Below are 144,179 nucleotides of genomic sequence, written 5' to 3'. Positions count from 1 at the left end.
GCTTGATCTCCAGTTAAGATACTGTGCCTTAACCAGTAATAGTAAATATTCCTTCTCAGACATATCCAAGATGTTCTATGTTGAGTTTATCACAACCATAATTGGAATGCAATGCAATACTAACCACCAAAAGCCACAATTAACATTTATGGGGTTTATATTGAATGTAGCATTCTTTCCAGTGTACTTTGCTTGGATTCAATGTTACCTTCTGGTTGTATTGTCAACTGTACCATGTTCTTGTCTTACCAAAAAAAAAAAAAAGTAAAGCGTACACTTTTTTGTTCAGCCTCTGGGCCCAATGAAAGAATTTTAACAGATTCCTTCATCCACATTTAACAGCCTTTGTGGCTGAATTTTCCATGCCAGCTATTATGTTTTGACAGTCGGCTCCAGCAGCTTTCAGAATAACCAAAAAATACCTGCATCTGATTTTATTGGGAATTTTTCACCAGGCTCCTTCAACAAAAGTGGTTAGTGCAGTTGACTTTCGTCAAGCCAGGTGGTGCCAGCATAATCATGCCAAAACTCAAGCCAAGTATGGCAGACTTAAGTATGCAGCCTGGCCATCCCAAGTGACTGCAATGGTCAAATATTAACTTTTCTATCCTAATCTGTTCACAATCAATCATGGGAGGGTATACCATTTGTACAGACTGTGTCTATGTAGGACCCTATGGGCTTTGGAGGCCAATTTACACTACGGGTGAGTCTGGCAGGTGCATGGTATCCCTCCTGTCACCTAGACCTAGTCATTGCCAAATTCTAGATCAGATGAACTGGTAGAGGCTGCTTCATGATACCCTAACCCAGTAGTGCATTTAGGTTTTGTGCTGCCCTAGGCCTGACTAAACTTGTGCACCCCCTAATTTAAATATGACCCACCCCTTCCTGTCAAGGCCACACCCCTGTTTGAGACCCACCCTGAAATTTTTCGAGTAGGGACACTAGTCCGAGGGGGGCAATGGATTCCCTAATTTGCATAGATTTCCTCTCACTTCCTGTTTGGCTATGGGGCAGGAAGTGAAGGGAAATCTCTGCAATGGGACAGGGATAATAAAAAATAAACTGACAGTGGCTATAACCCTCCCTTACTCTATCCAAAATGGAAAAAATAAATAAAAAATGTTGCCTATAGTTCTTCTTTAAGCACACATGTCTGATAATCTTATGTAGAGGACTAAGAAGATATAACCATGCCAGTGGTGCAGCAGAAAACATAGCACAGTGAGAAAGGTTTGTGGTCCAGGATGATAGGACAGTCAAAATTAGAAGCAACGCCACCTCCCCCACAGTTGCAGAATGCCAACCGCCCGCATACTGGAAGCGGTGCGGCAGCTTTATGGGGGTGCTAGACTAATTTGCCTAACAGTGTAGCGCAAGCCGGCGGGGACACTTTCTGTGCTGCCCCCCTGCAAAGTATTGGCCTAGGCCAGGATACAGCGTTGCCCTAACCATTCCCACAGTTTTTACTCAATGCCCGATTGGTACAGAGACATATGGAACGCTTTGACCATTTCCTTTTAATGAACATAAGGTGCAGTGCTAAAAAAGGAGAATACAAGATGAAAAGTTCATAATGATAAAGAGTCCAGTTATTGCGATTCCGAGTGGTGAATAAGAAATCTTGTGAGGAATCCTCCACCAGCGAGTGTGCATTTCCTTTTGACTGAAAACAAGTTATATCTCTCTCTCGCCACACACACACACACTCTGAATAAGTGTTTTCAGTAGTAGTTTGCAATAATTGAATGTGGCTTTGCATAGTGGCATCTTTCTAAATATGCCCGTGACTGCGTACAATAAGCAAAACATGGTTATGCAAATCCTTCAGACTAGTTCTACCACTTACAATAACTAAAATAAATAAGTGCACTTACAACAACCAACAGTGTCAGTGATTTTAGAGTTCTAGTGGTGATAGGTTTTATTGATTATTTTAGCTGTATTTGTAACTAAAAGCTAGTTGAAAATGATTGAAAGTGGTTGCAATTGCTTAAAAATTATCTTGATTAGGGCAGGTAGACTGCACAACTGTAATTTCTCAAAGTAGCTATAACATTGGAAATCCCTTCTGTTCTACCCCATTTTTTATTATTTTTTTCTGAAAATGGGGGAAAAAATATATAGCTGCTGGCAGTAATGGGTCAGCAGGTCATAAAGAAGGGGGAAAAAAACTCCTTAAACCCCAAGCTCAGCCTGAACAAAAAGGTCAAAGGATGAGGCCTTCTATCATCAATGGCCAAATGCCAGAGCCTTTATTTTCCAATTGAAGTTTCTAAAATTTACAACCAAATGAGAGGTGGCAGGGCTTAACAATAGTAGAAGAGCTTAAACCCAAACACCAGCCCAACCCCCCCCCCCCCCCCATTATGGTTAGAGCGGAGAAAATTTCAAATTTCCATCAGATTTTTATTTCCATGTGTGACCCCATTTATGGTAAAGCTCTCTTTGTCCCTGAAATGCCTCTACAAGAAAGCAGTGATGCGTGCGTCCTCGAAAGTTGGAACATGGTCATGGTATTAGCCTTCAACTTGGGCTTAAGTTTTGGCCCATCTTGGTCATGGTACAAAATTTCACCATTGACAAAAGTTTTGTAAGAGTTTGATGACCACACCGAGTATGGGTTATGATAAAATGTTGAAAGCCAGTAAAGGGTAAGGCATTGTTGTTCAGAGTAGCCTGTCTAGTATACATGGATAAGGTATAAGGACGTTAATTTGGCCAAGAGCTCATAAATGTATGAGGCTTGTTACGGGGGGGGGGGGGGGATTTGGGTGTTAAATGTCAGCTTTAAGCAAGTTTTTTTTTTACTGAAGAAATAGTTACTTAATTTGATCCTGAAAGTGTTTGCCCTATAAACGAAACATCAGATAGGATGGAAAATTCCTGGGTGAAAGACAGAAGACAGCCCAGTGTGTGATGCAAGGAGACTGGACAAAAAAATACCATTAGACTGCATAAACAAGGAGTACAAACCCCAAAGACACAACAGGAGAACTGCGTGTTCTGACTGCTATAGACCATATCCAAAGGGAATAGATTAGAGGAATTTGAAAGGGTTTGCCAATGCAACTGGTAACTGAAGCTCCAGGGTATGCAAGCATATGGGTGTTGACACTTGTCCTTAATGAAGGAAGGTCTGTACAATAACTTAAATAGTCAGTAAAAAGTGACTTATAGTCTCTTACACACACACACACACACACACACACACACACACACACACACATACACACACACTTTTGCCAATTTTTATGTTGTACATCCACACTAGTGTACACAGGCATCTCAAAGTCTGCCTGCATACCTAGAAACCTTTAAGGCCCCCCATGCATTTGCTCAAATTTCCCCCTTAAATCGGCCATTATTTGAGTGATGGGTGTCTCTGCAAGCACCACCTGGCTTAACAAAAGGCGATTTAAAAAACGCAGAAAGGTGGTAAATAGTCCAATGAAAAGTGACTGCATCCTATTTTCCTACTTCTCTTGTGGGCCAAATTACCTATGCCCAACCTTTACTCTCACCATCAGAGTTGCTGATAGGGCAGTACAGCCAGTCCTGTTGTACCAGGCCCGGCCCCTTCAGCTCAACAGAGGGGCCCATCCAGCTTTACAGCCAATTTGTGCAAAATAGAATATATCACACCCAGCTCCTATTTGCTTAAGAGGGTATATAAATGCATTTTCTTGGGCCCCATCGGGTCAACAGAGGGGCCCACATGGTGTGAGCAGAGGAGGAACCATTTGATAATTTTCAGGGTGCATGTACATATAAATGCCCCCCTCCCGCATGTTGCTGTGCGCCCAATTTATTCTTGGCCGACTGCTGCAGCCCACTGCCTTCACTCATCTCTGTTCAGCTCCCATCCTCAGGTGGTGAGCGACGGCCGGCAACTGACAGGGAGCAGCAAAGCGAGAGCTGGACTATGTGGCTGCACACAGGGGTGAATATGGGTACAGAAGCCTCTTACTGACTGTCCCGTTATTAACACACAGGCAGCACAGTCAGAAGAAGACCTGTCGTGGCTCTGTCAGTGTGTCACCTGGCTGTAGGGTGCCAACTATGTTAAGTTAATAGTCGGCACCCAACAGCCATGTGACACCCTGTGACAGCGCCATGATAGAGCACCTGCTGCCCATGTGTTATCACATCATAACCTGTTGTGTTGCATGTTACCATAATGCTAATGATCATAACCTATGCATTATCACAAGGCCCCTTCCACATGGGGTGAAATCCACTTGCTCGAGGGTGGTATCTGTCCGCTAATCCCCCATTGAGCAGAGCTGGCAGACGACAGAAACCTGCACCTGCTCAGTAGAAATTCCATGGAGTTTCATCCATCTATGCTTTTTAAGGGGGGAAAAAAAAAAACGGATGATTTTTCCTACCTCTTGTGGGCTGAATGTCCTAGATTTGAGCCATTTATGCCCAAACTTTAGTCTTACTATCAGGTTCACTGATGGGCAGTACAGCCAGTCCTGCTGTACTGGGCCCAGCCCCTTCAACTTAACAGGGGAAACACTTTTCCTTGAAACCCTATGTTTCAAGTTAGGGGCAGGCCCAGAGTTGAGTTGAGGTGCAGATTTAACGGGGCCCCCCCCCCCGCCCCTCAGGCCCTGCTCACTATGCAAAAACAGAATGTCTATTCATAATGCTGCAGGGTGAAATGGAGACAATGCAATCCTGCTTTGCATTAGGTCTCTCCCATTCTGTTTTTTGTGTAAACACCCAGCGTAGGTGAGGCTGTAGAACATATTCTTGTGTGTACAAGCCCAAGCTCTTCCTATTGCTTTACCAAATAAATAATTGGGCCCAATGATTGTAGACTAAAATCTATTAAATCCTCTTATACTAGTCAAAGAAATCACAATACTATAATGTGCTCATCATTATCAAGCCAATCTAGCAATAAACCTAGCCAAACTGTTTTACTAAAGAATTTGCTAATCATTCCTATATTAAAAAAAAAAAAAAAACCCTGAAGGAGCCGCTGGTTAGTTTGGGATCGGCTTACGGAGTTACCTTCTTGGCTTGGTTTAGGGGTGACATCCGTGAGTGTAGATGAAGAGCAAGTGTCCATACACAAAATTAGTTTTTAATGCTTTATTCCAAGGCCCCAACATGGCCAACATCAACATGGCACACAATAGAGAAAGGTTGATGAGCGTAGAGAAACTTTAGTATCAGGCCTTGGATATGAAAAAGAGCAAGCCTGCTCTTAGCAATAGTGTAACTCGATACTTCGCCTTCCCGATCAGGGTGGGTAAAGTGCCCCCGGACAGGCGACCATCACAGGCCTGGCAGCCAGAGCGCTACTTAGAAAACACTGGGAGGAACAGGCCTGTAGCACCGGCCTGACTCAGAGTCTCGGATACAGGCTTTTTATCAATTGAAGGTATGCGAGATCAGGATGAGTGAATCCTCCCAGTCAATTCAGATTTTTGTGTCACCAACTGACAGCTTAAAGTGGAGGTTCCCCTAAAAATAAAACTTTTAAGATTAGATTCATGCTCATTTTGTCTAGGGGAATCGGCTATTTTAAAACAAAAAAACAAAGCAGTACTTACCATTTTAGAGAGCGATCTTCTCCACCGCTTCTGGGTATGGTCTTTCGGGACTGGGCGTTCCTTCTTGATTGACAGGCTTCCGACGGTCGCATCTATCGCGTCACGAGTAGCCGAAAGAAGCCGAAGGTCGGTGCGGCTCTATACGGCGCCTGCACACCGACGTTCGGCTACTTTCGGAAAATCGTGACGCGATAGATGCGACCGTCGGAAGCCTGTTAATCAAGAAGGAACGCCCAGACCCGAAGACCATACCCGGAAGCGGCGGAGAAGATCATTCCCTAAAACGGTAAGTACTGCTTCGTTTAAAAAAAAAAAAAAAAACTAGCCGATTCCCCTAGACAAAATGAGCATCAATCTAATCTTAAAAGTTTATTTTTAGGGGAACCTCCACTTTAAGCATACCTGTCATGCGGCGTGGTGACCGGATCCCGATGATTCGTCTAGGCCTCCTGGACAACCTCTAGTTCTAGGTTCTCTTTGAGACGATCCCCCATCGCACAGCTCCCAGCTTAGGATCCTTACAGCAGAAGGTTGGGACCCAGCAAGTCGCTGGGGCCCCTCTCAATATTAGGGTGAGGCTCCGCATGGTGCGTAACCTCAGTGAAGCAGGCCACGGTGGCGGGGCCCATGGATGCGCATACCCTGAAGGTGGATACCGCACCTGGAACAGAGAACAATGGCGGTTGCCACAGATATATCCCCCCCCAGCATGCCCAACGAGTGTATAACTCCTCTGATTGGCTGCTGGGGAAGGTGGGTCTGTCAGAACCCCTCTAGCGCCACCTGCCGCCCAGGGGTGATAACGCTCCCCCGGAGCGCAGACTGACCCACAGGACAGATTCTGAAATTGGCAACAACCCAAATTTCCACAAATTATGAATAGGAGTAAACTAATCCTCCCATTCCCCACTAATTTTAGCATAACGCCCATACTGAAAGTAAGGGGGCGCTACAAAAAAAAAAACACCCCACTGTATGAATACATCATGTGAAAAGTAACTGCACGTGATTATTCACAGTGAATTGGAATTGGCTTTTCATGTCACTGGATAAATTAAATAAATACTCAAAACAATTGCAACTACTTTAATAGATTTGCCTGAGGACCATAGAGATTATACTTGGCCTGATTTCACCCTCAAGATCACAAGTCATGACTTGTACGGTCGGCTACCATAAAACAACATTTCATGCCAAACAGAATGCTTTTACATGTTTTTATTTAAACCTAAACTTGCCAAAAAGTGGTCACATTGAAGGAAGAAATGTTAGGATACTAACCTATCAAAATTCTGTCATGTTATTCATAAAAAATGTTGGTAATGTTTAATATTGCAGACAGCTATACCACTTTTTTAAATCTATACAATTCTTTGCAGTAAGGATATAGCAAGTTTTCATTGCGATTCAGGTCTCCGTTGGGGAGATTTCACATCACTTCCTGGTATGGCTCTAATCAGGTGCTTCCAAAAAACACCCCCGCCGCTGTAATTCAGGCGCCCAGCGCTCGAAAAAAGGCCGGACACCTGAATAGGGGGGTGTCTGTAGTGACCATAGATAAGATTCATGCAATGCATGTGTCCATCTATGGTGATTAGAGCGGTGACAGGAGAGGGGGGCAGCACCCCTGCGCCCTTTATGGACACACCGCCACTGGGACACACCCCTCTGCACACAGGAACCGAGCTGAGGCTGTAAATCAGAGGCTGTGTACTGGAGCCCCCACACCTTTTTTTTATCACTGGTGTCGGGAAAACCTGTCAGAAGTGACTCATGGAGAAAGCAGAGAGACATGACACACTATAGAGCGATATGCTTTGTTCAGATTTCATGTCTAAGGTTTAAAACCACTTTAATTTATATAAAAGAACTTTAGTCAACAGGTTGTCAAACCATGCTTACTTTGATCTAATTATTTAGAATCATATCTTTGTTTCTGGTGAACACGTGCAGACTTATCTGGTATATTTGGCGCTATTATGCCTTTCCCCTTGAATACGAAGTTCTCACTTCTGGCATAATTGGGATGCCCCAATTAGAATATGGCACTGCGCAGGTAACAGACCTCTATCTCTCCAGCAGCATAGACTATTGCATCAAAGTGCTTCTGGGCTGATACAGAATCAAAACATCTCTACCCCTATGAACAGCGCATCTAGAAATTCCTTTACCTGCTGTCAGAGCGCCGTGTGTGTGACTCGCGGGCAGCTCATGCACGGGAGGACGTCTATGGACGCCCTCCCGGCAATTAAGGCCCGCGATGTAGCCATCTTTCGGCTAGAGCACAGGCGGCAAGTAGTTAAGCCTAGTACACACGTTTGGAATATCTTAGAAAAAAAAAAAATACCGCTTTCTAAAAATGATCTGATCATTAGTACACAGCTTTCGTCCGAAATTAAAAGGGGGGAGGGGGAGAAGGAGGGGATGGTCATTCGTCTGATAATCTGGTCAAGTGTACTAGGCCTCCAGCCGCAATCACACGTATTCACGCGTTTTCATACAGCGTCGTCCGACGTTTTTGAACTTCGTCGTTTTTTAATTTAGCAAATAGGAAAAATGCTCATCTCTTTCATCATTTGTTGCTATGTTTGTAGATTTTTTTTTTAATCTTCTTCCTGGGTGAATTTTCTATTTCACATAACAGATTAAAGTGACGAAACGCCCGTAGAAACACTCGTTGTCGCGCTAGAATCGAGCATTTCCATTAGTTTCTATGGGAATACAAACGTTCAAAAACGCCCAAATCAGCCCAATTCCAGAACTTGTTTGAGCTTCAGGTGTTTTGGAGTGGAGATGTGAACCATCTCCATAGAGAATAATGTATTTTTTTCCCCCTCGAGAGTTTTGTAGCCTGAAGCTACAAAACGCTCAGGTGTGAATGCAGCCTAAGGCTCCATTCAGACTGACAAATAGCTTCTCGAATGCAAAAATCTGCTGCAGAGAATCTTCAGCCCCTTGAACACTTTATGAGGGAGCAGCTGAACAGACTAAGTTGTTGAAACCTGAACAGACTAATGGCCCGTACACACGATCCGAATATCGGACGAAAACGATCGTCCAATGAAGAATCGTACGATTTTCGGATCGTGTGTACACTACTTTCCGATCACGACCGTTCATCCGATATTTTTTGATCGGACATGCACGAAAATTTTCCTCGTACGATGTAAGATCATACGATTTTCGTTTATTCAGTACAGTTGTCGTCCGACAATACAATACAAATACATTACAACACATGACATCAATTCCGATTATTTTTTTCGGTCGTACGAGAATTTTCGTGACTTTAATAACCTATTTCATTTTACTTGCGACTATTAAGCGAAAAAAGTCGTACGATCCGTCGTACGATATTCGGATCGTGTGTACGGGCCATTAGGCCTCTTTCAGACGGACGGCTGTTTTGCCGCAGTTAAAAGCACTACAAATGTTTTGTGAAATTCAAGGCTCCAGGCACTGCGATTAGCTGCATTTGCACATTGCGATTACATGCGTTTACCTGCGGCCGCGTTTAGCTGCGGTATTCATTTCCATAGCAACCCTTTTTATTTTTTTTGTTTTTGTTTGGGTCCCTTGAATTCTAAAACGCTGCTATCCGCAGTTGACAAAAAAGACTGCGATTACCTGCGCTACATCGCACCTGGACGCATTGAATTCTATTTTTTCTATTCGCACCAAACCGCATGTAACGTAATCGCACGCAAACGCTGTGTGTGAATGGGGCCATAGGAAAACATTGTGTGCTTTTAGCTGCGGTAGAAAAATAGAAAATCCACAGCTAAAAAGCACCATTCTATCCGTCCGTCTGAAAGGGGCCTAATAACTGCCGTTTTGTATGCAACTACTCATCTGAGAGGTTACATGCGATTAGAGGTTCTAGCTGGCATTGGACGCACACCATTTACACCCATAGATCGGAGTTACTGGCCACATACGAAAAGGCACAGCTGTTCATCCAGTTAGCACACATCCATGGCACAGATTGTTGCTGCGTCACAAGGCAACGTTTAACTGCCTCTGCGCAGTGTTTGCCATTTGTTCATCTAAATCAGTGCTTCTCAACTCCTGTCCTCGGGACCCACTAACAGGCCAGGTTTGCAAGATAACTGAAATACATCACAGGTGATATCATTTGCAGCTCAGGGATTGCAGTATTCTAGTCTGCACCTCCCCAAGGTAATAACTGTATTTCAGTTATCTTGCAAACCTGGCCTGTTAGTGGGTCCTGAGGACAGGCGTCGAGAACCACGGATCTAAATGACCCTTATCCACATGCTGGTTCTTGTTGGTGATCAAAAATAATATAGTAAAACAGTAAGCATGAGAACTAGGTAACTAGCATCAGCAGTTAAAAGCCCCCCCCAAGGACGCATCTTTCTGCAAAAAAGGCTCCTTTTTCAGATATGTGCAAGTATTAGCAGTTTTTTGTATTTTAGGTCTTTGGGCCCTTTAAAAAAAAAAAAAAAAAGTCAAACAGCCTGTTTAAAAATAGTTCAGGCGTCACATTTTAAGTAAACGCAGCCAAACCCGCCGTTGATGGAAAATGTTAGTTAAAAGAAGTTCTGTAAGTTTCGAAGTACTGCAAAGAAAGCGACATTGTGAATACTCACAGTTGGATGAAAGTTGGGACGGCAGGCAGCTGAAACCAGACTTGGGTAAAGCAGAAATGTGGCAGCAGCACGGATATAAAAGCTGCTTTTGACTGCAGACACTGAATTGCACACGCCTAGTTTTGCCCCACCTATTAAAACCTGTCCAACAACCCAGCCTACTGAAAGGGAAAAAAAACAAAAAACTGTTGCTAATACTAAAAACTATTCCTTGTACATTCTTTTCAGGGGAGGATTCTCGGATTTAGAAAATTGGAAATGTTATTGCCAGAAGATGTGAAATTAAAGATTTACATACAGTAAAACCTTGGTTTGTGAGTATAATTCATTCCAGAAATATGCTTTTAATCCAAAGCACTTGTATATCAAAGCATTTTTTTTTACAGGGTATAAAAGAGAAGAGAGGCAGCGCTAAGTGTAGCAATATGTTGCTAAATGTTGTACCTTCATTAAATGTAACCATATTGCTACACTAAGGCCCTGTACACACGAGAGGATATCCGCTGAAAACGGTCCGCTGGCCCGTTTCCAGCGGATAAATCCTCTGGCGGATTTGGATCTGATGGCTGTACTCACCATCAGATCGAAATCTGCGTGGAATCCATCCGCGGTGACGTGTCGCGCCGTCGCCGTGACTATGACGCGGCGACGTGCGTGACGCTGGAAGGTAAAGACTTCCACGCATGCGTCGAATCATTACGACGCATGCGAGAGAGGGGAGCGGACGGATTGATCCGGTGAGTCTGTACAGACCACCGGATCAATCCGCTGGACAGGATTCAAGCGGATAGATTTCTTAGCATGCTAAGAAATTTTTATCCGCTTGAAATCCGTCGGCTGGATTTTTTTCCGCCGATAAATGTCCGCTCGGACGTACACACAACCGGATCTATCCGCTGGAATTGATCTCCGGATAAATCCCAGCGGATAGATCCGGTCGTGTGTACGGGGCCTTAGAGGCGCCTCTCTTCTTTTTTATACTCATTTGTGACATGACGCTACTCTTATATCAAGACATCGCTTGTATATCAAGGCAATATGTATTAAAAAATGTTGCTTGTCTTGCAAAATGCTCTCAAACCAAGTTACTCTCAAACCAAGGTTTTACTGTATTAGCAAATCCCCAATTATGCATGTAAAACAGATTCAAGGACCAGTTCCCAAAATCCTCTAATGCAAGATTTCTAGTCGCCTGTATTTGGTTTATATAAAAACGCAAGGGAAATTATCTTTGATTTAGAAATAAACAATATGCTTCCCGCATTCTCCTGTGTTTTAATGTGCGTTTACACACATTCAAATATGCATTTTCAACCTTTCTGTTTTATGCATTTTATTATGCTAGGAAAACTATTCTAATAAAATGGAAGATGACAGACCCCCCCCCCCCCCCCCCTACAGTATCTCAATGGTACAGTTTAATTTAAAATGTTCTCCCTCTGTAAAAGCTCACCTACCTGGGCCGCAATTGCCCTAAAAAGTTCCATAAAATCTGGAATTCTTGGATTAAGGCTTGTGACCTCACAATTTGATGCTCCCCCACTGTCCCTGTTTCACCCTCCCCCTACCTATCCCCTCTGTTCCCCTTCTACCCCCCCCCCCCCCACCACCACCACCACCTCAGTTTATTATCCTTACTTCCCTAATTGCCTTAAGTCCCTACTAATATAAAAAGAATACTAGGCTTTGCTACTTATTAAGGCAGGGGTGCCCAACCTTTTGAAGGCCGAGGGCCACTTAAGCGACTTAGTAACCAGTCGCGGGCCACAAAGAGCGGAGTGGGCAGATGACAGGTCTGTGTCCAGTCTGCATATGCAAAGCAGACACAGCCCAATCTACTCTATGGGCCCTCCGATCCAATCAGATAGTCTTTTTTTATTTTTTTAGCAGATCGGATTGGAGGTAGGCAGGTGTAAACGGACAGAAGTCTGTTTACATCTGCCGCTCCATAGAGGTGATTAGAGGGTCCAATTGGGTCGGACCGATCATGTAAAAGGGGCCTAAGGCTGCTTTTACACTGATGGTCTGCAGTCAATTGCGGCGCAGTGTACCTGTGGTTTTCCCGCCGGTTAGCTGCACTTTGGTATAGACGTCTATTATATTCTCCAGGTGTGGTGCACTCTCTGAAAAGTCGCTTGCTTCCTCTACCGCCAGCTTAATTTACAACACTGATGCTCTTGGATAGCAGGTCGGCAACCTGCAATCTGGGCTTGCCAACCAGCCATCCCAGAGCAGGAGGTTGCGGGCCACATCAGAGGGCTCCGCGGGCCACATGTGGGCCCCGCCCCGGGCCACTGGTTGGGCACCCCTGTATTAAGGAATACTTAATGGGTTAGTTCCTGGTGTAGGCTTATGCCGCGTAGACACGATCGGTTAAAACGATGAGAATGGTCTGATGGACCATTTTCATCGGTCAAAACCGATCGTGTGTGGGCCCCATAACCAATGGATTCCTAACCGATGGGAAAAAAACGATCGTTAGTAGGCACAACCATCAGTTAAAAATCCACGCATGCTCAGAATCAAGTCGACGCATGCTTGGAAGCATTGAACTTCGTTTTTTTCAGCACGTCGTTGAGTTTTACGTCACTGCGTTCTGACACGATCATTTTTTTAACCGATGGTGTGTAGGCACGACTGACCATCAGTCAGCTTCATCGGTTAACCGATGAAAACGGTCCATCGGTCCGTTCTCATCGGATGGACTGATCGTGTGTACGCGGCGTTATGGGATATCCTCTGATATCTTAACGGGTACTGTTGGCTTCCCTGACATGTATTGGAACCCAGCCACAATGTTATTATCGACCTATGTGCAGTGTATCCTCTACTCTGTGTCTTTTATGTTCTTCCCTACTGTGTCAGCATGGTTAATGTATTGTTATTGTTAATGTTTGTATTGATGTATTGATAATACTCAATAAACTATACTGTTAAAAAAATAAAAAAAATTCATTGATTGACTGGAATCTGCATGTGGCCATTAGGTTCCTTCCTCTCCTGCCTACCTCTCCCGTCTCTTTGAGAGAGCCCCCCCACCTAGCCACTGGTTGTGGCTGATCATGAGGAGCAAGGTCTGCCGGGCCTTTTTGGCTAGGTGGACCTGAGTGTGTTCACATGCACTTTTTTGGGTCACTTATTGATGTTTTGTTTTTTTGCGCACTGCACCACAGGATCAAAAAAAGGAAGAGGAAAAAAAAATCATGATAACACTCGTTACGGTAATGCACAACATTGCACTATATAGATGTAACACCCTGGAGTTTAGGCGGGGACCTCCTCACAAATTTACTTGCCAGGAGTAGTTATCCTGGTTGATTGTTAGAAATCTATTGATTTGTACCCAAAGTTTGGCCTTGTTGCACTTTTGTCTTCCACCACTAGGTGGCTGGGTACTTGGTGGTACTAGATACAAGAAGGGCAACCCAAGGTCAGGTTATAGGTATATGGGGTATCTCAGCCAATGGGCAGGGGTTTTCTTGAAGCCAGACTGGGTGAAGCTTGAGCGGTATATAGAGTGCCAAGCTAGGGACCCAGCAGAGAATCGGGGGTGACGCTTGAGGAAGATACCAGTGTGAAGATTGAAGGAGCTCAAGGGATTCAGTGACAGTGAATCAGTGGGTCTAGTGAGAGACTGGGAGCTCAGTGTATTGAAAAACTATAAGGAGCGATTGTAGTAAGAGTAAAGGAACAATTAATATGAGAAAAAAAGGCACATTTATCTATAAAATCACATTCTACCTGTCTCAGAAGTATATGTTTACTAAGTGTAGGCGTGGGCCCACACTATAATCCACCCTTTAATGGCCTGAGGCCACCAGAATAACTACATTTTTTTCGACATAATTAGCAAAGAGATACCAGGTTGGACTTGTTATGCAACCTGTGACACCAACACAGAAATATTTATGAACATTAGAACATAACTTTCCCACTGAATACTTTTTATTTTTCTGTTGTAAGAATCTGAAGACCTATAAGGGCTCTTGCACACGGAGCGGATCCGTATAGCCCGTTTGGCTCAGCGGTGATTCCTCCGTAAATCCCCGCTGACCACAGATTACAGGGTGCCTTGGCACGGCTCTGTGGCTCACGCATGCGTTTGCAAATGCGCACGGACAAAACCCCTGTTTTTAACGCATACTGTTAGACAGGTTAATTGGTTGTTCTGCGAGCTGGTCGGTAAGTAGGCTTGGTTTTTCCCTGGGCGTTCCCCAGGTTTTGTTGTTAGAGGTTATTGCATACTTGCTAACTGTCCTGATTTTCCCGGGACAATCCCGATATTGGGACCCTCATCCCGATCGGAGTTCGTCCCTATTAAAATCAAATCCTGGGATTTTGCTTTTGTCCCGGGTACTGTTTTTGACAAAAACAGCAGCGGGCTACAAAAAGATGGCCGCTGCCATGAGGACTGTTTCCCTGTGTGTTCAGCGGAGAAGGGAGAGGCAGCCAATTCTCTTGTACACTGAAGCTGATTGGTTGCACGGATCGGAGACCCCTCCCCTCTCCACTGAACACAAGGAAGAGATCTAAATGGAGCCGCCGCCAACCCTTGTGTGTCAGATGAGCAGGGACAGTGCACTGATGTAAGGACTGGGCTCTGCTGGGGACACTGATGTAAGGACTGAGCTCTGCTGGGGACACTGATGTAAGGACTGGGCTCTGCTGGGGACACTGATGTAAGGACTGGGCTCTGCTGGGGGCACCTGATGTAAAAAGGGGCTCTGCTGGGGGTACCTGATGTAAAAAGGGGCTCTGCTGGGGGCACCTAATATATGGAGGGACTCTGCTGAGGGCACCTGATGTATGGAGGGACTCTGCTGAGGGCACCTGATGTAAGGACGGACTCTGCTGGGGCACCTAATGTATGGAGGGACTCTGCTGAGGGCACCTGATGTAAGGACGGACTCTGCTGGGGGCACCTGATGTAAGGACGGACTCTGCTGGGGGCACCTGATGTAAGGACGGACTCTGCTGGGGGCACCTGATGTAAGGACGGACTTTGCTAGGGGCACCTGATATAAGGATGGACTCTGCTGGGGGCACCTGATGGCATCTGGTGGCAGGTGACACACTCAGGGCTCCCACTGATTCTGCATTATGGCGAGTTGAATGATTTCATTTTATATTACAATGTAATATTAGAAAAAATGTGCTTCAATCATCCTGGCATCATAACAACCTTGGTGTCGGGATGACTGAAGCACTAACACCAGATGTCTGGCGTATCTTTATCTGATGATTGTGTAACTTTATGGAATACACATATTTCTATTGTGGTGCAAGATCTGGGCCTGCTGTCCCTCCATCCCTCTTTCTTTCCTTTTCTCTCTGTCCCTCCCTATCTCTTTCTTTCTTTTGTCCTCCATCCCTCATTAATCTCAGACTCTAACCGCATCCCTTTGAGCCATGCCCCCTTTAAGCCACGCCCGATATTTCGCTTAAACCACACCACATTTTTCTTCCCCAACTATGCCACACCTACAAATGAATCCCATGCCCCCTAATTATAATAAGACTCTGCCTACAGGCAACAAAGTGTCCCTATAATTTTTTTATAGTGTTGGAAACTATGATAATGCTGTATAGTTAATTGTGCTCCTGGGTCTTTCTTTTGGTGGGCTTTGCTGGGTCTGACCCACTGGTTCCTTGTGATATAAAGGGAACAGGGGGTCTGCATCTCGGGGGGCCTGGGGTCTGGAGCTGGAAGCTAGAGAGGTGTGCTGTTCCCGCTATTAGGCGAGACAGCTAGGACTCCTTGAAGAATACTCAAATGGACTCTACCAAATATGAACTCTCATCCTATGCAGGTATGCTGGGGCAGCCACAAGCCAGATGTTAGGGACTAGAGATGTTAGGAAAAAAACTGCACTCTGTGAATGTCATAATGCTAAATTATTTAAGTAAAGCTTTTGAAACTTTGCCTTTGCCTGATCAGAAGTTACTCAAGGGGTGTAATGCACGTAACTGGCACATATAATCTACAGCTCGGGTCACTACACACATTGGGGTATGAAGATAACAATATGAGCGTAATACAGTGTGAAGATACAGTGGTTACCAAGGGTAACAAAAGGTTTCTCTAGCAGCCTGTTGCAAGCATGTACATGTGACTGGTGAGATTGCCTCTTGCAGCAAGGGAGATGTTGTTGCCACTCCTTCTGCATCAATCTGTTTCCCATAGCAACAGGAGCCCTTAACCCGTACACAGAGAGGAAGAGGTAAGTGAAGCGCACGCATAGAGTTAGCTGCTGCTAACAAAGCAAACAGAATATTGGCATGCATTAAAAAGGGGATTAACTCCAGAGATAAAGCGGTAATTCTCCCGCTCTACAAGACTCTTTTCCGGGTGGACCTGAAGTTTGCTGTCCTTCTCAGGAAGGGTGTACTTGAAATGGAGCAAGTACAGAGAAGGGCAACCAAGCTAATAAAGTGTCTGGAGGATATTAGTTATGAAGAAAGTTTACGAGCACTGAACTTATTCTCTCTGGAGAAGAGACGCTTGAGAGGGGATATGATTTAAATTTACAAATACTAAACTGGTGACCCCACAATAGGGGTAAATCTTTTCTGCGGAAAGGGAGTTTATTAAGACATGTGGCAACTCATTAAAATGAGATTTAACCTTAAAATACTTTAAGAGTAGCAAGGATGTGGAATTCACTTCCACAGGAGGTGGTTTCAGCAGGAAGCATCGATAGTTTCAAAAAACTATTAGATAAGCACAGGGCAGGACTTAGGGTGGTGGGGGCCCCTGGGCTTGAGTGTTGAAGGGGCCCCCTGGAGCCGAGAATTGGGGGGGATCGAAGTTGTTGAGCGGGGGGGGGGCGAATCGAAGTTGTTGAGCGGGGGGGAGCGCATTAAAGTTGTTGAGCGGGGGGGGATTTTGCAGTTGTTGAGGGGGGGGAGTGCCTCTCACCTGTGCCAACAGCCGGGGCCACAGACTGTCATTAGCCCGGCTGTCGGCTTTCTTCCCTTCAGCAGCCACAGTCCTCCACACACCACTCCGGTTCCTCCTGCTTCCGTGCTGCCTCCTCTTGCAGTGCGGGAAAATTAACCCTGCGGGAAGAAGCTGTCTGTGCGGGAAAGTCCCACAGAATCCGTGCGTGTTGGGAGGTATGCGCAGTGCCGCCATCAGGAATTTTGGGGCCCCTTGCACAGCTTAAGGCATGGGCCCCCTGATGCAGAGAACCTAGGGGGGGTGGGGGTGCTGCCGCCGCCTGAAATTGAGAAGCGTGGGGGCTGCCGCAAATTGAGAAGCGGGGGGGCCTTTACAAAAAAAAGAAGAAATAAAGAAGAAAACAAGTATATATAAATATATGTAGCCATCCGGGGCCCTGGGGACCTCTGGGCCTTTTAATAAAAAGAAAAAATAAACCTCTGGGCCCTTTAATAATAAAAAAAAAAAAACATTTATAAAAATTACATAAAAAAAGGGAGGTTGCCAAACCCGGAGGCCCTGGGGACCTCTGGGCCCCTGGGAACCTCTGGGCCTTTTAATAAAAAATAAAAAAATAAACAAAAATAAAAAAATAAACATTTATAAAAAAAATTAAAAAGGGGGGGTTGCCACATGGGGCCCTGGGGACCTCTGAGCCCTTTAATAAAATATATATATATATATATATATATATATATATATATATATATATATATATATATATATAAAAAAAATGTAATTTTTTTTATAAAAAAATAAAAAAGGTGGTTTGCCATCCGGGGGCCCTGGAGACCCCTGGGCCCTTTAATAATAATAATATATATATATATATATATGTATATATATATATATATATATATATATATATATATATATATATATATATATATATATACATATATATATATATATATATATATATATATATATATATATATATATATATATATATATAAAAATAAAAAATATATAAAAAAAAACATTTTTTTTACAAAAAATAAATAAAAAAAAGGGGGGTTGCCATCCGGGGCCCTGGAGACCCCTGGGCCCTTTAATAATAATAATAATAATAATATATATATATATATATATATATATATATATATATATATATATATATATATATATTATATATATAAAAATAAAAAATATATAAAAAAAAACATTTTTTTTACAAAAAATAAATAAAAAAAAGGGGGGTTGCCGTCCGGGGCCCTGGGGGCCTCCGGGCCCCTGGGGACCTCCGGACCCCTAAAAAAAAAAAAAAAAAAAAAAATTTTTTTTTCTTTTTTTTTTTTAAAGGGGGCCCCCTATTGGGTGGGGCCCCTGGGCTTGAGCCCAGTCAAGGCCAATGGTAAGTCCGGCCCTGGATAAGCACCTGAATGACCACATCATACAGGGATATACAATGTAATACTGGCATATAATCACACACATAGGTTGGACTTGTGTCTTTTTTCAAGCACACCTACTATGTAACCATGTAACCATGTAAGTGCACAGGGGGACCCCACACCGTTACTGGGAGTGAGATTGCGGTGATACGCTGATCAGGTGGAGAGGGAAAGGGATCTGCATGTCTCTCCTAAATGAGTCTAAGTAACTATGGAGATGTATATTACATTAAGAGAGTTTATTACATTTCAGTCATCTGTTCAAGTAAAGATACCCAATGTGTAAGACCTATCCAAAGTGTCTAGTGTAGCCCAGAAGAACCCATCCCGGGTCAGGCCTCTTATGTGACACTTGCTTGGCGCCCCACGAAAAGGAGAACATGAAGGACATGACAACCACCCCATCACCCCTGCTCACACACCAGTATTGCCTCTAGGCTCCCTGCAGCTGATGTTTTCCCCATTCTCGACTTCGCATTCTTTGCTCTGCACTTTGTCTCTGTGTGGGGTGGCCATCTTGGTAGAGGAACGGAGGTTTGCTTGCTTATGTAGCGCTACCCCCGCAGGAGCCGCTGGTTGTTTTTGGGATCGGCGTATTAAGTTACCTCTTACCGTTGTCTAGGGGTGAAGTGGATGAGTAGACCAGTGAGCGAATGTCCAGACAATAAATAAAGGTTTTCTGAATGCTTTATTTTCGGCCTAACATGGCCAACATCAACATGAGGTAGAGAGGAAAGGTTGATGAAGCAATAGAGAACTTTGCGGTATCAGGCCTGGATATGAAGCGAGCACTCCTGCTCTCAGTAGTAATAAACACAGTTCGTCGCCACTCTAGCCAGAGTGGGTGAAGTGCCCCCGGACAAACTCCTGTCACGAGTTTGGCAGCCGAAGCGCTACTTTAAGGTTGCTAGGAGGAACAGGTCTCTGCCACAGACCTGGCTCTAGGGACTTCTGCCACAGGCCTAGTACTTGGATGAGCTGAATGAATTGAGCGAATCCTCCCAGTAAATTAAGTCAGGGTCACCGGGTGACAGTTGAAGTGTACCTGTCAATGTCCCGGTCACCAGATCCCCGATGGTTCGTCCAGGCCCCTCAGATAACCTGCCTCTGGGTTCTCCTTGAGCCAATCCCCCACCGTTCAGCACATAGCTTGGGATCTCTTCAATAGAGCCGGGGACCCAGCGAGTCACTGGGGCCCCTTTAAGCAACATGGAACTCCGCGTAGCATGTGACCCCGGCCTGGTAGGCCATATCGCCGGGGTCTGTTGGATGCACACACCCTAAAGGTGGGTGCCGCACCTGGAACCTGGAACCCGTGAAGAACCAACAAAAATGGCGTCTGCCACAGATATACCCTCTCCCAGCATGCCCCGCGACGGAAAAATCCTCTAATTGGCTGCTGGGGGAAAAGTGATTCTGCCAGAACCCCTCTAGCGCCAACTGCCGCCCAGGGGTGGTATCGACACCCCTGGAGCGCAGACTGACCTACAGGACAGTTCAGGAATGACAGCAGCCCATACATTTAGCAAATCATGAATGGGAATAAAATAACTCTCCCATTCCCCACTAACTTTAGCGTAGTGCCCATACTGAAAGTAAGGGGACGCTACACTTATATCATAGCTGCATCCCATGATGGCGTGAAGAAACAGCAGTAAAGGTGGAGGAACACAAAACTACAAAAACAGGAGCAGGGGGATCTTCGCACCACAGGTTCTGGATGGGATGGGATAGGATCTGGAAGCATGTGGAGATCACTATAGTAGCAGTGTCTACTTCAGTGATTTCCGGCCTCCGGGGCCTGGAATTCATCTTTAAACCGGAAGGCTGAACAAAAAATGTTTTTAATATGTTCCTCCATTCACACTACTCAGTGTGGATGGATGAAACTCGCGTTGCGGCTATTGTATTTTGACAGACATCCCTGCCAGTTTGTAAAATACCCAAACAGTGCCTGTATCTGATTGGATGTAGGTGCTGCTAGTCTGAAAATGTTCTGTTTGGCTCTTTCCATTTTTTAATTGAGGGATGACAGGGGGGAGGCAATCAACAGGGCCATGCGCTAAGCGAATTTAGGCTGGTTTATCAGGAACTGTATGAAATTTGCTTGGTGTAATGCCGCATACACATGACCGTTTTTCATGTCATGGAAAAAAACTATGTTTTTCTCGACGTGATTCTTGTCAAGCCTGCCTTGCATACACACGATCGTGAAATAAAATGCTCGAGCAAAGCGTGGTGACGTACAACACGTACGACTGCACTATAAAGGGGAAGTTCCATTCGAATGGCGCCACCCTTTGGGCTGATTATGCACATTTCCCTTCTCATAACTTGCTTCTGAGCATGTGCATTTTTTTCCCCCCGTCGTTAAACCCTACACACAACCATTTTTAACGCCGAGAAAAACGACGACGTGAAAAACGACGAGAAAAAATAGAGCATGTTCTAAATTTTTAATGGCCATTTTCTCTCGTCGAGAAAAATGCTCTGGAGCCTACACACGATCGTTTTAATGACCAATTTAAAAAATGGCATTTTTCTCGTCATGAAAAACGGTCGTGTGTACGCGGCATAAGGTTAGCTTTATTGTTTATAGCTGATTATAAGCATTCAGCAATTTACAATACTTTACATGCATGTGTAGCCATAGCTCCCAACTGTCCCTGATTTGGTGGGACTGTCCCTGATTTGGAGCAATGTCCCTCATTCCTCCTCATTTGTCCCTCATTTTGGTCTGATCGATATAGTTGTATATAAAATGCACTTTTTATCTATGAAAAAGTGTTTTTCAGTGCTAAACTTTTTATCTGATTTCTAAATTGCTGCATTTGTAAATTCCAAAAGCCAATATAAAGGAATAGTAGTGGTAAAAAAAGCACTTGTGGGTTTAACCAAGCTTGTTTTTTGTACAATTCTCCTTTAAGGGGGCGTGGCAAGGGGTGTGTCCTATCCCTGCATACTTTTGCTGATAAGTGTCCCTCATTCCCATCTCAAAAAGTTGGGAGGTATGGTGTAGCACTACCCCCGAAGGAGCTGCTGGTTTAGATTTGGGCCTGCCGTTACCTTACTGTTTACTCACCATGTCCGCACCAACACTTTGTTTATTTTTCTTTAAAGGTCTTTTTAAACAAGTTCCATAAAGGAAGTGAAGGGGTAGGGAGGATTCAGGTACCTTGCTTTGCAGATCACAGGTATGATTTTAGATCCAGAGGACAAAAAGAACGTTTCCACACTGGATGCAGCAACCACCGGATAGCAGGGCCGGACTGGCCAACCGGGATAGCGGGAAAATTCCCGGTAGGCCGCCTGCTTTTGCCTGCTGTCACTGCCTGTCAGTCAACTATAATCAGCGGCGGGCCGCAGCCGCGATCGCCGCGGCCGCCGCTGTTTTAAATTGCAGAGGTGACGGCTGCACTGAGTTTCCTGGGGCTGCTTTTTCATACCTGCAGACTGCGGTAGTTAAAAGCAGCCACGGGCCGGCAGGTTGCGACCGCCATACTCGCCGCCTCACGAATCCCTTCTTGAACTAGTCCTGACGTTTTTTTTCTCCTGCTCGGCTCCTCCCCGTAGACACATGATCAGTGATGCTGCTCACTGATTAGCTAGGTAAGAACTTACCTAGCTAATCAGTGAGCAGCATCACTGATCATGTGTCTACGGGGAGGAGCTGAGCAGGAGAAAAAAAACTTTTAGGACTAGTTCCATCGTCCCGTGCGGCGCCAACAGCGCCTAGTACAATGTCTCTGCAGTGTCTGCCCGGTCACGAGTGAGGGGAGAAGTGAACGGCGTCGCCACCCTGCCTTGGAGCACAAGGTGAAGAAATTAATTTTAATGCAATAAAAACGATTCTCTCTCCTACCATATCTGCACCCCCCCAGCCCCACCCCTTCTCTCTCTGTCACCTATCTTTGCTGCCCCTGCAATTAAAATCTGTATAATAATCTCAGAGAGGAGGGGGGGGGGTTGCAATGCCTCGTGAGAGAGATTATTATACAGGTTTAGGTTACAATTTGCACCCCCCCCCCTCCTCTCTGTCACCTTGCTGCCCCTGCAAATTGTAATTAAAAAAAAAACGCCCAAAAAATTCCCACCTGTCCTCCTGCGGCTGCCTCCCGCACTATAGCCCCTGCGGTACGGCACTTTACCTGAAAAATGTGGTTACTTAAAGTGGAGGTTCCCCCCCCAAAAAAATTCTAACACTACTTGAGAAGACTGATTACACTGCGGGTATGCGTTTTTTTTTCTCGTACATACCTCGTTATCGCCGTTTCATCCCTCGGCTCCCGGGTATGATTCTTGTGGGGCTGGGCGTTCCTAGTTGATTGACGTTCCTCCGACCGACGCATACTTGACGTCACGACTTTCCGAAAGAAGCCGAACGTTGCTGCGCAGGCGCCGTATAGAGCTGACTCTATACGGCGCCTGCGCAATGACGTTTGGGTTCTGTTGGAAAGTCGTGATGCGCAGTATGCGCCGGTCAGAGGAACGTCAATCAACTAGGTCCAGCAAGAATCGTACCCGGAAGCCGAGGGATGAAACGGCGATAACGAGGTATGTACGAGAAAAGAAAAAAAAACAGCATAACCGCAGTGTAATCAGTCTTCTCAATGTATTGTTAGAATTTTTTTTTAGGGGGAACCTCCACTTTAACTGATGGCAGTATGGAGGAGTGTGACAGGCACCCCCCATGCTCATTTACGAGTGTGACCGGCCACTCAGCCAGATTGTCATTTGTTTGACTGGAGGAGGCTCCACCTAAAGCGTCAGTATTTTAGCAGCGCTTTACTGTCATTTTTGCGGCACTATTCAGTCGCTAGCGGGGCGCCTCATAGACTTTGAGTGTCCTGCCAGCACAATGCTAGCGGCCCAAAAGGATAAAAAAAACGTCCGCAAAGCGCCGCTGCAGCAGCGCTTTGCTGGCGGTTCAGCACCGCTGCCCATTGATTTCAATGGGCAGGGGCGCTTTAGAAGCAGTGTGTACACCGTTCCTTCAGGGCCTCAAAGATGCGGCTAGCAGGTCTTTTTTGAGCATCCTGCCAGCGCACCTCTCCAGTGTGAAAGCTTTCGCATTGGAGTGAGAAGAGAGGCTCTTTCAGGGCATTTTGCAGGCGCTATTTTGTAGCGCCTGCAAAGCACCTCAGTGTGAAAGTAGTCAACACTGAGGCGCTTTGCAGGCGCTATAACGCAAAAAATAGCGTCTGCAGAGCGCCCTGAAAGAGTGGTTCCACTCACTGCAGTGTGAAAGCCCAAGTGCTTTCACACTGGAGCGGTGCGCTGGCAGGACATTAAAACATTTCCTGCAAGCAGCATCTTTGAGGCGCAATAGGAGCGGCTCCTAAAGCGCCCCTGCCCATTGGAATCAAAGTGACACTTTGCGGCCATTAAAAGCACCCCGCTAGCGACTGAATAGTGCCGCTAAAAATAGCGGCGCTTTACTGCCGATGCCCCCACCGCCCCAGTGTGAAAGAGGCCTTAAAGTCATCATCATGTGTGATTGTGCGTGTGTGCTAAGCAGACGGGGCCGCTGGTGATCCTACTCCCTCTCTCCCCCTGTACAGTGTCAGAGGCACTGGCGCAGCATTGGCAGAGGACTGTATCCATTACAAGGAAACACCCCCTGCACTGCTGCCTGTCCCTGACCATGCTGATATTGCTGAATTTATGGGTGCTGATATTGCTGAATTTATGGGTGCTGGTAAGGCCATATTTATGGGTGCTGGTAAGGCCATATTTATGGGTGCTGATATTACTGCAAGCTTGGGTGTTTTTTTTTTTGTTATGGTTATCTGAAAGATGGGTTTCAAATGTTTTGACAGGGGCGCAGTTTCAGTAGAAACGCCTCTGCTCTCGCCGTTGCACCCTTTCTCTCTCGCCGTTGCACCCTCTCTCTCTCTCGCCGTTGCACCCTCTCTCACCATTGCAGCCCGGCCCCTCTCTGGCTCTCTCATGGATTTCTCGCTTTTTTTTGGGCTGGTATATTAATGCTGTGGGGCTGGTATGAAATTATTTCCAGGGCTGGTTTTCATTCCCAGTCCGGCCCTGCCGGATAGGCCTCTCTCACTGACCTAGCAGCCGGTGCGAAGCTCGTTCAAAAGTCTCTGCCACAGGCTTGATGAGTGCCGTCGAATCGTTACATGGTCCTCTGCCACAGGACCAGGCAACCACCCACACACTTTGAAAAGTTCAAAGAAATTACACAGCTCACGGTGCCAGGATCTTTCAGCCAATCCGGCAGCACGGTGAGGTAAGTTGGCCAGGATGCGTCCTCCAATTGGATCCCCAATCGTTTGGCTTCTTCCCTCAGGCAAGACAACACGGGACCACCCCTGGACCAGTAGGCCCCCAGGAACTCCTGGGCCTACTTGCAGTAACAGAGCCTCGGGCCAGCAGGCCCTGAGACCAAAAGGTTGCTAACACATCCCTGAGGCCAGGAGGGCCCTCAGGTCAGGATCGGAAGACCCCGCCAGAACAGTGGCTGTCCCTTAAGCAGGGGAGGGCTGGCAGGGGGGGCAGGGTGGAAATCTTCCCCTGGGCCGGTGACACTATGCACAGCCACCGGCCGCAACTACCAAATGCTGTTTTTGCAGAGCAGGAATATGCCTGCTGGAGCTGAAATGAGTGGATAAAATAGAAAAACAGGTTGCACTTAACTTCAGGCCAAATATACTATAAATATATACTATAAAATAAGTACCCCTCCCCAGAATGCACAGCGGCGGAGACCACGCCACTGAGCTGCTTCTGGGCAAGAGGAACCCAATAAACCCAGCCCATTGCAGTTCCATCCTTGACCCCCGGTGACAGCGACACCCACAGTCAGGTGGAAGATGTGCAACACAGCCGAGCTGGAACAGAGACCCATATTTTGGCATTAATTTCTGAGCCAACTACAGCTCAAATAACTAAATTTACAAATAGCACCCACTCAACATGTATGAAGCTACTTCAGAATATACAGGCAAACAGGTTGGAAAATCTCTTGACAAGTGATAACTGATTCTCCTCAAGAACAATGGGCCAGATTCACGTAGCCCGGGCGCAGCGTAACGTAACCGATTTAGGTTACACCACTGCAAATTTTCTGTCTAAGTGCCCGATCCACAAAGCACTTACCTGGAAATTTGCGGCGGTGTATCCTAAATCCGTCCGGGGCAAGGCGGGCCAATTCAAATGAGGCGGGTACCATTTAAATTAGGCGCGCTCCTGCGCCGGACGTACTGCGCGTGCTCCCGACGCAAATTTCCCGACGTGCTTTGCGCGAAATTACGACGCGCCGACGTTTTGTGAATCGCGACGTGAAAAAAAGACTTGCGCCGGGAAAAAAAAAAAATTAAAAAAAAATTCAAAAGCGACGCGGGAAATACGGGTATACTTTTACATGGTGTAGTAATTTTACACTTTGTAAAAGGTGCCCTATCTTTGCGACGGCAAACTAATACTTGCGGCGACGTAACGACGGGAAAAAGTTTTGTGGATCGCCGTAACTTCTAATTTCCATACCCGACGCTGGTTTACGACGCAAACTCCCCCCAGCGGCGGCCGCGGTACTGCATCCTAAGATCCGACAGTGTAAAACAATTACACCTGTCGGATCTTAGGGATATCTATGCGTAACTGATTCTATGAATCAGTCGCATAGATAGAAACAGCAGATACGCCGTCGTATCCCTTTTGTGAATCTGGCCCAGTATTTTTTAATTGAAGTGCAATTTAATTGCATTGCTAAGTATAACAGCTTTATTTTTTCTTATTTGAGCAGTATGAAACAATAATGCTAAATGATTAAGGAGTTATGTTTTGCATAGAGATGGGTTTTAAACTATTTCAAAAAGACTGTTTTAAAAAACATTAACAGCTTTTTTTTTCCAATATGTGACGAGCCTGACTCATCCTGCGTTGCTAACAAAAACAAAACAAAAGAAATATGAGGAACTATGACACATAAGCATGAGACGTCTGTAAATAGTAGAAATGTGACTTTCTACATCAATGTGTATTTTCCTGTGCCATCATGCTGCTTGTGTTATTGCTTGTTCTCTTTTTATTCAGATTGTATTTATTAAGAAAACGCATTTTTTTTATGACAGAGACGGAGTCCGCCTGTGTGAAAGGAGCCTGATGCTACACACGATCATTTTTCGCCATGAAAAAAACGTAGTTTTTCAAAAACGTCATTTAAAATGATCGTGTGTGGGCTTCACATCATTTTTCAGGTTCTGAAAAACGAGCAAAAAAAAAATTCGAACATGCTGCATTTTTTAACGTAGTTTTAAATGATGTCGTTTTTCGGGTTGTAAAAAATGACCGTGTGGGCTAAAACGACGTAAAGAACCCGCGCATGCTCAGAAGCAAGTTATGAGACGGGAGCGCTCGTTCTGGTTAAACTACCGTTCATAATGGAGTAAGCACATTCATCACGCTGTAACAGACAAAAAAACGCAAATCGTCTTTTACTAACACGGAATCAGCTAAAGCAGTCCAAAGGCGAATGGAACTTCCCCCTTTATAGTGCCTTTGTACGTGTTGTACATCACCGCGCTTTGCTAGATCATTTTTTTTAAACAATGGTGTGTGGGCAACGTCGTTTTAATGATGAAGTTGGGAAAACTTTGTTTTTTCGACATGCTGAAAAACTAGGTTTTTTTTCATGCTGAAAAATGATCATGTGTACGATAAGGCCTCATTCACACTTGGCGGACTCCTTCGCTACGGAATCCGCCTGCTCCCATCGGCTCAGAGGGAGATCAGTCCGCAGATCTCCGCTGAGCCGACAGATGACAAGCTTCTCTCTGCTCACTGAGCGGGGAGGGGCTTGTCGGGCACCGCTGTCCTCCTATGGAGCGATCTGATGAAAACTGACAGCATGTCCGTTTTCACCAGATCTTACCCGATCCGATCCGCATGGACGGATGGGGACGTGGCCCCCATACGTCTGTTTTTAGCGGATCGGGTCGAATGTCAGTGGACATGTCTCCGCTGACATCCGACGCTCCATAGCGATGCATGGAGCGGCCGTTCAGGTCTGTGACAGACGGACCCGAACAGCCCGTAGTGTGAATGAGGCCTAAGAGTCACATTACCCAATTTTATTTCAGTTTTAGGTACAGGCAGTTGAGTCATCTATTGACTTCTTATATTTTGGGATTTTTGTTTCTAGTTCCCATTTCAATTGTAGGAAGGTTCTTCTCCGCACATACATTTATTTTTACATTACTAGGAATGCAGAAGGTGGAGGGAAAAATTGAGCATTGGTGACCTCCAGAGTTAAGGACAGCTGACATCCTTCAGTGTAGAGTGGGTTACAAGGCATGGTGGGTGTAATGCAAGATGAACAGGTGGGCACCAGACACTTTTTGAATGGAAATGGCTCGTACACAGGATCGTTTTTTTTGTTGGAAAAACGCGGTGACGTACAACACTACGACAAGCCTAGAAAAAAAGAGATTTATTGTCTCTTAAACAGAACTGTGAGAGAGAGGATTAGGGCCAGGACACCCTTAGGTAGATGCAATGTTATTTGGCAGACTCTGAGTCTTCTATAGGTAGACAGCTAAACAGATGAAGACCTACAGCCAGATACCACTTCTGTATAGGTAGGACCGCTGTCTGCTATGGCAAAAATCTTGTAGCTGTTACTAATGGTAAAGGTACTCAACTTTCTGCAATACAAACCTTTCTCTTTACCCCACACTAACTCACTGTGGGTCTTCACTAAACGAGCTCCCAGTCTCTCTCGCTAGATTTCAGATCCACTAGCCACTGGATCCCCTGAGCTCTTTCACTGTAACACTCAATATCTTCCTCAAGCGTGACCCCCGCTTCACTGCCAAGTCCCTGGCTTGGCACTCACAGATACTCCTCAAGCTGCTGACACCCCTGCTGGCACGTTAAAGAGGGGGTTCACCCTAAAACTTACCGTGTTATCGTAGTTTTCACCCGGCTTCCGGGTTCTCTCTGCCCCGGGGAGTAGGCGTTCCTAAGACAAGGCGAAGATGATTGACGTGCTGGTAAAGCGCGTCAGGCCTTACGAAAATACACGAAGTGGGACTCGGCTTTTTACGGCGCCTGCGCAGTCAGCTCTACACGTCAGGCGCAGGCACCGTATAGCACCGTAAACAGCCGAGTCTCACGTCGTCTATTTTCAGAAGGCATGACGCACACAGCGCGTCTCCTGGGAGGATCAACCCTCACTCCCAGGAGACATTGCGCAGAGCTCCCCGTCGGGGAAAAGGAGCGACACGCCCACTCCCCGCAAGGAAGAAGACCCGGAAGTGAGGCTGAAGAGCTGAAGACAGGTAAGTGTACAGATTTAAAAAAAAAAAGACAACGCTACAAGCCTTTATTAAGGCTGCAGATCGCATAGCTAGGAAGTTGAGTTTGAGGGTGAACCTCCGCTTTAAGTCCCTTGCTTGGCACTCCACAAGTGTCACCTCTGCTGTCCCACTGGGTCCCTGACTTGGAACTTGCTGATGCTTTCCCACTTCTTCACCGTCCCCAGCAGTGTTGCCAACCCCCCCAAGTGAAATTTACTGGCAAGATGCCTAAAAATTACGAACGACACCAATTTTTACTGGCACTTCAAAAAAGCACCTAAAATGGTTGTTTTCGGTGCTAAACTGTGCAACTTTTAGTATTTAAACTATAAACATGTTGCTAGTGCTATTAGCAATGTGTTCAAGTTAAACAAGAGTCAAAAATCGAATTTCTCCTTTTACATGAAGGTCAAGTTAATATAACACAGCCAGCACAGCGTTCCCCCATTACAGTGCAAGGGAGAACTCTGCGAACCTTGATGTAAAGGATGATGCCACAGATCACGATCTAAGGGGGAACTCTGATGTAATGGGGGGCTCTGCGCTCCTATTTACATCAGGGTCCGCAGAGTTCTCCCTTGCACTATAAGTGGAAATCCTGCAGACTCTGATGTAAAGGGAACATTGGTAACTCTAATGAGGGGGGGGAGATTACCTTCCGCAGAGTGAATACACTAAGGTAAGGGGGGTTACTGATATAAGGGTTAACCTTTATTTCAGTGCCCCCTTACATTATTGTGTTCCGTGCAGGGCTTAGGCAACTCCAGCTTGGTGGCTCTGGGTTATCTGATAGTCTCAGCTACACAGTCCACACACATCTGACTTCTCTCGTGATCCCCAATCTGGCGGCGCTACCACTCTTGACTCCTCTACTGGCTCCCCCTCAGAGACTGCAGACATGATAAAAGATGAGATGGTCAGAGACTGCGGACATGGTACAGGAGATAGTCAGAGACTGCAGACATGATACAGGAGATGATCAGAGACTGCAGACATGGTACAGGAGATAATCAGAGACTGCAGACATGGTACAGGAGATGGTCAGAGACTGCAGACATGGTACAGGAGATGGTCAGAGACTGCAGACATGGTACAGAAGATGGTCATGCAGACAGGATACAGGAGATGGTTATGTGGACAGGATACAGGAGATATCAGAGACAGCAGACAGAGATTGCATACATGTGATTTTGTACAAATCTCACCACTGCCATTTTTGTCAGGAAACTGCTGCCTGTGCCTGTCTGACAGCAAGGTGCATCACAGGTCCACCTGAGCCCCCTCCTCCCTCCCCCCTCCAACATCAATGAATCATTTCAGCCTGACTGTCTCCCTGCTCACCCTCACACAGTCACACAGTCGACTCGAGATAGTAGTCTCTCTTGTCACACTCACGGTCACTGTCAGTCCAACTACTAGTCTGCTCTGACTGACTCACCAGGTCCAAGACACCGGGCACGACAACGGCAGGCAGCAGGCTCCACACACGTCACTCACTCAGTCGGGCAGGCAGGGGTCTGTCCGTTGCTCCGGTGGGGGTGTGTGTGCTCTTTTATCCGAAACCAGTCCACCGGTCCCAACTGGTCAGACTCCCTCCGCTCAGGTCACAGACCATCACACACGCAGCTCTGCTCTCCACTCTGAGGCTCCTCCGTCCTGCCTGTTCATAGGCTGGCGGGAAAATGCGATGACTTCATTGGCTGCGCGGCGGGTGGGCTGGGCAGAGGCTGTGCAGGATTCAGACTTGGCGGGTCAGGTTCGGATCTTCTCGGGGATTTCCGGAATTGCGCATGCGCAGTTCTGACCCCGAGCCGATCGCCGACATTTTTACTGGCACCTTTCTCTTACTACGGACTTTTACGTACAGGAAAAAAGTCCCTTGTTTTAACGAGCTGTCCGTAATTCTACGGACGGTTGGCGACACTGGTCCCCAGTTGGAAGAGAAGTCTGCTCTAGTACTGGCTTCAGCTCACTCACTGTGATCTCCAGTAGCATGGGGGATGGTCCCTTGGTGGCAACAGCTTCATCTCTACCTCCGACCGCGACAGGTTCCATGGACTACAAGCCCGCAGTCCCAACCCTGCACTACTTCTGGATAGGCTCTCAGATAGCCTAGCAGCAAGATATCCCTGGGATAGGTCTTAGGTTTCTGGACTAGCAGCCCGGGGGAAACACGACACACGTCCACCCAGACAGCCCTCCAGGTGGCACAGAACCCCGATCACCTGACTCCACCCAAATAAATAGGCTCTCCCAGCAGGCCAAGGGACCCAAGAAAATTCCTGCCCATTGGCTGAGACACCCCATTCATTCCTAATCTGTCCTTGCAATGCCCTTGTCTTATCTAATGCAACCAGATATCCGGCCATCTAGTGACAGTAGAGATAAGTGCAGCAATTCCAGAATTAAGGTGAAATCAATTGTCCTCCTATCAATTGGCCAAGGCAACTATCACTTGGCAAATAAATGTAATAGTGACCCTGCCTAAACATCAGAGTGCTACAAATATATCTGACATCAGTGTATTGCCAATTTAGTGAGTGGCAAGCCTGGTAGCAAACAACGGCATAAGTCTTGGAGGAAATGTTTAGTCTGTGGATTAATATTTTAGTAGCTTCTCTAATATGATAGAGACTTTATATTAGATTATTTTTTTCAAAGCTACATAATATTAGCAAACATTTGATGCAGAGTTCAAGTATAGGAGTGTTAGTGAAAGAACCCAGGGTATTGTTCAGTCCATTGCCAAAAAAAAACGTTTTTTACTACACCTTACGGGTGTGCCAAAATTGAGTAAAATCTAGCAACTATGCAACGACAGCTGAGTCACTCTGGTTTTGCAGTAGAGTAAACCAGGGCTCATGGATACCAGAAACATAAAGATTAATATTGATAAACTGTTTGTATTTTTCAGTTGGTGGATTAATCCCCACTCACAAACTTCTGAAACCTAGGGAACAAAATAACCTTGTGTTGTTGAAACCGTTGCCTGATTAAAGCTTGCTCTCCTAAAGCAAACCATTTTGGCAGGAGATGTTCTACTAGTTGCCAGTTTTTGATCAATTAACTATTTTCCCTTTACATATAGTATGTGCGCATGACTAATCTGATAAAGGAATTCGTTTTTGACTAGGTAAATAAACTTTTCATTATGAGGGCAGTCTGGGCAGATATATCATTTAGACAGTACTTTTACAAAGTTCCAAAGGCAATATTCTTATTCAGGTAGAAATCTGAAATCCACTTGCTGCTGGCTGAGAAGAGAACTGCTGCTGATGACCACACATATAGCCAGATTCAGAAAGACTGGCTTAACTTTGTGCAGGCGTAGCGTATCGCATATACGCTATGCCGCTGTAAGTCAGAGAGACAAGTGCTGTATTCACAAAGCACTTGCCTCCTAAGTTACGGCGGCATAGCGTAAATGGGCCGGCGTAAGCGCGCCTAATTCAAATGAGGAACAGGGGGCATGTTTTATGGTAATGATTCGTGACCCGACGTGATTGACGTTTTTAACGAACGGCGCATGCGCCGTCCGTGGACATATCCCAGTGTGCATTGCTCCAAAGTACGCCGCAAGGACTTATTGGTTTCGACGTGAGCGTAAATTACGTCCAGCCCCATTCACGGACGACTTACGCAAACGACGTAAAATTTTCAAAATTAGACGCGGGAACGACGTCCATACTTAACATTGGCTAGGCCAGCTTTTTGTTCGACTAACTTTACGCCTGAAAACGCCTTATGTAAACGGCGTATCAATAACGCGACGGGCAAGCGTACGTTCGTGAATAGGCGTATCTCGCTGATTTACGCATTCTAGGCGTAAATCAGCGTTCACGCCCCTAGCGGCCGGCGGAACTAGACAGCTAAGATACGGCGGCGCAGGCCGTCGTATCTTAGCTACATTTAAGTGTATCTCAATTTGAGAATACACTTAAATGTACGACGGCGCAGATTCAGAGTTACGACGGCGTATCTACTGATACGCCGGCGTAAACCTATCTGAATCTGGCTAAAAGAAAGTAACTTCAAGGTTGACTATGTGTAAAAGTGTTCTCCTCCTGCTGGAAACAAGCCCAGCACTGGAAACCCTTTTTGTGATGCTGCATTTCTAAGGCTAGAAAATCCCAAACATATCCATTCTTGGCAGAGGCGTATCTAGTGAAAATAGCGCCTATGGAAAGCACTAAAACTGTGCCCCTGTCGAAACATTTGAAACCCATCTTTCAGATAACCTTAACAAAAAAAAAACAGCGAACAAAACTAGTGATATTTATCATCCCTTGTGATACCTTGGGTAGTGACATATCCTCTTTATGGAGAAATCTGGGGTTTATTAGACCCCTGATCCCTCCTCTGCCCTCCAAGGCCAGGTAAATGCAGAACCAATACTGGAAGTGATGAAATCTTCATCACTTAAGGCCTCAGTTTTCACAGAGGAGAGGGAGAAACTGATGTTCCTCCTTCTTCTTTGTGCGCTGCCAATCCGACCAGATGGAATGGGAGAGCATGGAAGAACAGGGAAGGGCTGTGGCTGAACGTAGCAGAGATAGCGCTGCCATTGTCCATTAGCAAAGGTGCTGAAAAGGAGATCCTGCCTATGCTCTGTTGGAGGGAAGAAGAGACCCTCAGACCCTGGTAAGTGCCTTGCTGCCCAGCCACTCAACAGCGCCCCCTTTATATGGTGCCCATGGCACTTGCCATGGCTGCCATACCCTAGCTACGCCACTGATTCTTGGAGCAGTTTAAAGGAAACCTGTCATGGGAGAATCAAGAAGGCTGCTGTTGGTCATTTCCTTTGAATATATAATTGGCCTGGCTGGTTTGGCAGCTACAAGCTTTGGTGCAAAATCAGCTGATGATAAGACCTGTGCTTGTAATCACACTAGAAGAAATAACATTAAAGGTCCAGTTCACTGCTAGTCCATTCACGTATGTTGGTAGGTGTAGTTCTTCTCCACCCAGCAGGTGGCGCCTTGCCTCTCAGAGATGGAGTGGAGACCAAAGGGGAAGATGTTCCCCTGAAGCCTCTGTAGTTGTTACAGCAAAAGCAGTTGTCCGATAGGATGCTGCGCTATGAGTGACCTTCTGCAGTCATCCACATATTGGTTGAGGGCAGTGCCAACAAATAGAAGTGATCTACTGGTTGTATGGATATTTTGAAAGTGGATAGGAACCACATCTGGCAGGGACAGAGTACTAGAAACAGGGATAGGTTGCAGTGCATGTTGGTAGAAGGACATGGCTATGTGCTGTAGTCAGCCCCAATGTCAGAACCTGGACTTGAACCTGGGACTTCAGCTGTGTCTAGCAATGAATCTTTTTACTGAGCTATCTGAGAAGCTGGACAGCACCTTGTCGGATACTTTGGACAACTCTGCATTGTACCTTGATTTCTGCTGAACCTTGAACTCTTTTCTCCACCCACAAACTTCCTGATATAAGCCTTGTCTCTGCACTTCCTTTCTTCGCAAGAATATTGTGCTATCTCCAGCCTGTATCTCGCTCCTGGTTTCCTTGCTGCCGTCCATTTTTGCTACTTCTCATTTTCGACCCTTGGCTTGTTTACTGACCACGCTTCTGTTTGATCCTTACCTGCTTATCTGCTACTGAATCCTGGCTTGCTCACCTCCTGGTGGGGCGATCCTGAGGACGGCAACCTACCTGATCCCAACCAGTAGCTACTTCTTACCCACCTTTTGGCTTGTTTACTGACCACGCTTCTGTTTGATCCTTACCTGCTTATCAGCTACTGAACCCTGGCTTGCTCACCTCCTGGTGGGGCGATCCTGAAGACCGCGACCTGGTACTAACACGCAGTAAAATCCATCTCCACCATCAGGAGCTTTGGTGAACACTGGTTAGGAAAAAGACTCCACACCTCAGGTGAGCCTGTTTCATCTGCTAGGGTGACTGCCTGTGTACCTATCCTGCTGGTCGGTGGTAGTCCTGCAACTGCTATAGCAATTGGTCTTCGAGCCTGACCCCTGATGGTGACAACCGATCTCTAGTGCCACTCCACTGTGCCAGCCACCTAACAACCCGCCACCTCTCCAGCAAATGCTGCCCCAGTAAGACCCACTCAATGTTGTGTCCACTGTGCCTGAGGATACTCCACTGCACAACTGCATTGGTTCACAACCTCCCAACATCAAGTGTAAATGGTGTGTAGCGCCGGGCTCCCAATGACTGGGGCGCTGCTATAAATTTAGGGGGTGTCTGAGCCAATAGTTAGGCTCAGACTTTACTAATTTCATGGAAATTAGCCTCTGTTCTAGCTATGGTTGTGCTCGGTAGAAGTTTTCCCCTGTTGCCTGTAGGTTGCGTTACCACTTCAGGCCCATGTTGGAACTCGGGCGAACCATGGTGTGTTAAGTGACCCTTCTCGGCAGCGGCCCAGTGGGAGTGGTGCCTTCGCTGTGCGTGCTGGGAGGAGATACTTAAGGGCAGACGCCTTTTTTGGGGTCCCTCGCCTCGTGGCCCTCCTGGCACGAGGTGCGTGCGTGTGATTTCAGCCTCGGGGACCACGTTGGTCCGAGGCTATGTTCCTATCGTGTAGGCCCAGCTATGCTGGCTGGGGCCTATGGTTATAGAAGGGATCCCAAGCTGTCCATCCAAGCGGGGGAAGCTTCTTAACGAAGGAAACCTTGGGAGGACCTGCCCTGGAGGAGACCAAGAAAAGCAAGCTGATGTCTCGGGATAGGCCTGGTGACCTCGTTAAAAAAGGGATCCACTATTCAATTTGTCTTACAGTCCGCCGGATCGGCTTAAAGGCTCTTTTGCTGTAAGGCAGGACGTTTTGGACTGAAATCCTGTGGCAGAGGATTCCCTGACTATCCATCTCAAGACGGTCTGTGGCAGAGACTGTTTCCATACTGTCCGTGCATCATTCCGGCTGCTAGGCCATGTGAGAGGGGTCTATCCAGGTGAGCAATACCCACTCAGGAGTGAGTGGTAAATACTGGAACTAAAGAAACTTTTTGTGCATTATGTACCGTGTACCTGAACCTTTCCCTTCTCTTTAAACTCTCTACTTCCTTCACAAATTTTATGCAGCAAAAAAAGAAACCTAACAGTTGAAGGTTTTACATCTTGTGTGGACATTTTTACAGACTTTCTTCCCTAGACAACGAACTTGGAGGTAACGTGCAAGACCTAGGCCCAGATTCACAAATACGCTGTTTATGTAAGGCGTACGACCGGCGTAACTTTACCCCTCAAAAAGCAGGGGTAAGTCATGTTAAGGTATGGACGTCGGAAACGTCGGAACAGCGTCGTATTTTACGTTGTTTGCGTAAGTCGTACGTGAATGGGGATGGGCGTAGGTTATGTTCACGTCGACTAAGCATCGAGCCGGCGTAATTTACGGAGAAAATTTGACGCGATACTGAGCATGCGCCGTTCGTTAGGTGCGTCATTTATGTGGGGTCACGATTCATTTCCATACAACACGCCCCCTACCAGCCTACTTTGAATTACGCGGGCTTACGCCGGACCATTTACGCTACGCTGCCGCAACTTACGGAGCAAGTGCTTTGTGAATACTGCACTTGCCTGTCTAAGTTGTGGAGGCGTAGCGTAAATAGGATACACTACGCCCGCACAAAGATACGCCCTCCTATGTGAATCTGGCCCCTGAAATCTAGACCAGCAGCTCCTACGGAGGTAGTGCTACGGGGTGGATTTGCATTCAACTAAATATAATACTGTGAACCTCTTTAGATCTTTGAGTGTGCTGCTTCTTTGTGCTGGATACCATACTGCTGGCCCTGTCCACATGTAGTTTTTAATAAAGCCCTGTTTAAGGGGAGCATTTTTGGACCCCCAAAATGTATTAGCTTCCCTTTGAACTGTCCTCCTGACTTTTGTTGAAATAAAGTTGTATTTGGACCTTTCAGCAGTGATGTGGTGCTCAAATTTACATTTTTCGTTACATTACACTACAAACCAAGGAGACCATGGAGATCCTCTGGGGTGTAGAGGAGAAGGGGAGCATGTGACTTACCTCTGATACTTTGGCACCCAGTACTGTTACACAAAGAATAGGGAGTAAGTCCTTAACTCCATAAAATCTCCAACTTGTTTACCTTTGAGTTTTCACGGGGCTCCTTCTCTCCTCTTTATCTTCCTATATAAACAGAATGGAGCCGCGCTAGCTATAAATAGTCCAAAGAATAATGCTGCAAAGTCCTTAGAGGATGAGCACAGATCACATAAAATCACCACGTGACGGCAAAGGTGAAAGTTCTTTAATTCATGAGACAAATTGTAACACAGTGATTTGCACCCCCCTCGTGTACACCACCACCTTAAGAAAAATTTGCTTACCAGAATGCAAGCTATACAAGTGTAGCACTACCCCCGGAGGAACTGCTGGTTTGTTTTGGGTGGCATGTTACCTCTATTTCTTCGCCGTCTAGGGTACCAGGTGAGAGTTGATAAAAAGTTCAATGTCCACACTTTAGACTTCTTTTTCTTTGCTTTATTTGTCGAACTTGGAAAAATAATAAAATAAGTAGTTGAAGAGATGGAAGGGTAATAGGTAACAGGTTCAGGTGTATAACTTCTATTCAGAAACACTCCTGGGGTCAGGGATGCACCACAGGGTGGTGAATCCTATGGCCGACTGCTGCTAGCGGAGACGAAGCGTGAACCTAAGATCACCCAGGGCGCGGAGTCTAAGACCCAGTATTGTATTCACCAGAGCCTTTGATGGTAAGGATGGTCTTGGCCGCTACTGGGTCCAGGTCGCATCCCCGAGATTCCTCAAGTCACACTCCGCAGGGAGAAGGGGGAAGCAGCCAGCAGACCAAACAGTGAGAAAACAGAGTATGTGATGACACCTCTTCAAAATGCTAGTTTTTGAGTATTTTCAATTATCAACTGGCGAGTTAATTTAGAATGCTAGGTATGAATATTTTGTTTCAGGTCAGTGACTCAAAGTCAGGCAACTAGCATTTTCAGAAGGAGAGGTCACTAACCACATGCTTCTCTTAGTACAGGTTAGCTTTAGGTAAACTTTTTCAGTTAGATGTAATCGTGTTTCATTCGTTAATAATTACACTGAAAAATTTCTAAGTTTGCTTAAATGCCAAAGTAGGATTAGCCATGGCAAGCTCTCTCCAAATATAAATGCTGTGGAACATTGAGACCGTATGTTAGCTAATGCATAGGCATAGTTTTCCCTTTTGTGCCTTTCATGATCCATTAAACAAAGAGCTCTTTTGATATTTACAGCTCATTCCTCTTGGTTAGCATTATTTTAGAATGACAAATCAAAAACTGGTTTGACAAGTTAAACTTAAAACATAATTTTCAGATAACCATCCTGACCGAGGCCCTATATCCTAAAGCTAGAATGTGGATTGAGTAGGTTTAGAAGGGGTGTTTATTGTTTACAGACAAATTCCATTAAAAGATCTTTTATAATTATGACAGAAAATGCTGAAAAGAAATTCCAAGTTGCATGGATCTTTAAATTTGCCTGCGCCAGATTCTGCTTATTTTGCAAAGTTAATTAAGGACAACTGTGAGTTTGCATACAGAGACAGGCAGAGTGCCTGTCTTTGTAAGCTGTGTAGCAGAGCATCATGTTTGTGGACGTGTTCTAAAGCCAACAGCAGGCTGTCTGTTGGCTAAGTGTCAGCCTGCCTGTTGTCAATCACAAGGGGATGGACCTGATGGGGAACTAGTGTCAATGAATCCCCATCAGGCTCCAACCACCTAGCTTTTGAAATTCATTGGCTGGCTGCAGCGCTGTTTATGTGACATCTGCACTGGCGGGGGGAGGAGCTGAGCTGCACTGAAGATGGAGTGTCCATATGGACTCTCTGGGCTCATTGCATCTCCACATACTGTGCTTGCCCCAAATCTCCAATAGGCAGGGGCAGACTGACAATTCATGGGGCCCCTGGGCAATAGGAGATTATGGGGCCCCCGGGCAATAGGGTATTATGGGGCTCCCAGGCAATAGATTATGGGGCCACACAGTATACACACACACACATACAGTATATATACACGGTATACACACACAGACACATAATGGATACACACAGTATACATACACACAGAATATATATACACACACTGAAAAGGTACTGGAGAAGCGGGCAGTTATAATCTTGGGATTTTTAAAAAAACACAGATTTTTACATACTGTCCCTGGTTTTACTGATGCTGGCAACCCTGATGGGGCCCCCTAGTGGCATGGGGCCCTCGGGCAGTGCCGAATGGTCAGTCCCCCCCTGCCAACAGGTACATGATTCTGTCGCCTACACCGACAGTTGTTGTCTCAGCCACTCTTTATGGCTTTATTGCCTTCAGATCTGGCCCGGGCCCCGTGGAAGTTGAATGCCTTCTGGCTCCATCTCCTCCCCTACCATGAGCAGATTGTGGCACAAATTACAGACTTTTGGCGGATTCATGAGGGGGAAATAAACACCAGTATTAGTTGGGATGCCTTTAAGGCGATGCTTAGAGGAGTCTTCATTAGGGAGATTCAAGCAATTAAACAAAACACTAGTGCTCAGAGGGAGGACATGGAATGGCTGGCAGGAGACTCAGAAAGAGCTTTTGTGGCGGACCCCACGGACAGCAATAGGGAGGCATGGCTGGCTGCCCAGGCGGCCCTGGGCCATGTGACTGCCTCGGCGGATAGAAAGAGATTTTTTAACAGGTTGGCCTTCTATGAGGAGGGGGAACACACAGGTCGCCTCTTAGTCAAAATTGCCCATGCCCACTAAGTGTCCCCTTCTATTGGGGCGCTGCGCACTAATGCTGGGCGAGTGACTAACTCCCCCCCTCAGATAATGTCCACCTTAGTTGATTACTATTCGTCCCTTTACGGGTCCAGACAGGCCTACACGACAGACGCCCTACACCGATACCTTGATACGGTACAACTTCCCCAGATGTCTTCTTCCTCTAGGATGCTATTGGATGCTCCTTTAACTTTAAAGGAATTGCAGTTGGCGACCGGTGCGTTTCCCAATTCTAAGGCCCTGGGTGACGATGGGATACCTATAGAAGTCTACAAGCAGTACGCAGATTGTATATTACCTAGACTATTGAAAGTATTTAATGAGGCCAGGGGGAGGGGGGAGCTTCCCCAGTCTATGTCTAGAGCTTCGATTATGCTAATATTGAAACCACATAAAGACCCCCTTGACCCAGGCTCATACCGCCTTATCTCCCTTTTGCAAAATGACGTCAAGATTTTGGCGAAAGTCTTGCCGTTACGTCTTAATATGGTGATCGCCACGATTATCCATTCGGTTCAATCCGGATTCATGCCCCAAAAATCAACGGCCATTAATTTGCGCCGGCTCTTTCTCAATATCCAGTCTCCGGCAGATAACGGCGGATAAGGGGTTGTAAAGGTAAATGTTTTTTCACCTTAGTGCATCCTATGCATTAAGGTGAAAAAACATCCGATGGTACCGCCCCCCCCCCCCGAACCCCCATTTTACTTACCTGACCCCTCGAAAGTCCCGCGCGTGTCCACGTGATTCTCCACAGCGACACTGTGCAACTTAATAAAACTATAGAAAGGCACATAAAAAATACTTTAGATAAAAGAGTATGGGCCAGATCCACAAAAACGGGCGTATATTTAGGCGGGCGTAGCGCATCTCATATGCGCTACGCCGCCGTAAATCAGAGTGGCTCCTAGGGTATCCTCAAAGAACTTGCTCCCATATGTGGGCCGGCGTAACGTAAATTCAAAGTAGGCTTGGAGTGGGCATGTTGTATGGTAATCTGGTATGACCTCACGTAATTGACGCTTTTTATGAACGGCGCATGCGCCGTCCGTGGACTTATCCCAGTGCGCATTCGCGAAATCACGTCGCAAATAGTCAATGCTTTCGACGTGAACGTAACTTACGCAAAGCCCTATTCGCGAACGATTTACGCAAATGACGTAAACAACGGAAAATTCAAGGCTGTCCTGACGTCCATACCTAACATTGTGTACACCTCATAGAAGCAGGGGTAACGTTACGCCGAAAAAAGCCTTACGTAAACGACGTAAAAAAATGCGCCGGGCGGACATACGTTTGAGAATCGGTGTATCTAGCTAATTTGCATACTCTACGCGGAAATCAACGGAAGCGCCACCTAGCGGCCAGCATAAATATGCACCTAAGATCCGACAGCGTACTAAGGCCCCGTACACACGACCGGATCTATCCGCTGGGATTTATCCGCGGATCAGTTCCAGCGGATAGATCCGGTCGTGTGTAGGCCCGAGCGGACAATTTTCGGCGGATAAAAATCCAGCCGACGGATTCCCAGCGGATAAAAATTTTGTAGCTTGCTACAAAATCTATCCGCTGGAATCCAGTCCAGCGGACTGATCCGGTCGTCTGTACAGACTCACCGGATCAGTCCGTCCGCTCCCATCCCTCGCATGCTTCGTAATGATTCGACGCATGCGTGGAAGTATTTACCTTCCAGCGTTGCGCACGTTGCCGTGTCATCGTCGCGGCGACGGCGCGACACGTGACCGCGGATGTTTTCCGCGCGGATTTTGATCCGATGGTGTGTACAAGCAATCGGATCAAAATCCGGAGGAATGTCCGCTGGAAATGGTCCGGCGGACTGTTTCCAGCGGATAACCCCTCGTCTGTACGAGGCCTAAGATGTACGTCAGTCGGATCTAGCCCACATTCAGGCGTATCTTGTTTTGTGGATACAAAACAAAGATACGACGGCGCATCGTAGAACTTAGGCGGCGTATCAATAGATACGCCGCCGTAAGTTCTTTGTGTATCTGGCCCTATGTATATATGTATATCAGCAACTGACTCTTCCTAACAGACAGTCTTTAAAACATGTGTCTCACTAAGGAGGTTTGGTTGATCAGACCAAACCTCAATACAATCGTTCTCAACAGTTCATGGGTATCTTCGCTAGCATGAGTTGGCGCGCAATGAGTAATTTGTAATCCAAAGATTTTTTGGGCAGGTGCCGTCTCACCCAACCAGGCCTGGCCCTTCTGGACTGCTCCACCAGCGAAAACTCTGATACTCGGTCCTTCCCGTCAACGACAGTTCTTGGTCTTCCACGCGGCTGTCACACACTGCTGATCAAACAGGTCACCAGCTGCTCTCAGACAAGGTCCGATCACTTCGTCAGGAATCCCCCTCACTGGATGGGTGATCCGCAAAGGCGTGTATAGGCCCAGGCTTCTCAGGTCTAATGTATACTCCAGGAGACAAGCCTCAACACAGGCTTCTTTCTTGCTTGGAGAGGCGGTCCAGAGAGAGCGAGCCAAGGACGTCCTCCTTAAATTCCCTCCCCCAGCAGACCATGCGGGGCGCAAAATATTTTGGGATTGCACAGTTGCACTCTGGACATTGTAGTCTGTCCACTGACCAGTGCAATGGAGTCTTTATCTCCCTGCACTTTAATTCCCAGCATTCACTGCTGTACTAGGATAAATACCAAACAGGACAACAATTGGCCACCGGAGGGAGCCGAGTTCCTTCTTTATCTGCAAACGGCAGTCTTTTATCCATATCAAAGTGGCACCTTGCTACACTATTATATATGAAGCTGTTTATATCCCAGTCCACGTTAAAGTAGTTGTAAACCTCAGACATGAAATATGAAAAAAAAATATCCCTCTATAGTGTATGCTTGTCTCAATTCAGAGCACTAAGTGTCTTTTCTGTCTGCTGCCTCTTTCCTCTATCAGCATGAGTCACCTCTAATGAGTTTTCCCGACACCAATTTTGAAGCCTTTATTATCTCAGGGTCTTTGCAGCCATCCTGGCAGTGACACAGTAATCAGTGAATTTTTATTGCACTGATCGCTGTATAAATGTCAATGGTCCCAAAAAATATGTCAAAAGTGTCCGATCTGTCTGCCGCAATTTTTCAGTACCGCTAAAAATCGCAGATCACTGCCATTACCAGTAAAAAAAAATAATAATAAAAATGCTTAAAATCTTTCCCATAGTTTGTAGACGCTATAACTTTTGCGCAAACCAATCATTGTATGCTTATTTTACCAAAAATATGTAGAACAATATAAATTTGCCTTAACTGAAAAAAAAAATGTTCTCAAAACATTTTTGGGGATACTTATTATACCAAAAAGTTAAAAATAATCTTATTTTTTTACAAAATTGTTGCTTTTTTTTTGTTGATAGCGCAAAAAATAAAAACCACAGAGGTGATTAAATACCACCAAAAGAAAGCTCTATTTGTGGGAAAAAAAGGACGTAAATTTTGTCAGTTAAAACGATGTAGTGACGTATCGCAAAAAATGGCCTGGTCATTAAGCAGAAAAATCAAGGCCTGTGGACAATCTAAACAAAATCAACAGACCAAAGAAGTGCATGCCCTAGTAGTGCAATAATCTTCTTAATTAAGCAAAGATAAAATGACACATAATGCACTCACATGCTCCCACAATGACACCAAGCTCATCACACAACTGTGAGAATCCACCTTCGGAACCCCTGTGTAGATGCCACTAGCTGTATTCTACTTGGCTAAAGGCTCCTCTCCCCGTGTCTGTGTGTAAGGAAAGAAAAATAAGAGCGATAGCTGGCCACAATACCTGCTTGTGTCTTCAGTATAGCGGTGTCCACCCGTAGGAGACTGTGTTGCCATAGGTGTGAGGTCTAGGGTTGCCACCTGTCCGGGATTCGCCCAGACAGTTCGGGTTTGGAATCATGCTTCCGGGTTTCAGACTGTCTGAAACCCGGACACATTATTCACACTGAACTATGACTTCCCAGCAGGGTTGCTGGCTGCAGTTGTCTAGGCCAGAAGTGTCTGTTGCACTATCTCTCACACTGCCCAGCACTAACACTCCTCCTCCCCCTCAAACAGATGAAAGAGGACACAGGGTTCGACCTGCACTTCTTCCTCCCATCCCTACACCTCTGTGTCTGCCCAATCCTTGGTGCTGTGCCTCAGAAAAGGAACGTGGGGGCCGGAAATATGAAGCCCAGCAGCTACAGATATATCTAGATGAGAGGTGCTGACTGCCAAGGGGTGAGGGAGCTCACCATCCATCCCTGTCTGTGACTTTAGTCTCCCCCTCCCCCATTCTCTCTCCTGCCTCTGAGTAAGTACACTAAGGTAAATCAGGGTTCTCAGAGCACCCCTTACATCATAGATCTTTACACCAAAGGCAGCAATGTTCCCCCTTGCATCAGAGTCATCTCTAGTTCTCAGTGTTCCCCCCCCCTTAAATCAGGGTTTTCAGAGCACCCCTTATGTCAGAGTCCCCAGTGTTCTCCCTTATATCAGAATCTACAGTATAAGGGAAATCTGCAAGTTCAGATGTAAAAGGGGGACTCTGTGGATTCAGATGTAAAAGGGGGACTCTGTGGATTCAGATGTAAAAGGGGGACTCTGTGGATTCAGATGTAAAAGGGGGACTCTGTGGATTCAGATGTAAAAGGGGGACTCTGTGGGCGCTGATGTAAAGGGGGATCTCTGTGGACTCTGATATAAAGGGGAACTCTGTGGACTCTGATGTAAATCTGGATCTCTGTGGACTCTGATGTAAAGGGGGATCTCTGTGGACTCTGATGTCAAGCTGGATCTCTGTGGACTCTGATGTCAAGCTGGAACTCTGTGGACATCAGAGTCCACAGAGTTCCAGCTTGACATCAGAGTCCACAGAGATCCAGCTTGACATCAGAGTCTGTGGACTTTAATGTAAAGGGGGAACTCTGTGGACTCTGATGTAAAGCGGGGACTCTTGTGATTAACTTCATATGAATAGAAATGTTAATTAATCGCAAAGTACCGTATTTATTGGCGTATACAGCGCACTTTTTTCCCCTTAAAATAAGGGGAAAATCGTGGGTGCGCGATATACGCCGATACCCGCGCTGAGTTTGAACTGCGCCGCCGACATATACCGAGCGCAGTATACTCGGGTACATTCGGCCAGGCTCGGCTTCACTCGCGGTCACGCTCTAGCCTTTATGCGTGAGAAGCCGAGCGTGGCCGAGCGTGCCCGAGTGTACTGCGCTCGGTATATGTCGGCGGCGCAGTTCAAACTCAGCGCGGGAAGCGGGGATTCGACTGGGAGACAGCGCGGGAGAACACCACCGAGGCCACAGACGGACGCCCGACCCTCCGATGGACGCGGGCGATGGACGCCGGGCAAGACACCGACGAGGGGCAGGAGCGCGCAATACCCTGATAAATAGCATTTTGGTCACCTACAGAAGGGAGGATTTTACAGGTAAATAACATGCATAAAATGCATTAAATGCACGCTAGGTTGTGGGAAGATTGTTAAAATAAATGGTCGGGTGACAGGGTCACTTTAAAGAGGGATTCCTCCCGCAATTTTTTTTTGTTTTTAAAGTCAGCTGCTGACTTTTAATAAGGACACTTACCTGTCCTAGGCACCCGCAATGATGGGGCCCCCCTCCCTCCGATGCCGATCCAGATTATTGCAGGTCCCGGTGCCGCCATCCTCAGTAAGGGAAACAGACAGTGAAGCTTGCGGCTTCACTGCCCGTTTCCTACTGCGCATGCGCGAGGCTCGCGCCGCTTTGCGAATGGGCGGCTGCTCTCTGGGATACACACAGTTCCCAGAAGTCAGCTTGCGCCATTCACCAGAAGGAGGTTGCGGAAGAAGACCCACCGAGGATAAGGAAGATTAGGAACATCCGCATAGCAACAGGTATTTCGCGTGAGTAAAGAAAAAAAAAATTCAAATATTTTTATTTATTTTTTTCCAACATTTTCCTGTAATTTTATTTTTCAGGGTGGAACTCCACTTTAAGTTAACTGAAGCTTAGTTCTATCTAGCACTTGTTTTACTACTAAACTTGAGACATGTAACTGCTATAGGAAAAGAATAAATGTGTGCGGTCGCTGCAGTGAAAATACATGAATTTAAAATACATGAAATACATGAAAATAAATAAAAAGATACATAAAAATAACATGAATTTAGACAATGGGTCATTTGTTTCCTCTATGTAAAATACAAATTTCTCATTCCTCTACGTAAAATACAAATTTCTCATTCCTCTATGTAAAATACAAATTTCTCATTCCTCTATGTAAAATACAAATTTCTCATTCCTCTATGTAAAATACAAATTTCTCATTCCTCTATGTAAAATACAAATTTCTCATTCCTCTATGTAAAATACAAATTTCTCATTCCTCTATGTGAAATACAAATTTCTTATTCCTCTATCTAAAATACTGTGTAAATTGGGGGCGATCTATCCAGTATATATGCCTGAAATAAATAAATACATGAATTGATAGTACAGAATATCATGCTCCATCTCTGACTGTAGACTGCCCTCTACTGCTGGTAGCAGCTCTGCTATTTCATTCAACCGAAGCATTCATCGTTATTTGCTTGGTGGATTACTTATGTTTATCAATAAACAGAGTTGTAGAAGAAATCAGTCATTGGATTTTGTTGACTGTAGTGAAAATAGTCATTATCCAATCTAAAAATTCAGTTCGTGGGCTAGATTCAGAAACGAGATACGACGGCGTATCTCTGAGTGCGGGCGGTCGTATCTATGCGCCTGATTCAAAGAATCAGTTACGCATACATTTCCCTAAGATCCGACTGGTGTAAGTGTCTTATCTTAGGCGCTTCTGTATAGTTACGCAAGGAATATGCTAATTAGGTATTTACGCCGATTCAGAAACGTACGTCCCGCCGGCGCATTTTTTTACGTAGTTTACGTTAGGCTTTTTTCGGCGTTACCCCTGCTATATGAGGCGTAGCTAATGTTAAGTATGGCCGTCGTTCCCGCGCCGAGTTTTGAACATTTTACGTTGTTTGCGTAAGTCGTTCGCGAACAGGGATGTACGTCATTTACGTTCACGTCGAATCCAATACGTCCTTGCGGCATACTTTGGAGCAATGCACACTGGGATATTTCACGGACATGCGCCGTTAAAAAAAAAAACATCAAAAATGCGGGGTCAAGTGAAATTTAAATAAAACACGCCCCCAACATCCCCATTTGAATTAGGCGGGCTTACGCCGCCACACATACGTTCTGAATACAGAACTTGCGCCCAAAGTTACAGCGGCGTAACATATCGGAGATACTTTACGCCCGCAGAAAGATGCGCTCATCTTTCTGAATCTAGCCCAAGGAGTTTATAGCCTTAGCAAACTGGGATTTGTCAGAGAAAGTCAAATATTGACAAAATCTAGAGTAACCAGTTGTGCAACAATATAAAAACTTTGGCATATTTACTCATTTTGAACCACCTGGCCCTGGTATTTTGTGATTTTTTTTTTTTTTTTTTTTGTTGTAATAAATTTACGTTCTGTATGATTGTCACAGCTTTCACACAACCATTGAACATAACCTGTAATGTGTCTGATATGTTTATTTCCTTTTGATCGGCAGCTCCATCTAGTGGCAATAATGTGCTTATTTTCTTGAAAAGCCTCAATCAGGTAAATTTCACATTATGGCCACAGGGGTCATAGATCATGGGGAATTTGACTTGACACGCACTTTAAAGTGTATGCCTGGGCAAAATAAATAAAATAAAAAAACGTTATATCTCTGCAATACATGTACATTTGCTTGTGCTTTGTCTTTTTAAAAACAGTCCAAGAACGAAAAAATACCTGATAATCTGTCAGAAATCCAGTGAGTTTGTAAATTCCTGTGCGCTCTGCCTTTGCTGCACTGAAATCTCAGGAAGTAGTATCAGTTCCCTCTGTAAACTACAGAACATTTGTACCTTATGTTATTGAGATGCAGAGATGAAGGTGTTTCTGTAATTTACATCAGGAGTAAGCAGCCTAAGCTGACAATGCTGCTGCTACATAAATACAGTACAGTGAGCGTGCTCTGTCACCCTAGGACAGGAAGTGTGTAGGCATCTCCTGCCCTCTACTGTTTGTAAGTGGCTATGCGCTTCGATGTTCACAGAGATTAATTATGTACACAATTTCCTGTCTTTGAGTCAGGAAACCCATAAGGAGGCAGTGGAGACAGAGAGAGAAAGACTCAGCCACTTGTTCTGATCATGCTGCTCCAGGCCAGGAGGGACTGTTATGTAAGTATTCCTATGTTCTAATTGTTTACCTTCCCATAGCTTTTGAGTGTGTATCTGAATCCCTTTGACAGACAAGAGTGTCTGTCCTATTGTTATTATCTCACATGCACACTGACTGATAGCTATTTCTGTGTATATGTAGTGGTTACCCTGCTGTATATTAGTAGGTGAAGCTGTTTTTCATTTAATCAATCCTGTTCCTTCTGGTCTGTGATCCTATAACTAGTTTTCGTTTTGGTCTCAATAACCAGCATTGGCTAGCTCTAGGTTGGGCATCCGACATCCACTTTTAATCCGGTTGCATGTCAGATTAGAATCTACTAGGCACTGGCGTTGCTTTGTGGGTGCTGGGGGGTGCAGCCCGCATCTGGGTGACATCGGGCCCAGGCAGACAATGGGTGACATTGCACGGGTTGCTGCGGAGACAAAAGGGCAGCACTACACTCTTGCAGGAACAAAGGGCCAGATCCACAAAAGGGATACGCCGGCGTATCTACTGATACGCCGTCGTATCCCTGTTTCTATCTATGGAACTGATCCACAGAATCGGTTTCTCATAGATAGGCAGAAGATCCGACATGTGTAAGGGACTTACACTGTCGGATTTTAGGATGCAGTACCTCGGCCGCCGCTGGGGGCATTTCTCGTCGAAATGCCGCGTCGGGTATGCAAATTAGCACTTACGGAGATCCACAAAGCGGTTTCCCTTCGTGAAGTCTCCGTAAGTTGTTAGTTTGCAAACGCAAAATTAGGGCTGCTTTTACATAGTGTAAAGTTAGTACACCATGTAAAAGTAGACCCTTCTTTCCCGCGACGCTGTCAAATTTTTTTTTACATTTTTTTTTCCCGCCGCATCTGTTTTTTTTCCCGACGCAACTTTTTTTACCCAGCGCGATTCACAAAACTCGGCGTAACGTAATTTTGCGCAATGCACGTCGGGAAAATCGTGTCGGGAGCATGCGCAGTATGTCCGGCGCGGGAGCGCGCCTAATTTAAATGGGACTCGCCCCATTAGATTAGGAACGCCTTGCGCCGGACGGATTTAAGTTACACCGCTCAAAATTTCTAGGTAAGTGCTTTGTGGATCGGGCACTTAGGTAGAGATTTTGCAGCGGTGTAACTTAAATGGCAAAAGTTAAGTTACGGCGGGTTTTTGTGGATCTGGCCCAAAGATTGTCTCTGGTCAGCCGCACTATGAACAAATTGTAGCCTTTTATTAAAAGGAGGACAGCACTACAAGTCACAGCAAAATAAAATAAAACCTTCTGACTTCTGACACGTTTCGCACTGAAACTAGTGCTTCGTCATCAGCTATGACTAAGCACCAGTTTCAGTGCGAAACGCGTTAAAATGGATGCAGCCAGACAGCGGAGGGAGATTTCTGCAGCATATTTGGCAAGTACAGAATCACAGTATACTGTATATAAAATAATATGTTTTTATTATGTGAGCAGACTGCAGTTCCTCTTGAATGGTGCTGGCCATCAGACTGAGGACATCTAGTGACAGAAAAAGTGTGTGTGTGTGTGGGGGAGGGGGGGGGGGGGTGAGCTCTGGAATGAAGCTGAATTGCAGTAATAGACAGGTTTTGTTTATTTTATCTATTAATGGGCTATTTTTTTTATCTTGTCATTCCTGCCCAGAATCCTGCTATAAGCAAAAACACCTTACAGTTCAAAAAATATTTTTTTAATGAAGTATAAAAATAGACAAAGTGAAATAACAGGTACAAACATAAGAATTCAAATATATAACGTTACACTGGCCCATTTAAAAGAAGTTGCTGCCTATATATTTCAACGTATACCTCCATTAATTCTATCTGCAGCTAGTTTTATAATCAATATAAGACCACCTTACCTTTAATTTGTTAAAGCGGAGGTTCACCCAAAAAAACAAGTATATAACATTACATTCAGTATACCTCAAACATGTACAGTATGCCGTTTTTTTTGGGGGGGGGGGGGTGTATTTACGGTATTATCTGTATTTTCCTCCCAGCTTCCGGGTACTCGCTCCCGCAGGACTGGGCGTTCCTGTGCAGTGCCGCAATGTCATCTGGGACTTCGCCCATATGATTGACGTGCCTGAGAAAAACTCCCATCGGCGGATAAGGCGCGTCACGACTTTCCGAAAGTAGCCGAATCGCGAGTCGGCTCTATACGGCGCCTGCGCACCGACTAGGAGCTGTGTAGAGCTGACTGCGCAGGCGCCGTATAGAGCCGACTCGCGGTTCGGCTACTTTCGGAAAGTCGTTATATACTTGTTTTTTGGGTGAACCTCCGCTTTAAGTATTTAAAGGGGTTGTAAAGGTTTGTTTTTTATTTTCTAAATAGGTTCCTTTTAAGCTGGTGCATTGTTGGTTCACTTACCTTTTCCTTCGATTTCCCTTCTAAATGTTTTTATTCTTTGTCTGAATTTCTCACTTCCTGTTCCTCCTCAGTAAGCTTGCCCCCATCATCCGAGCCGTTCTGGCTGGGGGTTAGTTCACAGTGTCTCCCCGCAGGGATGTAGTCCCAAGGGAGGGGGCGAGCACGCTGACTAACCCCCAGCCAGAACAGCTCTGATGATGGGGCAAGCTTACTGAGGAGGAACAGGAAGTGAGAAATTCAGACAAAGAAAAAAAAACATTTAGAAGGGAAATCAAAGGAAAAGGTAAGTGAACCAACAATGCACTAGCTTAAAGGAACCTGTTTTAGAAAAAAAAACTAACCTTTACAACCCCTTTAATGTGGGACTAAACTAATGAATTAAAAATTGCTAGGAGGTAAAATGTTTTTGCATAGTCATTCCTGTCAAAAAAACATTTCAATCTTCCAGCAAGTTTTTTTGTTTTGTGCTTCGTACATTCCCCGCATCTCTAAGGTACCAAGAATGGAGTCAGGCGTCACGCATGTGTATGAGTTATTTTATCAGTGATTGCTCAATGGCCAAAGAGAAGTGAACCAGGACCCTAAAGAAGTGAAGATGGTAGTGGTGGAGGATGGAGCAGCAACTGTAAGCTTGAAGTTGCCAGTGCTGTGGGGGAGGCATTTTAATAGCAGTCAGAATGTATATATATCAAACCTAATACTGTTTGGTAGAAGTTGCCATCAAGAGTTAGGCCCCTTTCACACCAAGGAGTTTTTCAGGAGTTATTTTTAGGAGTTAGGCCCTAAAAATAGGTCCTAAATAACGCCTGAATAAAATCCTGCCCTGCAGTCTTCAGTGTGAAAGCCCGACCGCTCCAAAAGTCCTGCTAGCCACATCTTTGGAGCGATGAAGGAGCGGTGTGTTTACCGCTCCTTTACCGCTGCTGCCCATTGAAATCAATGGGACAGTGCGGCTATACCGCCCTGTAGCAGCGGTTTGCGGGTGGTTTTAACCCTTTCTCGGCTGCTAGCGGGGGTTAAAACTGCACCGCTATTGGCCGAATATCGCGCCAACAATGGCGGTATAGCGGCGCTAAAAATAGCGCCGCTATACCGCCAGCTCACCTCCCGCGCCCAGTGTGAAAGGGGCCGAATTGTTTTTTTTATTTGTTGGAAGGACGTTTAGATCAAAGTTTTCTTTAATAATTTGCCATGTTTTTTTTCAGTTCAGGATGGAGTGTAATGGAGTCATATTCTTTGGGGTAATTTTCATAGTAGTTTTTTATTTGTATTTTCCAATTCGAAGGGTTAAAGATAACATGAGGAGTGATCCAAAAATCCATAGCCTGACATTTTATTTTTCAACTTATCTCCTTAAAGGTTTGTGCAAACCCTAAGAATCCTTGTATAAAAGGACCATGTGTGTCTGCTGTGCAACCCTCATGGCTTTTCAGTGCTGCAGGAGGGACAGGTGCAGCATCCAACCCTGCAGCATGTCAAAGTCTTTGGCAGGCTAAAGCTGAACAGGGGTGGCACTCACGTTTATGGCCCTAGGAATTCAGAGTTTAATGCCTGGAATGCAGGTCTTCTGCATTCCAGGCCTAACAATGAACAAATACTTAGTGGTCACCCCAAAAATCTGGTGAGTCAATAACATGCTGTGCGTTTTGCCTGGGCTGAGTTCTTTCGCAGTTGCATTACAATCTCTGTGGACTACAGAATACATGCACCTATGTTATAGAGATGGGGACTAGGACTGGAACAATGAATTCAACAGAATCACCAAATTAAAACGTAGGCCCCCTAAATACGAATGTTCTGATTGGGTTCACCTGTCCGTTTTGCAGGCAGACCAGATAGAAACCATGCATCATGTGTCCACTGACACCCCCTGGCATCCAATCCGATTCCGGGCCGCCAAAAAACATATGGATAGGGATCTGTTCCTCATCCGTCTGGCGAATCGGATCAGATGACCACATAGAGGAGAGCAGGCTGTGTTCTGTCATCCGCCTGCTCAGCAGGATTCAGCAGAGAGCAGTGGCAGACTATCCATAGGGGGCACACAGGCGCCGCGCCCCCCAAGCTATTCTCATAAAAAAAAAAGTGGTCACTTTAAGTGTGACCAGGCGCCGGACACACGGTGGTCTATGGGAAGCTTCCCAGCTTGCAATCAGCTGATTGCAAGCTGGGAAGCTGATTTGCCCATGTTTAGGGCGTGTGCAGGGCACAAAGGATGCGCCTTGAACACTCCCCACTCTATACTAATTTGTCCCTTTGGCTCCTTGTCTGTGTTTGATTTGAAGGGACCGGAGGACGACGCTTTTTGCGTCGTCACTTCTGGTTTGCCGGCCATCATTTACTATGCTGTGTGTTGGACTGGCGTGCAGACCGGGTGGTGCAGGGGATGGAGGAATAGGAACAAGCTCCAGTAAGGACAGCCACCTATGCTCTGCATTGCACTGCACTTTTGCAGTTCTGATATCAGCCGATTTGTGATCGCCTGATATCAGAGTACTGGCAGTCTGTCTGTCACGCTGCTGTTCTTTGCCCCTGCCAACTCCATCACATTACAGGGCAATTCATCCTTACTGATTTAGGTGCTAATATAATTAATATGAGTGCTGCTGGATCCCCTCCACCTATGTGTATAGTGATCGCTCTGTGTATAGTGATCGCTCTATGTATAGTGTGGGTGCTCTGTGTATAATATACCGTGTGTGCTCTGTGTATAATATACAGTTTGTGCTCTGTGTATAGTGTACAGTGTTTGCTCTGTGTATAGTGTGTCTGGGTATTGGGAGCCATGACAGCCGAGGATGGGCAGGTAAGGACCTGGAGGAGTGGCGCCCCCCCAAACATTTTTAGCACCAGCCGCCACTGGCAGAGAGTTCCCACGCTGAACAGGCAGATCCACTGGATGGAGTCCGCTTCATGTGAAAGGGGCTTTAGGGGAGAAACAAAATAAGAGAAAGTAGTGCAGTCCCCATATCTGAGGACTGGGAAGATTAAAAAATGGTATTTCTGTTCTTGGGTTTAGATACATTTTAACCCAATTCTCCTCATATCACGACTTCATCATCACTTCCAAAATTCCTTCCTTACAAGTAATCTTTCAATCTTAGGAATAGTTAAAGCACCTGAGGGCAAGGTCTGGCGAGTAGATTGGACAGATTTCCTAGATCCAACCAATTTTCAATGATGACAGCCAAAGAAACAAAAAATCCTGTATGCTGAAGCATTGTTCATATGGAAGAAGCAACTTGTCTTGACTTTTCTCCTGCATTGTAGTTCAAAGGTAAGCATCAAAGTTTAGACTTTTGAAATGTGTTAGACACACAATATAGAACATACTAAAATCTCCATAATCAAATCACACTGGTTTCATGTTTGGGTTCAGGCTTTTGGACCAACTCTTGTAAAGCATTCCCCTGGCTTCTTTCTTTCCTCTGTTTTACTTTCTTACGTAGATCTTTAAGTATTTTCTTTTCGGTATCCTCTAAAAGTGAAATCAGCAGGTTAATCAGAAGAGAAAGCCACGCAAGACCAAATATGATCCAGAAACACACCAAGGCACGGAACCCATCAAATGGCTTTTTGCGTCTCTGTCCTACAAATAAAAAATAAGAGAATTAAAGCCCAATTTCAGGCTCAACCCAGGCCAGCGCTGCAATGCTATCCCCTCTATGATAAAAAAAAATATAAAAAAATCTAAATTTGCCAGAGTTGGGCATTAAGGACGAAGCCTTCCCAAAAAATAAAAGTGGAATGTCAATGGTTAGTAAAGGGAATTTGAAGCCAGCCACTTGATATTACAAATAGTAACCAGCATGTAGGGTTGAGAGGGTAAGGCAGTGTGGAGAAACATATAAAAGCCTGGAAAATAAAAAGATTCATAAGCTGAATACAATCATTACATATTTACTAACTGTCAACTGTTATACATTTTTTGAAAATAGTAAATCTTCACCTTTCAGGCTACAGGGTGGAAACCCTACATTGACTGGTTAAGTCTTTAGGGATAAGGGCACTTTTACAGGAAACATACCGTATTTATCGGGGTATTGCGCGCTCCGGCGCGCACCCCTAAAATGGACCCGTATTCCTGTGAAAAAAAGATTTTAGTACTTACAGTTTTGGTGTCTTGCGCGGCGTCCATCGGCGGCCTCAACGGGTCTGGCGTCCGGCTGCGGCTTCGGTGGTGTCCTCGTCGGGTCCGGCGTCCTTCTGCGGTGTCCTCCCTGCTCGATCTCCGCTTCCCGCACTGAGTTTGAACTACTGCGCCGGCATATACCGAGCGCAGTACACTCGTGTATAGTCGGGCAGGCTCGTCTCCTCTCGCGGTCACGTCCTGTGCGTCCTCTACGTCCAGGACGTGACTGCGAGAGGAGCCGAGCCTGCCCGACTATACACGAGTGTACTGCGCTCGGTATATGCCGGCGCAGTAGTTCAAACTCGGCGCGGGAAGCGGGTATCGGCGTATATCGTGCACCCACGATTTTGCCCTGAATTTCAGGGCAAAAAAGTATGCGGTATACGCCGATAAATACGGTACTTATCTTTTCTGCTCCCTTCTTCCCAACTGTCAGAGAAACATATTATAAATAAACATATTATACTTTGAACACTAGATGGCAGCAAAGTTGACAGTTCGAGCTTTCAGAGAAACCTTCAGCTGCAGACTGGCCGTCACATGACACGCACCACATGACTTCCTGGCTGCCTATAAAGTTGAGCAAGTGCTCAGAGGAATTGCTGGTTTGTCTTCAGCTTCCTGTACCTGAGTTCCTGGTGATTGATTACCTGCTGTGACCCAGATTGACCCTGACCTACTCTGATCTTCTCCTGGACCTGACCTTGGCTTGTTTTACGGACTTTATTCCTGTCTCCTGTGTTTGACCCTCTGCCTGTGACCCAGATTCACCTTCAGTATCCTGTACCTTGACCTTCTGCTTGTGACCCAGTCTTGACTCCTGTCTCCAGTGCCTTGACCCCCAGCCTGTGACCTGGATTGTCTGCTTACCTATGTTTGATCCTCAGCCTGCTCCGGACTTTCTACCTGACTTCTCCTGCTGGATCCTGATACCCATCGGTCCCTGCTCCAGTTCTACAGGACTTCCATGCAAGCGCTACCCTGCCTGCTGGTAGCTTGTGCCTCTTTGTGCCATCCACCCTCTGTACCACCTCCAGGGGGCGGACTGCGCTAAGTCATAACAGCGAACCGCTCTCAGCCTTGGTGAGTACCCTATTCTGATACCAACATAAAAAATAGTCCACCTTCCCATGCCCCAGATGTATACTTGCCTGTATCCCAAGGAAAAAGTGCCACTGCAATGTCTACATCCTGTGGTAAAATCTGTGTGCTGGCCATCTTTTTTTTCCCCCCGTTTTCTTAACAAGATTAAAATGAAGGAGAAAAAAGGCCAAGAAGAGAGTTTGGTCACATGATCTGTCAAAGTCATGTGACCTGACTTTCCTGCAAACACAGGGGTTCCCTCTGCAATGTTAAGCAGAGAGAACTTTGTAACATACCATAAGTGCCACACCCTGGCTGCATTTTATGAAGGAGCTGTAAATGCAGGCCATAGTGTGGAGTAATTATTTTTTACTCATGTGTATAGTGGAGTTCAGAAAGCAGTGTAGTCATGCCCCCGTATGGGCTGCTGAATGTTGTGGTTCAGCCGTCACGCTGCCCAGCCCAACATCCATCTCTCAGACACTCAGAGAGATAGAACAGTCCATAAGCTTTGTTTTTGTTTTTTTTAATTGATGGGAATGGGAAATTATGGAATGCCCAAGAATAATTTAGCACAACTTGCTCGGGACTTCTATATACACTCCAGTCTTCTCTCCGGCAAAAATGGAACTTCCGCTTTTTGAAACCCTCCCCCCTTCTGGTGTCACATTTGGCACCTTTCAGGGGGGAGGGGGGTGCAGATACCTGTCTAGGTATTTTCACCCACTTCTGGCATTAACTCCCACGGGGGTCTACGCCATTTCCCGTCCTCCCCCCCCGTGTTCTGGGAAACGCACAAGTTCAGGCGACCAGTGAGAAGGCACCGAGCTACTCGCGCATGTGCAGTAGGGAACCAGCGATTCACTTCCCGATTCCCTCGCCGAGGATGGCGGCAGGGATAGCCGAGAGACGAGTGATTGCTTGCCTTCGGCTGCCAATATCTCTGGACTCCAGGACAGCTAAGTGGGGATTGTTCAAAGCTCCTTAGAATATCCTAGGCAACTCCACCTCCCCTCCTCTTTTTCCTGGACCTTCTAGAAAGTAGAGGGAGGTGACAGTGATTCTGCCTGCGAGTCACCCAGCCCTGTCCTGAGCCACTCCAAGCCCAGAATGAACACAAACAGGCCTAGCTACCAGCTAGGCCTGCCTACATTTTCCTACTCTCCTTCTCTAGCACCTATTTAACTAGAGGGTGCTAGAGCAGTATCCCCCATGGTCTTACTAAACATGTACAAAATAACCATTGCCAACAACCAGCAGCCTATCACTTTGTCTGCTTTAAACTGAAATCTGAGCAAGTGATTGTTGTGATTTGCATTCCTCTATTTTGTAGGTTTTAGATTTTTTAAGCCTTATGGTGGCCGTCTCACCTTGGCCATACAGGTGAAAATATAACTCTGCAAAAGGCACCCCACAACCATCTTCTCATCTTACCAGTGCTCCCTCTAAGCAACGTGCTACATTAAAGTAGGCATCACCCATCACTTCTGGGAATATGGGGGGGGGGACGGGACATGTGAGACGCTCCCCTATAATAGGGTGACCAGACATCCCCAGTTTCAGGGGACAGTCCCCTGATTGAGGACACTGTCCCCGGACCAAATCTGTCCCTGGTTTTGTCCCCAGATTGGATTTAATAGGGGGCAGGGGCAATTTCAAAGACAGTCAGTGCAGAATTAAAATAAAAAAAATAGAATTACACAGTACACACCCCCGCTCCGCTGTGCCTACTAGCATAAGGGGGTTGTATTTTTCCCATTATCTGTGCCCCTTTCTGATGATCATGTGCTGGTCGGAGCGGAGGGAATATTTCTTCAGTTTCGGGCGCATGCCCATTCAGCTTCGCTTGCATGTTCTTCTGCCTTGGCTCAAATCCTGGCCAGGCACCTGCCTATCTCCTTGCCTTCCCTGGTGGAGTGATCTTCCTCCGCTCCCCATCCATTAGTAGCCGGGGCCCGAAGAGTGAGGCCCCATACACACGACCGAGTTTCTCGGCAGAATTCAGCCAGAAACTCGGTCGGAGCTGGATTCTGGCGAGAAACTCGGTCGTGTGTACACTTTTCAGCGAGGAAGCCGACGAGGAACTCTTCGGGCCGAAAAGAGAACATGTTCTCTATTTTCTCGTTAGTCAATGGGAAAAGTCGGCTTCCACACTGAACTCGACGAGGAACTCGATGTGTTTGGCACGTCGAGTTCCTCGGTCGTGTGTACGGGGCCAAATAGGTAGGGAGACCGCCGCTCCAGGTGAGCACAGGCAGGTAATCAATGTCCACTCAGGAATCACACGGGTGCTGGCAATGCATAGAATTAAGCAGGTGGGAGAATGGATGGACAGCCGCACTCCAAAAAGTCTTGTTGAAAAAAGACATGCTCTTTATTGTAAAAAGGAAAAAATGCACAGCACACAACAGCATACAGTGGGATAGACAGCTGACGCGTTTCGCATTAACAACTAATGCTTAGTCATAGCTATGACTAAGCATTAGTTGTTAATGCGAAACGCGTCAGCTGTCTATCCCACTGTATGCTGTTGTGTGCTGTGCATTTTTTCCTTTTTACAATAAAGAGCACGTCTTTTTTCAACAAGACTTTTTGGAGTGCGGCTGTCCATCCATTCTCCTACGGGGCCTAATACTTGAGAGGCTGTGAGGCAGGCGATGACGGGCAGAGAGTCGCTGATTGTTGCCATTACTAGTAAAGAAAAAATATGTCCCCGGATTTCATTTTAAAAATCTGGTCACCTTACCCTATAACAGTGTCTCGGTCTAGGGAAATAGCTAATTTCATTACTGCCTTCAAAGGAACAAGGAGCTGCGAGGGAACACAGGTAAGTATGAAGTATATTGGGAATGTTCTCTGAAGACATTGTTACATTGTGCTGAATGTTCAAGGTGACAGTTTCTCCTTAAAGTGTGTCACTGATTAGTTGCGAAAAGGGTTACATACCAGATCCTACTACAAAATCCCCAAAGCCGATGGTGCTCAATGTAATGAAGGCATAATATAATCCTTCCTCATATGACCAACTCTCAGTGGTTATAAATACCAGGGGTGGGATTGCAAGAAATACGATAATTCCCATCACAAGGAAAAATATGATTGTCAGGACCTTTGCTGTTTTCTAAGAGAAAAGAAAAAGTGCTGTTAATCATTACTCTAAAAGAGCTTTTATTACAGGAAATCAGGAGGCCAGCAATAGCATCTCTCATTTGTTTTAATGCTCCAGATTTCCTATAAAATGCACTGATATTCTGCATTGGCCTGCCTGTAATTCTGTAATCGTTCTGCGAAAACAATGGCCCAGGAAATATTGTATTTCCTAATTGTCAAGAATTTGTATGAATATTTATTTAAATGCCTATACACAAATGAGAATATATAAAAAAAATGTGTGTGTGTGTGTATGTATATATATATATATGGTCCAGCACTGTCATGTGGGGGCAGGGAGAGAGTTCTTTGCCCCCCCAGTCATAACAGCCCAACACTTAGACAAGGCTTTTTAACTTCTTTCTTCAGCATGGTCTTTGCTTGACACCTGGCATCCAGGGCAAGTGCCCCAGGCCGGGCCGGACTTACCATTGGGCTTGACTGGGCTCAATGGCCCCCGGACGGCAACCCCCCTTTTTTAATTTATTTTTTATAAAAAAAATATGTTATATATATATATATATATATATATATATATATATATATATATATATATATATATATATATATAATGTGTGTGTGTGTGTGTGTTTTTTATGTATTTTTTAAAAATGTTTTTTTTTTTTATTAAAGGGCCCAGAGGTTTCTTTTTATTAAAGGGCCCAGAGGTCCCCAGGGCCCCGGATGGCTAATATATTTTTATTTATTTTGTCTTTTTTTTTTTTCTCAATTTGCAGGTGAGAGGCATTCCCCCCCGCTCAAAACCCCCCCCCCCCCCAGGAGGAAGTGGAGTGGTGTGTATGTGTGTGGATGTCTGCTGAAGGGAAGAGAGACGACACATTCCGTGCACAGGTGAGAGGCACCCCCCCCCCCCCGCTCAACAACTTTAATGCGCCCCCCCCACTCAACAACTTTAATGCGCCCCCCCGCTCAACAACTTCAATTCGCCCCCTCAACAACTTCGACCCCCCCCAATTCTCGGCTCCATCCAGGGGGCCCCTTCAACACTCAAGCCCAGGGGCCCCCATCACCCTAAGTCCTGCCCTGGCCCCAGGTCTTCCAAAGTGTGCCCTAGGTCAGTGGTTCTGAACCCTGTCCTCAAGTACCCCCAACAGGCCATGTTTTGGGAATTTCTCTTAGATAAAATGGCTCTCCTACATAACCAAGCCATTGAATCTAATTTAAAAGCACTTGTGCAAGATAAAGGAAAACCTGCAAACATGGACTGTTGGGGGTACTTGAGGACAGGGTTGAGAACCACTGCCCTAGTTCTTCTGTGTAGTAACAGCTGCTATCCTCCTAAGAAGAATCCTGTAGACCAATATACTGTAGCACTGAACTTCGGTTGTATTTTTTGTTATTTTGCACATCCATTCTTATCTCCAGTAGTAGCTCAAATTTCCCACACATTTTAGAATTGTAGTTGGTTTATAATTTGTGATTTTAATTGTATTTTTATATAATATTTCAATCTAGATGGCCAAGTGTGTTCTGGGTGTTTAGGAACCCTAGCAGCATTTTAATGAGTGAAGCAATTAGGGAGTTTAAACAACATTTGTTACTATTTAACCCCTTATAGTTTACCCCAACCAACCTTAATTAACTTATTTTCTTTAACTATTTTCCTGATATTTTATTTCTATTTTTCGTACCACTAATAGTTAAACTTCTATTTTGTTCATTAAATGATTTTTGTGTCACGTTAAAAAAAAAGTGCAATCATTTTTTTTTACTTAAAGCGGGGGTTCACCCTTAGAGGGCACTTTTCCCCCTTAGCTTCCTGCTCGTTTTTACTAGGGGAATCGGCTGTTTATTTTAAAATATGTGCAGTACTTACCCGTTTACGAGATGCATCCTCTCCGTCGCTTCCGGGTATGGGCTTCGGGAATGGGCGTTCCTTCTTGATTGACAGTCTTCCGAGAGGCTTCCGACGGTCGCATCCATCGCGTCACGATTTTCCGAAAGAAGCCGAACGTCGGTGCGCAGGCGCAGTATAGAGCCGCACCGACGTTCGGCTTCTTTCGGCTACGAGTGACGCGATGGATGCGACCGTCGGAAGCCTTTCGGAAGACTGTCAATCAAGAAGGAACGCCGGCTCCCGAAGACCCATACCCGGAAGCGACGGAAGAAGATGCAGCTCGAAAACGGGTAAGTACAGCTCATATTTTAATACAAATAGCCGATTCCCCTAGACCGAACGAGCAGGAAGCTAAGGGGAGATTTTTTTTTTTTTTACAAATGGGTGAACTCCCGCTTTAAAGGAGTTGTAAATAAAAAATATTTTTTTGCTGAAATGACTCTTTACAGGGTATAGAGACATAATAGTTAACTGATTCCTTTTAAAAACTATTAAAAATAGATACAAATCAATCATATAATGTACCTGTAGTTTCTAGTTTCGTTTTTGCATGTTGTTTCCTGCCTCTGCTGTACAGAGCCACAGAGCCAATACAGGGCAGTGATGGTTTGGAAAACGAAACTGATTGGTGCTGAGGGGTTTTAGACACACAGTAGTCACACCTCCTTGATTAGTGACCACAGAGAGAAAGCTCCCAGTAGTGTGGTTATCAGGAAACAGACAACCAGGAAGTGTGGAGATCAGAGAATAATTACAGCAACTTGAGAGCAAAAACGAACAATGAGGACATGAAAACAGCACTGCATTAAGGTAAAAGAAGGTATTAAGATAAAAAAAAATCCTTTACAAACCCTTTAACACTGATCAAAGTAGAAAAAGTATCCCTTGGATAGTGTTGTTGCTTTTTTTTTTTTTTATTATAATGAGTATTGGAAGAAGGAATACAGGCAGAAATAATAAAACAAAAAAAACAAAAAGAAACAAACACACACACACACACACACCTCACCTTTTTTATTCCTTTTTTTGCCCAAAACTTTGCAAATAGTTTACACCAAAGGGAGAGATTTTTACCAATTTGACTGAGAACAATGATATTGAAGGGGATTCCAAACAGTGCATAGACCACACAGAACATCTGTCCACCTGGTGTTCTGGGGGCAATTGTCCCATAGCCTAAAAGAAAATAAGAAAAATAAGGTTTATTTTGAAATGCCTTCATAAGAAAAAATAAATACATTTGAGCTTGTGGCCCATAGCAAATATTTAGGATTCCTTTACCAATAAACTATCCTAAAAAAGGTTCCTCATGCTGTAAATGGACCTTCTTTAGTCATTGATCTTCAGCCAGCTAACACTGGGGCCCAATAATACTGCTGGTGCACATGAGAACAGTCACAGTAAGGCCTGCAAGGAGTAACGGACTATAGGACAGCTGTGTGGGCAATTCCTAAGGGCTCTGCCCCTCTAATGGCTATACATTATGGCCACAAGGCCCTCTCATCAAATTCAGCAAATCAGTATGGAAATCACACTGCATGGAAAGGACTTCTATGTCCCGGTTCAGTATGGCTCTGGACCTTGGCTCACCTGGCGGGACAACTTTAGTGTAGGTCACGAGGGCTTGGTGGTGCTGCTCCAGGCTGAGGCATAGGGCCCCAGTTGCATTTAGGATAGTAGAGCTGCCAGCATAAGAAAAATCATCAAGTGAGAGGGATGAAGCATAAGACCGCCCCTCACCATAGCTGATCCTAGTATGGATGTATATATGTGAAAGCCTCAGTCAATGCCGCTTCTCGGGCCATGACCCCTGGCATGTTTTCTCCCTGTCCACCAGGGCTTAATAATAGGGGTGGGTATATTGAGCCACGGTCTTATGCTTTAGTGATCATAGCAAGTACCTTACCAAGCTGTCCGCTGCCAGAATGCACACAGGCTCTTCATACAGGGAGAGCACGTCTGCCAGCTCTTGCGGGGGGGGGGGGGTTTCCACTCTCCCTTTTTCTCCTCACTGACTCCAATGTAATGCGAGCGGTGCTCGCACACAGACTTCTGCCCGCACTGCTCTCTCCCCTGTGTCCCTATTGGCAGAGAGGGGGATCCAATTAGGAGGCCAGCAGCAGACAATCACTCTGGGACATGGAGTTCCATCACCAAACTGCCTCATTATGCTCAAAGGGGTTGGAACTACAAATCCCAGCCTGCTCTGCAAAAGAAGGGACTGGCTAAAGACTCCATTTTGAGAACTCTGATGGGAGATCATGATGAGGCCAACGGACATATCCAAGGGAACTGCTGGGATCCTCCGAGAAGCCATCCTGCCAAAAGAGGCCAGGGATGGTTCCAGAGACTGCTGTGAGACGGGCGTCCCACAAGAGAGACCTCCAGTGCATCGGAGGGCAAGAGGTGACCGTGTCGCAAGGTGACCAGGCGGACCGCTGAAGTACTACCTGCCAGGACATCCCTCCTTTGGTCACAGGACTGGTGAAAGGGCAAACTGCCCACTTTGCGGTCACACTACCCACTTTTGAACACTGTAGGTAGACATTATAGTTTGGAAGCGCAGAGAGGACCTGTTACTGCCAGATCAAATCCTCTGTGCTGCCTAGTGATTGCCTTTTAGCTGGATGAGAATTTAGTGACTTCTGTGAGCTCCAACTGCCGGTGAAGACGTTTACAAGGCCTTGTCCTGCTATTCTGCAGTCAACTTCTTCAGACAGCATCCTTGTAAGCACCAGGATGGACCCTGCTGCCTTGATCCAGTGGTGTGAAAAAGAAGGCATCCACTCAGAGTCGAGTGTGGTGATCGAGCTCCCTGGGGAGACCTGGACTGAAAATCAAATCAGTCAGGCAGTGAAGACGTTGTCCCCAGAAATGAAGGTGTAGGCGATTAATGTTAAACCAGACCATGGGACCTCCTACACGCTGCTAGAATGGAAGCAAGTATTTCCCCCAAAAAATTGAGGGACCAGTGTGCAATTGGCTAACAAGACTGACTTCTGTCTCACCCAGCTAAACACACAAGACATGTGTCCTGCCAGTTCTAGCCAAGTCAAGCCTACAGAGAAAGATGTCCCTTCTGCGACCCCTCTGGCCAACATTGGCCCAGAGTTCTTTGCTGCCCTGGGAGACTGTGTGTCAAAATGCCAGAAAGACACTCCAACCTACTCTGGAACTGGGTATCCCAAACTCAGGGTCTTTTCTGGAAGGCAGACAGTGCCTACAGGGGAGGGCAATTTTGAAGAGTGGCTGGACCAGGCCACCCAGGCCTTGGATGAATGAGACATTCCTGAGACCCACAAGAACAATCACAGAGAGTTTAAGGAGGGCCTGCCTCAGAAGCCATCCGCAATTTGAAGCTCAGCAAGCAAAATTATATCGCCCAGGACTATCTAAACATTCAGTGGGATGCGTTTGGGCATACAGAGGTGGTTTCTGATCTCATACAAGTTGCAACACACCTACCAAAATGAGGGAGAGAAGTTATCTGACTACATGAGACGGTTGGACAAGATTATGCACCAAAGCTTGTTGAAGAAAGTTTTAGACCCCCCTAAGGTGGATGAGGTCCATGCCCAACAAAGTCTTGAGAGGTGCCCAGCCCTTGGACCCCCATCACGCTCCTGCTGAGGACCCAGCAAGATGGTGGCATCTTGAAGTAGTGAGATCTGATCCGGATTGTGTGGGAAGAGGAGGCCATGCTTGAAAGCAAGAAGAGTCAGAGGGTGGAATCTATTGTTGGAATCAGAGTGGCCAGTGCAGCGGATAGCGACCCTGAGGTTGAGCTCCTTAAGACTCAGGTGTCGCAGCTGATAGAGATGATGGCCCTGCTGACCGTTGAGTCCAAGAAGTCCTCAAACTCTACGGTTGCTCAGATGGAGAAGCCAGCAAATCAAGTAATCTGCTTCAACTGTGGAGGAATGGAACATTGGTGGGTGTGTCAGAGCTAGCTCCAAGAAAAATAACAACGCAAGGAGACAGCCGCGAAAGTCCAAACCTTTGCAGAAGACTCCCGTTGTTGCCTCTGAGCGACCCAGTGTCTCCTTTCCTTTGACACATGCTGTCTGGCATTGGAGAGTCAGTGCACACCAGACTCCCAGAACTCAGCATAGACTTAAGCCGGATCAGAATTTCTACAAGAAAGGATCGTGGATACAAGCCACCACTTCCTCCAAGTTCCCTGACAAGCTGGTGAGACCTTTTCTTGTTGTCCCCATCCAAGTAGAGGGAATGTACACCAAGGCTCTTCTGGATACTGGATCCTTCTCTAGAGACTTCTATGACAAGCACCTGCCATTGCAGAAGTTGGAAGAGCAGGCGATATGGGGCATTGGGACTCAGAACATCCCCTATGATGGCTATCTACCAGTCAAGCTGATCTTTGATCCCTCCATGGCTGGGAAAGCTGAGACTTTTGACACTTTGGCAGTGGTCTGTCCTCACCCACTAGGGGTCAGTAAGAGTTCTCTCATCCTAGGGACCAACACTGATCTTGTCAGAAGACTGTTGACACCTCTTGTTCTGGAGCCGGACACTTCAAATACAACTGTGCACTCCATGTTGAGACAAGACTACCAAAAACCTGTTACAAGAACAGAAGGCCCCAGCTGAAGGAGTGAGAAAGATCTGGCGCTTGGACCGGTTTGAGAAGGTGTTACAGCCTGGTGAAGGGGCCTGTTTACGAGCCTCTATCATGCTAAAGTGGAAGCAACCGGGATCTTTCATGGTCCTCGAAGTGGACGAACAGAGAGAAGACATGGGAGTAGAGCATTCCCGAAGTGCTTTCAACCAAAGCGTTGCAAAGAAGTCACGGGAAGATCTTGGTTAGTGTCCACAACATAACAGCCTCTCCAGTGAAGATGTCAGCTCGGATGTTGCTGGGACATGTGAATCCAGCCACCCCAGTCTCACCGTCTGATTTGGAGGGGAGAGCAAAGAATGGGATCCCTGTTAAAGTTCTATCTGAAGAACACTCCTCTCTCACCTGAATGGAAAGAAATAGCCAAGACTCAGCTCCTGAGATGGCAGGCTGCATTCTCGAAGAGTGAGTTTAATGTGCAGTGTGCAAAGAGCGCCAAACCCCGGATCCCTCTACAAGTCAAGAAGATAAGCCGCTCAGAGAGAGTCCGATGGATTCCTTTAGGGAACTTGGAAGACCTGCGTGAACAACTGGCAGAACTGAAGAGAGCAGGCATCATCCGAGAGTCCCAAAGTCCATATGCTTCCCCGATAGTGGTGGTACGGAAGAAGAATGGGTCACCGAGGCTGTATATTGACTACCGGACGCTGAACGGAAGGACCATTCCCAACCAATATACCACCCCAAGTATCGAATATGCCTTGCAGAGCCTGTTAGGGACAAAATGGTTCAGTGTGCTGGGCTTGAAGAGTGGGTGTTACCAAATCCCCATGCATCCTGAGGATTGGAAGAAGACCACTTTTATTACCTCGTGGGATTCTTTTAACTCGACAGCATGCCTCAAGGCCTATCTGGTGCCCCTGCCACCTTCCAAAGACTAAATGGAGAAGACCGTGGGCGATGTGAACCTGATCAAAGTGTTGGTGTATCTAGACATCATTGTCTTTGGTAAGACCTTGAAAGAACACGAAGAGTGCTTAGAGAAGGTCCGGAAGAGACTCCATGACGAGGGGGTGGAAGCTCTGGAGAAGTGCCAGTTTTATCGGGCAACTACCTTGACCACATTGTCTCTGCCAACAGAGTGGTCCCTGTCCCCCAGAAGCTAGAAGCTGTCACCTCCTGGCCGAGGTCTACTAATGTGACTGAGCTTAGGTAATTTCTGGGATTGTGCTATTATTACAGAAGATTTGGCACGTGATTCACTAAAATAGCTTGTTCACTTAATAAGCTACTGAAAAAATGAAGAGGAAGATGATGACTTAGATCTGACGAAGCCTGTCAGACCAGCTGGAGGGCCCAGAAAACCAAGAGAGTCCATTCAGAAACAATAGACTCCGAAGTGTGAAGAGGCTTTTAGGCATTTTAAATGGAGTGCACAGGACTAGTTAACTCCTTGGGGAGTGTGGTGGGTTTTGTAATTGGGGGTGAAGTGGTTAATTAACTAACACTTCCATTACCCAGTAATGTGCAGCATGAAGGGGTTAATGTACTTATACTGGCCACTGATGCATTAGTGATCCATGGCAGTGTTAATTAACACCTTTGTGCTGCATTAGTGGTCAGTGTCAGTGTTAATTAACCCATTCATGCTGCAAAACAAAAGGGGTTAATTAAAGGGGTTGTAAAGGTAAATGTTTTTTCACCTTAATGCATCCTATGTATTAAGGTGAAAAAACATCCGACAGTATCGCCCCCGAGCCCCCGTTTTACTTTCCTGACCCCTCGAAAGTCCCGCGCTCGCCCCCGTCATCCTTCTCGGTTCTCAGCCTGGACGTTGATTGGCTACACTGGATGGATTGAAAGCAGCGCAGCCATCAATCACATCCAATAACGCAGTGCCGGAGGGCGGGGCCGAGTGATACAGTCGGTTGCTATGGCCGCCACTGTATCACGGAGAGCGCCAGCAAGAGCTTTCCACCATGCGAGCTTGGTTGCATAAGGGTGGAAAGCTCTAGCGGGGGGAGCCGAGACAGCTACCGAGGGACCCCAGAAGACCAGGTTCGGGGACACTCTGTGCAAAACGAGCTGCACAGTGGAGGTAAGTATTAAGCCTCGTACACACGCTCCGTTTACTCGGCAAGAACCAGCAAGAAAACTGCTGGCAGAGCTTTCTTGCCGAGTATACCGAGCGTGTGTACGAGGCTTTCAGGTTTCTCGAGAAGAAAACTGCCCTGAATCTAGACGAGAAAAATAGAGAACATGTTCTCTATTTTTCTCGTCGTGAGATTCTCGGCAGTTTTCCTGCCGAGAAACCCGAGAGTGTGTATACTTGCCTGTCGCCGTGGAAACCCGCGCATGCTCGAAATGACTGACGCATGCGCGGTAGCTTCCTAGGCATAGGTAGGGTGCAGCAAGATGGCGGCGACAGCATCGAATGTGACGAGCGCATGCGCGTCGTATGCAGTGATGTCACTGCGTTCTTTCCTTTCAAGAGAACCGCGGTTCTTTTGAAAGGAGAGTACACTCGGGCAGCAAGAGATTCTTGCCAAGAATCTCGTCAGGAAAAACTTTTTTTATCTTGACGAGATTCTTGCCCGTGTGTACAGGGCTTAACATGCTTGTTATTTAAAAAAAAAAAAAAAAATCTTTACTGATCCTTTAACATTGACACTGACCACTAATACAGCACAAAGGGGTTAATTACACTGCCACTGGCCACTACTGCATTAGTGATTAATGGCAGTGTTAATTAACCCCTTTGTATTGCAGCATGACTGGTTTAGTTAATTAACACTGCCATGGATCACTACTGCAGTAGTGGCCAGTGGCAGTGTAATTAACCCTTTTGTGCTGTATTAGTGGTCAGTGTCAATGTTAAAGGATCAGTAAGGTTTTTTTTTTTTTTTAACTAACCCCATTGGTTTTCCACATGAATCCCCATCATTGGTGCAGTAGTTGCAATAATAAGGTGGTCAGTGGCAATATGCCATTTTAAAACTCTGCAGCATGAAGGAGTCAATTAAACACTGACACTGGACACTAATGTAGCACAAAGGGGTTAATTAACACTGCCATGGATCACTAATGCATCAGTGGCCAGCATAAGTACATTAACCATTTTGTGCTGTATTAGTGGTCAGTTTCAGTGTTAATTAGCTCCTTCATGCTGCAGTTTTAAAATAGCATATCGCCTCTGACCACATTTGCTGGGGGTTATTATTGAAACTACTGCACCAATGATGGGGATCATTGGAGAAAATGAGAAAATTAGTTATTAGTGCGGAAACTGACACCAGTGCTGGGGTCATTATTATGTACACTGGTACAGATGCTGAATTTTTTATTCTAGAAATCTGGGGGTTATTAATGCAGAAAGTTGCTAGTTGCTTGATAGTTGCTAATGGCACTACTGTTGCCATTAAATGAAGTGTTTGTATGTGAAAAGATTATTGGGGGGAGGGGGTGACACCATGTTTTACTGCCCCAGGTGACACCAACCCTAGTGATGCCACTGTACTCCACTGTACTGTACTAGCAGTACTCCACTGTTTTACCTGCAAATATCTTGACTTGTGTTATTGTGAAGAATTCCTTTGCTGAGTTGGCGCTGTTGCCTAAAATGCAGCAGATTTATTACCTCCTCTTTGTGACAATATCTTCTTTAAACTGTTCTAGTAAATGTTATCAGACTATAAAATGCAAAGAGTTGTCTGACTTATTGCTTTGAAGTGATGCAAAAATGTCTGAACCCAGAGTGTCAGGCGAGTTGGAATGTTCATCGGGTCATGGCAGTGTAGATGAGCAGGTAAATCCAAGCAGCCTTGCTACATTTTATATATATATATATGTGTGTGTGTGTGTGTGTGTGTGTGTATGTATATATATATATATATATATATATATATATATATATATACAGGGAGTGCAGAATTATTAGGCAAATGAGTATTTTGACCACATCATCCTCTTTATGCATGTTGTCTTACTCCAAGCTGTATAGGCTCGAAAGCCTACTACCAATTAAGCATATTAGGTGATGTGCATCTCTGTAATGAGAAGGTGTGTGGTCTAATGACATCAACACCCTATATCAGGTGTGCATAATTATTAGTCAACTTCCTTTCCTTTGGCAAAATGGGTCAAAAGAAGGACTTGACAGGCTCAGAAAAGTCAAAAATAGTGAGATATCTTGCAGTAGGATGCAGCACTCTTAAAATTGCAAAGCTTCTGAAGTGTGATCATCGAACAATCAAGCGTTTCATTCAAAATAGTCAACAGGGTCGCAAGAAGCGTGTGGAAAAACCAAGGCGCAAAATAACTGCCCATGAACTGAGAAAAGTCAAGCGTGCAGCTGCCAAGATGCCACTTGCCACCAGTTTGGCCATATTTCAGAGCTGCAACATCACTGGAGTGCCCAAAAGCACAAGGTGTGCAATACTCAGAGACATGGCCAAGGTAAAAAGGCTGAAAGACGACGACCACTGAACAAGACACACAAGCTGAAACGTCAAGACTGGGCCAAGAAATATCTCAAGACTGATTTTTCTAAGGTTTTATGGACTGATGAAATGAGAGTGAGTCTTGATGGGCCAGATGGATGGGCCCGTGGCTGGATTGGTAAAGGGCAGAGAGCTCCAGTCCGACACAGACGCCAGCAAGGTGGAGGTGGAGTACTGGTTTGGGCTGGTATCATCAAAGTTGAGCTTGTGGGGCCTTTTCGGGTTGAGGATGGAGTCAAGCTCAACTCCCAGTCCTACTGCCAGTTTCTGGAAGACACCTTCTTCAAGCAGTGGTACAGGAAGAAGTCTGCATCCTTCAAGAAAAACATGATTTTCATGCAGGACAATGCTCCATCACACGCGTCCAAGTACTCCACAGCGTGGCTGGCAAGAAAGGGTATAAAAGAAGAAAAACTAATGACATGGCCTCCTTGTTCACCTGATCTGAACCCCATTGAGAACCTGTGGTCCATCATCAAATGTGAGATTTACAAGGAGGGAAAACAGTACACCTCTCTGAACAGTGTCTGTGAGGCTGCGGTTGCTGCTGCACGCAATGTTGATGGTGAACAGATCAAAACACTGACAGAATCCATGGATGTCAGGCTTTTGAGTGTCCTTGCAAAGAAAGGTGGCTATATTGGTCACTGATTTGTTTTTGTTTTGTTTTTGAATGTCAGAAATGTATATTTGTGAATGTTGAGATGTTATATTGGTTTCACTGGTAAAAATAAATAATTGAAATGGGTATATATATATTTTTTGTTAAGTTGCCTAATAATTATGCACAGTAATAGTCACCTGCACACACAGATATCCCCCTAAAATAGCTAAAACTAAAAACAAACTAAAAACTACTTCCAAAAATATTCAGCTTTGATATTAATGAGTTTTTTGGGTTCATTGAGAACATGGTTGTTGTTCAATAATAAAATTAATCCTCAAAAATACAACTTGCCTAATAATTCTGCACTCCCTGTATATATATATATATATATACAAATATATATACACACACACACATATAAAATATAGATATTATGCAAAGTGGTTGGAGGGAATGGCAAAGATGTTTTTATGACAAATTATATGAGCAGACTGCAGTTCCTCTTTAAATGACAGTACGACTAAGGGCCCTTTCACACATACGGACAAACGGTCCGTTTATTACAAGTCAGTTTACAGACTTGTAATGTATCCCTATGGGATTGCAGTTGTTAGCGGATGATGCATCCGCTAACGTCCGCATCCATCCGCCTCCGCAAAGATCCGCTTTTGCGGACGGAAGAAAACCCTATTTTTCTTCCGTCCGGCGGAGCGGATCGGATGAATACGGACACACGGTCCGTATTCATCCGATTCCCCATAGGGGAGAGCGCAGGAGAGACAGGGCGGTCTCTGCACTGTGTGCGGGGACCGCCCTGTCCGCCGACAGCTCAGCAGGGATTTACGGAGGAATCCCCGCTGAGCCAAACGGGCTAACGGAGCGGATCAATACGGATCCGCTCCGTGTGAAAGAGCCCTTACAAGAAAAATGCAGAAACAAAAAGTGCAGATCTTACCTATGGTGGTAACCACTGTTCCAGAAAAAAAGAAGGCGCTGCCAAAATCCCAGTTAGTGTGGTGGATTGGGGTGCTGTTCTCTGGATTCCCAAGAGGATTTATTCCCTGTTTGACTGCTTCTGTAACAACCTGATTTAAAAACACATTTTAGTGGCATGCACTGCAAATTAACGGTTCTGATACACTATAGGCTCAAATCACAAAGCTACTACACCAGGATAAAGGGTACTTAATTTTCAATTGAATTCAATGAAATTTGAAAATTACAGTCACTCTTAAAACAAACAAAGTCTGTTTCCAGTTAAAATAGAAATACTTTATCCTTGTGCTAAGGGCCTGTTCACACATAAACATGCATGCACTTCGGCCCCAGAAGGTTTTACCCCCTCTATGACCAGGCCATTTTTTTGTGATATGGCACTGCGTTGCTTTAACTGACAATTGCGCAGTCATGTGACTCTATACCCAAATAAAATTGAGGTCCTTTTTTTCCCCACAAACAGAGCTTTCTTTTGGTGGTATTTGATCACCTCCTGTGGTTTTAATTTTTTGTGCTATAAAAAATAAAATAAAAAATAATAATAATAATCTTCAAATTGATTCATCAATTTAGGCCAATATGTATTCTGCTACATAATTTTGGTAAGAAAAAATCCCAATGAGCGTTAATCGATTAGTTTGCATAAAAGTTTGTGTCTACAAATTTGGGGTTATATTTAGGGAATTTGTATTAATTTATTTATTTTTACTAGTAATGGCGGCGATCAGCGTTTTTTTTTTTTACTGGATTGCGGCGGGCAAATCTGACACCAAGTGACACTTTTTGGTGACTAGTGACACCAAAACAGTGAACAGTGCAAAAAAAAAAGAATAAAAAAAGGCACTGTCACTGTACAAATGACATCAGCAGGGAAGGAGTTAACATCAGGGGAAAGCAAAGGGTTAATTGTGTCCCTAGGGGGTGCTTTCTAAATTCCCCCCCCTCCCTCTGCTCGCTGACACTGCATAATGCGAGCGCTCACACAACCACAGGCGCCCGATCTGCTGCTTCCCCTGCATCCTCATTGGCACGGAGAAGAGCGAGTTGCAGAAAGGACTCCATGAGCACTGTGGGGGAGGGGAGGCCCAAGCCTTCATCTCAGTTACTGAAAAAACAGACTGATTTCTCCCGTCCCTAGGACAGGAGAACCAGCCTGTAAATTCCGAGAGTGGTGACTGCAAGCTGAGCCGAGTGTCAGTCTATGACACTCTTTTACAGCCCAGCGAGTCCAGCCACCTCCCCCCCCCCACTCTCCCCACATATGAGCAGGGAGGAATACAGCTCCTCCTCTTCCTCCTCCTTTCAGTCCTGCCCACACTATCCTGGTGTGCTGTATCTGAAGAGAGGGGATGTGTGGGCGGGAAATATGAAAATCAGCAGCATGTGTGTGAATGATGCCTGAGATTCTAGCCTGGACTGTGGGTAAGTGTGTGCACTGCAGACTGCAGTACACTGTAATCACTGAACTGCATTATCTCCATCCCTTCTCTCCCACTTCTGTCTCCCTCCCCCTCTCCTGTTCTGTCAAGACATTCACAATTTACTTTCTGTAACAGTCACCACCGTTTACGATACTCCATTCCATCGCCCCACGACAGCTTATCCGACAGTCCAACAGACATCAGACACGACCCATTTCATTTCCCAGAATAACCGAGACAACACAAGCTCTGGTACTGGTTCCAAAATGAATGAATGAATCCTTTAATGGTAACTTAGCTTTCTTATATACAGTACAAGCATGTTACAGTTAATCACAGGGACAAAGACACACTCCACCCACACATCACACAATGGGGGGCTTCATACACATTCTTTTAGATAATGACATTCCGATGAGTTAATTACTACTCATTACCCAGACGGTGTGGCTCCGCATTTAGAGGGGTTAATTACTACAGCTTGACAAGTCACATTCCACAATGAACAGGTCTTAGGAGCAGACCTAATTAGCACAATGGACACAAAACAGTATTAGCATCACACAATAGACTGTCTAGGAGCAGACTCAATTAACACCTCAAAAGCATGTGTCCCCACATTGAATGAAAACACTCTATTGACCTGTCGGAGTCAGACTTTAACAACTTGTAATATTTCAAGATATCCTGCAAAACATGAATTATAAGTAATGTCCCATCGCATGTAATTTATCATTATCATTTCTCAGTCACCCTATGCCCAAAAGGGGCACAGGATGACCCTAGACCCAAGAGTCATTAGTGACATTGGCACAGGAGTACCCCCCATCCTTCAAAAGTCTCTGGGTGTCACAGGCCATTCTGTTACACTTTCACTTTCAGTTAGGCAGGTAATATACAGTGCAAATTTCAATCCTACATCCACAGATTGCAGGAAAGAAACTTGCATGATTCCCCCATCAACACAGACAGTGCTGACGGGAATATCCCTCCTGCCCAGCAATTGTATTCTCCCGACAAACAGTGATTATCACTAGTGGCTATACAGCAACCACTAGTGATAATCATAAGAGAATCTGCCTATTAATGGTTCAAATCTCAGCCAGTTCCTGCTGAACCAGCTGAGATTTAAACTGTCTATGGCTGGTCTTATCTCTTAGGCAGCCCATACATTGATCACTTTTTTTCATTCAACTATTAGGTTGAATGAAAAAAAAAAGGAAATGATCCAATTCCCCCATCTACACATTATAGGGGAATGGGGGAATCCTCCCAGTGTGGACCAGTGCTGGAATAACCAGAGTTGCTGTCCTGTCCTGGCTATTCACAGCGCTGGTCTCTGTCTCCATGGCAGCGACGGCAGCACATTGGAACCCAGAGCTGGTTACTTTATGGGGCTGATGTACAGGAGGGCCAGCACAATTTGTTGTTAGAGATGGGCTGGGCATGTTCAAAAATCCACATGCCAGAGCCTGCCAGGAAGCCCACACTGCACAGCGCCAATCACAGGCAGTGAGACATTTCCCGGTCCGCTGCTGCACAGATCAGGAAATGTCTCACTGCCTGTGATTAGCGCTGTGGAGTGTTGGCTTCCTGGCGGGATTGGGCATGTGGGATTTCAAACACACCCAAGCCCATCTCTATTGGCTGTAGACAGTTGAGCTCCCTGCACATTGCTTAGCAGCAGTAGAGCCTTCTCTGACATGCTGATCGTGATGCAATCCAGGTGATGCTCCCAGTCAAATCCTAGTGTTAAATATTAGTGATTTTATTGATCAAAGCCCACACTTTACAGGCATAGAGCCCACATGGCTGCTGAACATACGGTTGATTATATATATGTGGTTGTACTCTTGATGCTAATAAATACTGTGTTTATTAGATCTGACTGGGAGCATCACCTGGATCACATCCCGATCAGCATGTCAACAGAGAAGGTTATACAGCATTACTGCTGCTAGGTGACCAGCTGGGGGCTCGGCTCTCTATAACCAATAGTGCCAGCCTTCCCCTGCATGCACCCATAATGTCACCAGCACTAGGTCCTAATAGACTGCCGCCGCTGCCAAGGAGACAGATGCCAGACCAGCGCTGTCAATAGCAGGGACAGGACAGCTGGGGAACCCCACAGTGGCAGAACACCAGGGCCCGGTGGCAAGACAACCTTTGCAACCCTGAAAGTTCTCCCACTGCTTTGGACCCATATATTTTCTTGGTGTGCTGGTGACATATATCTCTTGTTTTCTGCAAGAAAAGGAAGGGAGCTCACTGCAGAACATGTAAAAAGGGCCAGTTGTGGGATCGTAGTAAAGGGCCCCAGGAGATATATATATATATATATATATATATATATATATATAATTGCATTTTATAGTTGGCCCCCCTACTTTTGTCCCTGTCCCCCCATGTGCCCCCCCTAAATATGAAAGCTGGAGACGCCACTGTAAAGCAATAGGTTCACTTTAATGCTGACCCCTGCAGTAGCACATACCTACCCTATCCTTTTGATTCATTGCTACCTAAAGTTGGCCATCAGCCTCAAAATTGAGTTTTCTTTCTTCCAGTGCAAATTGAAATGGCCTTTTTTATTTTTTTATTTTTACTGGTTTACAATATTTTGAAGAGTATTGTTTTTTTTAATTGTAGATGCCATTCTTGCTCAAGCGAGAATGAGGTGTACCTGCGCCTTCAGATTCCTGGGATATGCACATCACATATCCATGGAGGCTGCTTGAGCAGAGGCAGCTGGTCTCCCAGTGATATCAGAGGGAAAGAAGATGGTGGTGCAGGACCCAAACTTTAGCACATATGTAACGGGTGTATCGCAATCAACGTTTTCACGCGTAGGCGCCCCCCGACGCATGAGTTCACGTTCTTACTTATATATGTGGGGACTTTTTTTGGGGGGGGGGGATTTTATGTGCTCGGGTGTAACAATTTTTTTGCTAATGGATTGATTGATTTTAGGTGACTGGTTCTCTTTATTGAGACATGCAGGGTCTAAAAAGACCCTGACTGTCTCCTCTGGGCTCCGCTGAATGTTTTGCAATGCAGATTGCATTGCATTGCAAAACAATGCTACTAATGCTGACCCGGAAGTGTAATAATTTAGTTTGGGTACAGTGTAGCATGACCGCGCAATTGTCTTTCAAAGTGCAACAGCGCTGAAAGATAAAAATTGGTCTGGGCGGGAAGGTGTATAAGTGCCCTGTATGGAAGTGGTTAAGGTAGATATTAAAGGTAAAAAAACATATTTTTGTTATTTTCTATATAATAAGGAGAGACCACTGCTTGCATACAGCGAACATGGGTCCTCCTATGCTGCAGTCTAGAACAGGGACAGGCTTTTCTTCTCCGTTACTGTGGCTGCATTTTAATGGAAACAAGCTGTAAGATTTTGTTTTGATGCACTTGGAATGTATTTAGCTATATTTATCCTAAAACGTTTAATTAGACTTTCATCTGGCAAGAACAACATCTAGTGGTTACTTTTTCATCTCATCATTTACAGTCCTAATGCACATGCTATAAATAAAGTAAAGGACTCTATAAAAAAAAACAAGTTAAAAGTAAGGGATGTTTTAAATGTTCTGTGCTTGACTTATTCGCATCTGAATATTTGAGCAGAAAAGAATTTATGCAGCATGTAACCAAGAAAATGTTTTGTTTATATCCATATATGTACCAATCAATATTTGTATGCAAAGTTGTTAAAACCTTGCTTTGCCCCGTGTCAAACTGATGCAGTGCGAATTTAAAGCGGTACGAATTTGCATTGCAATGCGAAATCTTCTCAGCAAATTTGCGAGGGGAGTGGTCACATCTGTGATTTTATTTTCTATAAAATCTAGGCAAAAAATATTATTTATTCTTAATAATTCGCAGTGATGTGACCAATGGACTGCGATTTTAACCCGTTCCCATAGAAGTCTATGGAGCTGAAATTCGCACCGCACAAAACTCACACAGGACCCTTTTTTTGAACCGGTTCAAATTTGCACAGCCTTCATTAGACGGAATGCTTTACATGACATGTGAATCCATGTTTTTCAGATCACATCTGATCTGTCTTCATCTCAGCTATGCCTCTATACTATACCAGTCGCAGCTGTTGCTCCAAATTTTTTGGGGGGCGCAAACAAACTGAAAAATTCAGAAAAAAAAAACGTACATCAAGCGCATCCACTGTGCCCATAAAACGCAGCCACTGTGACCCCGCCATCTGCTTGGAACTTACCCTGTCTCGGTGGGGCATCAGTGACGGAGATGAGCGGGGTCATTCATGCGTCTCCTCCTGTTCTCATCTCCCATCCAATAGCGGCGGCTGTTTTTTCAGCCAATCGGGTGATGGGTAACAGACCCTAGCACCTGATTGGTGGAGAGGTGGTTCAGTGTTAGGAAAGCAAATATTCCTTTGCTTTCCTAACACACCTGGGTGAACTGCAAGCGCCAAGAATGGTGCTCGCAGTTCACCTATTTTGAAGCCTATAAGAGCTTATGGCTCTAATCAGGTGTTTCAAAATCACCCCCCCCCCCCCCCCCCCACCGCTGGCAGAAAAGGGGTCGGACGCCTGAATAGGGGGTGGCAGCGGCAGCCGTGGATGGATAGATTGATCATAGAGAGGGTGGCTGGAGAGAGGGGGCGGTGCCCATGTGCCCTTATGGACCCACAGCCACTGCTCTATACAGAGCATAAATGGCACAGAAACCCTAAAAGATATGTTGGTTATTCCCAAAACAAAGTTCTATGAGTTTGTTCTTTTTCAGGTGCTGACAGTTGAAGTCTAATGCCGCGTACACACGACCATTTTTAATGGTCTAGAAAAAACAAAGTTTTTTTCAACCCGATTATTGTTAAACCGGCCTTGCCTACACACAATTGCGGGGAAAAAAATGCTCTAGCAAAGCGCGGTGACGTACAACACGTATAAAGGGGAAGTTCCATTTGGATGTCGCCACCCTTGGGGCTGCTTTTGCTGATTTCGTGTTCGTAAAAGACGATTTGCGCTTTTCAGTCTGTTACAGCGTGATGAATGTGCCATCTCCATTACGAACGCTAGTTTTACCAGAACGAGCGCTCCCGCTTCTGAGCATGCACGTTTTTTTTCACGTCGTTAAAGCCCACACACGACCATTTTTTACGACGTTAAAAACGACAACGTTAAAAACAACGTGAAAAATTATTGCATGTTCGAAATTTTTTAATGCCCATTTTTTACATCGTGAAAAATGCTCTGGAGCCCACACACGATCGTTTTTAATGACATTAAAAAAAGTCATTTTTTACATCCCAAAAACGGTCGTGTGTACGCGGCATCATTGGTTGTTATGAAGTATTGGATCACTTTTACCTTTTCATATTGTGTTTTTAAACAGTGGCCTGGATTCAAGAAGCAATTGCGCCTGTGTAACCATAAGTTACACAGCGCAATTGCTTACTTGCCCCGGCGTAACGAATGCTCCTGATTCAGGAACCTCGTTACGCAGACTGCAGCCTAAGATATGCGCGGCATAAGGCTCTTATGCCCGCATATCTTAGGCTGCATTCTTGCGATGGCCGCTAGGTGGCGTTCCCGTTGTGCTCAGCGTATAGTATGAGGTAATTGAGGTAAGTCAAGGAGGACTGCACTGAGGTAAAGGAAGCTATTTAGGGAAAGGTTTTTTTACCTTTACAACCCCTTTAAGGATGAATTAAAACACACACACACACACACAAACACACACACCACCACCACCTTTCCATATGTAGCACCCTCTAGTGTGCTAGAATGTTAGTGTAGGGAAATTTTAGTTTGACTCAGGGCCATTCCTGGACTATGAATCTGGGTCAGGGTTTAGTGATTCTGGGCTGGGTGACTCATTCTAGCAGCTTTTCCCTGTTTTCTGTAACATTGGAGTATGTCGTGGACATATTGGGTGGATGCTAGGATTAGCTGCTTGGAATATTTATGAGGACCTCAGTCAAACCCAGTCCCAGTGAAAGACTGGCAGGGGGCAGGCCACCTCATAAATGGGTTATGAGTCATGCCAGGGGGATGAGAGTTGGGTGGAAGCTGGAGATTGAGTGCTGAGATGACTGCCAGTGAACCTTGAGGATACCTCCTAGCCTGGGGGGGGGGGGGCGGATTGTGACCTCAGGCCTGGAAGATTCCTACCAAAAACACATGGAGGAAGCCCTTCCTGGAGGCATGGAAGCAAGGAGAGCGGACAGCAGGAGGAGGTCAGCATGTCTGGGAGATCCCCTAAGAGTCATCTGGGGGGCTGGTGAGTGTCAGTCTGGAGGACTGTGGGAATAAGTTAGCCTGGAGTGCTAGCGAAAGGGGCAGCTGCAGCCAGGCAGCTTGACAGTGCCTGAAGCTTGACAGTGCCTGACAGTGCCTGACAGTGCCTTCAGTGCCTGAAGCGGTCAGTAGCCAGAGGAATGATGCAAGCCAGACACTAAAGTACTACACACCTAAGGGATCTCGGGTTCCTGCCTGTAATGGGCTTTTGCTTCACCTGACTAAGTGACTGTCGGGACTCGAGCAATTAGTGTTCCAGCAACCATGTGTGTGCGCAGGATTGAAGGAGAAGCTGTATCTAGAGACTGTATATAGGAAGAGTTGTCCCTGAAGTTGTTGTGGTTGAAGCCAAATGGGCTTCACTTTAATCCCCAGGTAATTCTACCGTATATATGTATATTGTGTTTTTTTTTTTTTTAGTATTTGTGTTAGAAATGGCAATAAAAAGTAATTAAATTATTGGCTCTATGGTGTTTATTGACCTTTCTCTTTGGATCTTTACTTTACGTGTTTGTGTTTGTTCTCTAATGGTTCACTTCACCTGCCACACTTTCGTTCACTTCCAACCCCCCCCCCCCCTTTTCTCTCCATCAGCTTAGTTAACTACTTTAAAGTTTACACCATATATGTGTATTTGTTACAGAAGCCTACACTTTTTAACCTAGATTCTACCCATAGGTAAGAGTGCTAAGACCATAGGTTTCTTTGTTCTCTCTCTTCCTGTTTTAGTAGCTATAATTTACGATCAAATTATTATAGATACTTCCAGTGCACAGCTGCTCCTGATGAGTGGAAACAATCCGCGAAATACGTCGAGCTTTCATTGATGCTATGTCACAACAATCATGCATTTAATGAATTATTTAATCAATTATATATATTATCTATCATGTTTTTACATATTTGGGTATACTGCTAGTCTATTATTAATCATGTGAAACAATGTTATATTATGCAATTATGTGATTTACCAATCACGTTTATTATAACTCTGTATCGTGCTTATTGAATTGATACTAATGGTATATTACTTTGCACTATGCTCATTTGCACTAATAAATATTATATCTACCAATATTGATCGATTCATTCCACCTCAGTGATGTGTTTCATACAAAGTCCCATTCCCCCCCCCCCCCCACTTATTTCCCTATTTGTATTTCTTTTACAATTAATTAGGGATGGAGACCTATGTACTGTATTGGTCATGGCCTCATATAAAGTCCCAACATTCTCTTTTTTACATTGCACTATATAAATGTCGAAATAAGCAAACAAAGGTGAATAAAGCTCTTCCCAACTGTAACACACTTCCAATATTTTAACAAAAATTTGAGGTCTCCCTTGCATACATTTGAATATTTTTTGAGAAATCCCCATTGCCAGCCTCAAGGTGTCAATGTACATACTGATCAGGGAGCGGCCCATCCATTAAGGGCGCACGGGCGCTGGCCCCTCTGTCATGCCACCCCCTATATGACTAATAGATAGATAGATTCATGCATTGCATGAATCTATCCATGGCTGCTGCTGCCACCCCCTATTTAGGCGTCTGGCCTCTTTTCGGATGCCAGGTGTCTAATTGCCAGTGGAGTTTTTTTTAAATCACCTGATTAGAGTCATGGGCTCTAATAGGCTTCAAAAACGGTGGACTGCGAGCGCAGAGCATTGTGTTTGCAGTCCACCCACCCCCAAACAAAATTGACCACCAGCCGCCACTGAGACCTATACAGTAAGGGATAAGACAGACTCAAATCTTACACATGTACTGTATGATTTGTATGATTTGAGCAGAGGGAAAAGATTAAATGTAAAAAAGGGCAATAAATGTACAACATACCAGGAAATTCACAATGGGTCTATAACTATACAAGTTCCATAATATTCAGCCAAGAAAACACATTAAAACTATTAAAACCTATTTCTCTCTCTATTTATAAATACGTGGGAAAGCCAGGATGCCTCTGTTACATTGTTGTTCTACTCTAAGCAACACTAGGGTGGCATTCTACAAATGTCTTCCATTGTGGAGGAATATTTTACAATGCAGAATGACATGCAAAAAGTACAGCCCTACCCTAGAGACAATCTTGGAAGCCCTGCCAAATAGGACTTTAAAAGGATCGTGAGAAAAGTATAGAGCACAAAGTGAATCTAAAGCCAAAACCTATTTTTTTATAAAAATAAAAGGAAGGGGGTGGTTTGGTTAAGAGGTTAAACCTCTGTTAGGCCTTAATTACTGTCTTTGTTTCTGTTATGGAGATTCGCCCTCTCTATTTGTCCCATGGGCCATTGTCGTTGGAACTATGTACGAGGGAAAATGTGTGGAAATCTAGCAATGGGGGACATTTTTTCTGGTGACAAACTAAAGGGACATTTTCCTTACTTTGGACAGATTCCCTCTTACTTCCTGTTGTGTCTCCAGGAAAGGAAGTAAAGGGAAATATCCACACTGGGACACAGATGGGGGAGGGGGGGGGGGAGTTTTGAGTATTAAACACCCCCTTGTGGAAAAGGTTGAGCCAAAAAAAAAATTCATGTATTTTTTTTTTTTTTTATCAACCACCTCAATACCGGCACTTTCACCCCCTTCCTTCCCAGATCAATTTTTAGCTTTCAGTGCTCTCACACTTTGAAATGACAATTACTCATGCTAAACTTTACCCAATTTTTTTTTATCATTTTGTTTACACAAATAGAACTTTCTTTTGGTATTTATTCACCACTGTATTTTTTTTCTTTTGCAATATTAGTAAAAAAGAAATAAAAAAAAAATTGTTTTTTCAGGCTCTAAAATGTCAGGACAGTACAAATATCCCTCAAATTACCCCTTTTTGGAAAGAAGACAGTCCAAAGTATTTAGTAAGAAGCAAAGTGAATTTTTTGAAGCTGCAATTTCCCCCCCCCCCCCACAATGCTTTGAAAAATCAATATATATATATATATATATATATATATATATATATATATAGATATATATATATATATATACACGTTATATTTACACGTTTTTTTCTCACACACTACATACTTGCAATTACACCCCAAAACACATTCTGCTACTCCTCCGAAATATGGCGATCACACGTGTCAGGCCCCATACACACGAGAGGATCTATCCGCTGGTATGTATCCGCGGATCAGTTCCAGCGGATAGATCCTGTGGTGTGTACGGCCCAGCGGATATTTATCCGCAGATTTTTTTCGGGCCGATGGATTTCCAGCGGATAAAAATTTCTTAGCATGCTAAGAAATCTATCCGCTGGAATCCTGTCCAGCGGATTGATCCGGTGGTCTGTACAGACTCACCGGATCAATCCGTCCGATCCCCTCCCTCGCATGCGTCGTAATGATTCGACGCATGCGTGGGAAGTCTTTACCTTCCAGCATCGCGCACGTCGCCGCGTCATCATCGCGGCGACGGCGCGACACGTCACCGCGGATGGATTGTGTGTACTAGGCCTTAGACTTTTCCACAGCCTGTCCACATACAGAGGCCCAACATCCAAACACCTTCTGGTGTTTTAGGAGCATAAATTGCCAATCAAATGTCAGAACTACCCATCATACTTTTAAATATCCTGGAGCACCAGGACAATGGAAATGCCCACAAATTGACCCCATTTTGCAAAGCAAACACCCCAACATATATTTTATGAGGCATAATGAGTCTTTTGAACATGTCATTTTTTCCCCACAAGTTTTTGGAAAAATTTAGAAAGAAAATGAAAAACACTTTTTTTTCCAAACACAACGTTGTCAATTTATAAGATTGTTCTAACACATAGCATGTTAATGGCATTATTTACACCCCAAAATACATTCTGCTACTCCTCCTGAGTATGCCAATACTACATGTGTGAGACTTTTACACAGCCTGTGGAAATTACACCTGTCATTTCCTGACTAGTTATTACATTTTGAAGGCATTAGAGCACCAGGACAATGGAAGTACCCACAAAATGACCACATTCAACAAATGCCGATTGTGTGCAGATGTTGATCACGGGGACAGCTGTATTTTACTGTGTGGGGACACTGTTTTGACACTTACTGTGTGATCAGTGAGTGTAAAGTGCTTTACACTCACTGATCCCCACCGGCAACACAGACCAGCTTGCCTTCTCCTCACAGGCTCAGTGGGAGGAGAAGCAGAGCCCATCAATTGACAGCCGACTCTGAATACATCACACAATGGCTGTGATTGGACCCAGCCATCATTTGATAAGGAGGGCCAATCACAGAGCCCTCCTGCCGAGCGGTAATGCACCGAGTCTGGGGGACACAGGCAGACCGGGATCACGCTCCTTCTGAGGGATGTTCAGGAACATCTACTCAGGACGAAATTCCCACCTGGCTATATACAGTGGCCGTTTGGGAAGAAGTTAAACACCCCTCCATCATTCTTTTGCTAGAATTTTTACATGCAGTTTCACAAAAATGTACTGCAATACAAGGCAAGGTTGACCTGTTTCAGTGGAAAATGATCTTCCTGCTAATTGTGAGCTTTCCTAATAGAACAACCCTTCTTGCTGCCATGTGTTGGCTCGTTTGCGTGGTTAGTGCCAACTCCAAAATGTCCCCCCTATCCTTCCCCCCACCCCCCTCATTCCTTTCTCTCCATCTTCCCATTCTTTCCTTATCTCCTTTCTAAGCCTCCTATCTCAACCCATCTTCCACTTCCACTGGTCTATTGATCACTGGTCATTTGGTGGAGGGAGGATTATTGTATGGTGTTTTTCAGGGGTTGGGCTTTGCCCCTTAGTTCCAGTGAAGGGAACTCTAAAGGAGTCAGCATACCAAGAAATTTTGGACAAATGTTATGCTCCCAACTTTGTGGAACAGTGTGGGGATTGCCCATTCCTGTTCCAACATGACTGCACAAAGCAAGGTCCATAAAGACATAGATGAGCGAGTTTGGGGTGGAGGAACTTGACTGGCCTGCCCTCAACCGAATAGAACACACTGACAGACCTAGCCGGGACAGAGGCTTTTGGAGGGGACTGAATGCTAGCCTCTTGTCTACCGATCATGGGACCTGGCATTTGGGGGAACAGTGCTCTTTGTGAGCTGTGTGCCTGGGGACCCCTGAGGTGGTATTACTTTGGATTCAGGTCCATGTCCCCCCAAGACACACAGACTCTGGGAACCCTGTATATGTCATATTAGAAATAGTGACCGATTCATAATGGTGGGACACATACTGTTAGAAGATGCCGGTGTCAACTCCAGCCACCTGTCTGTCTTTTGTCTGCTATAATGTAAATTAGTCTAGTATAACTTCTAAGGGTCTTTCACCCATTGTTGGTTGTGCTAATTAACCCTGCAATTGTATGAAGGACTTCTGTGTTGATATGTATGATAATGTGTATGGTAGTTAGGGAGTCACATCTGCTAAAGGATTAGTTAATTAGCTCATGTTAATTGATGTTTCTGGTTACAGGTGTATTGTTAGAGTAATATGAGCTCTTTAACTGTATATAAGACTTGTATTCTGGTTCTAATAAACTGTTGGATGTTTTACCCTACACTGAGCTACGACTAGTGAATGGGAAAGCTAAGGGGTCTTGGATTGTGTGATACCGAACAGAGGAAGCATTTACGGCAGACAGACTTATCTTGAGTACGGGGGTCCATCACAAACACCTTTTGGGATGAATTAGAGCAGAGACTGAGAGCCAGGCCTTCTCGTCCAACATCAGTGCCTGACCTCACAAATGCTCTTCTGGAAGAATGGTCAAATATTCCCACACACTCCTAAATCTCGTGGACAGCCTTCCCAGAAGAGTTGAAGCTGTTATAGCTGCAGAGGGTGGGCAAACTCAATATTGAACCCCATGGACTAATACTGGGATGCCATTAAAGTTTGTGTGCATGTAAGGGCAGGAATCCCATTACTTTTGTTATTTTTTCTTTGCCCAATTTTATTGAAGGTAAGAATACACTTTACACAAGTAATTGGAACTGAAACTAGCAATCATCAGTTATGCATCACTACAATATTTACAAAAAGTCTTTCTTCCTGCACTTAGCACTTGAAAAATCTTTAACTAACTCATCAATATGCATCATTTTGAGAACACTCAAAATGCTCGTAGATCGACACAGTGTTCTTGCCAGGAAGTGGGAGCAGGTCCCTTTCAATACTAGGTACCCCCCCCAAAAAAAATGTGGCAGCGCAGGGGGGCAGGTGCGAACAAGCAGAGCTTCCCCTTTTGGCTGGAGCTCCGCTTTAACACCTGAAAAGCCCTTCATCATGCAATACAATTGCTTGCTGAGATGGAGGGAGACATGACTGAAGCTTGGAAAAGACTGCAAACTGGACAAATTTCCTCAACGAGCACACTACTGAAGTCCCAAAGGAAAATACGTTTAATTTTTTTAGTCTGGGGCAAATCGCCCTTTTTGCACCCTTAGAAATCCGCCACTGCCCTACCTCTACAAATAAAACAGAAGTCAGCTGCATGATTACATTGACTAAATATTGCCTTTCAAATCGTCTGTATGATTACATATTTGACATGTAGGGCCAGATTCACAGAAGAGATACGACGGCGTATCTCCTGATACGCCATCGTATCTCTGTGATCCGCCCGTCCTAACTATGCGACTGATTCATAGAATCAGTTACGCATAGATAGCCATAAGATCCGACAGGTGTAATTGACTTACACCGTCGGATCTTAGGATGCAATTCTAGGCCAGCCGCTAGGTGGCGATTCCATAGCGGTCGGCGTAGAATATGCAAATGACTAGTTACGGCGATCCACGAAGATCTGCACGTTCGTCGCAATCCCGTACGTCGTCGCTAGTCGTTTTTACCTGTCGCAAAGTTACACCTGCTTTAACATAGCTTATCTTTAGATCGCTCTTTTTTTGTTTATAGCGCAAAAAATAAAAACCGCAGAGGTGATCAAATACCACCAAAATAAAGCTCTATTTGTGGGGGAAAAAAGGACGTCAATTTTGTTTGGGAGCCACGTCGCACGACCGCGCAAATGTCAGTTAAAGCGACGCAGTGCCGGAAGCTGAAATTTCGCCTGGGCACAAAGGGGGTTTATGTGCCCAGTAAGCAAGTGGTTAATATTACTAGTCAAACAACATTAGAATTCTTCTACAGCCTATGGGTGGAGCATTTGACCAAAAATGTCTGCTCGTGGGGATCGTATGTTTTTAGCTGCTTCGTCGCATCTTCATGTTTCTATAATGTCTAATCTTTTCTCTCTATGTCTAATAATCTTGGACTAATAGAGTTCGGTTAGGCACATTCGACCACAGGTTCGATAGACACAGATCGCTATTGTCACCATCATGTCAAATCTATATTGAACTGTTGTCGCAACAAAACGAAAATAAAGATTTTTTTATGTCGGATCTTTCGGATTTCGGATTCTGCACCTTCGTTATCATTTGTTAAAACGAACGCTAAAATCCCCGAAATTTGGACGACAATGTATTTGGACAAAAACAAATGCACATGTCTTTTACATATTAAATTGTATATACACCTGATCTATGTAACCAATGCTTGTGTTAGGTTGTTTCAATAAAAACTATTAAAAGAAGAAGAAAGTTTTGAATGAATTTACCTGGAGTTGTTTTTTATATGCCAGTCTATGAACAACCCATATGTGTGGGATTGAAATCATGATGACAAATTAGGAACAAATGGGAGATATTGGGGTTGATTTACTAAAGGCAAATTCACTCTGCACTACAATGCCACTGCAAGTGCACTTGGAAGTGTAATCGCTGTATATCTGAAATCAGGGGAAGCTCTAAAAAATTTTTATTATACAATCATGTAGAAGCAAAAATGATATATTTTTTTTCCTTGCATGTCCCCCTCGGATCTACAGCAAGTGCACTTGTAGTTGCCTTTAGTAAATAAACCCCATTGTCCCCATCTCATTATTCTTGAACCATTGATACTTCAAAACAGTTTTTCTTACCTTAATCAGACGTTCCACAGCATCTTGTGTTAGACACGTATAGTTCTTCAGGAAGTCCAACCGATGGCGCTCCGTTTCCTCCTTTACATTTGACTCCGATTCTTGTTCCAGCATCTGAAAAACCATCGCCCCAGCCAGAAGGTATGTGAAAAATCCAGCAGCCAGCAGGGCACATTTTAAAAGCCCAGCAAGCAGTTTGCCTCTCTTCTTGCCAGTGCTTCTTTTTTCATCTGTTTCCATTGTCACAGAACTTAAGCCAACTGTGAGAATCAAGAAACACAGTGCCCTATATTAGAATATACCTGAGCGTTTGTTTGGAGGGTCAAGGACCTGGCTTTCCCAATGGGAGTCCGTTTATGGAAGCAAAAGACTTGACGGGGAGAGTTAGGGAGGAGCGACGAGCTCTCGCTGTAAACGATTTGTACTTTGAATTCTGACACAGTTTACGTTTCCTGCAAATATAAGCAGGACAGAGAAATTATTACGCAATACGTTGAAGTGACATGTACTAATAAAAGAAATTCTTATCATAGTTTACAGGGTGTATGTGCCTTTGATTGTATCTGATAAAACAATAGGTGCCATCTGCTAGAGAAGACCCATATTATCTGTGGATTTATAAAGGACAAAAGAAAAATTAGCTGAACAGTCCTGTCACTTATTTCAGAACTTCAAATGAAAGGTGCACATGGCATATTTGGCAGCGATGCTTATTTATTCTGTGTATTTATATAGCAATGGCAGGAAAACCTTTCGGTATAATATTACTTCCACAGACACAATAGCATCAAGCTATTGTTTAATGATTTTGGCTTATGAAAGGATATCTGAGTATAACACTGCAAGAACATAATGGGGGTTATTTACGAAAGGCAAATCCACTTTGCACTACAAGTGCAAAGTGCACTTGGAAGTGCAATCTCTTTAGATCCATGGGGGACATGCAAGGTAAATAAAAAACAGCATTTTAGCTTGCACATGATTGGATGATAAATTCAGCAGAGCTTCCCCTCCATTTCAGATCTTCTCCTCATATTCACAGTGCACTTTGCACTTGTAGTTTGCACTTGTAGTGCAAAGTGGATTTGCCTTTCGTAAATAACCCTCAATGGCCCAGATTCTCGTACATCCGCGTATCTTCGCGCGGGCGTAACGTATTTGATTTACGTTACGCCTCCGCAACTTAGCAGGGCAAGTGCTGTATTCTCAAAGCACTTGCTTCGTAAGTTGCGGCGGCGTAGCGTAAATCGGCTGGCGTAAGCCCGCCTAATTCAAATTTGTAACAGGGGGGCGTGTTTTATGTAAATGTTGTGTGACCCGACGTGATTGACGTTTTTCCCGAACGGCGCATGCGCCGTCCATGGAATTTCCCAGTGTGCATTGCTCCAAAGTACGCCGCAAGGACGTCATTGGTTTCGACGTGAACGTAAATGACGTCCAGTCCCATTCACGGACGACTTACGCAAACTACGTAACTTTTTCAAATTTCGACGTGGGAACGACGGCCATACTTAACATTGGTACGCCGCACTTACGCCACCATATAGCAGGGGTAACTATACGTCGGGAAAAGCCTAACGTAAACGGCGTAAATGTATGGGGTCGGCTAGGCGTACGTTCGGGAATTCGCGTATCTAGCTAATTTGCATACTCAACGCGGAATTCGACAGAAGCGCCACCTAGCGGCCAGCGTAAATATGCATTTACGATACGACGTTGTAACACAGTTACGCCAGTCGGATCTACGGGAAATCTATGCCTAACTGATTCTAAGAATCAGGAGCATAGATACGACCACGCAACTTAGAGATACGACGGTGTATCTGGAGATACGCCGTCGTATCTCGTTTGAGAATCTGGGCCAATGTGTTTTAACCACTTGAGAGCCGTGTTATAGACGAAAGACATCCACAACGCGGCTCTCAACTGCCGGGTGGACGTCCCTGGACGTCCTTTTATGTGCATTCCCCACGCGCGCCGCTGGGGGCACGCAGCGGGGAAACACTGTGCCCGGCGCATCGCTGGGATGCCGATGCGCGTGCCTGGCGACCGCGATGTCCGCCAGGTACCCGCGATCAGCGGTGACTGCAGGGACGTGGAGCTCTGTGTGTAAACACAGAGCTCCATGTCCTGTCAGGGAGAGAGGAGACCGATGCTGTGTCCCTTGTACATAGGGACACAGCATCGGTCACCTCCCCCAGTCAGTCCCCCTCCACACACAGTTGGAACACACCCAGGGAATACATTTAACCCCTTCCTCACCCCCTAGTGTTAACCCCTTCCCTGCCAGTCACATTTATACAGTTATCAGTGCATTTTTATAGCACTGATCGCTGTATAAATGTGAATGGTCCCAAAATTGTGTCAAAAGTGTCCGATATGTCCGCCGCAATATTGCAGGCCTAACAAAAAAATCGCCGCCATTACTAGTAAAAAATAAAAAATAAATCATAAATCTATCCCCTATTTTGTAGGCACTATAACTTTCAAACCAATCAATATACCCTTATTGCGATTTTTTTTTAACAAAAATATGTAGAAGAATACGTATCGGCCTAAACGGAGGAAAAAAAAAAATTGGGATATTATTATAACAAAAAGTAAAAAATATTGGGCCAGATCCACAAAGAACTTAAATACGCCGCGTAAGTTCTACGATGCGCCGTCATATCTTTGTTTTGTATCCACAAAACAAGATACGCCTGAATGTGGGCTAGATCCGACTGACAACGTCTTAGTACGCCGTCGCATCTGAGGTGCATATTTACGCTGGCCGCTAGGTGGCGCTTCCGTTGATTTCCGCGTAGAGTATGCAAATTAGCTAGATACGCCGATTCTCAAACGTACGTCCGCCCGGCGCATTTTTTTACGTCGTTTGCGTAAGGCTTTTTTCGGCGTAACGTTACCCCTGCCTCTATGAGGTGTACGCAATGTTAGGTATGGACGTCGGGACAGCGTCGAATTTTCCGTCGTTTACGCTGTTTGCGTAAAACGTTCGCGAATAGGACTTTGCGTAAATTACATTCACGTCAAAAGCATTGACTATTTGCGACGTGATTTCGAGCATGCACACTGGGATACCCCCACGGACGGCGCATGCGCCGTTAAAAAAAAACATCATTAACGTGGGGTCAGGATGAATTAACATAAAACACGCCCACATCTTAGTCATTCGAATTTCGCGCCCTTCCGCCGACATATTTACACTATGCCGCCGTAACTTACGGCGCAAATTCTTTCTGGATAAGGAACCTCCGCTATAAGTTACGGCGGCGTAGTGTATCTGAGATACGCTACGCCTGCCTAAAGATAGGCAGTTCTTTGTGGATCTGGCCCATTGTGTTTTTTTTTCAAAATTTTCTTTTTTTTTTTGTTTATAGCGCAAAAAATAGAAATTGCAGAGATGATCAAATACCACCAAAAGAAAGCTCTATTTGTGGGAAAAAAATTTATAAAAATATAATTTGGGTACAGTGTTGTATGACCGCGCCATTGTCATTCAAAATGCGTCAGCGTTGAAAGCCGAAAATTGGTCTAGGCAGGAAGGAGGTTTAAGTGCCCAGTAATGAAGTGGTTAAAGTTCAAATTCACCTCTCAAAAAAAAGTTAAATATCTATTGTCCAGCATTTCCAAAAATAAAAAATACTCTCACTGCTGTACTCACCTCCTCTCCTGCACTGTCCCCCTGCAGACCACTCCAGACGTCCAGTGCTGCCTGTCTTCCAGACTGAATTATGGCCAGCGTTCTAGAACTCACATGCAAATAATAAGGGGAGTGAGTGAGGCGATTCTTCAATTAACTAGTTAGTAGTCCCGGCTGGATCAATTCCTATATCTTCAAACTCTGATTATAATAACCTCGCCCTGAAACAGAGATAACCAAACTGGAAAGTAACCAGATTACCACTATATACAAAAGTAACAAAGCATTTATGTCACTGCAAACATCAACAGGCATTTAATATCACCCTGATCCTGCATGGCCGACGTATGTAGGGCTAGATTCACATACCTTTAGGCGGGCGTAGCGTATCTCCTATACGCTACGCTGCCGTAACTTTGAGAGGCGAGTATGGTATTCTCAAAGATTTTGCCGCCGAAGTTACGGCGGTGTAGCGTATTAGGGCCGGCGTAAGCCCGCCTAATTCAAATGTTGAAGCTGTGGGCGTGTTTTATGTATATTAAGTGTGACCCCACGTAAATGATGTTTCGATCGAACGGCGCATGCGCCGTCCGTGGATGTATCCCAGTGCGCATGCTCCAAATGACATCGGCAAATCGTCAATGCTTTCATACACATAAATTACGGCCAGCCCCATTCACGGACAAGTTACGCAAACGACGTAAAATTTAAAAAATTTTACGCGGTTCCGACTGTGGTGGTGACTAAAAAATATGATCTGCTGCATATGAGAAAGCCTTGGCTCCCTTACCCATGTCTGCCATACAGACAGCACTAAGGGAACTCACCTTGGACATGGCTTCCCTGGAACAGCAAGTGTCCACACTTAAACAGGATTCGGCTCCTCCTTCCCGTTATGGAAGGACCCAAAGGAAATTACTAGAGGCCCTGCCTGGTGAGAAGTCATTTTTGGCCCCTCACCCGCTTCTCAACTCGCTGGCTGCATGGGAGAAGAGGTAAGAAGTCAGCACCCCCGCTTCTCACTTTAATGTAAGATGTCATTTTGCTTAGGGCCCTAGGGAGGTCAGGATCGGCACGGCGCAACACACAGGTCGGAGTTGTCTGGACACCCCCCAAGCAATTGGGGCCCACAAAAACCTGAAAGGGGCCACCGTGATGATAGAACTCCAGTGGCACCTGGAGAGTGACTGGTTGCAGCCACCCTCTCCAAGGTTGACAAAGCGAAGGTCCTGGTGCAGCTCCTCAATCTGGGTACCACCTTAATTGCACTCCCCAACCATGCCACCCTGGCAGACTTGTATGTGGTACCCTGTCACTGTATCTCAGAAGGTATCTCAGAAGGTCAGCCTGGGGTAGAGGCCATATGTGCTCTGCTTCCGACAGCTATGGCCTCACTGGATGAGTCACAATACTAGCTAATGCTCAAACAGCTGGACATTGCTTTCCAGCACTATTCCTTACCACAACAGGGTTTGCCACACCAATTGCTAGAGAAGCACCTATAGGTCTTTGCAACCAGCCAACTTTTCTCCCTTGATTTCGGTGAAGAAGAAAGATGGAAGCCTGCAATTCTGTGTGGACTATCGCAAGTTGAATCCCTTTACCCACCGGGATGCCTACCTGTCAATCCAGGTGGAAGAATCATGGCATTCGGGCAGGTCAAGTACTTCTCTACCCTTGATTTGGCGAGCGTCTACTGACAAATCCGGTAAGCATTTAGGATCGTGAAAAGCCTTTATCGCATGAACTTTGGGCTAAGCAATGCTTTCAGTACTTTTTAATGCTTAATGAGAAGGGGCTTGGGAGACTTTAATTTTGAGACTGTGCTAGTTAATCTGGACAATATCATAATTTTCTCCACAACTTTTGAGGACCAGGTTCAACACTTGGACCGGGTGTTGGTGAAGAATACAAGAATAGGAGAGACAGTAAACTGAAACCAAAATCCAAGCATACCCCCTATCGGATGGAGAAGCAGCCTTTCCCCCTAACTCTGGTGCATGATGTAGTCTCGCAAGAACCTAATCACATCAAAAGACGTCTCCATCCTAACTTGCTGATGCCTTGTGTGCTGAGTGGTGACAGTTCAACCAGACCAGCTGAAGACAGAGTCGTTTAACTCGACAGATATTCAAACAGTACAGGAAGTGCCTGAAGAGTGGTACCTGCCCCCTCTCCTACTTGAGTCTGGTTTTCTGACACTCTAGTGGCAAAGATCCCCAGCCCAGTGTTTGTAGTATTCTGTGCGGTAGTGTCGTAGAAATCTGGCTGTTTGCAGAGCACACAGACAGATATCGTGTCTCTAAAAGTAACACATTTCGTCTTAGTTAAATAATCCATCTTTAAGCTAAAAATTTCACTCACCATTCATCCCCTTCCATTCATACAATAAGACACCATCACCAGTAGCTTGTTCTCAGTTCGCCATCCTCACCAGACTGCCGCCGATGCCCATCCAGCATCCTTTTATTACAACAAAAGGCTTCACAGACCACAGCTGATTGGAGGAGATCACAGCATGTGACCATAGGAAGTGATGTCACAGCATGTGACCTCCTCCATGGGAAGCCGGGACACAGCATGGGGGCTCCACACAGCAGATGCCAATAAATGGATTTGGCAGCACATCATAAACCCTTTCTACAGGGATACATACAATATCGATACAGTAATAATTCAATAACAATACGATGCAGTAATAATACAACAATACGATACAGTAATAATACAACAACAATACGAAACAGTAATAATACAATAACCAATGGACACGGTTATAATACAATAACCAATGGACAAAGTTCCTGATGAGGGGAGCTTATCTGCAGGTGTACATTCACATCACAAAACAGTGTTGATCAGGTACCGAGAGATGACAGGAGCGCACACCAGTCAAACCGACAATGCGTTTGCAGAGCGGACGCACCTGGCAGGCGAATATCTGTGCATGACACAGGGGCCCTTTCGCCGGCCGACACCCCCACTCCACAAACACCCTTCTCCAAATCAGGAAGTGTATCTCAACCAGTCTCAGTCTGCCCCAGTCAGCTCTTTAGAGAGGGCTGCGGGAAAACCAACAATGGGTGCCACTATGACAATACATATTAAATACATCTTCAAATTTCCACAACAGTAGCTGGACTGTCCGCAGGCTGTTTGGATCTTTCTGGGGAATTGGTTCTAGGCCCAAACAAGGGGTGCGGACAGCCCTCACCTCCCTGTGGCCCCAGGAAACCACGACCTGAAGCTGAATACTTGCAAACTGATTGGCCCTTTACGGTCTAACTGCAGACAGCTTCCTGCAAGACAATGTAAATATGTTGTTTGAAGTTTTTCTGCTGTGCTCTATGTTCATGGCATTTCTCTGGTTACTTGATACTGTGTTGTCATGCTGGGGGCAACATCTATCAAAGAGGGGGGTTGTAGGCAGGTGCAGTCTTTTTTTCTCCACTGCAGGTGGTGCTCAACCACAGTGGCAGTGCAGAAAGAGACTAAGTCAAGGTTAACATGGTTCATCTATGGTTTCCAGGGTCACTGGTGCAGCGATCCGTCGGATGTTGACAGCACATGTGACTCTAGTGGCCATCTTGGGTAAGGCTGAGTCTATTTAAGTCACTGGCTCATGAACTTGGCGTGCATTTAGCATTTGGTTAATGTAAGGACAGGTCACCCGCCTGTTATGGACAGTAATAGCAGCAAGGAAAGGTTCCAGACGAATAGGGAAAGGCTAGGTATCTGCCACTTTACCTGGAAATCTCCTCGCTTGGGCTCAGACTGGCCAGGCTGCATTCCATTCGTCAAGACAGACGCTGTCAGTTTGGCTGAGATCTGCTCTGCTACAGTCTGTTGTTCATCTGTGAGTGTTCCCAGTCAGGCTGCTTTCCTCTGGACTTGTAAATTGTGATATTCTGACTAAAATACAAGTCCTTTCTATTTGCCACTGGACTGTGTGAGAGTTAGTACAGTCGCACCACGCGTAGATCTTTTGACCAGTGCATTAGGTTTATAAAGAACGCACTGTCTGAGTGACTGATAAAAATATGAATATCAGGAAGTCATGAGGAGAAAGATATCACATGTATGAAGTATCACACAGTGTGACTCTTTCAGGGTTTTATTTCTGTATATGTCTCTGCAGGGGTGATTTACCTTCTCTTTTTGTCCTGCTGCACATATGGGAGAAGGCTCTATCTTATGTTAGAGATGTGGAGCACATATACACGGTGAAGCTTGGTGATCACAGATATGGAAGGATAAGAGAGCTGGTTGTTTTTAAAGATGCAAGTGAGCCCAAGGTAAATCTTGGAGAACATACATGTAGGATTGTAAGGATTCTTATAAAGGCGGCTACAGTACACAGGGGCCGAATGTCGGACGGCTGACACCACTCACCATTGGGCCTGTGTGTATTAGGCTTAACTGGGATTTTGGAAGCGCCTTCTTTTTTCCTGGAAAAGTGGTTAACACCATAGGTAAGACTTTTTGTTGCTGCATTTTTTCAGTGATACTGATGTTAATTTCTATATTCCACTTCGTTACTCATTCTATGAGGGGGGTCGCCAAACATTTGAAACAAAAGGTCAGTTTACTGCTCTTCAAACTTTAAGGGGGCCGGACTGTGGCCAGTTAGCAAATGCCCCAGCATTAGAGGGTGGTGAGCACAGAAGTAAAAAAAATACATCATTGGAGTCAGTGGGAGGAATAGTGATCCATCATTGGTGTCAATGGGAGGAATTCTTCCGCCTCATTGATGTCAGTGGAAGGAATCGTGCCCCATCATTGGTGTCAGTGGGAGGAATAGTGCCCCATTATTGGTGTCAGTGGGAGAATTAGTTCCCCATCTCTGGTGTCAGTAGGAGAAATAGTACCCCATGGTTGATGTCAATAGGAGGAATAGTGCCTCAAGGGCCAGATAAAGACAAGCAAAGGGCCACATCCAGCCCCTGGGTGCAGTTTGCAGACCCTTGATTTAGGTGATATGGTGATATTTTGTGCATATTTGGTTTGGGTCACACTTTTGCTACACAATTCATAAATATCAGAAATAAGATCATACCCAGGGCATATACAGTATAATCTCTGCAACTGTACTGACTATAGACCTATATTGGGTAATCCTTCTCTTGAACTTTTACATACACAACATACAATAAGCCTACATAATTAACATGCATGTTAAAATGCTAAAAACAGGTAAAAAAAGTGGTATTAAACTTTCATTAAAAAAAATGCTGACAGGTAGGGTTTCTACGACAAAAGAGACCGATCAGTCTCTTCTGCCATAACATGAATACTTCGCTGTGCGGGTTCGCGGATGTAAAGTACACTGATCCGCGCATGAGACCAGCTTCGGAGAGGCAGCTGTACACACTGTCCGAATATTGGGATTGTGTGTACACAGCTTTATAGTTCCTGCATTATTTATCATTAGAGACCCAAGTTGTGGGTAAATTCCCTGGTTGTCCGATGCTGCTGGTCTGCGCTGTGCATCCTTCAGCCTCTGTGTCCACCAGGGAGATGACTAGGCTCTGACCACAATCTCGTTCAATGTGAAAGCATATAATTAATATGAAATGATAATATAAACTAGAAAATATACCATTTCTGGGGAAATTGTGCGACGTGGTCTTGCCTCCACCAATACTCTTGACTGGAGACAGTGCCCCTGGAGATGTAAATGTGATCCAACCGTGTGTCGATCCATTTCGATCCATTGCCCCATCAAAATCTACCCCATCAAAACAGCCCCATCAAAACTGGTTGCTATGGACTGGTTGCTATGGACTGGTTGCTATGGGAGGGTTGCTATGGACTGATTGCTATGGAGGGTTGCTATGAACTGGCTGCTATGAACTGGTTGCTTTGGATGGTTTCTATGGACTGGTTGCTATGGAGTGGTTGCTATGGACTGGTTGGTTTGGATGGTTTCTATGGACTGATGGCTATGGACGTGTTTCTATGGACGGGTTGCTATGGAGTGGTTGCTATGGTCTGGTTGCTATGGTCTGGTTTCTATGGACTGATGGCTATGGACTGGTTGCTATTGACTGGTTGCTATGGACGGGTTGCTATAGACTGGTTGGTTTGGATGGTTTCTATGGACTGATGGCTATGGACGTGTTTCTATGGACTGGTTGCTATGGACTGGTTGCTATGGACTGATTGCTATGGACTGGTTGCTATGGACGGGTTGCTATGGATGGGTTGCTATGGACTGGTTGCTATGGAGGGTTGCTATGGACTGGTTTCTATGGACTGGTTGCTATGGACTGGTTGCTATGGACAGGTTGCTATGGACTGTTTGCTATAGAGGGTTGCTAACCTCCATTTCCACTATGCTGCTGTGGGGCTCTGGATCCCAAAAGCGTGGGTCTGAAAGGTCCTGTTTAGTCCAGCGTATCTTTGCAGCTTTAGACCTCTTTCCTTTAGATGGCATGATGCTATGTGTTGGAGGAGATATAATTCCCTTCAGAGCTGTGAAGAAGGAGCTATAATGCTATAATTTTCCTCAGAGCTGTGTAAGACGAGATATAATTTGCCTCAGTTCTGTGGTAGAAGCCAGAACTCACCTCACAGAACTCACCTCACAGAACTCACCTCACAGAAATCACCATACAGATATCACCTCACAGATATCACCATACAGATATCACCTCACAGATATCACCTCACAACTACCTCACAACTGTGTGGGAGGAGCTATAGAATCCCCTTACAGCTGTGCGTGAGGAGTTTTAATTACCTCAGTGTCTCCTAGGAAACCAATGTAAACATATGCAAGCAGCCTCTAAGCAGAGACTCAGATACTGGATTTTTTTTTAATACTTGTCCTTTTCAATCGTACAGCGAATATCTTTATATTTCGGCGTTCCTATTGAAAGCCTAGCTGATTGACGTCTGGTGAAAATCTTCCCATGTCGCATACACCGCGCGTCACCTGTTTTCTGTAAATAGCCGACCTGCGAGTCGGCGATATATGGGGCCTACGCAGTCAGCTCTACACGGCGGGCGCAGGCGCCGTATAGCGGCAACTCGCAGGTCGGCTATTTACGGAAAACTGGTGACGCGTGGTGTATGCGACATGAGAAGATTTTCACCAGACGTCAATCAGCTAAGCTTTCAATAGGAACGCCCAGTCCCGCAGTAATCAGAACCCGGAAGCCCGGCGAAAATAACAATTACACGGTATGTATGGAGAAAAGACAATACCAGCATACTTTACATGTCGTTAGTATGCTGGATGTAATCGTAGAAATTTTCTTATGGACAGCTCCAGCTCTTCCATATTGTGGAGGGAGAAGGAGCTTTATGTATTTTATTGGAATATTTTTTATGATTATGTAAATATATATTTTTTTTAACAGTTGTGACATTATGAAAGGCGAGGTGCTTGATGGGTGTTATTTAACCTTACATACGTTCATTTGCTGAGATCTAAGGTAGAATCCGGTCCAGGTTTTACCAGCCACCTTGGCAGGGTTGGTTCTGGAACAGATTTTGTGGTCCACTTGTGGTCACCAAACAGGTGGTATAAATAAAGCAGGACTGGAGCAAAGAGTTGGTCTGGGCCTGGGACTCAGGAAGCCACAAACCTGAGATAGGCTTTTGTGAAGTTTGCTTTTGTGAGAGAAAAGGTTTGCATTATATTTGTTTTGTGGGTGACTGGGAGAAGCCCTTCACCTGTGAGTTAGGAACCTGCAATTTGCAGTTAAGCCTGGTACACCCGATCGGAATTTTCTGCCGACAAAGCCTCAGACTTTTGTCCGAAGGGCATTGGCCAGGAACTTGTCTTGCATACAAACGGCACACAGTTGTCGGCCAACAAACACAAACGTAGTTACGTACTACGTGCTTTTTCAGCTGTTTAGCGCCACTCTTTGGGCACCTTCTGCTAATGTTGTGTTTGGTGAGCATTGCTTCTGAGCATGCGTGTTTGTACTTTGGACTTTGCCCGAAGGACTTGTGTACAAACGCTCGAAAAATCCAACAAACCGCTGTCCGCGGAAGATTTGTTCATGGAAAATCTGACAATGATCCAATGGAGCATACAAATGGTCGGATTTTCCGCCAACAGCCTGTCATCACACAATTCCCGTCTGAAAATCCGATCGTGTGTATGAAGCTTAAGTGCCTGGATGGCAAGGATTTATTTTCTGTTTTTGTTTGAACTCTACCTGCCTTTTATCTGTGCTGTCATTTAATTACTCTGCCCGTCTGCCAACTGCAAGTACCTGTTTGCTTTGCTCAGTTCGTGCTTGCCTTGGTGTGGTAGCCAGGCACTATATCATTGTGTGTACTGTAAGACCTGGGGGCAACCGAATACCGGTAGGCGAAAAACACAGTAGCCAGCTATAGTGTCTGACCACCTGCGTTAAGGGTAAGCGTGACAATAATGCCCTCCAGCAAAGAATCGTTTAGCAATCTTCTCCAGGCCCAGCTCCTGCTGATGCCCCAACTGCAGTTTCTTGTCTAACCACCTATCTCCTAGGGGCAGTAGCCCCAGAAGAACTGAAACACTCCCTAAAGAGGAAAAAACACTCTGGAAAGACCTCTCAAACATTTATTACCTCCTCAGCCAACTTCTGGGTGCCTACTAGCAGGGTTTGTCTAGGGCAGGGGTCTCAAACTCAAATTACCTGAGGGCCACAAGACAAGTTTTCATATGCCATGGGGGGCCGCATGCAAACTTTCAAACTTCAAAAACAACAGTACTGGTGTCAGCGAACACATTATTAACCCCCAGCACTGGTGTCAGCGAGCGCATTATTACCACCAGCACTGGTGTAAGGCAGGGTTTGACAAATTTGCTTGGAATCTAGGAGCCAGCTAAAAAAGTTAGGAGCCAGAAAACGCACCCCGTCCCGACGGGCTTGCGCGCAGAAGCGAACACATACGCGAGCAGCGCCCGCATATGTAAACAGTGTTCAAATCACACATGTGAGGTATCACCGCGATTGGTAGAGCGAGAGCAATAATTCTAGCCCTAGACCTTCTCTGTAACTTAAAACATGCAACCTGTAGATTTTTTTAAACGTCACCTATGAAGATTTTAAAGGGTAAAAAAGTTTGTCGGCATTCCACAAGCGGACGCAATTTTGAAGTGTGGCATGTTGCGTATGAATTTACTCCGCGTAACATTATCTTTCATAATATTAAAAAAAAATGGGGATAACTTTACTGTTGTCTTATTTTTTAATGAAAAAAAGTGTAATTTTTTCCCAAAAAAGTGCGCTTGTAAGACCGCTGCGCAAATACGGCGTAACAGAAAGTATTGCAACGATCTCCATTTTATTCTCTAGGGTGTTAGGATAAAAAATATATAATGTTTGGGGGTTCTAATGTGAGGGAAGGAGATGGCAGTGAAAATAGTGTAAAATGACATTAGAATTGCTGTTTAACTTGTAATGCTTAACTTGTAATACCAACGGCCACCACCAGATGGCGCCAGCTCACATCTGGTGGTAATAACTTGTAATACCAACGGCTCACCACCAGATAGCACCAGCTCACAAAAAAAAAATTTTTTTTTTTTTTTTTTTTTTTACTCTTTGCTCCCCCCACTTCCACCCTGCCTGAGGGCCATTTATAACTGGTTCGCGTGCCGCAAATGGCCCGTGGGCCGGTACTTTGAGACCACTGGTCTAGGGCATAATAAATATTGATACTTGTCATTTGATTCTCTCTGCCATATATTCTGGAAGCTTCTTCCAAAAGCATGTGGTAAAAATCAAACACCCAGCTTAGGAAACTCTGACCAGACACAAACAGTAGATCACTGCTCCACTGCTTACATTGAAGCCAAACATAAATTTAGCCTGTAACGGAACCCCAAATGGGACAGGGGATAGCGCTGTTTTAGATATTCCATTCCCAAACCCAAGACAGCTATCGACACTCCAGAGTCAGGCAAACAAACCCCAATAAAGAGACATACAGCTCTGTTTGAGGTTCTACACGAATAGACTTTTTAATGAGAAAATCAGGCTCTTATATACACATAGTAACCAAAATGAACAATGACTCAACTCCACCCATATCATCACACAATGAGCCCAATACACATCTTTTTGGTAGACATTCTGGCACCATCGCTGACATAATTTACATGAGCTAATTAACTAATCATTTACCCAGACAAGGTGACTCCGAGATATGACCTTTCAAGGTAGACATCCCTGCTCCTCTCACCTGCTATACAATACACATTCTTTTAGTAGACATTCTGGCCTTTAGACTGTCTGTTAACTTGCAATACACACATTATCATCAATATACCTTTACACAATACAGTGTCATTTTGCACAAGCCACAATGACAGATCTTGGGGAGCCATCCTAGATTCATTTACATCACAACAGACAACATTAACACCTAACAGTAGGTGTCCCCACATTGAATGAGTCACTCTTTCAATTAACCTGTTGAGTTCAGAACCAACAAACAGTAATTAGTTCTTTAACGATATCCTGGAATATATTGTGGATAATCATTACTGCCCCATCTCAGGTAGTCCAAGATATTCTGAATCCATTATTTCCTGGCTCATACTTTGTAAGAGCTTCTGGGTTCCACGGGCCCTCCCGTTACATAGCCTAACAACCTAACTAGAGGAGATCGCTCGCTACACTACTCTATTGAAAAATCAAAAGGCTAGAGGCACATTTTAGGAAGTACTGCTTGGCCTAAGAGACAATCTCAACCAGCTAACTAAACAGAGAGGGAGCAAGTGCCCACTATTGATACATCACTCTGCTCAATCAAGTTTCCAGTGTTACAGTATTGCGCACCACAGGCTGCTTAGCTTACTGATTCTTCATCTCCTATTCAGAAAGACTATCGAGTAAAAGAACACATTCGGGCACAATATTTGCACTTTAAAGTATGAGTTTGCTTTTTTTAAAATATGGGAGCTTTAAGAGCTGTATTTCCCTGGACTTCAGCCTTATGTTGCATTAATAATGTCACTAGGAAATTAAAGTGGACTTTTCAGTAACTCTGTAAGTCTGCATCAAATTTTTCTTGACATGTCACAATATGTATAACAACGGTATCATTTTTCAGAAAATTCCATAAAATCTGTATCATTAAAAAACAGTGCTTTTGACAACCCTTTTTCATAGTTCCTCTTCTAGTTAACATAACTACACAGGAGCATCAATCCCACTCCTCTCACCCAAACCTCAACTCAATCCTCTGTCTCTTCTGTTAAAAAGAAAGAAACATTGAATTAAATATTGTGCTTTGGTGCTGCCCCCATACTTAAAAAAAATTAAATGTGTGTGTGTGTGTAAAATATATATAATATCTTCCTTATGCTGTCTGTGCTTCAGTATTAGAACTGGTCGATCATTAAGGAAATATCTGCAGGTTTGGTAGATAAATTGTATTGAGCCTGTCTAATAAACAGATGTCCGACTTGGTCTTATATGGTCAGTTTGGGAAAATTGGAGAAAATCCAGGTCAGACCAAACTCTTATGCCGCGTACACACCATCGCTTTCTGCGATGGAAAAAAACGTCATTTTCAAAAACGTCAATTTAATTGACCGTGTGTGGGCAAAAACGTCGTTTTATGTCTTCTAAAAAACGACAGAAAAAAATTGAAGCATGCTTCAATTTTATGTGTCGTTTTTGGCCGACGTCGTTTTCTGTGTTCTAAACATTGACCGTGTGTACGTAAAAACGTCGATTTAAGCCCGCGCATGCTCAGAAGCAAGTTAGGAGACGGCAGCGCTCATTCATGTAAAACGACTGTTCAGAATGGAATCAGCACATTCGTTATAGACAAGAAAATAAAGCGCTTCTTTAACCCCTGCTTTTAACTGCTACCCAGAAATGGACGTTTGTTGCGGCTGATCTTGTTGCATAGTTATGACAAGCTTTTAATTAGTTTCTTTCTTGTTTGATAATGTTTATGTTTGTGTTCTGTTATTTAGTTGTATCTTCCATCTTAAACATTTTAAATATATATATTGGTCCACCTTATTTTTTTTTTTAAATTTTTTGTCACCAATTTGATTAGTAATCTCTATTTTGTTTTTATTTAGGAGTGTGTGAAGTGTCTGCAACAACCTAATTTTTTAGTTAACTCACCCACAAGCATGTTTTTTGACCTTGTTAATGTTTGCATTATTTATTTTGTAATGGGTCTGCCCATTCAATACTGATCTCTCAAATCTACAATAAAGAAACATGTTGAAATTTGGCTGAAAAATTTACATTTATTTTAGTCTTCCTAAAAATTTCCAAAAAAAAAGGTGGCAACCCAAAAACACAACATAATAAAAACAAAGATGCCAAGGTAGGCAGCACTTTAGAGCATGCTTGATTTTTTCTGAAAACAAGGGTCCCCGAAGCCACAAATACAGCCTGTGAGTCCACATAAAAATTCCATCAGGGGCACCGTATTATTTCTTGGCCTTTTTCTTCCCAGCAGCCTTCCCTGCAGTCTTCCCTGCAGCCTTCCCGGTAGCCCGAGTCCTTGGGGGCTGGGTTCCTGGAGGAGATGAGGTGGCAGGAGCCAGAGCAGCCTCATGAGGTGGAGGAGCAGGAGCAGGTGCAGGAGCAGGAGCAGGAGCAGGAGCAGGAGGAGCAGCAAGGACAGGAGGAGCAATCCGCACAATGTGGGTGTCGTCATCGAGCTGCCCCAGGGATGCCATGGTTATGGCTTGGAAGATGAGGAGTTCGCAGCGCACACGCTGGCTCTGCTCCAGATTGTACATCTTGGCTGCAATGAGCGCTGCGAACCCCTCAACTTCACTGGGTGGCTCTCGGATGGCTGCAGTAGCTTGGCGAAGCAGGCCCTGGGTCTCCTCCTCCATTTGTCGCATACTCCTGAGCCGTTTATTGGGATTGCGGAATGGAGGGATCCGGGAGATGGTATCCCGCCGGCGTGCCTCCTGGGTCCCACTGGGGCCTGCCACCTCCTGGCTCCCAGTGGGCTCTGCCACCTCCTGCCTTGCAGTTGGCCCTGGCTCCTCCTGGCTCCCTGTGGGCCCTGTCTCTTCCTGGCTCCCTGTGGGCCCTGGCTCTTCCTGGCTCCCTGTGGGCCCTGGCTCTTCCTGGCTTGGGTCTGCCTGTGTATCAAAAAAAGGAACATATGTTATTTGTGTTTGTCATTAATCACACACATTTTTACAATCATGAGTGATGCAAATTGAATGTCAATATATATTACACACAGGGTCGCCATCCTTAATTATGTGGCCCCTTAAACACCTTCAGACATGGTCCCCCTGGAATTATGTGGGTTGTTGCATGCCTAATTTAGTAAATAAGTGGCCTTTTCCCCAAAAATTAATTTATTCAATTTAGTGTCAACTAGATAGTACTCAAAAAGGGTGTCTTCCATCTGGGACCCCTTGCAGGTGTATTGCGTTACTCCCCCCTACTGGCCTATCTGAAAATGCCACCCACTCCTTCATAAACATTATTAATTTGCCCATTTTGACCCCATCATGTTTTCCCACTACTGACTATTGATCCTATCCCTAAACTTACGAGATTCACATAGAATTTAGAACAATAGTAACATACATTTACCATTATTACTATACTTGTCATATACTAACTAAATTCATACAAAAAACACATACCATTCTCCATGGCTCACAATTGGGGTCCTCCAGGAACTCTTCCTCTTCCTCCGAGCTTGCCTGCTCTTGTCTGCAGGGAACACTGGAGGATTGGCTGCTGGGAAGCTGGGAGCTACCTCTTGGGGGAAGGGTAGACATGGATGTCCTGGTCTCAATGTGGTCGTCCAGGAACTGCAGCTGACTATAGTACCACAGGGTTGGTTTGTATATGGAGTCAGCTGCAGCCCCAGACCTCATTGAGGCCAGGACTTGGACCCGTTGGGCCCTGTAGGTGCCCCTGATGGAATTGATTTTGCTTTTCACAGTGGCTGTTGTGGCGTTGGGGACCCTTGTTTTCACAAAAACAAGCATGCTCTGTCTAGCTTTCTCCCTGGCATCTTTGTTTTTATTTATTGTGCTTTTGGTTTGCCACAGAACTGGATGTTCCTTCCATTTTTGGATGAATTCTGTCAGGAACTCCGCATCCTTGAAGGCATCCATTCTTTCTGCACATGAAACAGAAGCCAAAACATAATGTAATTAAAGGCACTAGCTTACTTCCCCTAACTAGCCCACAAACTCATTCCCTATTCACTATAATAAAGTCGGAATAAAAAACTTACGTCTCGTCGTTAGGAAAGATCGTGATTTACGCCTTCTTCCACAGACTATGCACGCCGTTTACAAACACGTCCCATCCCTTTTACACTACGCACGCGTGACGCTCCGCACGACACCCCGCCCCTGACGTTCGGTATCGTCCTTTCCACGCCCCTTCTCTGTCGTTTGGTGAGTGAGAAAAGATGGACAACATGGAGGTGTATTCTAGCTCAAGCCAGGAGGCAGGCCAGGCCCAACCACGCCGCAGATTCCGGTGCAGAGCCTCCAATATGAGTTTTCAGGAAATGGTGGAGATGGTCACCATATTGAGGAGGGAGGACTATGATGCCAAGCATGGCCCCTACAGGCATCCCAATAAAGTAAAAGCCCAAATTATGGAGAAGGTCATCCGTAGGCTCCAGCGGAAGTTTGGGAAAACCAGGAGCAGAGAGCACCTGCGCAAAAGGTGGTCGGATTTAAAAAAAAGGGAACCCCACCAACTTTACAGAATTAATAGGGTGATTCGAAGAAGAAGTAAGTTTTTTCCATGTGTATTTAATTATTTTGGTGTGTTCTTTGTGCCATTTTTTTTTTTTTGCCAGGTTGACCATAAAATGAATATTATGAATGTGGACGCATGATGCAGTCGTCGTAGTCGTCGTTCATTCGGTGACTTTCAATAATCCAAGACCATATTAATGAGAAATGGCATCATGCCTAGTTTGCATGTGCAAAGGGGAGTTGAAGCACTGTATCTGAACAAAAATCGTAAATTTATGAATTGTGGGCGAATGAACGACGACTCCTATGACCAATTAGTCGACACAAATATGAAAGTTGTGACATTTTTGGGGCTTAAAAAAAAGGTGTATTCAATTCTGGAATAGATGGAAATGTGTTTCAGCTTATTTTAGAAGAAACGTAAATACCTTGAGATTCACAAAAAGGAGCGTTTGCTACTCCTTTTTTTATTGAACATGTGTACTCAGTAGCACAATTGTTTGTCACAATCACAACCTATGTTGGGTCACACACAGGGGTGAGCAGATCCAGGGGAGACTTGTTTAGCTTACATATCTAAAATTAAAAATTGGGTTAACTGATTTGACATTACTTTGTGAATGGATTAAATACTGGTCTATTTTCTTGATAATTGTTTAAAAATCAACAATAGTGACCTTTTGTTTATCATTTATTAATTTTTGGGTGTCATTTCATGCCGCTCGTAATGGTTGAACCTCATGTTTTCCCTTTCTTCAATCTTGTAGGGCACAATGAAGCAGAAAGGCAGGAGGCACAAGCCAATCAAGCCACACCCCCGAGTAGGGGTGTAACGGATCGTCACCGATCCGTGATCCGAACGGGCCACCCCGTTCGGATCGGCACACCACACGATCCGCGGATCGCTCCGGAGCCTCGGCCGTAGGAAAGTCCCCGGCTTCGGCCTAGCTCCGGAGCTGGCGGCCATCTTGCTCCAGCCCAGTGGAGAGCGTGTGCTTGCCAGTGACCCTTCACAGCATGGGACTGAATTCCCCTGGCTGCTCCGACAGAAGCGAAGCGATGGATGTCACCGACTCACCCGTGATTACACAGTAATCTGTAAGTGTCTGGAAGGGGGAACGGCCAGCCTCTGCTCTGCAGATAAGATAATGTTAGGTGAGGAATCGGGAACAAGTGCACTGTATAGAGAGGTGAGAAACTAAGCCAGCAGTGTGTGTTCAGCTTTTTACTTCCTCTCACTCACTTTCTCCTCTCCCTAACCTGCCTGCTTGGAATGCCGTGCTGGAACAATCACACCGGGCTGTGAGGGGATCATGAGAGTCCTTAGGAGGGGTGGAGAGGGCTTAACCTGTCAGTGTGCTTGTACATCGCTACTGTCTGTGTGTGTGCTACACTGAGACACTTCCCCCACTGTATACACAGCATGTCACAGTACACCGTTCCTTTGCTTCACACACTGTGTATGGCATTGTCCAGGTCCCTGTTTAACCACTTCAGCCTCTGAAGATTTACCCCCCCCCCCCCCCTTCCTGACCAGAGCATTTTTTTGCGATACGGTACTGTGTCGCTCATATATTTAGGCCAATATGTACTCTGATAAATGTTTTTTGGTAAAAAAACAAATAGTTTTTTTGTGAATAGCTGCGTTTAATGGCACCTTACATGCTTGCTAATGTGACAGAACTTCTCTGATATTAATATTTAACTTAATGTGAAAATCGGAGGTGTTCTGTCACATTAGCACGCATGTAAGGTTTGCTGCAGATTTTAAAATGTAACATGTAAACAGTCCGTCAGATTTACATATTCTGTATTTAAGCTCCGTTTTGTGTTGAAAATAACTGAATCTAAAACTCTGTTGGGTGTAACAAGTTTAGTATTTTTTTTTGCTGATCCGAAAAATGATCCGATCCGTGACTCCTGATCCGAGGATCGATCCGATCCGTGAGTTTTCTGATCCGTTACACCCCTACCCCCGAGGGATGTAGAGGAAGAGGAACCTGCCTCAACATCCGGTAAAGTAACATCTACCACATTTTCTGTGAATATAGATATAGGCATACAATCTTTTAACACATGTTTTGGTTCCACATTTCAGGAGGAAATCGGGCTGGTCAGGGACTGGACACGTATAGTGCCCAGCTCCTCATCGGCGAGGTTCTCACCTGCAGGGCCCAAGTCGAGGACATACGTCTGGCCTGCCGTGAAATACGCCACAAAGCAAAGACGCTGGAACGGCAGCTTAAAAATTTTATTAATGTTTTGGGGAGGGTTTAATTGTTTGTGTATTTTCTTTTTTCCTTGAATTTGAAAAAAAAAAAAAAAAAAAAAATAACTAAATTATATTTTGTACTAATCAAAAAAGACCAAAAAAAAAAAAAAAAAATTATATTTTGTACTAATCAAAAAAGACCAAAAAAAAAAAAAAAAAAATTATATTTTGTACTAATCAAAAAAGACCAAAAAAAAAAAAAATTTAATTATATTTTGTACTAATCAAAAAAGACCAAAAAAAAAAAAAAAAAATGATTTGTTGTACTAATCAAAAATAAAAAAGTAACAAATAAATAACATTTTGGACTCCAAACAATTTGTGTGTAGTTATTGGTATCAATGCAGACTCATTCAATTACTCAGGCATATTTGTAGAGTTATTAAGATTTAACACTCATGGGAATTTATGACATCCCAAACACATGGCTGGATGAGAACCTAGGAAAAAGAAACATTACCCCCCAAAACTTACAAATAACTAAAATCAAACAAATAAACACTGTTTCATCAAACAAAAAGTAAATTTAATTATTTAATCAAGATCAGGCATTGCAATGGCCCCCCTCCCCATAAAATAGTCCACATAGGATTGACGCACTGCACGTGCGGTTTGGGGGGCCAAGCCTCTATGGCTAGCCTGATGTCCCGGCTCCGGAGCCACAAGATCAGCCTCATCAGGCAATACCGTCAGGTAAGTTTGAGAATTTCGTTTCAAAAAATTGTGCAAAATGCAACAAGATAGGATGATGTAATTCCACTTGTATTCCGCCAGGTTTATTGCTGTTAAAAACAATCTGAATCGGCTGGCCATGATTCCAAAGGCATTCTCTACCACACGTCTTGCTCTGGCCAGCCGATAATTAAAAACCCTCCTCTCATGGGTGAGGGTGCGTACGGGAAATGGCCTCATGAGGTGGGGACCCAAACCAAAAGCCTCATCTGCTACAAACACGAAGGGCAGACCCTCTTCGTTCTCCTCCGCAGGTGGCAATCCTAGGTCCTCCAACCGAAGCCGTTGGGCGAACTCCGTCTCCGCAAACACACCGCCGTCCGACATCCGGCCATTTTTCCCAACATCCACGTACAAGAACTCGTAATTTGCAGAGACCACCGCCATCAAAACAACGCTGTGGAACCCCTTGTAATTGAAGAAATGGGATCCACTATGGGGTGGGGGCACAATGCGGATGTGCTTGCCATCAATGGCTCCTCCGCAGTTCGGAAAGTTCCAACGCTGGGAGAAGTCCGCTGCCACAGTCTGCCATTCCTGTGGCGTGGTGGGGAACTGGATAGAAAGAAAATAAAAAATACATTAAAACAAAGATTTTGAACAGAATATAGCTAAAATTACAAGGGATCCCACCAACAATTCCACAAAAAAGGTTAGTATTAAAAAATAACATGTGAACAATTAAGCATATTAATCACCACCCTCTGATGTTGAAAAAATATATTTAGGGGGAGTGGGGCTCAAGATGAGTTTCTCACATGAGAAACAACCCCCCAAAAAAAATCTAACTAAGAAAAATAATTATTAGTATGTAGTTCAAAAATCTAGGGGGGGGGGTTTGGACAATGGAGGCCACAAATAAACGGGGATATAGGGACACACAAAATGCAGCACTACAATGGAGGCCACAAATAAACGGGGATATAGGGACACACAAAATGCAGCACTACAATGGAGGCCACAAATAAACGGGGATATAGGGACAGACAAAATGCAGCACTACAATGGAGGCCACAAATAAACGGGGATATAGGGACTATGCTAGGTGGGTTTGGCCACAACATAGAATGATGGACAGGTTGGCTAAATTAAATAAACATGTAGGGCTTTACTAATTGTGTAGAACAGCATACATAGAGACAAAGTGAGCATTCTGAGCATATTAGAACATTTTTTTTTTTTTTTTTTTTTGGGACATAGTTTGACCATTGAAAGAACACCACTTACCTTAACATAGTCCTCCTGAAGAACCTGAATGATGGCCGAACAGGTCTCAGGGATTATGAGGCCCAGAGCCTGGGGGGAGATGCCCGTCGAGAACTTCAAGTCCTGCAGACTTCTCCCTGTTGCAAGGTAGCGCAACGTAGCAACTAGCCTCTGCTCAGCAGTGATGGCTTCCCGCATAACGGTGTCCTGCCTGGTGATATATGGCGACACCAAAGCCAAAAGCTGCTGAAATACGGGGTCAGACATCCTAAGAAAATTCCTGAAATCATCAGGGTTATTTTCTCGGATCTCCCGCAGCAGAGGCATATGAGAGAACTGGTCCCTGCGTAGCAACCAGTTCTTGGTCCACAACCTCCTCCTCACCCTGTTCATGGACCGTCGCTGGGATGCAGCACACATCCTAACAACAAGCACAGCACGATCTCGGCGACGAGTTCGTACCCGCAACATGGCTAGAAAACGGTCGTCAAATCAGATCAGACTAAAAATTACGCCCTGAAGTAAAGAATGGCCTTTGAAGAACGACCTGCTAAACAGCACCGTGCACACAAAACGTAATGCCTAAACAAATACGTCCTTAGTACAAGCACTGTATCACAGATCCGACAACAAATAGACAAACTGTACGACAGAAAACGAAATTTAAAGCACAGTCACTGAAAATCACGAATCGTATCTCACCAAACTTTTACTAACACGCAGCAACACGATATCAGCAAAAGAGGCCGTCTTCCGCATGGAAACGACCCTTTATAGTGACGTCGTGCGTGATTGACGGAACTGCGCTGTGCTAGAGCGTTGTGAAAAAGCGATGGTGTGTATGCTACGTCGTTGTTCAAATTGAAGTTTGAAAAATGACGTTTTTTTAAAGCACATAAAGCGTCGCATTTTTCCATCGCAGAAAGCGATGGTGTGTACGCGGCATTATAGAAACCACCAGCTTTTGAACAGGCTATCTCAAAGTTGAAATATGTTTAAAGCAGCAATTGTTCAAATACAGGAAGGGCAGATCCTGGAAGCACTAGTTTTCTCACGGGCAAGCTGTTGAAAGACAGATCAGTAACTTTCCTCCCTCTAAAATTTACATTTCACCCTATAAAGCATCTAAGATAGCCATATTCCATTGCCTGAACCCTTAGGTGCCTACACATACCCTTTTCTTATAGGCTATCTGATAGTCAAATCATGGCTTTTGCTGAGAAAGCTGAATGCTAGCCCAACCCTTCCGATGTTTTTTTTGAAGTGATGGACAGTCTCCATTTCCAAAAGGCCTTTGCAGGTGGTGGAAAACGGGAGCCCAGCTGTCAGGAACTACAACCCCTCCTGGTGGCACTGTAGTCTTGGTACTTGAATGGTGTAGTTCGAAGGTCCATCGCAGTCTTCCTGAATTCAGCAGGTCTAACGACTAGTCACCACCTGATGTTGGCTGCTGTGAGGCTATTTAGTCCCACCACTGGAGTTACATAACATCTTAGTATTTTACCTGTGTGGCTGGTTATTCTGCCTTTGACAACTTTGACAAAACATATTTGCATATCACAGTGCGCTCAAGTTTCAGAGTTCTTAAAGCATTTGTGAAAATATAAATATCTGAAGTTACCATCTAGCAATTTAATCGAAAAGGGGAGAGTATTGCCTCTATTAGAATAGTAGTAAAAGTAATTAAATGTGCCAACATCCCATTTGATGTATAAGCGGTGAGACCCGATTATAAGGATACCATTAGCTGCTTGAGGCCAATTGGCATCAGTACTCATAGGTCAGAGGGGGAAGGGAAAGGAGGGGGATTTTGGTTGGGACTTTCACGGCACTGATAGGAAACCAGATTAGTATAAAATAACAATATTTATTTACATAAAACAATTACAGTATAAAAACATTTAGGGACAGGCCCCACATTTCACATCAGATAACAGAACCAACTGTGTCTAGTGAGAGGAGCCAATGACCTTGACCGGTTTCGCGGTGGTACCGCTTCTTCAGGAGGGTCTAAAGGATATTTGTAGAATATATAATGAACAAGCAAGAAATACAAGGTATATAGACATGTCATTAAAAGCACAACAGTGTATTGCTTGAGGGAGCAAAACTCACCTAGGTTGGTCACAGCGATCAAGCACAGGGCCTGGTTATTGCCTTCTTTGGCGCATGGAGGGGGATCATTTTAGAACGGACTCTAATGAGGTGAAAGGTATAATCATTACATTTGTAAGTAAGAGGTAAGTCTGTTGGGTTGGACACCAAGTGATGAGTGAAGGGAAGTGGCGTGGGATGTGGTGAGGGAAAGGCTGAGAGTAAAGGAGTGTGAAAAAGGGCGAAATGAATGAAAAAGGATTGTGTGTGTGTGTGTGTGTGTGCTATGGGAGGTGAAAAGGAATATGGGGTTAAGGAGAAAAGGACATATAGGAGAGAAAGGGGAAAGAAGAAAAGAAAAGAAGGGGAAAGTAAAAAGTGTGGAAAGAAGGGAGAGAGAGGAGAAGAGGGGGGAGGGGGAAGAAGAAAGAAGGGGGAATGGATGAGAAGGAAAGGGGATAAGGGGAAAAGAAGAAGAAAGAAAAGAAGAGAGAGAAGAAAGAAGGGAGGGGGGAGAAGAGATGGAAAGGGGCGGGGGGAGGGGGAAAAGGAAAGGGCAAGGTACGGAGTGGGACCAGGGAAGGGGGGGGGGGGGAACAATTAGAAAAGAGTGAAGGATGGTATGGGGAATGGTGGACAGTTGAGAGAAAAAGAGAGAAAAAAAAAGGGGAAACAGAAACAACAGAAATTGAGAAAGGACAGAGAAAGAGGGAATGATATGGAAGAATTGGGGATAGAAAGGAGAAGGAAAGAGAAAAAAAGCCTGAAATGAAAAGGGAGGGGATGGATCAAGCAGGGGGATGTAGGGGAAGGGAAGGGGACCGGGGGCCAGGGAAGAGGGAAGGGAACCAATTGACAAGGAAAGGGGAGTGAAGGGAAAGGAAGAAGAGGAGGGGGGGGGGGTTTATTGGAAGGGGACAGTGAGAGGGTGGGGAAGGGAGGTAGGGAGGGAGAAAAGAAGGGGGGAAGGGGGGAGAAAAAAGGGGAGTGAGGATAGGGAGGGGGGGCTTATATGCTTATATTATTTGTCCATCTTGTGAGTTGCCATTCTGCTTTTAATTTAAATTATTTTTGAGATTTTAATGAGAGGGTTTACATTGATTTTAACATGACCAGACAGACAGATTGATACCTGATTGCTATGATGTAGGGTGGCCATAGACGAGTAGACAGCTCCCAAAGAATGAAGGGTGTTTTTGGAACATTGGGGCCACCCATGATTTTCAGCTGATAGTGACAGAACCTCATGATTTGTACTATGCCCATGTATTCTTCCACATAGCATTGTGCCTGCTAGCAATGAGCTTTAGAAGTCTGAAAACCTCCCTGTAAGTTCATGAGGCATTTGCAAGCATCGCCCTAGATCACAAACACCTTGATTATACACCGTAAAAAAACAAAACATGCCTCGCTATAATTATCTTTGTACCCCATTAAATACCAATGCATGGGCTGTAAAGAAGACACAAGATATGCATTTTTTCTGTTGCTGATACGTTTGCATGCAAATCTTTGACCCAAAAATCCTGTATGTGCCAAAACCCAACCAGGAAAATGTTTGCTTATATTCAAATGCTTTCAGAGATGTGTATACAAAGCCAGATGTTAAACTTTTAAGCTGAAGTACAGGCAAACAAGTAATAATCTTTAAACCTATCTACAGATTAATTACAAAAATCATCAAATGTATTAGTAACTGGCAAAAATATATTATTCTGTTCTGAAATTACTGTACTACTACTGTAATTACCTGTGCTGTAGCACCTAGGCTGAGTGAGGGAGGTTTAGTACTCTAGGCCAATCAATTATTGTTGCATTTCACAGTGCTGTCCATCTAGCGCTGGCAGATTGCTGACAGGAAGAGAGAAAAAAAGGATGGACTCCTGCTTCTTAACCACTTAAGGACCGGACCAATATGCTGCCTAAAGACCCAAGGTGTTTTTACAGTTCGGGACTGCGTCGCTTTAACAGACAATTGCGCGGTCGTGCAACGTGGCTCCCAAACAAAATTGGCGTCCTTTTTTCCCCCACAAATAGCGCTTTCTTTTGGTGGTATTTGATCACCTCTGCGGTTTTTATTTTTTGCACTATAAACAAAAATAGAGCGACAATTTTGAAAAAAATGCAATGTTTTTACTTTTTGCTATAATAAATATCCCCCAAAAACATATATAAAAAAAAAATTTCCCTCAGTTTAGGCCGATACGTATTCTTCTACCTATTTTTGGTAAAAAAAAATCGCAATAAGCGTTTATCGATTGGTTTGCGCACAATTTATAGCGTTTACAAAATAGGGGATAGTTTTATTGCATTTTTATTAATTATTATTTTTTTACTACTAATGGCGGCGATCAGCGATTTTTTTCGTGACTGCGACATTATGGCGGACACTTCGGACAATTTTGACACATTTTTGGGACCATTGTCATTTTCACAGCAAAAAATGCATTTAAATTGCATTCTTTATTGTGAAAATGACAGTTGCAGTTTGGGAGTTAACCACAGGTGGCGCTGTAGGATTTAGTGTACACTTAGTGTGTGTTTACAACTGTAGGGGGGTGTGGCTGTAGGAATGACGTCATCGATCGAGTCTCCCCTATAAAGGGGATCACTCGATCGATGCAGCACCATAGTGAAGCACGGGGAAGCCGTGTTTACATACGTCTCTCCCCGTTCTTCAGCTCCGGGGAGCGATCGTGACGGAGCGGCTATAAACAAATAGCCGCGCCGTCGTCCCGGATCGCTCCCCGAGGGAACCCGACCGCCGCGTGTAGCGGGGGGGGGTCCCGATCGGACCCCCCACCCGCTAGAAGGCAGGGACGTACAGGTACGCCAATGTGCCTGTACGTGCCATTCTGCCGACGTATATGTACATGCGGCGGTCGGGAAGGGGTTACACCCCTTAATGATGAGCTTTGACTCTCAGCAAGACCTTGGTCTCTGTGCTGTGAGCATGCTCTGAAGCACAATCTCAGCACAGAGACTGAGCTCTTGTTGAGAGCCCTGGATCTTGTACCAACGACTTGGAATCACGAGGCCTGGTTCCAGACCACCTGATTACTGTCATAGCCTCTGCTGTCATAAATGGTGGTAGGTTATTGTAATAGCAAGAAATATACAGCTAAATGTTTCAAAAAATGTCTGCTGTGCATTCATGCTCACTGGGACCTCCTGTCATGACAGGGTTCATCTCTGCAACAGTCAACACACTGTGGTCTATAGGCTGTTCTGTAGTCCCTTGTCCTGGCACAGCAGCAATAGTGTCCACCTCAATTTTACACAACATAATCTTGTAAGCAGGGCTGATCCTAGGGTCACAGGCGCCTGGGTGCAGAAATATTTCTGGCGCCCCCCCACATGGGCGTCGTTACGTTACTAACTCCTGCCCTTTACAAATGTTTCTATGGCAACGACTCAGCCACAGAGATGCTCCCCACAAAGTCTTCATTAACCTGGGATCCTTACATGATCGCTTAACAATAAACAAAATACAGGAAGAGGACACAGAGAGGGCTTCTGTTAGAGAGTCTTTTAGATGTTTGGCGCCCCCACCTCTGCAGGCGCCTGGGTGCAATGCACCCTGTGCACCCTGCCTAGGATCGGCCCTGCTTGTAAGGCATAGTCCCTTCATTAAATATTGTTCTCCCCTGTGCCACTCTTCCCAGTCTGTTTTTAAAGGGATTGTAAAGTCTCATGGTTTTTCACCTTGATGCATTAGGTGAAAAACCTTCTTTGCTGTAGATGCCCCCAGAGCCCCCCCCCCCTCCCCTTTCCTTACCTGAGCCCATCCGTTCTAGCCATGTGCACAAGCCCAGTGGGTCCAACTGCTGTCTCTGTCCTCATTGGATAGATTGATAGCAGCAGGAGCCATTGGCTCTCGCTACTGTCAATTAAAGGATCACTAAATAAAGGATTTTTTTTTTAGCTAAATAGCTTCCTTTACCTTACTGCAGTCCTGGTTTCATGTCCTCATTGTTCGTTTTTGCTTTGAAGTTGCTGTAATTCTGCTCTGATCTCCACACTTCCTGCTTGTCTGGCTCCTTATGAAAAATCTCATGGCAGCTTTTCACTGTGGTTCAAGCTGTGTGTCTAAAACTCCTCAGAACCAATCAGATTCATTTTAAAAACAAAACACTGCCCTGGATTTGTTTGTTTTTGTTCTGTGGGTCTCTCTACTTCACAGAAACATGAAACCAGTTTAAAAAACGAAAGTGAAACTAGAGGCACATTATATGATTGATTTTTATCTATTTTTAATCATTTTTAAAAGGAATCAGTTAACTTTTATGTCTCTATACCCTGTAAACAGTCATTTCAGCAAAGAAAAAATTTCCTTTAGTGACCCTTTAAATCCAGTGAACTGGGAGCAGGGGGCGGGACCAAGTCCCACTGTCTGTGTCAGTACACGCAGCAGCAAGACTCAGGAGCGTGCCTGCACGAGTGCCCCCATGGAAAGCAGCTCTCTGTGGGGAGATCCTCTAAAGAGGAGGAGTGCCGTCAGGGCACCCCAGAAGAGGAGAACTGGGGCTGCTCTGTGTAAAACCCTTACACAGAGCAGGTAAGTATAACATGTTGGTTAAATTTTTTTTTTTATAAAAATAACATTTACAACCCCTTTAATATCACCTTGCATTAACTCATCTACAGACGCCGTGCACTGGCAGTGTTTCACTCCCAACACAGAATCTTGCATTTTCAGGCTGAGTAGGGTCTATTAACCCACTATTCACTTGAACATTTTTAACCTCATTAGTAAGCAAAACATCTATACTCAGTTTTACCCCATACTTCCCTGCTACGCACAAAACTGCATGAAGATAAGTTCTCAGTCTTGCTGCGTGTTCCGCATTAACCCATGTGTTAGTGGGAGTAGGGTGTGGCGGAACTCGCACGTACTGATCTTATAAACAAGTTAACGTTTATTCCCGGAGAGACGGTTGTAGGAAAAATATTTACAACAGCAAGGCAAGTAGTTTCACTCCAAGCATGGAGGCACAGATACACAGCACAGTCACTTCTGATATAAGTATAGGTACTTATATCAGTACAGTATAAACCCAAGCACACATTGGGGGTTATTTACGAAAGGCAAATCCACTTTGCACTACAAGTGCAAAGTGCACTTGAAATTGCACTGAAAGTGCACTTAGAAGTGCAGTCGCTGTAGAGCCGAGGGGGGCATGCAAAGAATATAAAAAACAGCTACGGATATTCAGGACCACCTTCCATCAGTTGCCCAACCCACACACCCTAAAATGTATTATTGTTATTGATTTAAAGAATTTTATTTACAGTCTTGCTGTCCCTGTCCACATCATCTTTGCTCGACCTGGGCAGTGACACCTAATGAGGAAAACATAACCCAAACAACTTTTCATGTTAATAACTGAAAAAATAAAAAATTCTCTTCCAATATAACATAAAAATATTTAGGGGGGGGGGGGGATAGGTGAAGCTGTGTTTGGCTGGCAGCACTATCAAAGGCCAATTCCTCCTTTGTGTCAGGAACAAGTGACATGTTCATTGGTTTTCTTCTGAAACCTTGCTTCCAGTGTGATGGATGCCTGTTAAAGCCAATGGGCCAAATCCTCAAAGGAGATACGCAGGCGGAACTGCTGTTCAGCCTGCGTATCCCTGTGCCTATCTTTGGAACTGATCCACAGAAGGATTTTTCCAAAGATAGGCAGCAGATCTGACATCTGTAAGACACTTACACTGTCAGATCTTAAGATGCAGTACCGCATCCGCCGCTGGGGGCATTTCGAGTCGAAATGCCGCTTTGCGTATGCAAATGAGTACTTAGGCAGATCCACAAAGCTTTTTAGCTTTGTGTTTTCTGCGTAAGTTACGTTTTGCATACGTAAAATTAGTTCTGCTTTTACAAAGTGTAAACTAGTAACACCTTGTAAAAACAGACCTTTTTTTCGATCGCCGCGATTTTTTTTAAATTTTGAATTTTTTTTCCCGGCGTGTAACTTTTTTTTTACCCGACGCAACTTTATTGTCCCGTCGCAATCCACAAAGCCCGACGTAACGTAATTTTTCGCGATGCACGTCGGGAAAATGACGTCACACGCATGCGCAGTACGGCCGGCGCGGGAGCGCGTCTCATTTAAATTGTAATCGCCCCCCGGAGAGGAGGACCGCCTTGCAACGGAGGAACTTAAGTTACACAGCCTGAAATTTCTAGGTAAGTGCTTTGTGGATCGGGCACTTAGGTAGAAATTTTAAGGCCGTGTAACTTAACTCGGAAAAGTTAAGTTACGCTAGTTTTCTGAGGATTTGGCCCAATATGTGTGAAACCAGGTCCACCTCCTTTGAACAGTAGAGTGGTAGAGAGCATTTTTGAATGAGGCGTTTCCCCTTCACCTATGCCTACAGGCCAGTAGATCCAGCCACCATCTATACCAGGGGTGGCGAACACGCGGCTCTCGAGCCGCATGCGGCTCCCGGCCAAAATTAATGCGGCTCTTTGCCTCTTATCATTATGTTGTATACTGTGGCTCTTTGACAGCAGAGCCACCGCCGCGATCCGCGGCGGCAGACGAGGCGGGCGAACAAGCGGCAATGCGATCATTCCTGGGGTGGATGGTGGGCAGGCTCAGGCTGCCTGCGTCCAATAGCAGGCTGCCTGGCTCACAGGCTCCACCTAAAATCGGCGATGGCGGCCCCAGTGCATGGCGGGAGTTGTAGTTCTCCCACAGAGCACAGGCACACAGACTTCAACTTGGCAGTATGGTGCCTGTGCTCTGCAGAGAGACTACAACTCCCAGATTGCACTGCAGGGCAGACGTAAGAGAGAGCGGGAGAGATAGAAGTTCAAGTTGCTTCTCCCTCAGAGTCCTGCTGCCTTTAGTCGTGGAGGAGGACCAAGTCACCAAGCAGGTGAGGAGCAGAAGGTGGTCTATTATATATATATGGTGAGGAGCAGAAGGTGGTCTATTATATATATATGGTGAGGAGCAGAAGGTGGTCTATTATATATATATATATATATATATATATATATATATGTTTAATATATTATTGTTAAAATTATATGCTTTTGTGTGAGTGTTTGTCTGTTTTGGCAGGTCACTGCGTGGTGTGGCTCTCTGACTCTCACAGTTTAAAATTTTGGCTCTTTTTGTCGAACTTGTTCGCCACCCCTGATCTATACTCTAGAGTGGGGTGTTTTGCACTGTCTCTTGGATGGTGGAATAGATCCACATTATATTCTCCCCTTGGATCAGGGATGGGTGGAACGCCCCCTTGAAGCCACAACAAATTTCCTTCTCTTTATCACCAGCCAGTGGCGTAACTAGAATTCAGCGGCTGCAGGAGGAAAATGAAGGCATCGGTTGCTCTATGTCTGATTCTCAATCTTTTTCCAGTCAGGGCACCCTTGAAGTATACCCCTAGGTGAATGGGGCTATACTGCAAACCCCCCTGCAACTGTGTGCATTGCATGCAGTTGCAGCATAGAGATGATGCATTTAAGGGGTTAAAACAGGCGGTCAGTAGGCAAGATATTGCCTCTTTACCGGCTGTCAAATGCCTCTGAAAAGCGATCTGAGCATGGATCGCTTTTTGGAGGAACAGCCTTTTTTTGCTGGTACAATGAACAAAAAATAAATAAACAAATAGGTTCTGATTGTACACATATAGGGGGGTCAGGATTAAAAACACATACATAAAATGTGCATACATACATGTAAACACAAACACATATAAAAACACACACACATATATATAAATGCACATATGCATGCACATATAAACTAGTGGCGACTGGTGCTCAAAATTTTTAAGGGGGTGTAAGCAAACTGAAAAATTCTTAAAAAAACATAATTTTCTGCCACTGTGCCCTTCATTTACAGCCACCCTGCCCATCAAAAGCTGCCACTGTGCCCATCAAATGCTGCCACTGTGACCATCAAAAGCTGCCACTGTGTCCATCAAAAGCTGCCACTGTGCCATCAAACACCACCACTGTTCCCATCAAATGCTGCCACTGTGCCCATCAAATGCTGCCACTGTGCCCATCAAACTCTGCCACTGTGCCAAACACAGTTTTAAAAAAACATAATGCTGCCACTGTGCCCATCAAACGCTGCCACTGTGCCCATCAAACTCTGCCACTGTGCCAAACACAGTCTTAAAAAAACATAATTTTCTGCCACTGTGCCCTTCATTTACAGCCACCCTGCCCATCAAAAGCTGCCACTGTGCCCATCAAATGCTGCCACTGTGTCCATCAAAAGCTGCCACTGTGTCCATCAAAAGCTGCCACTGTGCCATCAAACACCACCACTGTTCCCATCAAATGCTGCCACTGTGCCCATCAAATGCTGCCACTGTGCCCATCAAACTCTGCCACTGTACCCAAATGCTGTCACTGTGCCCATTTAAATGTCGCCACTGTGCCATCAAATGCTGCCACTGTGCTCATCAAATGCTGCCACTGGGTCCATTAAATGCCGCCAGTGTGCCCATCAAATGCCGGTGTGCCCATTAAATGCTGCCATGCTGCAACTGTGCCATTGAATGCCATCACTGTGAATCCCCCTGCCCGCTTGGCCGGCACTTACCCTGTCTCGTGGGGAAGCAGGTGACCAACACAAGCGGGGTCCTCCAAATTTCAAAGACAATCAGTGCAGAATAAATAAAAAAATCTGAATTACACACCCGCCGCTCCTACTAGCTTAGGGGGGGTGTAATTTTTTTCCATTATCTGTGATCCTTTCTGATGATTATGCCTCTTCTGCCTTGGCTCAAGCCCCGGCCTGTATCATCTGATCACAGAGGTGGAGGGCTGGATTAGCATTCAGATTGAAGAGAGTGATTTTTCCCTGCATGGAATCCTGCTAATCACTGTGCACTAATTAAGGACATATTAGTAATTCACAGTTTATGGAGTGTTCTCCCTGATTAGTTTTCTTTGTACGTTTTATCACCTTTTAATATTAGCGCATCTATATTTTATATGTTTCACTGTTTGGATTTGGTATCACTCAAGATAGCAGCTATATTATTTGGTTTTTTATTTAGGTGCACGTGGAATTGATTATTTAATTAGCACTGTAGTATATTTTTCACATCAAGCCCCGGCCTGTTGCCTGCCTGCTTATCTCCTTGCCTTCCCACTGGCGGAGTGATCTTCCTCCACTCCCCACCCAGTAGTAGCCGGGGCCCAGAGAGTGAGACTTGACAGGCTGTGTGGCGGGCGGTGGCGGCAACAGGCAGAGAGTCGCTGATTTCCATCATTACTAGTAAAAAAAAAATATGTCCCCGGATTTCCTTTTAAAGATCTGGTCACCTTAAAGTGGTAGTAAACTCTGTACTACCATTTTAACCTACAGGTGAGCCTATAATAAGGCTTACCTGTAGGTATAAAGAATATCTACAGGTTTAGGAGATATTCCCCCCGCAATGCGCCACTGACTGCAGCAGAGCATGCGCAGCGGGGATCCTCGGCTAAAGGGCCGGCAGGCGCCGGACCTTGCCGGAGAGAAGTCTCCCGCGTGCATGCGCGGGAGTTATGATATCGCCGCTCCAGCCAATCACAGCGCTGGAGCGGCGATACCCAGAAGACACGCCGAGGAAAGATGACATCTCCCTCGGCGTGGACCAGGTAAGTTCCTCTCACCTTGTTCCAAGGTAAGTATTTCATAATCAGCTAGTATGCGGTGCATACTAACTGATTATGGCTTTTGCTTTTCAGGTTTAAAAAAAAAAAATTACAGGGGGTATACAACCGCTTTAACATTCATACATATGCACACACACGCATACATACATGCGCACACACACACACACACACACACACACACACACACACATACATAAGCACACACACATACATACATACATATACACACATACACACACACATACATACATACATACACACATATACACACATACATACATACATATACACACATACATACATACATATACACACACACACACATACATACATACACACACACACACACACACACACACACACATAAACACACATACAGTAGATAGATAGTCATAAAAAAACGGCAGACATTTACCTTGGCTCTTCCTGCCGGGTACTGCACTCTAGGGGGAGACAAAGAGCACACACTACTTTCATGTGACAAGCTCCTTCCCTGCACAGTTCGGCTGACGATCGAGGAGCTCATGTCAGCCGCCCCTGCCACTCAACTGCCTTTCCTTCTATCGAAGAGTACAGGGGGCCCTTAAGCCCTTAAGGGCCCCCTGCAGAAAGGGGCTTGGTCGCCATGGCGATCTCAGCGACCCCTATAATTCCGCCACTGGCATAATGTGCTAGTATGCATCACATACTAGCACATTATGAAATACTTACCTTAGAATGAAGCCCTGCACGGTCGTGCTGTGAGCTCTGACAGACGCCTCCATCTTCACCGAGTCTTCTTTCCAAGTTTCTCATCCTGCGGCCATCTGATTGCCCGTGTCGTGATTGCGTCACTTCCTGCATATGCCCAGGAGTCATGGACCGCGGCACAGAGCTCTGAAGGGATGGCGCGGGTATACTGTCCCTTCAGAGCGCATTGCGCCAGTGACATCACTGTCTGCATGAAGTGTGAATATCTCCTAAACCATGACGATTTAAGAGATTTTCTTAGTACCTACAGGTAAGCGTTATTATAGGCTTACCCGTAGGTACAATTTTACAGAATGGGTTTACATCGTCTTTAAACTTGGTTAACGTGGGTTAGGTAGATTGAAGAATTAATTTAACTGGAGCTGCCCTGCGGTTAATGTCCCCTGTATAAAGTTCAATAAAAACCCAGCACATCTCTCTTTTTTCACTCCCCCCCCCCCCCCGCCTACACACCCCCCCACCCTCTTCCTCATTTTGCAAGAGTTTCCATTCTCAAAACAAGCTTGTTTTCTGTACATGTATCTGATTTTCTTGAGCAAGTTGTTGCTGTGTGAAATGTGTACTTCTTCGGGAGGTCCAGCTGGTGGCGCTCTGTGTCCAGCTTAACATTCTAGTTTGTTCTATGTGTCTGCATCCAGCAGCAAAAAGTATCAAGTACAGTACATGAATTGGAAATGGTTCGTTTGTTTCTCACTTGCCATTATGTATCGACCATTGAATATCGACCATTGACCGTTGTTTTGAGCATATATTGACCAAGCTTTTGTAAGGGTTTGAAATTACCATACCCAATAATTACGGTAATGTGTTTAAATTAAATGATAAAAGCCACATTTTTGTGAGACCACGATGTAGTATCATACATGTTCAGAGTAGCCTGTCCTGTACACATAGATAAGGTAAGATGATAATTTGGCAGAATGCCCAGAAATGGCTGTGGCTTATCAGTTTAAAGAAGGACTTATGACATATTTGAAGAGAATGCACAGGCCAAGTATGAACACTGATATTTCTTATATATTTTTATATTACTATAGACAAAATGTTTTTTTTTTTTTGCATTAAATTGAGCACAACCTTTCTGTAAGGTTTACAAAATGTTTGACCCATTGATGGAACGTGTAGTCCCCAAAGGGTAGGTGGAAATCAACCTGGGGTATGAAGCAAATGGAAAGTCCCAGGGTAGTAAGCATGGGCATCCGCTCCATAGGGCAAGGGGGGGGGCAAGAGTCTAACGGTTGTGGGCTGTCTGAGCAGTCTCGGCCCGGATGTCACACAGGCACAGCGAGCAGAGTGAAGCCGCCTCCCCCTGTTAATGTGTACACAGGGGGAGGGAACCTGCTGTGCCTGTGCCGCGCTGATGGCTGATCTGGGGTACTGAATGGGATGAGGGGAGGGGGGTCCGTCTGTGCTGAATGGAGGGGTCTGGGTGGAATGGGGGGGTCTGTGCTGAATGGGGGGTCCATCTGTGCTGAATGGAGGGGTCTGTGCTGAAGGGGGGTCTGTACATTCTATAGGCTATATTTATATGGGCATGGAGTGAAGCTGAATTATCTCAAGAGCTATTTCACACTGCCAGCTGACCGCGTTATCGGTAAAGCGCCACTAAAAAGCAGCGCTTTACCATAGTTTTAGCTGCGCTATTCAGCCACTAGCGGGGCGCTTTTAACCCCCGTTAGCGTTTTAAGAAAGGGTTAACTGCGACTGTGTATCACCGCTGCCAAAGCGCCCCCCCTCTGAAAAAACAGACGTGGTTACTCAACAGACGTGGTTACTCAGCTAAGCCAATGAAGACTTTGTACCCATTCCATGACAGTGACCACACTAAATAAAAGTGGCCATTGAAGAGTCTACTGGAAGAGGTCCAAGGCTGGGTGTCCCTTTCTAGCAGTGCCGGAGCCTGCACCCGGAGCCATTAGGATCGGCTTGGGATGCCAACATCAAAGGCTCCCTGGACAAGTGTCCTTATATTAAAAGTCAGCAGCTACAGTATTTGTAGCTGCTGACGTTTCATTTATTTTCCCCCAGGCTGAAACGCCTCTTTAAAGTGGTTGTAAACCCTTTACAACCACGTTAACCTACAGGTAAGCCTAGATTAAAGGGGTTGTAAAGGAAACATTTTTTTTTTCATAATAAGCATCCTTTACCTGCAGACGTTCCTCTTTTCACTTCCTCATTGTTCGTTTTTGCTCAGAAGTTGCTCTATTTCTTCTCTGTTCTGTTCACTTCCTGCTTGTCTGATTGTTACTGACCACCGTGACGGGAGGGTTTACTGCGGTGGTCAGTAACGTGCTCACCCCCTCCTGGGAACTACATCTGTGCGGCAGGACTCTCTCTACGTGTTAGAGACTTTAAGGAGGTGTGATATACTGGGCGTGCCGCAATGCATACTGGGAAATGTAGTTCTTACATGAACGAATGCAATGCAAACCAGGAAGTGAATGAGAGAACAGAAACTAGAATGCCGGAGGTGATATAGATGAAGGAATTTAATAGGTATTTACTTGTTTTTTAACAGAATCATTACACTATTCTGTCTGTCTACCTTGCAGACATCAATTTTAGGCAACATTTTTTTTTCCTTTAGTGACCCTTTAAGGCTTACCTGTAGGTGCAAGAAATATCTCCCAAACCTAAAAGGTTTAGGAGATATTTGCAAAAAATTGCGGCCCCGATGTCTATGGTACATGCGCCGTAGACATCGGGAGCAGGCGCACTGAGCTTGCCGCTACTAACGGCATCATGCCGTTAGTGGCGGCTCCAGCGCATCATCGCTGCTCCGGCCAGTCACAGCGCCGGAGCAGCGATACCCGGAAGTCACTCCGAGTATCGTGGCGTCGGAGGAGGAGGCAAACGAGGGCCGCTGCAGGGTAAGTAATGCTATGCATACTAGCTCATTATGCCTTTGTCTTGCAGGTCGTCTTTTTTTTTTTTTGGATGAGAGGTTTTACTTCCTCTTTAAAGTGTGTTTCCACTTCTGCAAGCAAATTGGAATAACACTTACTTTACTGTATATTTGTTACATGTCCCTATTCACATAGCAAAACTCAAAAAAGTAACTAAACGTTGCAGCTTGCCTTTTTAACATTATCTCTTATGGACCCTCCAGCAAGGAAACATTCTACTTACTTTTTTGTTTATGAGAAGACTGGGAAGCTATGTTTGCCATAATCTGTGCAATGCAAGTAGATCTTCATTATCAATTGTAACTAGATTTGAACGCTGTCTATCCTAGCAAAGGGTTAAAGGTGTAGAGGCTTGGCTTCTTGCTTTATATGTTACAGGAGCAGAACTGTTATGTCCCGTACACACGATCACTTTTTGTGATGAAATAAAATGACATTTTTAAAAATGTAATTTAAAATGATCGTGTGTGGGCAAAACATAGTTTTTTGTCTTCTGAAAAACGACAAAAAAAAAAACATGCTTCAATTTTTTATGTCATTTTTTAAAATGACTTTTTTTTAAATGTCATTTTTTGTGTCATAAAAAATGATCGTGTGTGGGCAAAAACGACGTTTTAAACCCGCACATGCCCAGAAGCAAGTTATGAGACGGGAGGTAAAACTACCATTCATAATGGAGTAAGCACATTCATCACGCTGTAACAGACAAAAAAGCACGAATCGTCTTTTACTAACAAGTAACCAGCTAAAAGCAGCCTCAAGGCGAATAGAACTTCCCCTTTAGAGTGCCGGCGCTTTGTTCATAATTTTTCAAAAACGATGGTGTGTGGGCAACATCATTTTTAATGATGAAGTTGAAAAAATTTTGTTTTTTTTCATGATGAAAATTTCATTTTTTTCCAAGACAAAAAGTGATCGTGTGTACGGGGCATTAAGGTTCACTCAAACATTGCTCAAAAAACCTTGCAGTCAGCCATGACACCTTCTCAGAAACATCTAAAAGGTAAGAAATATATATATATAAAAATAAGCATGCTGGGTGAATGGGAATAATTAACAAATATAAAATCAAAAAGTCAGGTTTCCTCAAATTTGACAGCAAAAATGGAAATACGCTTTAAAGGGACACCAAAGGTTCCCGTCTAAAAAAAAAAAAATAACAAACATGTTATACTTACCTCCACTGTGCAGCTCGTTTTGCACACAGTGGCCCGATTCTGGTCTTCTGTGGTCTTGGCTCCTCCCTGCAAGAACTAACCCACTTCATGGCAGCTCTCTCCCATGGGGGTTAGTTCTTTCAGGTGCGCTCCCGTGATACAGCCGGCGGCTATAGTCGCTGACTGTATCACTCGTCCCCGCCCCCCGGCATGTCGCGTCATTTGATGTGTTTGACAGCAGTACAAGCCAATTGCTGTGCTGCTATCAATCCATCCAATCTAGCCAATCAACGGCCAGACTGAGTGGAGAATGGGACATCGGGGGCAAGCGCAGCAGGTGAATGAGCTAAGGTAAGTAAAACGGGGGGACTGGGGGGGCCGTCAATGGCAGTTTTTTTTTCACCTTAAAAAGGTGAAAAAAAAAAAAAACCTTTACAACCCCTTTAAGATGATGGGACAGATTAAAAATTATACCCCAGTCCTCCAAGAGTCCTCCACCGCCCGTTGTTATGACAACGGCACAAACAATAGCCGCTACGAGCGGCGCTTTAATGCGCATGCACAGGATTTAAAGCTTACCCAGCATGCACATCTCGCCGGGAAGAGTGAAAAAAATGTACTGGGCTTCAATTGCCCACACAGGAGATGGAAACGGCCACATCGTTCTGGACAGAAGTGGAGGCAAGTTTTTTTTTATTGTAGACAATGATGTGGTATGTTTGATGCTCTTTAATGGGAACTTTATCTACATAATATTTCAATGGCCAAAAAAAAACGTGACTGGAACCCCGCTTTAATTGATAGCAGGTAAAAGCTTTTATAAAACTTATTTGGTGTGTCTGTGGTAACTTCTGGGGTGGGTGCAAGGCTTGATATCATGGGTATCAAAGAAGGTGATTCATTTTGGATCTGTGGCATTCCTTTTATGTGTCCCCTTTAAATTTGCTTAATATGAGCTTATATTTCTACAATACAAGATGGAGCTGGGAAACAAGCATTCAATGCCTTTTTAGACCTGGGTGATCACATAATAAAGGGGGGAAATAGTTATAAATGAACACTACAGTATAACAATAGAGATAAACGTATTAGGCAAATAACTTACCGTCAAGAGTTGGCAGTCATAGTAGCTGGAGCACTGAGAACTTCATGTTGTATTGTTGAGCCTGCTACATTTGAAATAGAAAGTGTTTTTTGGGTAGATAACCAGTGGGCGGAACACATGGAAGTGTATTTTGTAATATAGTAAACAGTTAACTCCTCCTTAGAAAATAGTAATTAATTAGAAAATATTGTTTTTTGTGCTTTCTGGAAACACTCCTGTTTCTGTGTTCTTGGAACTAATGTAGCCAGGAGCTGGCTAATGCTGCCTGCATTGTCAGGAGACACTGTACAGCATTACTGCTGTGGAACTGTTTTCTCCTAGCATTCAGCTGGACTCTGTGTTATCATATCCTGAATATAGAGTGACTGAGTTTTATGAGGAAAGCAAAGCATCTTGGGATGTATAGTCCATGGAGTCCAAGATTTGCATTAAGCTGGACTAGTTTGAACTACAAAAACCACCCAGCTGGAGAGGAAGGATAGGATATTGGGATATTGGGAGAGGTGATACAAGGCCTGTGGGTGGGGGTGGATCTCTCTCTTGGGACCCCAGCCTAGAAGCTGCTAGCAAGTGACTCTGTGTTGGTGTGTGCTATGGCTAGGGTTGCCACCTGTCCGGGATTCACCCGGACAGTTCGGGTTTTGAATCATGTGTCCGGGTTTCAGACCATCTGAAACCCGGACACAATATTCAGACAGGGATGTGGCTCAGAACAGGGCCTGTTAGGAGGGTGAAGGTGATTGGTGCACTATGCACACCACATTACTATTCTCTTTGGAGCGCCCAAAGGTGTCTCAGGCCTGTTACAATCCTATATGTATGTTAAAAATAAATGTTTTTACTGTGTACCGCTAAAGTGTTCGGGTTTGGCTTGAAGAAAAAGTGGCAACCCTAGCTATGGCCGAGTCATGGCTTGTCTTGTAGAGTGAAAATCATTGCGTGCGGGTCCAAGCCAGATTCAGCCAGGATGAAGCACGGTGTGTCACTGGACTGCTGTACCCTTTGAGCAGGGCTTCAACAAGGGCCTATCTCTGAGGCCGATGTCACTTCCGCTGAGGCCCACGTCGTTGGGACTGGTGAGCGGGCACTTGCCCATTCTTCTACCACAGAGACACTGCATACAGACATCGCTGTTTATTCCTTTGCTTAAGCCTTTAGGACCTGGTGTTACACTTTGTAAAGCAACCCCAATGCTACTTTTCCACAGGACATGATAAATACCCTTTGCTACACATTGCCAGTTAAGGTGTCACCAGGCTACTTCACCTTCTCCCAATAACCAGGATATCTCAAGTACTCCATTAAAAAGAGCTAGCTGAAGACCAAAAGTTTTTTTCTTCTTTAAGAGACTATAACATATCCTCCTCCCCACTAAGGGACTGTTCAGTTTGTAACATAAGTACAAGTGCCTACACCCAAGACTTTAAGTATTCTAGAGTTAAAAATTCTATTAATGTAAGGATATTGTTAAACTTGCTGCTGCTGGCTTGTGGTGTTGAGGCACAGAGGGAGGGGTTTGACACAACAGCGGTCACCTCTCTACCTTCCTCCTGCCTGTTCACATAGGTTTCAACTGAGTAGAGTGTAGTCTTAACCACTTAAAGACCGCAAGATTTCCCTGCTTAATGACCAGGCTATTTTTTGCGAAAACGTCACTGCGTCACTTTAACTGACAATTGCGCGGTCGTGCGATGCTGTACCCAAACAAAATTGACGTGCTTTTTCCCCCTACAAATAGAGTTTGCTTTTGGTGGTATTTGATCACCTTTAATGTGTTTATTTTTTGTGCTATAAACAAAAAAGTAGAGACATTTTGAAAAAAATATATATATATTTTACTTTTTGCTATAATAAATATCCACAATAATGTTTTTAAAAAACAAATTTCTTCATCAGTTTAGGCCAATATATATTCTTCTACATATTTTTGGTAAAGAAAAATCGCAATAAGCATATGTTGATTGGTGTGTGCAAAAGTTATAGCATCTACAAACTATGGGAAAGATTTATGGCTTTTTTTTTTTTACTGGTAATGGCGGTGATCTGCGATTTTAGTGGTACTGTGCCATTGTAGCAGACATGAAAAATAAAAAATGTAGCGCCAACCTATGTGAAAAATTGTGTCCACAAAGTGGCCCCAAATGGACAGACACCCTATAAGGAAATAAGTCCAAAAACTTCACTGGGTACACGGTGGAAAGAAAGATCATATATACCACGAACAGAAAATAAATGACGTTCACAGTTAAATATGAATATGGTGACACAATTTTTCGGGTGGACACAATTTTACACATAGGTTGGCGCTACATTTTTTATTTTTCACTCTTGCACAATTATCCATTGGTATGTTGGCCGCCTACAACCACTGATTTATTTTTTGAGTAGCGCAATATTTTTTGTATATATTTTTCATTGTAGCAGACAGATCGAACATTTTTGATACATTTTGGGGACCATAAACATTTATACAGCGATCAGTGCTATAAAAAAGCAAATAAATGCTATAAATGTAACTGTTAGGGAAGGGGTTAACACCAGGGGGAGATCAAGGGGTTAAAACTTTATTAAGGGGGGGTACGGGGCTACCCTAAACCTAACACTAACTACCTGTCACACTAACTGTCACACTGACACTAAATGCAGTGATCAGTACATATATGATCACTTCATTCAGTGACACTGTGACAGGGGGGTGGGAGGGGGGGTGATCGCAAGGGGTTAATGTGCCTATGTGTACTGGTGTCAGTGTAGTGTTTGTGCGACTTACTGTGTGAGTCTTCTCTCCTCTCAGGGTTTGAAAATACCGCTGAGAGGAGAGCTGCATCACTTCTTACACATTATATTACACAGGCAGAGGAAGTGACACGGCGGGACACGACGGGATTGGCTGGGAGCGATCACGAGGGGGCGGACAGAAACGAACAGCCGCCCCCTCAAGACGGATCGCTCCCGGAGGTAAGCCGCCCGCCGCACGCAGCGGAGGGGGTCCCGATCGGACCCCCGACCCGCTAGAAGGCAGGGACGTATATATACGCCCATCTGCCTGTACGTGCCTTTCTGTGGACGTATATAGGCGTGCGGCGGGCGTTAAGTGGTTAAAAAATGCAGCATGTTCGAATTATTTTTTTTTGTCGTTTTTCAGAACCTGAAAAATGATGTGAAGCCCACACACGATCATTTTAAATGACGTTTTTGAAAAAAATCAACGTTTTTTTCATGCCGAAAAATGATCGTGTGTACGTGGCATAAGAGCCTCATGTGCACTAGAGTTTAGTGAATTTGTTTTGTAGGGTCTAGACAAGCTTGAAGATCCTGCTAAACTACTTCTTTGTTTTTGTCTGTGCGCATAAAAGCTTCTAATTGTTCTTTGAAAAAGGGGTAAAAAACGCAAGGCTTGTCCTATATAAACTTTAACCTCCTCTTCCCATAATGCCACTTACAAAGTTTACAGAACTTAGTTTTGAGTTTAGAGATTTGTTTTTCCAGCGTCACCCCACATCTTGTAAGTATGGTCTTTTCAAAGCAAAGTTGGACCCTTTTATTGCTGTGTCTGTCTGTGCTAGATTATTGAATACTCCTTGCTCAGGATGGCTGTTTGCCCAGGGCCTGCAGACTAGAAAGCCACTCTCCTCCACAAAACCACCAAGGCTCTTATCTAGGATATGAAATACCAACATGCTTGTGATAATGGAAATGATTGCGGTATCTCAACCTGTCAGATTTAATCACACATATCCATTGAAATAATGACACCAGAACATTCGTTTAGTATGAAACTTTATTAAAACAGTTTAAAAGTATCGTTATTTCTGCTTTTGTAGTCAAATTTGATATGTTTATTATCTAGTCCCATTAGAAAAAAAAAAAAAAAAAGGAGAAGGTGTCATGGCTGATTCTAATGCAATCCCCCCCCCCGTCAGGCGAGCAGACGTTTGGCTCTCCTCTACTTGCGTTTGTCAGACGGGAGTGAGGAAAAGCCGATAAACGGCTCTTCCTGTGTCGTGATCAGCTGTGATTGGACACAGCTGATCATGTAGTAAAGAGCCTCTGTCAGAGACTCTACCGAGATCGGTGATGCGGTGTGTCAGACTGACACACCAACGATTGTCCCGCTGCACGCCCCCGCCGGAGCGTGATCGTGGCTTATCCTGCTGGACGTCATATGACGCCCAGTCAGGATTACTGAACCACCGCCCAGCTGTAATTTTGCTATAGGCTAGGCGTGAGGTGGTTAAACCCACAATAATTGGAAGCATTGAACTTCATTTTTCTCCGGTCGTAGTAGTGTTGTACGTCACTGTGTTCTTGACGGTCGGGATTTGGTGTGACAGTGCGTATGCAAGACAGCTTGAACGGAATTCCGTCGGATAAATCCGTCTGAGCTTATCGTGTGTACGGGGCATTACACTATAGTTCACCTTGAAGTTTGTAATCATTATGAACCAATAAACAGAGACAAATGTACAAAGTAAATTATGTGTTTCAGACTGCACCTGCATGAATGTTCTAAATACTTAAATACATTGGAATAGAATTGTTAAGCCAGGAATGTTTACATCTGATTTATAACCGAATACATGTTACCACTGCTTTGTGTCAGCCTAATCTACATTGTGATCTGGAATCTCTCCTCCAAGTAGGAGAGGTTACACTCTGTCTTATAGATAATAACTTATTGGAACCTATTCATACTCGTACATTTTGGAATTTTAGGGTAGTGAACACATGCAAAGCAAAGCTTTTTTTTTTTTTTCACTTTTCGATTCAGTGGGGAATGGTTAGAACCTTGGGCTTGTTTGTCCTTGGGAGATCTTTCAAAATTTTCTGTATGACATCCATCAACTAGACAGGAAGTCAGGGAAGATGTCCCTTGTGGGAACACAGTCAGCAGGAAAGATCAACATAATCTTCTACTTTGTCCAAAACAAAAAACTTTTCAGCTGCTGATGGAATTTAGGGCACAAGACTAAAGCCCTGCACACACGGGCCAGAATCTCGTCAGGAAAAAAACAACGTTTTTCTTGATGAGATTCTTGGCAAGAATCTCTTGCCGCCCGAGTGTACAGACACTCCATTCAAAAGAACTGCCGTTCTTGTGAATGGCAAGAATGCGGTGACGTCATCACGTGCAATGAGCATGCGCTCGTCACATTCGATGCCGTCGCCGCAATCTTGCTGCACCCTACACTGCCCTTGGAAGCTACCGTGCATGCGTCAAAGTCATTTCGAGCATGCGCGGGTTTCCACGGCAACAGGTAAGTATACAGAGGCTCGGGTTTCTCGGGAGGAAAACACTGCCGAGAATCACAACGAGAAAATAGAGAGCAGGTTCTCTATTTTTCTCGTCTAGATTCTGGGCAGTTTCCTTGACGAGAAACATGAAAGCCTCGTACACACGCTAGGTATACTCAGCAAAAAAGCTCTGCCAGCAGTTTTCTTGCTGGTTCTTCCTGAGAAAACCGAGCGTGTGTACGAGGCTTCAAAGTGGTACCGTGACACCCAAATATAGAAGATAACCATTCTAAAGTAGTGATTTCAGTATTTAAACGTTCCACGGTAAATGGAACATTTCAGGGACATGGGGGTTCCCTTTATCCACATAACAAAACCAGTTTTTTTTTTCTTCTGTCTGTTACCTTGATAAGGAGGACCCCGTATCCCCAAAAAGTTTGTCAATTACTATGAAATTCTGTAAATACTGAAATGGCTGCTTCTAATAGAGGAGTGCTAAAGGTTGGTGCTAAAGGTTGTGTGCCAATAGGCTCCAAAGATGGAAATCCAACGCTTACTAAAAAGGGAGGGAGAAAAGGACCTAATTACCTCTCTAAAAATACTGCGGTTTGCTCTACCTCTGGAGGCTGGTCATGTGATCCTAATTTGAGTAAATACTAAGAGATCCCAGCTTGAATTTAGTAATTGAATATCAACAATTTGTTATAACCCTTTTAAAATGTTCGTTTTAATAATGTATTTAAGCTTAGCGTTTTATTTTTTTATAGAACAAAAGGCAGAAAGCTAGAGTTATGCACTTTAACCACTTAAGACCCGGACCAAAATGCAGGTAAAGGACCCAGCCAGTTTTTGCGATTCGGCACTGTGTCGCTTAAATTGACAATTGCGCAGTTGTGCGACGTGGCTCCCAAACAAAATTGACGTCGTTTTTTTCCCACAAATAGAGCTTTCTTTTGGTGGTATTTGATCACCTCTGCGGTTTTTATTTTTTGCGCTATAAACAAAAATAGAGCGACAATTTTGAAAAAAAATCAATATTTTTTACTTTTTGCTATAATAAATATCCCCCAAAAACATATATAAAAAAAACTTATTTTTTCCTCAGTTTAGGCCGATACGTATTCTTCTACCTATTTTTTGTAAAAAAAAATCGCAATAAGCGTTTATCGATTGGTTTGCAAAAAAATTTATAGGGGCAGATCCACAGAGAGAGTACGCCGGCGTATCTACTGATACGCCGGTGTACTTTCAAATTTCCCGCGTCATATCGTTGTTTTGAATCCTCAAAACAAGATAAGACGGCATCTGGGTTAGATCCGACAGGTGTACGTCTTCGTACGCCTTCGGATCTAAGATGAAATTCTTCGGCGTCCGCTGGGTGGCGTTCGTGTCGTTTTCCGCATCGAGTATGCAAATTAGCTATTTCCGACGATCCACGAACGTACGAGCGGCCGGCGCATTCCTTTACGTCGTCTCTAGTCGGATTTTTCCGGCGTATAGTTAAAGCTGGTATTTCGTTGCATATAGTTAAACCTGCTATGTTAAGTATGGCCTTCGTTCCCGCGTTTAATTTGAACTTTTTTTTTTTGTTTGCGTAAGTCGTCCGTGAATCGGGATGGACGTAATTCACTACTATGTTAAAAAAATGACGTTGTTGCGACGTCATTTAGCGCAATGCACGGCGGGAAATTTAGAAACGGAGCATGCGCAGTTCGTTCGGCACGGGGACGCGCTTCATTTAAATGAAACACGCCCCCTAATCGCTGATTTGAATTACGCGCCGTTACGCCGCCAGACATAGACTACGCCGCCGTAACTTACGGCGCAAAATCTTTCAGGATTCGAACCAAAGCCGGGAAAGTTACGGCGGCGTATCGTATCTCTGATACGCTGCGCGGGTGCAGATCTCTGTGGATCTGCCCCATAGTGTTTACAAAATAGGGGATAGTTTTATTGCATTTTTATTGATAATTTTTTTTATATTACTAATGGCGGCGATCCGCGACATTATGGCGGACACATCGGACAATTTTGACACATTTTTGAGACAATTGTCATTTTCACAGCAAAAAATGCTATAAAAATGCATTGTTTACTGTGAAAATGACAATTGCAGTTTGGGAGTTAACCACTAGGGGGCGCTGAAAAGGTTAAGTGTGACCTCATATGTGGTTCTAACTGTAGGGGGCGGGGCTGGACGTGATGTCATTGATCGTGCTTACCTATATTAGGGAACACACGATCAATGGTAGCGCCACAGTGAAGAACGGGGAAGCTGTGTTTACACACAGCTTTCCTCGTTCTTCAGCTCCGGGGACCGATCGGCGATCAGTTCCGCGGGTCCTGTGGCCGCAGGCGTGGAGCTTCGGACCGGGTCGCGGGCGAGCGCCGCGGGAGCGCGCCCGAGACCCACGGCTGGGCACTTAAAGAGGACGTACATGTACATGCTTGTGCCCAGCCGTGCCATTCTGACGAAGTATATGTGCAGGAGGCGGTCCTTAAGTGGTTAAGGTAATTTTAAAGGACAAGGGGCACTCTTTGGCCCAGATTCTGAAAGGGCTTACGACGGCGCAACGCCATGTGCGCCGTCGTAAGTCCTAATCTGGGCCGTCGTATCTATGCGACTGATTCTTAGAATCAGTTGCGCATAGATAACCATTAGATCCGACAGGCGTAAGGCTCTTACGCTGTCGGATCATAAATGCAATTATTTTTTTCACCGCTAGGTTTTGCCTCCGTCGTTTTCCCCATCAAGTATGCAAATTAGCAAAATACGCGAATTCCCGAACGTACGCACGGTCGACGCAGTGAAGTTACGACGTTTACGTTAGATTTGCGACGCGTAAAGTTGCCCCTGGGTATATGAGGCGCAGTCAATGTTAAGTATGGCCGTCGTTCCCGCGTCGAAATTTGAAAATGTACGTCGTTTGCGTAAGTCGTCCATGAATAGGGCTGGACGCCATTTACGTTCACGTCGAAACCAATGACGTCCTTGCGACCTCGGGAAATTTTAGGGACAGCGCATGCGCAGTACGTTCGGCGCGGGAACGCGCCTAATTTAAATGATCCACGCCCCCTACCCAGATTATTTGAATTAGGCGGGCTTGCGCCGGGGGATTTACGCTACGCCGCCGCAACTTTACAGGCAAGTGCTTTGTGAATCAAGCACTTGCCCGTAAAACTTGCTGCGGCGTAACGTAAATGAGATACGTTACGCCGCCGCAGAGATGCGGCGATCTACGAGAATCTGCCCCTTTATGTCTGGAGGAAAAGAGATTTAACCTTCACTAACGGAAAGGCCTCTTTACGGTAAAAGTTATGAAAATGTGGAATAAACTCCCTCAAGTACTAGTTCTGGCCAGATCAGTAGATTGTTAAAAAAAAGGGTTGGGTGTATTCCTAAATTCTCAAAAACAGAATGTTGCCATGTATAGGTATGGAAGAGCCCTGGGGCCATCATAAAAAAAAAAAATACTAAATTCTGAGTTTCAAAGTCAGAATTCTGAGATTAAAAAGACAGAATTCTGTGTTTCAAAGTCAGAATTCTGAGATTAAATGTCAGAATTCTGTGTTTCAAAGTCAGAATTCTGAGATTAAATGTCAGAATTCTGAGATTAAATGTCAGAATTCTGAGATTAAAAAGACAGAATTCTGTGTTTCAAAGTCAGAATTCTGAGATTAAATGTCAGAATTCTGAGATTAAATGTCAGAATTCTGAGATTAAATGTCAGAATTCTGAGATTAAAAAGACAGAATTCTGAGTTTCAAAGTCAGAATTCTGAGATTAAATGTCAGAATTCTGAGATTCTAAATATAGTAGTCTCTATTAGGAGGATTTTAGGAGCAATTAGCAATAATGTAGTAACACCCATAGACCATCATTCTGCAGACATACAAGTCTGGTGCTCTAGATATAGATCTGTAAATCTATCTTAGTTACAGCATACAGTATGGGGAAGCAGGCAATGCTGGGCTCTCTGGTTCCTCTACAGTCCCACAGTTTACTGTCATTTGCTCTAACATAAAGAGGGATGCTGAAAACGAGTGTATTGTGTGTGTGAGTGGGGGGGGGGGGGGGGATGACACAGCTTCCATAGATAACAGAACACAATGCACCCCAACTTTTAGGAAACATTGCACTGTTGCCCCAACAAGAGGGAATTGTGAGCACAATGTGTGTCTTTGTTCAGAACGGATTGATTATAGCAATTACATGTCTGGACTAATTCTTACAGAGAATGAACCTCATATTACACAAATCGATACAGGTATATAGCTTGAGAAATAGCTCAATGCATAGAGTGACAGACTTGTGATTGAGATTTTGTGGGTTCGAATCCAGGAGACAGCACAATTTGTTTTTTAGTTATATGTATATATACATATTATTTTATACATTGTTCTTAGATTAAAATAGAGATGTCCCAATACCAATATTAGTAAATCAATATATTGAAAATGTATATGTCTTCAAAAAATTAAGCTCTGAGCTGGATTCGAACCCAAAACTCAAAAACACAGAAGTCTATTACTCTAACCATTGAGCTATAACCCAAATCATACAACTCTACTGTTTTTTTAGGTTTAATATGGGGTTCATTCTCTGTAAGAATTAGTCCAGACATGTGATTGCTATGATCAAGCCGTTCTGACCAGACACACATTGTCCTTCTGCCTTCTAGCCATTCACAATTCCCTCATGTTGGGGCAACAGTGCAATGTTTCCTTAAAGTTGGGGTGCATTGTGTTCCGTTATCTATGGAAGCTGTGTCACCCCCCCCCCCCCCCACTCACACACAGAATACACTCGTTTTCAGCATCCCTCTTTATGTTAGAGCAGATGACAGCAAATGGAGGAACCAGAGAGCCCAGCACTGCCTGCTTCCCCATACTGTATGCTGTAACTTAAATAGATTTACAGATCTATATACAGAGCAAAAGACTTGTATGTCTGCAGAATGATGGTCTATGGGTGTTACTACATTATTCTTAATTGCTCCTAAAATCCTCCTAATAGAGACTACTATATTTAGAAACTCAGAATTCTGATATTAAATCTCAGAATTCTGACTTTGAAACTCTGAATTCTGAGATTAAAAGTCAGAATTCTGAGATTCAAAGTCAGAATTCTGAGATTAAAAGTCAGAATTCTGAGATTAAAAGTCAGAATTCTGAGTTTCAAAGTCAGAATTCTGAGATTAAAAGTCAGAATTCTGAGATTAAAAGTCAGAATTCTGAGATTAAAAGTCAGAATTCTGAGTTTCAAAGTCAGAATTCTGAGTTTCAAAGTCTGAATTCTGAGATTAAAATTCAGAATTCTGAGATTAAAATTCAGAATTCTGAGTTTCAAAGTCAGAATTCTGAGTTTCAAAGTCAGAATTCTGAGTTTCAAAGTCAGAATTCTGAGATTCAAAGTCAGAATTCTGAGATTCAAAGTCAGAATTCTGAGATTCAAAGTCAGAATTCTGAGTTTCAAAGTCAGAATTCTGAGTTTCAAAGTCAGAATTCTGAGATTCAAAGTCAGAATTCTGAGATTCAAAGTCAGAATTCTGAGATTCAAAGTCAGAATTCTGAGATTCAAAGTCAGAATTCTGAGATTCAAAGTCAGAATTCTGAGATTCAAAGTCAGAATTCTGAGATTCAAAGTCAGAATTCTGAGATTTAATATCAGAATTCTGAGTTTCTAAATATAGTAGTCTCTATTAGGAGGATTTTAGGAGCAATTAAGAATAATGTAGTAACACCCATAGACCATCATTCTGCAGACATACAAGTCTTTTGCTCTGTATATAGATCTGTAAATCTATTTAAGTTACAGCATACAGTATGGGGAAGCAGGCAGTGCTGGGCTCTCTGGTTCCTCCATTTGCTGTCATCTGCTCTAACATAAAGAGGGATGCTGAAAACGAGTGTATTCTGTGTGTGAGTGGGGGGGGGGGGGGTGACACAGCTTCCATAGATAACGGAACACAATGCACCCCAACTTTAAGGAAACATTGCACTGTTGCCCCAACATGAGGGAATTGTGAATGGCTAGAAGGCAGAAGGACAATGTGTGTCTATGGTCAGAACGGCTTGATCATAGCAATCACATGTCTGGACTAATTCTTACAGAGAATGAACCCCATATTAAACCTAAAAAAACAGTAGAGTTGTATGATTTGGGTTATAGCTCAATGGTTAGAGTAATAGACTTCTGTGTTTTTGAGTTTTGGGTTCGAATCCAGCTCAGAGCTTAATTTTTTGAAGACATATACATTTTCAATATATTGATTTACTAATATTGGTATTGGGACATCTCTATTTTAATCTAAGAACAATGTATAAAATAATATGTATATATACATATAACTAAAAAACAAATTGTGCTGTCTCCTGGATTCGAACCCACAAAATATCAATCACAAGTCTGTCACCCTATGCATTGAGCTATTTCTCAAGCTATATACCTGTATCGATTTGTGTAATATGAGGTTCATTCTCTGTAAGAATTAGTCCAGACATGTAATTGCTATAATCAATCCGTTCTGAACAAAGACACACATTGTGCTCACAATTCCCTCTTGTTGGGGCAACAGTGCAATGTTTCCTAAAAGTTGGGGTGCATTGTGTTCTGTTATCTATGGAAGCTGTTTCCCCCCCCCCCCCCCCACTCACACACACAATACACTCGTTTTCAGCATCCCTCTTTATGTTAGAGCAAATGACAGTAAACTGTGGGACTGTAGAGGAACCAGAGAGCCCAGCATTGCCTGCTTCCCCATACTGTATGCTGTAACTAAGATAGATTTACAGATCTATATCTAGAGCACCAGACTTGTATGTCTGCAGAATGATGGTCTATGGGTGTTACTACATTATTGCTAATTGCTCCTAAAATCCTCCTAATAGAGACTGCTATATTTAGAATCTCAGAATTCTGACATTTAATCTCAGAATTCTGACTTTGAAACTCAGAATTCTGTCTTTTTAATCTCAGAATTCTGACATTTAATCTCAGAATTCTGACATTTAATCTCAGAATTCTGACATTTAATCTCAGAATTCTGACATTTAATCTCAGAATTCTGACTTTGAAACACAGAATTCTGTCTTTTTAATCTCAGAATTCTGACTTTGAAACTCAGAATTTAGTATTTTTTTTTTTATGATGGCCCCAGGGCTCTTCCATATATAGGTAATAATACCAGAGATTGTTGATCTGTGGAATATCCGATTGCCTTTTGTGGGTGTTTAGAGGGGTCTGGAAGGAAATTTTCCTTTGTTGGAGCAAATTGAAGCATACTTTAGAGGGTTTTTTGCCTTCCTTTGGATTAATGGTGGGTATAGGATTCCGTATATGGAGGCTTTCTATCCATTTTTTTTTTATTTATTTTTTCCAGATCAGTTGCACCGAATGGACTAAACCTGACTAACTATGCAAGTATTTGCTGGGTTTCTTGTTGCTGTGGGTTCTAAGCAAACAGTAAAAAAACAGGTGTGATCTGACCTGCTCCTCGCAATTCTGCAATTCTTCCTCCTGCAATTACCCATAGTTCTCACATAGTTTACCTATGAATGGGCAGAACTTCTACAGACCATGATGAATCACATCCACCTTTTCCTGTACAGAGCTAGACAAATTATATTATGCACACAGATAAGACTTTGATGAATCCCAGGACGCTCACCCCAGCTTTCCTGCATTATGCACGTTTCATGAGCTGTTGTCAAAGATATGTTTTTTTGTGAACTAACAAAACTTTATCATGGAAAATCTCTGTGCAGAAATGTTGGGGTAGATTCACGTAGAATGGCGTTTCTTTGTGGGGGCGTAACGTATCCTATTTACGTTAGGCCTCCGCAACTTTTACAGGCAAGTGCCGTATTCTTAAAAGAAAGTTTTAGCGGCGTATCGTGAATACGCCGGCGTAAGACCACCTAATTCAAATTGTGAAGAGGTGGGCGTGTGTTATGTAAATCAAGCCTGACCCGAGGTGATTGACGTTTTTCCCGAACGGCGCATGCGCCGTCCGTGGAATTTCCCAGTGTGCATTGCTCCAAAGTACGTCATTGGTTTCGACGTGAACGTAAATGACGTCCAGCCCCATTCACGGACGACTTACGCAAACGACGTAACTTTTTCAAATTTCGATGCGGGAACGACGGCCATACTTAACATTGGTACGCCGCATATACGCCTCATATAACAGGGGTAACTTTACGCCAGGAAAAGCCTAACGTAAACGGCGTAACTGTACTGCGTCGGCCAGGCGTACGTTCGTGAATTTGCGTATCTAGCTGATTTACATATTTCTAGGCGTAAATCAGCGTACACGCGTACACGCCCCTAGCGGCCAGCGTAAATTTGCAGTTAAGATCCGACGGCGTAAGAGACTTACGCCGGTCGGATCTAATAGAAATCTATGCGTAACTGATTCTATGAATCAGGCGCATAGATACGACCGACCGGACTCAGAGATACGACGGCGTATCTGGAGATACGCCGTCGTATCTCCTCTGAGAATCTGGCCCGTTGTCTTTTTATGTTTATAATTTATAAAATATTGAGGAGCTGTAGATTTTCTAAAGATAGCTAAAAATATATATTATATGTGGTTTTGTTGTAGAACTGAGAGCTAAAAGGTACAAAAGTGGAAAACTTGCAACATCTACCTTGCTATGCCTTATTTGCATTATTTACCGTATTTGCCGGCGTATAAGGTGACTGGGCTTATAAGACGACCCCCTAATTTTCCAGCTAAAATTTTGGTTTTGGGATATACTCGCCGTATAAGACGACCCCTTTCCTACTAGTCTGTCTGGAAGCTGAGGGGTAGCCGGAACAACAGCTGACAGGAAAAACCGCTGACAGAAACAGGCTTTGCTAGGAATTTGCTAATGATAATAAGAAAGACAGTAAAATAGATCCTGCAGAAATGAACAAATGACCCCACTCCTGCAACAGTAGACCCTCCAGCAATAATAGACTTCCCCCAGCAACAATAGACTCCCTACAACAAAATACCACCCCAGCAACATAGACCCCCAGCAGCCAGCATCAATAGAGCTCTCCCTCAACAGTAGATCCCTCCCAAAAAAACATTTGCCCCCCCCCCTCCCCATCAACATAACACCCCCATCAGCAACAATAAACCTCCATGCAAAAATAGATACCCAGCAGCCAGCATTAATAGACCCTCCAGTACATCCTAGTACTCCTTGCTATTACATACATTCATTGCTGGAACTGCGTCCTCCCACATTCCCATTGAAAAAAAGCCCTGATTTTAGTAAAAATAAATGATGCTTCTTATCAGCAGTTACAGCAGTCTTGTGACTTCTATCAGTGTCTGGTTAAAGCTTTGCTGGAGAAGTTTTCATTCTCCAATATTTGTTCTATAAGGCTTCAGGACCTATGACCCTCTGTCTGGACAGTGGTGATTGGCCCTGTGCTAATCACATGCGCTCTCCCAAGAAAAAAAAACTCTCTAGCAAAACACACCCAACTGAACATGTGCCGCTTGTCCCCAAGGCTCTGTTCTATCGGGAGATGGTTTGGGTACTATAGAAGAAAAGGAGGATCAGAGAAGACAGGATCAAACAGCCTTTTTACACAATGCAGAGGATTAACCCCTTAGGTTCCACAGTGAGTAAAACAAGAATGCTTTACTGCGTATACAGACTGATTTTACTGTTGTGTTACGAAGGGCCCTTTCACACCAGTAGACCGTGGGCTAGATTCAGGTACGAGATACGACGGCGTTTCTCCAGATACGCCGTCGTATCTCTAAGTTGCGGCATCGTATCTATGCAACTGATTCATAGAATCAGTTACGCATAGATTTTCCTAAGATCCGACCGGCGTAAGTGTCTTACACCGTCGTATCTTAGGCTGCATATTTACGCTGGCCGCTAGGTGGCGCTTCCGTATATATTTACGCAAGGAATATGCTAATTAGGTAGATACGCCGATTCAGAAACGTACGTCCGGCCGGCGCATTATTTTACGTCGTTTACGTTAGGCTTTTTCCGGCGTAAAGTTACCCCTGTATGGGAAAAAGGTGGAAATAAGGGCCGTCTAATTGAGCCACCCCCACTGCGCGTAACTGGAGAAAATAAGTGAAAATATAGTGATATTGATAATATAAATAAATAAATTAATAAATAAATATATGTGAGCTGCTGCTCTAAAAGTTAAACAATCAAAATGTAATATGCAAATACAGTGCTACCTGATGTGAAAAAGGGTATCAAATGTGATATTAAGCAGCGCTCAAAAGAATCAAATAAAAAAAACACACATATAATATTGCTAGACTATTAAGTGAAAAATAATGAGTGATCCACCCTCTATGTGAAACAATATATCAGTGTCAAAAAATAGGTGTCAATAATACACCCAAAATAACAGGTTGGCAAAAAAAAAAAATCCATAAACTGATTGTGTGAACGTAAATGAAGTTCATAAATGGAGAACAGAAGAAATCCCTTCACGATCTTCAGACAGTGCTTTCACCACACCACAGTGACTGCGTGATTCCACCACCCATCAGAATGCAAACTCACCACAATAAATGGCCTGACACTCTCGTGTTAAGGCACACAGGCTTTTTAACTGAACCACTCAGTTTAATTGATGGAACTCCCTCTTTGGAAACTGGAGCACTCAGTTAAATAAATGGAGATCCGTTGGAAAAAGGAAAAACTCCAAGATGACAGCCACATGTATAATGAACAGAGAGAGCACAATAGTGTGATATTGCAACACAACTTTTAATAAAAACACTAAAAATCTCCCAATAGATGCACTCACAAAAATGACTCTCGTCATAAGCAGTGATTAAATCCAAACATCACACGGTGTAAACACAAACGAAAATTTTCCTCCAGGTGAACCAGTGGTCACGGCGGACCAACAAATAGCCCAGGTTTACTCACAGCCCTATGAAGGTGTACTGGAGTCGCTCTTCAGATGGCTATGTTGGTGACAGATGGACCGTTCCACGCCCGACAAGTTCAGTTTAAGGTATGCGGTTGTAACTTAGTACCCACGCCCCGACATGTTTCATCATACTGATTTAATCATGGGGATGTATCCTATGTTAAGTATGGACCTCGTTCCCGCGTAGAGTTTTGAAAATTTTACGTTGTTTGCGTAAGTCGTTCGCGAATAGGGCAGTATGTAAGTTACGTTCACGTCTAAAGCAATGACGATTTGAGGCGTAATTTCGAGCATGTGCACTGGGATTCTTTCACGAACGGGGTCATCATTCATTTAAATAAAACACGCCCACATCATCCCCATTTGAATTAGGCGGGCTTACGCCGCACAACATACGTTACGCCGCTGTAACTTAGGGCGCAAGTTCTTTCTGAATACGGAACTTGCGCCCTAATTTACGGCGGCGTAACGTATCTGAGATACGCTTATCTTTCTGAATCTAGCCCCGTATGTCCGTATTTCATCCATCCGTTTTTGGGCCCTAAGTGTTTGGTTGTCCTGCGTCAGGTAGCAAACATGTTTAAAGCGTATTCAAACTCAAATTTTTCACCTAGCAATCCTGCAAATAACACACTTCCCATTCTAGGGGGAGAAAACTCATTCCTCCACTGTATCTATGGAAAGAGTCATGGCTGTAACACTAGGACAGGACTACCAGCATGTCTTCCTCTCGTCTTGTATCTAAAGTACACGGGAGGCAGGATAATTAGTGGCTTACTGAAGGTAAAATTTAATGAAAGTTAAAATTGTGTGACATATCTGTTCAACACCCATAACTTCCAAGGGCGTTGCATTTCTGGTAAGACTACCAGAAGTATTTTCTCTACTTCCTGAAAATGTTCTTCGCCTAAAAAAATAAAACTATTGCAGCCACCACATATAAAGACACGTAAGATGCAATATATTATAATTTTGGTTTTGGGTTTATAAATTTTCTTCAATCTGTGCAACCCATAATTTAGATCAACAGCTGTTGTGCA

At 44.5% G+C, this 144,179-nt stretch overlaps 2 protein-coding genes across 3 annotated transcripts in view; both read right to left on the bottom strand.

Moving 5' to 3' along the window:
- The window catches only part of LGALS3 (galectin 3), a 23,273-nt gene extending 12,906 nt beyond the window's left edge, over positions 1-10,367 (bottom strand). The window contains exon 1 of the mRNA XM_040333142.1: positions 10,187-10,367. The gene's annotated coding sequence lies outside the window, so the exon portion shown is untranslated. The remainder of the gene's footprint in view (positions 1-10,186) is intronic.
- A 42,624-nt stretch (positions 10,368-52,991) lies between these two features.
- On the bottom strand, positions 52,992-127,057 carry LOC120921166 (potassium channel subfamily K member 16-like). Of its 2 annotated transcripts, none has more exons than XM_040333873.1 (6): positions 126,981-127,057; positions 86,811-87,262; positions 71,116-71,245; positions 61,485-61,651; positions 58,414-58,588; positions 52,992-53,841 (listed from the first exon to the last, which is right to left on the bottom strand). In XM_040333873.1, exons 2-6 carry the CDS (start codon positions 87,048-87,050, stop codon positions 53,600-53,602), a joined length of 954 nt encoding a protein of 317 aa, XP_040189807.1. In that variant the 5' UTR covers positions 87,051-87,262; positions 126,981-127,057; the 3' UTR covers positions 52,992-53,599. The 2 variants fall into 2 exon arrangements, with proteins under 2 accessions (XP_040189807.1, XP_040189809.1); XM_040333875.1 differs by lacking the exon at positions 126,981-127,057 and adding an exon at positions 90,475-90,776.
- Positions 127,058-144,179: the final 17,122 nt, after the last annotated feature.

Source organism: Rana temporaria, chromosome 13 (genome assembly GCF_905171775.1).
Source record: "Rana temporaria chromosome 13, aRanTem1.1, whole genome shotgun sequence".
Classification (NCBI taxonomy): domain Eukaryota; kingdom Metazoa; phylum Chordata; class Amphibia; order Anura; family Ranidae; genus Rana; species Rana temporaria.
This window is presented reverse-complemented; position numbering and strand designations above follow the sequence as displayed.

Bases quoted from the DNA above. Each gene is read 5' to 3' on its own strand.
- LOC120921166 (XM_040333873.1), bottom strand. From the start codon at position 87,050: ATGGAAACAGATGAAAAAAGAAGCACTGGCAAGAAGAGAGGCAAACTG. The intron at 58,589-61,484 runs GTGAGGTGTGTG...CTTTTCTCTTAG, and splicing joins CAAAAAAAGGAATAAAAAAG to AAAACAGCAAAGGTCCTGAC. The intron at 53,842-58,413 runs GTATGTAACCCT...TTTTATTTGTAG, and splicing joins GGATTTTGTAGTAGGATCTG to GACAGAGACGCAAAAAGCCA.